General features: G+C 43.3%; 1 pseudogene; it reads right to left on the bottom strand.

The window, feature by feature from the left end:
- Window positions 1–50893: 50893 nt before the first annotated feature.
- LOC136538299 (probable transcription factor KAN4) lies at window positions 50894–128260 on the bottom strand (annotated as a pseudogene).
- Between the last annotated feature and the right edge of the window lie 15919 nt (window positions 128261–144179).

Below are 144179 nucleotides of genomic sequence, written 5' to 3'. Positions count from 1 at the left end.
CTACTTTCTACTTACTACTACTACTTGCTACCCCTAAGTGGCTGCTGCTCTTACTCTACTACTACCACTCCTTTGTTTTTTTGCTTATATACTGCTGGTGTGTAGTGGCTACTGCTGCTGCTGCTACTACTACTACTCCTCCTCCTACCACTACTACTACTCCTCCTCTTACTACTCCTCCTCTTACTACTCCTCCTCTAACTACTCCTACTACTCCTCTTACTACTCGCTACTCCTAAGTGGCTGCTGCTCTTACTCTACTACTACCACTCTACTGCTACACTTACTCTACTCTACTACTTTCTACTTACTACTACTACTTGCTACTCCTAAGTGGTTGCTACTCTTACTCTACTACTACCACTCCTCTGTTTTTTGCTTATATACTGCTGGTGTGTAGTGGCTGCTGCTGTTGCTGCTACTAGTACTATTACTCCACCTACCACTACTCCTCCTACTACTACTACTCCTCTTACTACTCCTACTACTCCTCTTACTACTCCTACTACTCCTACTACTCCTCTTACTACTCGGTACTCCTAAGTGGCTGCTGCTCTTACTCTACTACTACCACTCTACTGCTACACTTACTCTACTCAACTACTTTCTACTTACTACTACTACTTGCTACTTCTAGCTACTAACTGTTGGCTGCTGTTGCTTTTTTTGCCAAATCTCCCAGGACTCGCCCAGGACTTGTTGTCCTATCTTTTGTCATCAGCTACTGCACTATGTTTGCTAAGTAGCTGTTGGTTTTTTTTTGCCAAATCTCCCCTCTCCTCTCCTCTTCTTTGTTTTGTCGATCATGAAATTGTCCAAGTCCATGCATATATGGAATATGAGTTGATGATCAAGAACTTGTGAGGAACTTGGCATCATTAGCAGCCGCCCCTACATTACCTTCTCCTTTCTTCTCTGTTATGATGCCTTGACGCTCCAAGTTCAAGATCAGATGATGATTGACATGTTTCTGAGGCCTCTACCACTGCTACTACTCTTTTTTTTATATATTGTTGTTTTATAGGACTACTTTGGTTCATAGCCCTTTTTGATTTCTTATACCTGCTCGCATACCTAAAGCACACTTTCTTGCATCTATTAGAACAAAGCGTGAAATAATGTCGTGGACACCAGATAGTGTAGCCCGATGCCCCATGCATGATGAGCACCCAACCAATGAGGAGCAAGCACTAGAGGACCAGCTAACTTAGGAGCAGTTCGATAACAAGTTAGAAAAGGATCTAGAAGTGATGCTTACTAAGGAGCAGTGTGACAAGGAGGAAGGGGGAGCAGAAGGAAGAGTAGGAGAGGCTGCTGAAGGCGAAGAAGAGGAGGATGATGATGATGATGACTCAGAAGAGGGATATGAAAGTCTCGAGGATCCTTTCCCACATGAAGCCAGAAGGAGGCCAACAGAGGAAGATTTGGACAAAGATTTTGACCCAAACGAGGAGGTAGGGAAAAAGCCTTAACTTGTAAATTTTGCTAAAGCTTTCGTTGTGTTACCTCTGCTAACACTTTGACCTGTTGTATATACAGTCCCTCCTGAAACTCGAAAAAGATGACATCGACATCCGCAACATCTCACGGGATAAGATGGAGTAGAGGAAAGGAGAGCAAAGGCAACAGCCACAGAGATGGATCACGATGCCTCTGCTCCACAACCTCAAGACACAACCATGACTACCAAGCCTAAGAGGAAACAAGGGGATAGAAAAGGAAATCTATATCTAGATAAGGCATGCTATGTGATAACAGAGGTCGGGCCAGCATAGGAGATCCTTGAGCCGAAGGAATTAAGAGGACGATTCTATAATGCGATTGGGGCCTAGTAAGAGATAAATTGAACCCAACAATCCCTAACTGGAAAGAGGTACCAGAGAACACAAAGAATGCACTATGGGATAAGCAGCTGAAGCTCAATTTTAGATTTCCGGAGGGTAAGCACGAATTGGTAAAAAATGCTATCAGGATGATGGGAGAGTCATTCCGATGTTGGAGGTCGGAGCTCAACACGAAGTATATCCAAATGGGGTTAACTCTCTTTAAAGAGTTTGGCAAAATAACTCCTAGTCAATGGAAGGAGCTCATGGCTCAGAAGACTTCACCGAAGGCATTGGAGCACAGTGCTCGTAACACCAAGCTGGCGAAGAGGAACAAACACCACCATCATCTAGGCCCCGGTGGCTACTATGCCAAGGAAGAATAGTTTAGGAAGATGGACGAAGAGGCCGCAGCTGCTAGGAATATCAATGTGACGAATTTGAAGGTACGCTCAAGGAACTAGATATATGCAAGGAGTACAGAATCATCTGGCAGTAATCTTAAGTTTGATAAGCCGGAGACCCAAGAGGCGGTATCAAGGATACTGAAATATGCTAAAGACAAGGAGAAGAGCTCATTCAATCCTTCCAGAGAGAGGGACGAGCTTAGCCTTGGCTTAGGAAACAAGGAGCACATAGGCCACACCAGGGGCTAGGGAAAAGGATGACTTGGAAGCAAGGATTCGAGGATAGGCACATGCACAAGAAAAATGGCCAAGACCGGGAGACTAGTCTTGAGCTCCAAGTGAAGGATCTAGTTGCAAAGACGATGGAGGAGCAAGGACTGACTTCAGAGCCTGGGATATTAGTGACACCACCGGGAGAACTGGCATTAGTTGGCAGCCCTCCAAAAGTTCCTAGCAGCCAAGGTTCACTGCAGCCACAACCCCAGTCGATCGCATATGGGAACCTACTAGTTGCACCTTGGTGTTTCTCAGCGGCCGACAGAACACTATGATGGAGGTGGCAATGGGTGTGGCACATCCTCCCAGTGGCTTACACCACAATAATAAGATACTGCCGGACTATACTAGGGTCGAGGTGCATACAGTGAAGCTTGAGTTCATGTAGTGGAGGATAGACTACGCAACTCCTGAGGGGCTGGTGTTACTCGGAGACATTATGGGGCAGTTCATCCTCTGGCACAAACAAGACATTATATTGACCACTTCTTCGCCGCCTCCCCCTCTCCCAAATTTGGAGCGAGTTGTTGAGGTCGGGGAGATATTTTCACCATCTCGTGACCCCCACATTCCTGAGATTCCACATTCTTCCCTGCCTCCTAGCGAGCATGTGCCTGATGAGATGCCACAACCTTCTCTAGCTCATACCGAGCAAGTGCATGATGAGATGCCATAGTCTTATCAACAAAGCACAACCGATACATGAACAACAAGTGCCTCCTAAAGAAGGTGATGCATAAGAAGATGAGGACATGCCTGAATGGGAACTTTGAAAGAAGATTCCAATCAAAATAGGGCCAGTTTATGTTTTGATCAAAGATGTCTCATTGGTGTCCAAGTGGTATTCCCATGACCAGTTCAAGCCTAAGAACCAAGTTAAAAAAGTCCCATCATGGGGTTCTGAGGAGGTCGTCACTAGCAAACTCCACCAAATTATAAAGCAGTATCTAAATGTTGATGCCATCGAATGGTCAAAGGATTGCCCAAAAACATATGAAAGAGGCAAGCCCTTCCTACCAAACCGGGACATCCAGCGCCTACCACTTGGAATGAGAAGGTTCCATGATTGGTACTTGTGTGTTCTCCCAACGAGCATAGATATCATACAAGCATGCTTCCCCACCGGCACATTTGGAAGCCCAGACGAGAAAATTGTCTTTGACTTCAATGACATGCACACATGCTTTCACCTGGGAGAAATGGAGATGAATCTAATTCACACATGGTGCCTGTAAGTCCTTGTCCTCTCGATATGATATGAATGTAATCTTTGAATTTTGTTGTAACTAACCCATGCCGTGATTTATAGAATGCAAGTGCACATTGCCAAACAAATGCCAAGTGTGAAAGCCGGGTATGTAGACCCTGAAGCTATAGCCCAAACAAATTTTAATTACCCTAAACGGTGGACACTAGATGCCAAAGAGCTAGCTACTGCAAAGACTCTTCGGGAGAAAGAGCGCATCCATATGGCGAAACGAAGGGAAGAGTCCCTTAAGGTTGCGGCATACATTTCCATGGCTTTCAAAAATCTCCAACAACACTCTACTATATGGCTACCATACAACTTTGAGTAAGTTCAAGGATATGCAAAGCTATTTGGCTTATGGGTTCATTGCATTTGCAGGAAGCATTACTAAACGTGCGTCCTTATATTCGATTTTTATTAACAGCCGCATTGGTTCATTAACTAACCATTCTATGTAAGCACCTATGCTACTTTCAGGCAGGTGGTAAGCAATCAGATTTCCTTTGTCCATCTTCCATCTTTCATCTTCTAGTTCTTACTATGATGCTAAACCATAGACAAGCCGTACCGGATAGCCCGGCGATTCGCGAATCAATGCCCCTAGCTGGGTACCCCAAAAACACATGCCCTGCTTGTACCCCGGGCACAAGCAGGACCAACCCATCACTCTCCTGTCCTGGGTATCCAGGTCCCCGTCCAAACTGGGACTCCAAGCCCCCGCCCCTGAGTCCCAAACTCAGTGCGGTGCAAGGACCTCCTCCACCAAAACAAACCCTAACAGCCAGTCCGGAAAGAGTCGGATCCGCGACAAGAGAGCAACAAGTCTTCCAAGTGCCCATACACAAGTATGTGCTCGGGATAAAAAGTCTGTGACCTACCTAGAGTCATATGCAACGATCGGTCCTTAACCGACCAGATAGGGAAAAATAGTGTAACCAAGCTATGCCCTGTGTCCACCGCGACACAACTCCTTACACTCACCAATGCCCAAACCATATCCCTACTCGGTCACCATTTTCCTTTCCACCATTTTATATATTCCAGGTGATAATCATATAGTATCATATTACCTATATCTCGCGAGTGATAGGCAATCACTCGACTTCTACCGGGGTCCTGTAGCATAGCATTCTACACGATCCTGTCATACTAGTAAGACTCATAGGATAAAGATATATATGCAAGTGGGTTTCATTCAACTCCTTGAAACTTAATGCACAAATATAATTTAAATTGCAGAAAGTAGGGGTTATGCACCGGGGCTTGCCTAGGAAAAATATAATCAGAAGTTAGCTCTCCATCATGGCGACATGAGCTCCAAAAGCACCATTTCTCCAGCAACTCCCGACGAATCCGTGATCCACCGACGTCCCTATCATGATATGCAATGTAATGCCATGCAAAGATATAATTAATTGACTGCAATTGTGACTCGTAAATTACGACGTACGCCTCTCGAGTTAACGGGCTAGTTCTAACAATGACCGTACTTAGGCTACATATACACTTTGTCTGATAAGACATTATTTCCCAAATAGTATTTCAGCTATACAAACCCAAGTGGTTTCTTTATTTTATCTTATCGTTAATGTTTACTCGCAGTAGGACATCATTACCTATCTAGCAACTAATTATTTTGGGAGCTACAAAAATTACAGTGAGCAGCTAATATTGCTAGGAACCTACTGTAAAGATTTTAGACCCCATACTATTACCAATTTATCACAACACTTCCTATAAGTTTACATTTTACAACATCAGGTATCCCAATTTAATTATGTAGCTCCTAAGAACATTATCCCACTACGTGAACAAGTTATATTAGCAGGTAGGTCATGATTTTAGGAACTCAACAAAACTAGTTTCATAATTTTTGGACACCTACATAATTTTATTTTAAGTTTACAAATTTACCTTATAAGCTAAATTAGAAACTGCTCTACAAATAGAAAAGGCCGGCATCAACGAACTAGCCCCGCACCATGGCAGCCCAGTCGGCACCAATCTGGCCCAGCCGGACGGCGCACGGTGGCCCCAAGCACAACGTGCCCACGCGGCCCAGCCTAGGGCGAGCGGCCCAGGCGCAAGCAGCACCAGGCCGACCCAAGTGGGGGCGCGGTCGATGGCCCATCGGGCGGCCCGTGGCGAGCTGGCCCAGGCAGCGCGCCCGGCCGACGGCCCAGCCGAGGCCAATGGCCCAATAGGCGCATGCCAGCAGCGCCAGCGGCCCAGATGGCAAGTAGCGCGACACCTTTGCGAAAAGGCCCTTGATCTTTCCTCAATTTAACCCGCGGTACAAAAATACTATTCATGCGAGTCACTGACTTTGCAATGAGAACCCCGTATTTGTTTCTATTCCCTTTCTCACCTTCCCAGGAGCAGAGCAACGGTGGCGCGAGTGCGCGGGGAAGGAGTGCGTGGCCGAGCGGTGGCGACCACGGTGCAGCAAGCTCCACGGCACCGGCGGCAAGGCGTGCTCGCGCGTGCGGTGGAACCAGACGATGGTGGAGCCACCGCTGGACCACGGTCTGGCATGGGGACGCAGCGTGGGACACAGGGCGCGGCGCTGCGGTGGTGGTGGGCTCAGCACGGCACTATGGAGCGTAGCCGAGGAGCTCCATGGGGCTTGGCGTGGTGCTGCTCGGCGCGGCCCTGTGCGGTGGCACGGGGTAGAGAGCCGGATGCAAACGCGTGCGGGCAAGCCAAGGGAGGGGGAGCGCGGATGCGCCAGGTGCGAGCACGTGAAGGCAGGGGCAATGCCAACGACGGAGACGCTGCGGCTGCGAGATAGAGCGATCCAGCGTGGCCAGGGCCGAGGGGCGCGCGGAGCAGCGGAGCCATGCACGGGCTCGGGCACGGCCCTAGCGGTCGCACACACGACGCAGGGAAGGAGGAGGAAGGCATGGGCGCTAGAGGCTCTAGTGGTCACAGACCGGACACGGCGAGGGAAGGGGCACGGATGCATGGAAGGGAGCCGAGTGCGGTGGGGAAAAAAGGAGGAGCTGCGTTCATGGCCCGGAAGGCAAGGAGGTACCGTGGTAGAATGAGAGCATGGACGCGTCGGTGATTGCTGTGGCTGTGGCCCGAGACAGCGGAGCGGAGAAAAGGAGGAGGCACGGTGAGGAAGCCAAAGCGACTAGGACGTTGTCGGCATAGAGACAGCCTAGACAAGCGAGCACAGAGACAGCAGTGGCAGGGAGACGCAAGCAAGCCAGAGAAACAGACACGACAGTGGCAGGCAGGACGCCCTGGCCAAACATGGCCGGTAGGGTCAGGCCAGCAGCGAAGCACGATGAGGTTGCGTGTACACTGTGCACGAGTCAAAAGCACAGTGTCACGTTCGATTGTTTCCACTTTTCCTCAGTGACAACGCAGAAGGTCAAGATGATGTAGCCTTTTATTTTATTTTATTATTTTATTTTATTTTCCACCCAGTTTTTAGTTAGAACAAAAGTGTATTTACTCACATGGGATGTTCGACCCAACGACTCAAATCTAGCGAGACGCGAAGACAGCCAACGGTGCTGCGACAAAGACAATAACGCGATGAGACAATGAAAGCAGATTGTGGTGCAGTTCTGTTGGTGATATCAAGCAAGCCCGCGTACACAGTGACGGATCCTGACAACACGACGCGACACTAGTAATTCGGATGATGGATTTATTCAGAACCAGAGAGACGCACCACTATACTCAAAACTCCAGAACGACAGTGCGGCAAGGACAATAGTGCTTTCAAATATATTTCTAGATTTCTGTCGTGGACGTAAGAAATTGGTTTTTTCCAAATTTTTAAAATCCGAGAAAAATCATTTCAAAAATTTGACTTAAGCCTAAATCGTGGTGCTAAATAAGATCGTAACACCGGGGTGTTATAGGTTGCGTTGAGGATGAGGGGGAAACGCCCTATGTAGGGGATGTCCGCCCACTGGTCAGCCCTACTGAAGGTGATTGGGACCTTGAACCATGGGCGATAGCTGGGGTTGACGGCGGCATCTTCCATAGTGACGGTGAGCATCCGTCGTGCGGCGGTGGAGGCGAGGCCCCCGAAGATGGTGGTGACCACCTTGTCGTGGTCCTAGAAGGCATTGTTATTGCCCCTAGGTGGTCGGTGGCCTCCGGCTCCATCATTGGTGTCATCGTCTAGCTTCTTGTCCTAGAACTCCTTAGCCAAGTCGAGGCAGTCATTCATCTTATGTCTGGTGTTCTTGTGGAGGGGACATGGGTCGTTGAGGATCTTCTTGTATTGCTCATCGTAGTTGTGCTTGGCGTGAGGTTCATTGACAACAGCGATGATGTGGTTTGGCCGGCGGCGGTGATTTTGACCAGACTTGGGTCCCTCTGGCCGATCACGATGATTATCATGATGGCAACTACGGTCGTCATAATGGCAGTCGTTGTGGCGACTGTCGTCGGGGCGGTCGTCACAGCGGCGTGTTGGGCAATGAGTGCCTGCATCCTCGTTGAAGCACACCTTGGCTTCCTCGGTGTCGGCATACTGGTTGGTGGTCGTGATCATCTCGCAAATCCCTGTGGGCAGCTTGCAGTTGAACTTGGAGCGAAGCTCATGGTGATGGAGTCCTCTGATGAAGGTGGTGATGACCTCCGCTTCCGTGATGTTGGGAATAGAATTCCTCATCCCGAAAAAGGGTCTGATGTAGCTACGAAGGAGCTCAGATGGCTTCTGGTTGATGCGGTTGATATCGTGCTTGGTGCCCGGGTGAGTACACGTAGCCATATAGTTGTCGGTGAAGACTTTTAGCTCTTCCTAGGATCCAATGGAGTCCGGGGCAAGGCTTGTGAACCATCTCAAGGCGGCTGGCATGAGCATGATGGGAAGATAGTTCGCCATGACACTGGTGTCTCCTTCGGCTACGTGGACAGCAGTGGCATAAGCCTGTAGCCGCTATGTTGGGTTCATCCTTCATAGGGCTCGACCCTAGTGATTTTGAAACCATAGGGCCATTGAAGTGTTCGAAGCATAATTGTGAATACTGAGGCCCCCTTTAGGGTTGTCGGCGCTGTCATCTACAGCATTGCCGATGGTGAGCGGCTCAAGAGCTGAGTCCAGGTTACCGTACTCTTGCTCATACTCCTAGCGGCTGTGTACTTCTTCTTCATGGCGACCGAAGTGGTGTTCGTCGATACGCCATCGTGCATCTCAGAGATTGTTGAGGTGCACTCGGACGTCCTGGTCGACCTCCTGGTCATGTTGGTGGTCATGTTCGATGCGGTTGCCCCTAGCTCCGCCATGGAGGAGTTGCCTATCGTCGTGGTGCTGGTTAGTGAAGCGACTTTGGCGGCGATCGGTTCTTGTCGTGGCTGATCGGCAAATCAAGGTTGTGGAGTATGTAGGTCTTTGATCTTGGTGGATCTCATTAACCTGACAGTGTGCCACGTTAAGCATGGCCGCGACCTTAGTGACCTCAGGTGTTTGCGGGAGCCAGGCGAGCTCGTTGGCGGCCACTACAAGATTAGCGCTTGGGGTCTTGCAGACGTCGTGGCCATCAACATGGACAAACTAGTCATCGAGGTTGCATTGGAGTGGCCTTCCTTGCGAGTCAAGTTGCTGCTCGGCCATTGTGAGAGCAATCTCGTTTGCATAGTGCTACGCACGGTTGACATTCCGATTCTCACGGGCGGCGTGTTCCTCCTCGGTTTCACCGTTCCGAGGGGGCTGTCGATGCTAACGTTGAAGATTATGCCGCCATGGAATGGAGGGGGAAGAAGTAGCTCAGTGGTCATTTCAGCGACGGTCTCCATAGAGCCTTGGGACTCAGAGTCTAGATTCTCCTCTGGGATGGTCTGGAGGGATGCCCCAGAGCATCGGCCGACATGGAGCTTGTTGATGGTGGGCAGAGGCTGGTTGGCAATCTGGTCAGTGGGAGGATGGGCATCTCCTACTTGGTCAGTGAATCTACCCCTTAGGGCATCTTGGTAAGCGACGGCAAGGTTGGTGAACCCGAAGGGTAGGGCCATAGCCCTTAGAGTTTCCTAAGCAGCCTTTAATAGATCTAGATCGAAGGGTGGTTGATGCTGAACCAGAGTGTCTAGAGCCGATTCGGCGATGGAGAGGCAATCGACGAGCTTCAGACCAACCTGATCGATAGATGCGATCAGATCATCATTGTTGATCTGCATCCTCTGGTAGCGAGGAAGCGGGCATCGAGTTGTTGATGAAGGTGACCTCAGAAGTGGTTCTGAGATCAGATCTGCAGTCGTAGGTGCAGGGATGATCGGTGAAGAATTGATCTACACTAGTTTGAGGAGCTCTCCGACTCCATCAGCGTTGATGATCCACGAGATCGATCCAACCATGAAGATTTGGTTGGGCTGTAGGGGGGGGCGAAGAGCCTGCAGAAAAGGCCATCTTGTTCGATAAGGAAACAACATGCACACCCCTACCTAGTGCGCCAACTGTCGATAGAATATGCTCGGCAGTCCACCGAGGGATATCCCACGATGATAGATTTGTCGTAGAGGTGAGCGAGATCAAGAATAAGAAGGCAACAGAGATACACAAGTTAGACAGGTTTAGGCCATCAGTATGACGTAATACCCTACTCCTGTGGTCTGTTAGTTTGTATTAGCTATCGTATGATATTGCATGAGTTTGGAGGGGGTCCATGCCCGCCTTATATAGTCTAGGGGCAGGGTTATAAGTCGGTTAGATCTGAGAGATAACCGAAAAGTAATAACAGATTATTGGAATCTTGAGATCATATGCATCCTAATAGATCTCATAGTATCTTCAGGATATCTTCTCGGTGTCTTGCGGGAGGCGCTGAGCAGAGTCGTGCCTCGCAAGGCTTCGTCTTGTGGGCTGGGCTGCCCCTAGAGGCGCAGCCCATGTGGTCTGCCGTGGGTATCCAGGGTCGTACCCCCCACACTGCCCCTCTAGAGAGCATGCGGAGTTGGTGTTGAGCGTCGCTGACCACAAGATCCTCTGCTCCTCCTTCCACCATCGATCTAGGGTTTGGTGTCTTTTCTAGGAAGAAGGTCACGTAGCCTCATGGGAGACAGGAGCGCTCAGCCGCTCAGGGAGTCGAGGGCGTGACTAACTGAGGGGTATGTTGGTCATACAGAGAAAAAACTTACATGGTCAAAACAGTCAACTATTAGATGGATGGGAAAATGAATGACAGTGCCATCTAGAAAAGGAAATTTCAACTTGGTGCCAAAGATGGAATTTTGGATATTTGAGTGCCAATGAGAAAGACTGATTTGTTTCAGTGCCAAATAGATAATTGTCTCAATTATTAATTGTAGAGCGAATGGAAATCATATATTATATTTTTCAATGAAATTTAGTGAGTAATTACAACTGGAAAATGGTCACTACAATTGGTTTATGACCCCCTTCGAAACCAATTCTATTCAAGATGTAAGCATGGGAACTACTCTTAGGAAGCCATCTCTAGAAATCGATTACATAGATGGCACTCTTAAGAGGCCTGCAATTGGCCTCTAAGAATAGTTGTCTTGAAAAAATTCATAAATTTGCATAAGAAGTTAAAGATGAATTTTACACCCAAATTGTAGTTTACAAGTTTTTAATTTGAAACTATTTAGAGTGCAAAATTTTAATTTTAAGCTCTCAGATTTTGAATTGGAAATTTAAAATTTAGAATTTTCAAACAACCTTGGATGTTTACCCAATCTATATTGAAATTATAGTTCCCAATGCACTTTGTAGTTCACAAGTATTTTTGAAATTATTTAGAGTCATCCCAAATATTCATTTTTTTAAAATTATTACAATTTCAGCTTCAAATTTTTGTAATTTTGTATGGAGACACACCATATGCCAAAATTGTAGTGCTCGACATGATCTAAAGCTTTATAATTGAAACATTTTTCATTTGAGATTGTTTCTGGTTTGAAATTTTCAAAACAAGATTACTAAACGTTAATACAAAAGGATAGCATCTTATCTTTAGTCACAAGTGAGTGTACAATGTAGTGGTAGGGAGGGAACATGCAAGACACGAGACGTCACGGGTCAAATCCTACAAAGTGCACGTGCACATATTTCCAATGTGCCCCCGCCTCTTAAAATGGGTTTTTGTAGTAGTTAGGGTTGTGATATTGAAGAGTATTAATCCCGATGCTTGCCACCAAAATTGCAGCACCTTCTATACCTAAATAGGAGATGACCCTACTATTAGACTTTTTTTATAAGTGTGTCTATCCCTTATCATTTGCTTGCTCTCCTCTGCCGCTTGCTCACCGTATCTAGCCTTTAGCCTCCATTCTGGTACGTGTCTATTCCTTGATCTGGCCTTCCATACAATCTGCCACCGCCATCCATGACACCATGCTGAGCAGGCTTGGAGTTATTTGTCCCGTTGTGTAACTATAATATGCACATTGTTGTAAGTAGACTTTCCCAATGCCCCACCTCCTAAAATGGATTTTTCTTCTAGTAGTGGGGGTTATGATTCCCAAGAGTATCAATCCCAATGCTTGCCATGAAAATTGCATTATCCTTTATACCTAATTAGGAGACCATACTACTGGATTTTTCTACAATTTGATGAAGCTACATCACTTGCCTATCATGATAATTATCATTTACTCTATCTCCTCCGCCTCCTTACATCACCATCTTTGGCATCGGCCTCCCACTATTGGAAATGGGAATTTCCCTGACAGGGTAATTACCAATAGTCTAAAGCATTTTAGCAACAGGAAAATTAAAAATCAGTTTTTGACTGAACGATATAATCGATATGACGACAAGGAAATAAAAAATTGTCTAAACGGGCAACCGTCATAAACAATTTTCTTGTTGATACATGTAGTAGTCAATCATCATTCGGATCCTAGGCTTTCGACCTAACGGTCAAGCTAGATCATTGTCTGCTATGGGATCCAACAAGGCCCTTAAACCTTAAGTCAATTGATGGGTGAGCTAGTTAGTAAGATAGCAGGATGGGAAGGAAGATACCTTAACTTTATTAGGGACAGGAAGACAGTGATAGATTACCAACCGAACCCCACTTTCTGACACCTAGCCGGGGTGTTCGCCGGCATCAGACCTGCCAAGGCATGTGATCATAGCTTGGACCCTTCTATATTTCTCTTCTACTACTCTATAATGCATAGTTACTTTCTGATACTACACACATCGCATATGCAGTATATATGCTCCATTCGTCCATGACACACTGAACCACACTGAGGAATTTACTATATACAGCAAGAATCAAGAAGACGACGCACATATATATTAGCTATAGGCCCAACCTACATCATGTACATGTACCTTGTGTATCTTTGTTGATAATATTGGTTGGAGGTATTGATGTGTGGCCTATTTGAATAATCTGACCGAAGATAGCCATGTGGGTGCCATGCATGTATGTATGTGTATGTCCAAGCGCCACTAGGAAACATCCCAAGCCACTATCCATTGTTACCATCCACATCAAACTATTATTATTTATTTGGCTGTCGTCTCACCTTTGTATAGTATCTTCTTCCACGCTAGCAGCTATATCATGTCATCATTTAATTTGTTTGCATGCTGTAGAGAGTGATGTGGACACCGTTACCTTGTTTTTGTCTGGTTGGAAGCCACACTCATAATAATCAGACTGCATGCTTGCATTGGTTGTACCAAAGTATGTCATATGTTTAGGGCATCTCTAGTGACTTTTGAAAACCGACTCATCGGCTGAGATGGCAGGCCAAGAGTCGACTCATAACCACTAGAGAACCACCAGTTCATGCAAGGTGTCAGGAATTGGTTCAAAAACATGAGTCGATTCGTAGAGATTAAAATAATATTTTAGCACATTGCAAACAACGGCCACGACCCAACCATTATACCCAAGAACATGAGTTCAATTGGTCTATATAAGAATTGCACAACTAGTTTCCATTCCGCAAAATATAAGCAGATAGAAATGCTCCCTCTTCTCCAGTTTATAAAACACAAGCAATAGATAAATTGCTGACCCTTCCCATTTCACAAAACATGAGCACCTACACAAATCAGCTCTCCTCTGATGGACAAAGATGGAGGATTTCAGCAATCGAGGTGAGTAGCAAGCTTGGGGGCTCGATGCGTCGAGAATTCGTTGGACAAGAGAAGACCGACTGACTTTTCTCATGGTGTCGAGTTGTTACCACAACTCACTAATCCACAGAGGAGCAGCCACTAAGGCTTAAGCTCCCTTGAACCACAAGTCTCAAGATCAACTAGGAGTACCTATTCTTCACGCCACATTAGTAGGTCTCTAACCGAACACAAAGCAAGGAGCCTTCCAACAATAACTCCATCAATGGAAGGTCATGGATAATCTACAGAGAGCTAAATAGACATCACCAGATCATATGGTGAACACCAAAGACTTGGACAACTTGATCTCAAACCTCATACAGTGTCATCAAATTATTCGTTGTGTACCACACAAGCTGCACCAAATCATACAGTGAAGCCTTGGTCATGTTCAAATCACAACAAATCCACCAAATCATACTCTGGTCACAAAAATCCCATCATCGGATCCTAGGGTTAACAACACCAAACAACACACAGTCGCAAGTAGTGTCATCGGATGATAGTTTGTTCTTATCTTTTTTCTCTCGAAAAGGAGAGTTGTGCTTCATTATATTAAGAAGAAAATGGGACAAGAACCTAGTTACCACACACCACAAACACCACAAATAAGTTACAAACACACTGATTAAAGATAGGACAAAGAACAACCCGTCTAAGAAACCCTGCTCATGACCCGGCATGGGGGCTATTAGGAAGGACATTCCTTTAGCCCCCTGCCATAGACCAAAGTTGACGTTGTTCTCCTACCATGATCAGGGCTTGAGAAACACTAGGAGTTATACCCACTAGTAGAGAAATGACCTTTGATCCCACCTCGAAATTTGGCTTTAGTCCCGGTATTTTTCACGCCCGGAACTAGAGATACCTTTAGTCCTGGTTTGTAGCTCTAACCGGGACTAAAGGTCCCTACCCAACGGCTACTGCGGCAGGCTTTTGCTATAGGGGACCTTTAGTCCCAGTCGGAGTTACCAATCAGGACTAAAGGTTAACTTTTACTCCCGGTTGGTGCCTCTAACCGGGAGTAAAAGTCTACTCTTGGCTAGAGGCTCCGTCCGGGACTAGGAAGGGACCTTTAGTCCCGGTTTTTGTCTCCAACCGGGACCAAAGGTACCCTCCTATATAGCCCTTGTTCCTCCCTGAGCCCGAGCCACTTCGAGCTCAGTGTTCTCTTGCTATCTCCGGCCTCTCTTCTTCCTCATCACCGGTCACAAGATTTCTTCCATTCCTCATCACCGGTTATATGCAAGTTACCTGCAGCCTAGTTTTAGTTCAATGTAGCTTGCAGCCGCTGCACCTATGTAGCAACTTAAATTCGTTATCAGGTCTATAGCTAGAGCTGTGAAATGCTGCAAGTAGCGAAGAGGAAACTGCGGAGCTGTTCCGCTTCTTCATTGGCCACCTGCTGTTCATATTCCTTTCTTGACTATGCCCATGTAACATAAAACAAGGAACTAAGAATGTTGCAAAAGACATGGACTACTACTACTCCTACTCCTCCTCCTCCTCCTACTCCTCTTACTACTCCTACTACTCCTCCTCTTACTACTCCTCCTCTTACTACTCCTACTACTCCTCTTACTACTCGCTACTCCTAAGTGGCTACTGCTCTTACTCTACTACTACCACTCTACTGCTACACTTACTCTACTCTACTACTTTCTACTTACTACTACTACTTGCTACTCCTAAGTGGCTGCTGCTCTTTCTCTACTACTACCACTCTACTGGTACACTTACTCTACTCTACTACTTTCTACTTACTATTACTACTTGCTACTCCTAAGTGGCTGCTGCTCTTACTCTACTACTACCACTCTACTGCTACACTTACTCTACTCTACTACTTTCTACTTACTACTACTACTTGCTACTCCTAAGTGGCTGTTGCTCTTACTCTACTACTACCACTCTACTGCTACACTTACTCTACTCTACTACTTTCTACTTACTACTACTACTTGCTACTCCTAAGTGGTTGCTGCTCTTACTCTACTACTACCACTCCTCTATTTTTTGCTTATATACTGCTGGTGTGTAGTGGCTACTGCTGCTGCTGCTACTAGTACTATTACTCCTCCTACTACTACTACTCCTCTTACTACTCCTACTACTCCTACTACTCCTCTTACTACTCGCTACTCCTAAGTGACTGCTGCTCTTACTCTTCTACTACCACTCTACTGCTACACTTACTCTACTCAACTACTTTCTACTTACTACTACTACTTGCTACTTCTAGCTACTAACTGTTGGCTGCTGTTGTTTTTTTTTTGCCAAATCTCCCAGGACTCGCCCAGGACTTGTTGTCCTGTCTTTTGCCATCAGCTGCTGCACTATGTTTGCTAAGTAGTTGTTGGTTTTTTTTGCCAAATCTCCCCTCTCCTCACCTCTTCTTTGTTTTGTCGATCATGAAATTGTCCAAGTCCATACATATATGGAATATGAGTTGATGATCAAGAACTTGTGAGGAACTTGGCATCATTAGCAGCCGCCCCTACATTATATTCTCCTCTCTTCTCTGTTATGATGCCTTGACGCTCCAAGTTCAAGATCAGATGATGATTGATATGTTTCTGAGGCCTCTACCACTGCTACTACTCTTTTTTTATATATTGTTGTTTTATAGGACTACTTTGGTTCATAGCCCTTTTTTATTTCTTATACCTTCTCGCGTACCTAAAGCACACTTTCTTGCATCTATTAGAACAAAGCGCAAAATAATGTCATGGACACCAAACAGTGTAGCCCGATGCCCCGTGCATGATGAGCACCCAACCAATGAGGAGCAAGCACTAGAGGACCAACTAACTCAGGAGCAGTTCGATAACAAGTTAGAAAAGGATCTAGAAGTGATGCTTACTAAGGAGCAGTGTGACGAGGAGGAAGGGGGAGCAGAAGGAAGAGTAGGAGAGGCTGCTAAAGGCAAAGAAGAGGATGATGATCATGATGATGACTCAGAAGAGGGATATGAAAGTCTCGAGGATCCTTTCCCACGTGAAGCCAGAAGGAGGCCAACAGAGGAAGATTTGGACAAGGATTTTGACCCAAATGAGGAGGTAGGGAAAAAGCCTTAGCTTGTAAATTTTGCTAAAGCTTTAGTTGTGTTACCTCTGCTAACACTTTGACCTATCGTATATACAGTCCCTCCTGAAACTCAGAAAAGACGACGTCGACGTCCGCAACATCTCGCTGGATAAGATGGAGTAGAGGAAAGGAGAGCAGAGCCAACAGCCACAGAGACGGATCACGATGCCTCTGCTCCACAACCTCAAGACACAACCATGACTACCAAGCCTAAGAGGAAATAAGGGGATAGAAAAGGAAATCTATATCTAGATAAGGCATGCTATGTGATAACGGAGGTCGGGCCAGCATAGGAGATCCTTGAGCTGAAGGAATTAAGAGGACAATTCCGTAATGCGATTGGGGCCCTAGTAAGAGATAAATTGAACCCAGCAATCCCTAACTGGAAAGAGGTACCAGAGAACACAAAGAATGCACTATGGGATAGGCAGCTGAAGCTCAATTTTAGATTTCCGGAGGGTAAGCACGAATTGGTAAAAAATGCTATCAGGATGATAGGAGAGTCATTCCAATGTTAGAGGTCAGAGCTCAACACGAAGTATATCCAAATGGGGTTAACTCTCTTTAAAGAGTTTGGCAAAATAACTCCTAGTCAATGGAAGGAGCTCGTGGCTCAGAAGACTTCACCGGAGGCATTGGAGCACAGTGCTCGTAACACCAAGCTGGCAAAGAGGAACAAACACCACCATCATCTAGGCCCCGGTGGCTACTATGCCAAGGAAGAATAGTTTAGGAAGGTGGACGAAGAGGCCACAGCTGCTAGGAATATCGATGTGACAAATTTGAAGGTACGCTCAAGGAACTAGATATATGCGAGGAGTATAGAATCATCTAGCAGTAATCTTAAGTTTGATAAGCCGGAGACCCAAGAGGCGGTATCAAGGATACTGAAATATGCTGAAGACAAGGAGAAGAGCTCATTCAATCCTTCCAAAGAGAGGGACGAGCTTAGCCTTGGCTTGGGAAACAAGGAGCACATAGGCCGCACCAGGGGGCTAGGGAAAAGGATGACCTGGAAGCAAGGATTCGAGGACAGGCACATGTACAAGAAACATGGCCAAGACCGGGAGACTAGTCTTGAGCTCCAAGTGAAGGATCTAGTTGCAAAGACGCTGGAGGAGCAAGGACTGTCTACGGAGCCTGGGATATTAGTGACACCGCCGGGAGAACTGGCATTAGTTGGCAGCCCTCCAAAAGTTCCTAGCAGCCAAGGTTCACTACAGCCACAACCCCAGTTGATCGCATATGGGAACCAACTAGTTGCACCTTGGTGTTTCTCAATGGCCGACAGAACACTGTGATGGAGGTGGCAATGGGTGTGGCACATCCTCCTAGTGGCTTACACGACAATAATAAGATACTGCCGGACTATACTAGGGTCGAGGTGCATACAGTGAAGCTTGAGTTCATGCAGTGGAGGATAGACTACGCAACTCTTGAGGGGCTGGTGTTACTCGGAGACGTTATGGGGTAGTTCATCCTCTGGCACAAATGAGACATTATATTAACCACTTCTTCGCTGCCTCCCCCTCTCCCAAATTTGGAGCGAGTTGTTGAGGTCGGGGAGATATTTTCACCATCTCATGACCCCCACATTCCTGAGATGCCACATTCTTCCCTGCCTCCTAGCGAGCATGTGCCTGATGAGATGCCACAACCTTCTCCAGCTCGTACCGAGCAAGTGTATGATGAGATGCCACAGTCTTATCAACAAAGCACAACCGATACATGAACAACGAGTGCCTCCTGAAGAAGGTGATGCACAAGAAGATGAGGACGTGCCTGAATGGGAACTTCGAAAGAAGATTCCAATCAACATAAGGCCAGTTTATGTTTCGATCAAAGATGTCTCGTTGATGTCCAAGTGGTATTCCCATGACCAGTTCAAGCCTAAGAACCAAGTTAAAAAAGTCCCATCATGGGGTTCTGAGGAGGCCGTCACTAGCAAACTCCACCAAATTACAAAGCAGTATCCAAATGTTGATGCCATTGAATGGTCAAAGGATTGCCCAAAAACATATGAAAGAGGCAAGCCCTTCCTACCAAACTGGGACATCCAGCGCCTACCACTTGGAATGAGAAGGTTCCATGATTGGTACTTGCGTGTTCTCCCAGCGAGCATAGATATCATACAAGCATGCTTCCCCACCGGCACATTTGGAAGCCCAGACAAGAAAATTGTCTTTGACTTCAATGACATGCACACATGCTTTCACCTGGGAGAAATGGAGATGAATCTAATTCGCACATGGTGCCTATAAGTCCTTGTCCTCTCGATATGATATGAATGTAATCTTTGAATTTTGTTGTAACTAACCCACGCCGTGATTTATAGAATGCAAGTGCACATTGCCAAACAAATGCCAAGTGTGAAAGCCGGGTATGTAGACCCTAAAGCTATAGCCCAAATAAATTTTAATTACCCTAAACGGTGGACACTGGATGCCAAAGAGCTAGCTACTGCAAAGACTCTTCGGGAGAAAGAGCGCATACGTATGGCAAAACTAAGGGAAGAGTCCCTTAAGGTTGCGGCATACATTGCCATGGCTTTCAAAAATCTCCAACAACACTCTACTATATGGCTACCATACAACTTTGAGTAAGTTCAACTCTATACTTAAAGCTTTGTTCGATATATTTTATTCGATGCAAAAGAGCTTATCTAGTTCTATGATTAAATCCATACAGCAACCACTGGATTTGTATAGCCATCGATGTCGAGAGGAGCATGGCATGGGTCTTTGATTCATTAGATAGGGACACGGTGACATACAAAGACTTCATATTGATTCTCAAGACGTATACATATCGACAATCCTCGTTAGCTTATATGTTTGTATACATACTTGTAATGTTCACTTTTGGATACTAACAAGTTGTATTTGCTAAAATAATTCAAACAAGGCATTTAGGTTCTATGTCACTAATCATCATGGAAGGCATGATCCAGCAAGGAAGGAAAAGCTGGCTATAAAAACACTATGTGCGGTAAGTGTAACTTACTTCTTCAGTACTCCGTTACATGGCTGTCAAAAGCATTACTTAATATTTTCATATGCAAAACACACAGTGCCCCAAGCAGAGGCCTGGGAGTGTACATTGTGGATACTATATATGTTCTATGATGAGTAACACCGGTGCCTACAGGAGACACTCCTTAAGGGTAAATTTGAACCTCTTCGCCCGTAGTATAAAAACTTCGTAAATGGTATGAAATACTAAACCAAAACTTGTTCTCTTGTAGTGGAGAGAAGAGAAAGGAATGAAAAGAGACCCATACAAGGATGACCAACTCTTAGAGCTCATCGGTGACCTTTGCAACTTCATATTAGACCAGATTGTACATGTCAGAGGCGCCTACCATGACCAAGAGTCTGAGTTAGGTACAAATCCTCAGTACCAACACCTTCGTGAGACTGAAAGGCAAGCTCTAGGACGTTGATAAGAATGTGTATGGAATTTGTATATTTAATGATGGATTGTATATATTCTTATGAATTGGACTTGTAATTGTAGTTTATAGAATACTCTTGTGCTTGTAGTCGCGGTCGCGGGGCGTTCGGCAATGCGAACACGGTTCGAAACGTTGGTTGCGGGGCGTTCAGCAACACGAACGCGGTTCGGAACGTTGGTTGCGGGGCGTTCGGCAACGCGAACGCGGTTCGGAACGTTGGTCGCGGGACGTTCGGCAACGCGATTTTGAATTGTAAATTTGAATTTTTTTTGGCGGGAAAACATGCTGTAAGGGCCATTCTAGATTGAACCGCCCCTACAAATACCTATTTGTAGGGGCGGCTGGTACTACAGCCGCCCCTACAAATCGATTTTGTAGGGGCGGCCTGGGAACCGCCCCTACAAATGCATGATTTGTAGAGATAGTTCGGTAGGGGCGGCTGGCCAAACCGCCCCTACAAATGGTTACGAGCCGCCCCTAAAAATCGATTCTGTAGTAGTGAGGAAAACTACATACACAACTTTGATTATAAGCTCCTGTCTATTCCTTTTATTTAGAAGGTTCATTATCAGCACTAATCATTTCTAATGTCTAGAATTTGGTCGACCAAGAAGAGCTGCAAAAGTTGCTGATAGCATCCAGTGGATAGGTGAAGGTATGCCACCAACAGATCTATGTTTTACTAAATAGCTAAAATGACAATTCTGAACGGAGGGAGTACAGAGGAACTAAATAGCAAGTGTTTGCAGTGTCATAACAAGAGCCTTTTGTTACACTAGTTTTGCATGTGGAATTTTTCTTCATGAGGAGCTTATCTATCACCTAATGCAACTGATTGTTGTTCTTGAAATTTCATGTTGGTATTTCTATGTGTATTGTACTCATCAACTAATAGTTTCCTATCACTACTAGAAAACCCCCCTGTAGGTACGCTAGTTTCAGAATTACAACGCTTTATTTTGTCTCTATGTCATTGTAGGCACGCTTTCATAAAGCGTGTTAGAAGTGACAGAGACCCAAAAAAACCACAGGGATGCACAACATATTAAAGAAAGAAATAGTGGTAGATGAATTCCTGATGACATGAAACAAGACAAACAGATAGTATGTCATCTAAAACCTTAGCCAATCCAAAAACATGAAACAAACAGTTGGTGAAATAATATTAATTGAATGGTAGATCCGCCGACGCCTCACCCGGGTTGTGTGGGGAGGGGGGGGGGGGGGGGGGGGAGGGGGGGTGCTCGGATCTGTTAGTGAATTAGATTGGCCAGAAACTCAGATGGCATCATACCATGTGCAGATGAAGCGGTTCGTTTCAGCCCTCTCTGTGAAGGCGTCGACCATGGATGTTATGGCTGTGACAGGGGCTGGTGAGGTGGTTCGTGGCAGCCCTCTGAGCAATGTTGTGGACTGTCGATTGCATCGCCAGGCGTGAGGACGGCTGTGGCTCGGCACCCTATCGCCCGAGGCCCGACAGCCGGCGTCAAGGCAGGGTTATCGCGGCAACCACGCCCACCCTGCGCCCCGCCTATCGCGACGGGAGGCCGGAGTTGGTGAATATCACTGCAGCGGCTGGTATATCTCAATTTACTCAGATGGCGATGGCAGGGCCGCAGGGGGGCAGCCAGGGGCCAGCGGCGGCGGGATGGGTGGGTGGGAATGGCCGAATGCGAGATGCGAATGGGGAGTTGCAGCAGGGGGCGGCGCCGCTGAGACGCCGGGCAACGCAAGTTGGGGACCTAGGGTTTGTTAGGCCTGTTGCCTGTTGGGCCGATTGGGGTTTGAGGTGGGGAGTATTCTTTTGACTAGGAACGCGGGACTTTAGCCAATTCAAGCAAAATTCTATCAAAATTTTGTCTAAATTGTACCAAGATTCTATCAAAATCAGACCACATGATGTGCATAAAACTAAAAACTTGGCATCCACACCTTAAAAATTTGATGAAATTGAAAAGAATTAGTTGAAGTTGACTCATTATAACAAGTCACTACTTCTTGCAAATTTGGTGTGACTAGATATGTGTATGGGCCTCACTTCAAATTTTGGACCCTATAACTAAAAATCATGTATTTACACCTTAAAAATTTAGTAAAATTAACTAAACTTTGTTGAAGATGAAAAAATATAGTAGCTGGTACTTTTGTCCAATTTGTTTATTTAGATCAGTATGAGGGTCTCATATTCAGTGGTTGAACTAGGAGGGGCTAGTAGGGGCCATGGCCCTCCTAACCTTTGAAATTCTTTTGAATACTCCTGCGGCAGCATAGTAAAGTAACTATTTCTAAGTGAAGGGGTTGTTAAAAGTGCTTTATCTCTATGTCTTACCTTCATCTCGAAAGAAGACAGGATGCGAAGGAAGATGCAAGGATCTCTACTATCACGAAAGATGACCGGATGCTAGGAAAGAGAGGGTGTTGTTGATATATTTTTGATATACAATAGACTACATATATGGAACCCTGACTACAACTTCTATGTTTCCACATCTCTCGTGCATTTCGGTGTTGTATCTAACTCAAACTTGTACGCACCACAAGTTAAGGAAATACTAAGTTTCAGATTTTTCAGAGATGATTTGCTATTTTTCTACAGTTTAAATGAATTTCTACGTGATGGTACGAATTAATTAAAAGTTGAACTGTGGCTACCCAAGACAATCCAAAATGGTACCAAATTTTTATATGTGGTAAAAAATGTTTAGAAGTATAAAATACAATTTTAAGGTTGCTTCACAAAGTGCGTTCTATGGTAATACCGAAGTTGTAGCGCCCGATTTTATCTACACGCTGATGTAATCTATGGGTCCAAATATATGTGCTCCAAATAGTAGAAAATAATTTTATACGAACAGTGCAAAAAGAATCATCCAATTTGGAGTTCATATGAGTGATATAAACTAGTTTAAAATTTTATTCACGCATTAAAAAGTGGAAAACTACTGTTCTTACGATGAACTTCACAAGCGGATGGTGGAAGGGTGCAGGTGCGTCTTCATTTCATTCATATATAATAACGTGCCCAAGCTACCACAAAACAAATCGTACCTCACTGGTAGAGTCACAAGTACCCCACCCTTGCGTTCTTGAGTTCGAACATTGCTTGTGTCTCCCTTTTTTTTATATATTTTCTGAGAGCGGGTCCCACTAGCTGGTCACTATTTGCTCCTGCACAGGTGTGAATGAAATGGTGCGGTGAGCGGCATAGGCCGCGGGGCTGGTGATGTGGTCCGGCCAGTCCTAGGCCTCAACCTCGGTACGGTGGGTCCCATGGTAAGCGACGAAGACAGAACCGTTTGTCACGCATGTCATCACGTGTTTGTTCTTTTTCTTTTTTTTCCTTTTATAATTTTTATGAACTTCTACAATTTTGAAATAGTAGATGATTTCTAATGGAAAAGTCATCAAAAACAAAGTTGTAGAACCCATCGAGATCTACAATTTCGGGTTTTGGTCCTTTCTCCATCCGACTTTGTTTCAACAATTCAAAATTTGAATTTTAAAATATAAGAATTCGAATAGAATTTTGGGACAGTAAATGATTTCAAATGAAAACGTTATCAGCAACAAAGTTGTAGAAATTATCAAGATCTACAACTTTTATTTTGGTCATTTCTTTATCCGACTTTGTTTGAATAATTCAAAATTTGAATTTCAAAATATAAGAGCTTCAAACATATTTTTGGGATAGTAAATGATTTCAAATGAAAAAGTCGTCAACAACAAAGTTGTAGAACCCAACATGATCTACAACTCTTGTATTGGTAATTTCTCCATCCGACAAAATGGTAGTATACATTATTCACAATTGGGTACATCTTTCATATTAATTACTTATAACTATGTGAGAGATGTATCAATTTGTGAACAATGTCTATTGCCACCTTGTTAAAATCATTTGAGTTTTTTTATATAATGATTAGATAACAAAATCATGTTACCATGCAAATTTGAGAATTTTCTGACAAAATTTAGAATTATTACAATTATTTGATCTTAATTTAGGAATAGAAGGATAAATTATCCCTAGCAAACAAATGTTTTTCCCTAACAACTCTGGGATATGGGATAGAGTGAAATGTATGACTATAAATATGTTCTTTGTAAATTTTTTTACTCCTATTGGAGGTACGCATAGTTCAATTTGGAATTACTTTCGGTAAGCACGTAGAAATTTATTTAAATGATAGAAAATATCAAATGAGTTCCAATTTTTTTTTAAAGTCCTACACAACAACATATACGTAGGCTATTGCTTGTTAAAAAAGTTTTAGAAATACCAACTATTGAGAACAGAAATACCAACTATTCATGTGTTCTTCATTCCAAATCAGTTCATCTAACTGGACGGAATTAGTACTTGGAAGAAAATTCTCCCAACTTAGCACAAATACTTGTTGTAGCCTGTGGTTAGACTTCCTTGGTTCCTTATTGAGGTCTTGGGTTAAGTCTCAACTAAGGCATAATTTTTTTCCGATTTAATTTATCTATTCAATCTCTCACTAACATGTTAAGAACAATGTATGCCGAAGTAATTCCCAAAACAATGAAGTGGTGTGGTGGTACGGTGCGCATGGCTTCAGTCCGAGGTCTCGGATTCAATTTCCTTGGCCAGCATCTTTTTTTGCCCTTTTCACGTCAATTCCCTTGGCAGATGGGCTCCAGCTTGCAGCTGGCGCCAGCAGGCCTGCTCGGACCAGGCGCAAGCGTGCAGCCTAGCCCATATTTTTTTCGGTTTTGAATTTCAAATGATTGAACCAAACATGTATAAGGAAACATGCCAAAAAAAATCACAAACAGAACCATGATGTGGTGGTAAGGCATGCTCATCTTTAGCAGCAGATTGTGGGTTCGAATCCTCCTCACCCCCACTATTTTGGTATATTATTCAAAAATGTGTGGAGTATTTTATCTATTGCAATCATTTTTAGTATATTGCAACACTTTTAAGCCGTTGCATCAAGGGTAGTCTAATGCATGGAGCATTTTGTATATTGCAACTAATTTTGTATATTGCAACACTTTTATGCCGTTGCTAGCCTATAGCAACACAAAAAACCCGTGGCAATATTAACATGATATTGCGACCATTTAGGATTGTAGTTGCAATAAGTACTTAACAATTGCAACGCCACAAAAGATTATTACAACCCTAGAAAACTGTGGCAATAGGAACATGCTATTGCATCCATTCGGAAATCTTGTTGCAATAACCACCCTAGCAATTGCAACACCATGGAACATTATTGTAACCCATAATAACCGTGGCAATAGTTACAAACAAAAGCAACCAAATCCAATATAGTTGCAATAACACCAAGTAATTGCAATGAAAACCAATACTATTGCAACTCAAAAGTGCCATGGCAATAATGCCAACTAATTGCAACACAATTCTTAAATGGTTGCAGTAGCACAAGTTTGTTATATACTGGAACCGTTGTGTTTTTTATGGAGTTTATCGTTGTAACAGGCTTGTGCTACTGCAACCATTTAAGAATCTTGTTGTAACAGGCTTATGCTACTGCTACTGTAGAAAATAGCAAACCATCTCTAAAAAATCTGAAACTTAGTATTTCCTTAACTTGTGGTGCGTACAAGTTTGAGTTAGATACGACACCGAAATGCACGAGAGATGTGGAAACATAGAAGTTGTAGTCAGGGTTCCATATATGTAGTCTATTGTATATCAAAAATATATCAACAACACCCTCTCTTTCCTAGCATCCGGTCATCTTTCGTGATAGTAGAGATCCTTGCATCTTCCTTCGCATCCCGTCTTCTTTCGAGATGAAGGTAAGACATAGAGATAAAGCACTTTTAACAACCCCTTCACTTAGAAATAGTTACTTTACTATGCTGCCGCGGGAGTATTCAAAAAATTTTAAAGGTTAGGAGGGCCATGGCCCCTACTAGCCCCTCCTAGTTCCACCACTGAATATGAGACCCTCATACTGATCTAAATAAACAAATTGGACAAAAGTACCAGCTACTATATTTTTTCATCTTCAACAAAGTTTAGTTAATTTTACTAAATTTTTAAGGTGTAAATACATGATTTTTAGTTATAGGGTCCAAAATTTGAAGTGAGGCCCATACACATATCTTGTCACACCAAATTTGCAAGAAGTAGTCACTTGTTATAATGAGTCAACTTCAACTAATTCTTTTCAATTTCATCAAATTTTTAAGGTGTGGATGCCAAGTTTTTAGTTTTATGCACATCATGTGGTCTGATTTTGATAGAATCTTGGTACAATTTAGACAAAATTTTGATAGAATTTTGCTTGAATTGGCTAAAGTCCCACGTTCCTAGTCAAAAGAATACTCCCCACCTCAAACCCCAATCGGCCCAACAGGCAACAGGCCCAACAAACCCTAGGTCCCCAACTTGCGTTGCCCGGCGTCTCAGCGGCGCCGCCCCCTACCGCAACTCCCCATTCGCATCTCGCATTCGGCCATTCCCACCCACCCATCCCGCCGCCGCCGGCCCTTGGCTGCCCCCTGCAGCCTTGCCATCACCATCTGAGTAGATTGAGATATACCAGCCGCCACAGTGATATTCACCAACTCCGGCCTCCCGTCGCGACAGGCGGGGCGCAGGGTGGGCGTGGTTGCCGCGGTACCCTGCCTTGACGCCGGCTGTCGGTCCTCGGGCGATAGGGTGCCGAGCCACGCCGTCCTCAACGCCTGGCGATGCAATCGATAGTCCACGACATCGCTCAGAGGGCTGCCACGAACCACCTCACCATCCCCTGTCACAGCCATAACATCCATGGTCGACGCCTTCACAGAGAGGGCTGAAACGAACCGCTTCATCTGCACATGGTATGATGCCATCTGAGTTTCTGGCCAATCAATTCAATAATGTGTGCAAGTTTCTTGCCAATCTAATTCATTGGCATGTGTTCTTCGTTTCATGTGTTCTGGCCAATCTAATTCACTATCAGATCCGAGCGCCCCCCTCCCCCCCCCCCCCCCAACCCGGGTGAGGCGTCGGCGGATCTACCATTCAATTAATATTATTTCACCAACTGTTTGTTTCATGTTTTTGGATTGGCTAAGGTTTTAGATGACATACTATCTGTTTGTCTTGTTTCATGTCATCAGGAATTCATCTACCACTATTTCTTTCTTTAATATGTTGTGCATCCCTGCAGTTTTTTTGGGTCTCTGTCACTTCTAACACGCTTTATGAAAGCTTGCCTACAATGACATAGAGACGAAATAAAGCGTTGTAATTCTGAAACTAGCGTACCTACAGGGGGGTTTTCTAGTAGTGATTGGAAACTATTAGTTGATGAGTACAATACACATAGAAATACCAACATGAAATTTCAAGAACAACAATCAGTTGCATTAGGTGATAGATAAGCTCCTCATGAAGAAAAATTCCACATGCAAAACTAGTGTAACAAAAGGCTCTTGTTATGACACTGCAAACACTTGCTATTTAGTTCCTCTGTACTCCCTCCGTTCAGAATTGTCATTTTAGCTATTTAGTAAAACATAGATCTGTTGGTGGCATACCTTCACCTATCCACTGGGATGCTATCAGCAACTTTTGCAGCTCTTCTTGGTCGACCAAATTCTAGACATTAGAAGTGATTAGTGCTGATAATGAACCTTCTAAATAAAAGGAATAGACAGGAGCTTATAATCAAAGTTGTGTATGTAGTTTTCCTCACTACTACAGAATCGATTTTTAGGGGCGGCTCGTAACCATTTGTAGGGGTGGTTTGGCCAGCCGCCCCTACCGAACCGTCTCTACAAATCATGCATTTGTAGGGGTGGTTCCCAGGCCGCCCCTATAAATCGATTTATAGGGGCGGCTCGTATTACCAGCCGCCCCTACAAATCGATTTGTAGGGCGGCTGTAGTACCAGCCACCCCTACAAATAGGTATTTGTAGGGGCGGTTCAATCTAGAACCGCCCCTACAGTATGTTTTCCCGCAAAAAAAAATTCAAATTTACAATTCAAAATCACGTTGCCGAACGTCCCGCGACCAACGTTCCGAACCGCGTTCGCATTGCCGAACGCCCCGCGACCAACGTTTCGAACCGTGTTCGCATTGCCGAACGCCCCGCGACCGCGACTACAAGCACAAGAGTATTCTATAAACTACAATTACAAGTTCAATTCACAAGAATATATACAATCCATCATTAAATATACAAATTCCATACACATTCTTATCAACGTCCTAGAGCTAGCCTTTCAGTCTCATGAAGGTGTTAGTACTGAGGATTTGTACGTAACTCAGACTCTCGGTCATGGTAGGCGCCTCTAACGTGTACAATCTGGTCTAATATGAAGTTGCAAAGGTCGCCGACGAGCTCTAAGAGTTGGTCATCCTTGTATTGGTCTCTTTTCATTCCTTTATCTTCTCTCCACTACAAGAGAACAAGTTTTGGTTTAGTATTTCATACCATGTATGAAGTTTTTATACTACGGGTGAAGAGGTTCAAACTTACCCTTAAGGGGTGTCTCCTGTAGGCACCGGTGTTACTCATCATAGAACATATATAGTATCCACAATGTACACTCCTAGGCCTCTACTTGGGGCACTGTGTGTTTTGCATATGAAAATGTTAAGTAATGCTTTTGACAGCCATGTAACGGAGTACTGAAGAAGTAAGTTACACTTACCGCACATAGTGTTTTTATAGCCAGCTTTTTCTTCCTTGCTGGATCATGCCTTCCATGATGATTAGTGACATAGAACCTAAATGCCCTGTTTGAATTATTTTAGCAAATACAACTTGTTAGTATCCAAAAGTGAACGTTATAAGTATGTATACAAACATATAAGCTAACGAGGATTGTCGATATGTATATGTCTTGAGAATCAATATGAAGTCTTTGTATGTCACCGTGTCCCTATCTAATGAATCAAAGACCCATTCCATGCTCCTCCCAACATCGACGGCTATACAAATCCAGTGGTTGTTGTATGGATTTAATCATAGAACTAGATAAGCTCTTTTGCATCGAATAAAATATATCGAACAAAGCTTTAAGTATAGAGTTGAACTTACTCGAAGTTGTATGGTAGCCATATAGTAGAGTGTTGTTGGAGATTTTTGAAAGCCATGACAATGTATGCCGCAACCTTAAGGGACTCTTCCCTTAGTTTCACCATACGGTGCGCTCTTTCTCCCGAAGAGTCTTTGCAGCAGCTAGCTTTTTGGCATCCAATGTCCACCGTTTAGGGTAATTAAAATTTGTTTGGGCTATAGCTTGAGGGTCTACATACCCGACTTTCACACTTGGCATTTGTTTGACAATGTGCACTTGCATTCTACAAATCACGGTGTGGGTTAGTTACAACAAAATTCAAAGATTACATTCATATCATATCGAGAGGACAAGGACTTATAGGCACCACGTGCGAATTAGATTCATCTCCATTTCTCCTAGGTGAAAGCATGTGTGCATGTCATTGAAGTCAAAGACAATTTTCTCGGCTGGGCTTCCAAATGTGCCGGTGGGGAAGCATGCTTGTATGATATCTATGCTCGTTGGGAGAAACGCAAGTACCAATCATGGAACCTTCTCATTCCAAGTGGTAGGCATTGGATGTCCTGGTTTGGTAGAAAGGGCTTGCCTCTTTCATATGTTTTCGGGCAATCCTTTCACCATTCGATGGCATCAACATTTGGATACTGCTTTGTAATTTGGTGGAGTTTGCTAGTGACGGCCTCCTCAGAACCCCATGATGGGACTTTTTTAACTTGGTTCTTAGGCTTGAACTGGTCATGGGAATACCACTTGGACACCGATGAGACATCTTTGATCGAAACATAAACTGGCCTTATGTTGATTGGAATCTTCTTTCGAAGTTCCCATTCAGGCACATCCTCATCTTCTTGTGCATCACCTTCTTTAGGAGGCACTCGTTGTTCATGTATCGGTTGTGCTTTGTTGATAAGACTGTGGCATCTCATCATGCACTTGCTCGGTACGAGCTGGAGAAGGTTGTGGCATCTCATCAGGCACATGCTCGCTAGGAGGCGGGGAAGAATGTGGCATCTCAGGAATGTGGGGGTCACGAGATGGTGAAAATATCTCCCCGACCTCAACAACTCGCTCCAAATTTGGGAGAGGGGGAGGCGCCGAAGAAGCAGTCAATATAATGTCCTGTTTGTGCCAGAGGATGAACTACCCCATAACATCTCTGAGTAACACTAGCCCCTCGGGAGTTGCATAGTCTATCGTCCACTGTATGAACTCAAGCTTCACTGTATGCACCTCGACCCTAGTGTAGTTCGGCGGTATCTTATTATTGTGGTGTAAGCCACTGGGAGGATGTGCCACACCCGTTGCCACCTCCATCACAGTGTTCTGTCGGCCGCTGAGAAATACCAAGGTGCAACTAGTTGGTTCCCGTATGCGATCGACTGGGGTTGTGGCTGTAGTGGAACCTTGGCTGCTAGGAACTTTTGGAGGGCTGCCAACTAATGCCAGTTCTCCTAGCAGTGTCACTAATATTCGTGGCTCCGTAGATAGTCCTTGCTCCTCCATTGTCTTCATAACTAGAGCCTTCACTTGGAGCTCAAGAGTAGTCTCCCGGTCTTGGCCATGTTTCTTGTGCATGTGCCTATCCTTGAATCCTTGCTTCCAGGTAATCCTTTTCCCTAGCCCCCTGGTGCGGCCTATGTGCTCCTTGTTTCCTAAGCCAAGGCTAAGCTCGTCCCTCTCTAGAAGGATTGAATGAGCCCTTCTCTTTGTCTTCAGCATATTTTAGTATCCTTGATACCACCTCTTGGGTCTCTGGCTTATCAAACTTAAGATTACTGCCAGATGATTCTGTACTCCTCGCATATATCCAGTTCCTTGAGCGTACCTTCAAATTCGTCACATCGATATTCCCAGTAGCTACGACCTCTTCGTCCATCTTCCTAAACTGTTCTTCCGTGGCATAGTAGCCATCGGGGCCTAGATGATGGTGGTGTTTGTTCCTCTTTGCTAGCTTGGTGTTATAGGCACTAAGCTCCAATGCCTTCGGTGAAGTCTTCTAATCCATGAGCTCCTTCCATTGACTAGGAGTTATTTTGTCGAACTCTTCAGCTGCCTATCCCATAGTGCATTCTTTGTGTTCTCTAGTACCTCTTTCTAGTTAGGGATTGCTGGGTTCAATTTATCTCTTACTTGGGCCCCAATCGCATTACGGAATCATCCTATTAATTCCTTTTCTATCCCTTCATTTCCTCTTAGGCTTGGTAGTCATGGTTGTGTCTTGAGGTTGTGGAGTAGAGGCATCATGATCCATCTCTGTGGCTGTTACCTCTGCTCTCCTTTCCTCTACTCCGTCTTGTCCAGCGAGATGTCGTGGACATCGACATTGTCTTTTCTGAGTTTCAGGAGGGACCTATATATACGATAGGTCAAAGTGTTAGCAGAGGTAACACATCCAAAGCTTCAGCAAAATTTACAAGCTAAGGCTTTTTCCCTACCTCCTCGTTCGGGTCAAAATCCTTGTCCAATTCTTCCTCCGTTGGCCTCCTTCTGGCTTCACGTGGGAAAGGATCCTTGGGACTTTCATATCCCTCTTCTGAGTCATCATCATCATCATCCTCTTCTTCTTCACCTTCAGCAGCCTCTCCTGCTCTTTCTTCTACTCCCCCTTCCTCCTCGTCACACTGCTCCTTAGTAAGCATCACTTCTAGATCCTTTTCTAACTTATTATCGAACTGCTCCCGAGTTAGCTGGTCCTCTAGTGCTTGCTCCTCATTGGTTGGGTGCTCATCATGCACGGGGCATCGGGCTGCACTGTCTGGTGTCCATGATATTATTTCATGCTTTGTTCTAATAGATGCAAGAAAGTGTGCTTTAGGTACGTGAGAAGGTATAAGAAATCAAAAAGGGCTATAAACCAAAGTAGTCCTATAAAACAACAATATATAAAAAAGAGTAGTAGCAGTGGTAGAGGCCTCAGAAACATGTCAATCATCATCTGATCTTGAACTTGGAGCATCAAGGCATCATAACAGAGAAGAGAGGAGAAGGTAATGTAGGGGTGGCTGCTAATGATGCCAAGTTCCTCACAAGTTCTTGATCATCAGCTCATATTCCATATAATGTATGGACTTGGACAATTTCATCATCGGCAAAACAAAGAAGAGGAGAGGAGAGGGGAGATTTGGCAAAAAAAACCAATAGCTACTTAGCAAACATAGTGCAGCAACTGATGGCAAAAGACAGGACAACAAGTCCTGGGCGAGTCCTAGGAGATTTGGCAAAAAAAGCAACAGCAGCCAACAGTTAGTAGCTAGAAGTAGCAAGTAGTAGTAGTAAGTAGAAAGTAGTTGAGTAGAGTAAGTGTAGCAGTAGAGTGGTAGTAGTAGAGTAAGAGCAGCAGCCACTTAGGAGTAGCGAGTAGTAAGAGGAGTAGTTGGAGTAGTTAGAGGAGGAGTAGTAAGAGGAGGAGTAGTAGGAGTAGTAAGAGGAGTAGTAGTAGTAGGAGTAGTAGTAGTGGTAGGAGTAGTAGTAGTAGTAGCAGCAACAGCCACTACACACCAACAGTATATAAGCAAAAAAAATAGAGGAGTGGTAGTAGTAGAGTAAGAGCAGCAGCAGCCACTTAGGAGTAGCAAGTAGTAGTAGTAAGTAGAAAGTAGTAGAGTAGAGTAAGTGTAGCAGTCGAGTGGTAGTAGTAGAGTAAGAGCAGCAGCCACTTAGGAGTAGCAAGTAGTAATAGTAAGTAGAAAGTAGTAGAGTAGAGTAAGTGTAGCAGTAGAGTGGTAGTAGTAGAGAAAGAGCAGCAGCCACTTAGGAGTAGCAAGTAGTAGTAGTAAGTAGAAAGTAGTAGAGTAGAGTAAGTGTAGCAGTAGAGTGGTAGTAGTAGAGTAAGAGCAGTAGCCACTTAGGAGTAGCGAGTAGTAAGAGGAGTAGTAGGAGTAGTAAGAGGAGGAGTAGTAGGAGTAGTAAGAGGAGTAGTTGTAGGAGGAGGAGGAGGAGGAGTAGTGTTAGGAGGAGGAGGAGGAGTAGTAGTCCATGTCTTTTGCAACATTCTTAGTTCCTTGTTTTATGTTACTTGGGCACAGTCAAGAAAGGAATATGAACAGTAGGTGGCCAATGAAGAAGCGGAACAGCTCCGTAGTTTCCTCTTCGCTACGTGCAGTGTTTCACAGCTCTAGCTGCAGACCTGACAGCGAATTTAAGTTGCTACATAGGTGCAGCGGCTGCAAGCTACACTGAACTAAAACCAGGCTACAGGTAACTTGCATATAACAAAAATAAAAACAAAAAATTGCACCAAAGGCTACTGGTGCTAGGTGGCCACCACTACTAATGAGTGACACCATTTTGCATATAACAAAAGTAGTACTAGGTGGTTTGTACCACTTGAACTTGCAAGGCCCACACCACTCATGTTACGCGAACCAACAGAGGAAATGCGCATGTCTTATATAAAGATGTCTATAATGGTAATGGGGTTATAAACATTATGATAAAATATCAAACTATGTGCCAAAACAAGATGAACTATTTATATGGCTTATTTTGGAACCAGAAAACTGATTCTCATTGTAGCAATGCATTGGCTGGTGCGTGTGTGCGTGCTTTCATCTTATCTTATAATAATGTTATATCATGTCCGTAGAGTTGAGAGAGCTTCTGACAGCACCAAGTTAAGAGTTGGTAGGGAAGAATGCTAATTCATGTATCCGTGATGGAATTTTTGCTAGCTAAAAGAAAATACTAGTCATGAACCATAAGACTTCTAGTCATAGCTACTCACTTGAGATACATATATAGTTGTCAGCTATTTTAAAGATCAAACATGTTTTGCCCACATTGGAAAGTTCTTTCCCTTTTCTTTCTATAATAAGGATCTGTTTAGATTCAAACAACAAACTGTTAGAGGAGACCAGCTAATAGTTTTTTATTAGTGGGCTATTAACTAACAACTAACTATTAGAGGAAACCAGCTAATAGTTTTTTATTAGCGGCCTATTAACTAACATATTAGCTTAGCTCTATTTGGATCCTCTAGGTAATAGTTAGTAGTACTTAGCTAAATAGTAAACTAGCTAATAGTTTTTTAATTAGCGGGCTATTAACTAAAAACTAACTATTGGAGGAAACCAGCTAATAGTTTTTTTATTAGCAGCCTGTTAACTAACATATTAGCTTAGCTCTATTTGGATCCTCTAGGTAATAGTTAGTAGTATTTAGCTAAATATTAACTAACATATTAACACCAGTTAATAATTTGCATTGACTATAAATAATTTATTTAGTATCAGCTAATATTTTTTATTAGCTAAATAATTTATTTTGAGCTATTAGTTAGACTATAGGTTAGCTAGGGTGTTTAGATCCATCAGAGCTACTTTTAACAGCTAACAATTAGCTTATAGGATACAAACAAAACCTAACTCATACGATCGAGAGTATCGTGCGCATGTTTATAAGCTACTAGTAGACGTGGCAAGTGGACACCACTTGCAACCAAAAGAGATATAATGATGTTAATAATTTTCAGTCCCCAAAGATTAGAGATGATTTAGGACAAATGGTCGTTTCAAGTTGTTATTATTTTATATTTCATAAGTGTTCTCAATCAATATAATAAGCTCGGCCACTTGGGCTGGTTGCATTGTCTTGTCAAATATTAATAAAATCTGAATCTGTTAGGCAGCGATAGGATAAATCTAGGGACAATGATTTTTCCCCCAATCCCAGCTTAGAATAGAGAAATCAAGAATCCCCGATCTCAAGAAATAGAGAAATCAGGTACCAAGATGTAGGTCTAAGCCCCAGATGAGATGGCATGGCGCAAGGTCTATATATCCATAGATAGATAGGTACCTGGAGCTTGAGAAGTGGAAGAGTGTTTGCCAGTGGTGGAGAAGGACGATGAGGAGGCTGGGCATGGGGCACCGGGAGCCTGCGTCGTCGGCGTGCGGGGGCGGGACGCCGGGGTCGGGCGTGGGGTGTTGGGAGCCTGCGTCGTTAGCGTGCGGGGGCAGGACGCCGGGGGCCAGGCGTGGGGCGCCGGGAGCCTACATCGTCGGCATGTGGGGGCGGGACGCCGGGAGCCTGTGTCGTCGGCGCGTGGAGGCAGGCGCTGGGGGCCGGGTGCAGGACGCCAAGCGCCGGGGGCTAGTGTGGGCGGGCATGGGCGCGGGACCGACGGCAGAAAATCTAGGCGCGCGGGGCAGCCTGACGGCGTCGGAGGAAGAAGACAGCGCCCAGACTAGATGACTCCTGTGTGCCCTCCTTTTTATACTCGGGACTATTTGTAGGGGCGGTTTTTGATCCAGCCGCCCCTACAAATGCATTTGTAGGGGCGGTTCCTGATCCAACCGCTCCTACAAATATTTTTCATTTTTTAAATTATAAATTCTATTTTTTTATATCATAAAAACACAAAGTAATATAAAAAAATTGTGTATATGCACAAATATAATATTTTGTATTATTCTATATATGAAGAAATATATATATATAAACAATTTTAGTCAAAACAATATAGAAAACAAAAAAACAAAAATTAAAAATTTGAATTTTAAAACTTCGACTATAATTTTATGATATTAAATGAAATAAAATGAAAATGTTGTAAACATAAAAGTTGCATAACTCATCAACATGTACAACTTTTATTTTGGTCATCTTGTCACGTGACTTTGTTTGAACGATTCAAATTTTGAAATTCAAATAATTTAAACTTGAAACAATATTTTGAAAGAGTAAATGATTTCAGATGAAAAACTCATGAATACCAAAGTTGTAGAACTCATCAATGTGTACAACTTTTATTTGGATCATATTTTCATTTGACCAAATTTAAATAGTTGAAATTTTGAATTTCACTAAATGGCAACTTCAAACAAGATTTTGAAACCTTAAATGACTTCAACAATAAAAGTCGTGAGCATAAAAGTTGTTTAACTCCTCACTATCTATAACTTTTATTTTGGTCACTTCTTCATATGACAAAGTATTAGTAAATATTGTTCATAAATTCACATATAACTCATAGTTTCATGAACTATACGAGAAACATGTTGATTTGTGAATAATGTTTACTATCACTTTGTCAGATGAAGAAATGATCAAAATAAAAGTTGTAGATCTTGATAAGTTATATAACTTTGGTATTCATCACTTTTTCAGATGAAATCATTTAATGGTTGAAAATCTCGTTCGAACTTCTCATTTTTTTAAATTGGAAAATTTGAAGTGCTCAAACTTTGTCAAATGAAAAGAATGACCAAATCAACACACTAACTTGATAGGGCAAGATTTTAGAAAATTTTAGGGAAAAATCATCACATTTGGAGTTAGTATGAGGGAGAAAGACTAGTTACAAATTTCACCTAGACATTAAAAAGAAAAATTACAACTGTTCATGATGATCGATGATGAACAAGTGTGATTTCTCTTTTTAATCTGTGGCTGAAACTTATAACTAGTTTTTCTCCCTCATACTAACTCCAAATGTGATGGTTTTTTCCCTAAAATTTTCTAAAATCAGGCTCTATCATTTTAGTCTAGTCATCTATCTTTGTCACTAATTTTGAACAATTCAAATTTTAAATTTTAGAAAATGATAGCTTCAAACCTGATTTTCAAATACTAAATGATTTCAGTTGTAAAGGTGATGAATATAAAAGTTGTATAACTCATCAAGATCTCCTACTTTTATTTTGGTCATTTCTTTATTTCATAAAGTGTTAAGTGATTTTATAAAGTTTTAGTAGTAATAGAGTGGATGTTCAAATAGAGTCATCTGGATATTGCAAAGGGTAGTCTCACACACATGCATAAAATGTAGTCTCACACACATACAAAAATATGTAGTCTTACACACGTACATAAATATATAGTCTCACACGCATGCATAAATGAAGTCTTACAAACACACACTTACACAAACACTCCATGTTCAACAACTAGCTAGTCCGCTGTAACGACTTTCCCCTTGACAACTTTTCATTCCCATGGCATTATGTCTTTGGGGAGATTCTTTTCCACAACACTGATCTTCTTAGGAAAGTCTGTGAATAGCGGTATCTCATCGTAGTTATTGTAAGCTTCAATATCGTCCATGCCATCAACTCCAATAATGTGTTGTTTCCCGGAGGAAACCACGTGCTTTGTCTTCTTCTTCGGGGGGAGGTTACTTTGTGGGTCAGACATATAGAAAACTTGTGTGACACGTGAAGTGAGCACCCAAGGGTCATCTTGGTAGCCTAGATTCTCGAGGTCCAGGACTCTCAATCCGATCTCGTTCAGTTGGTGTTGTTTGATCCAGCGGCATCGAAATAGGGCCACCGTTATATCTCTTCCATAGTCAAGTTCCCATATCTCTTCAATGATGCCAAAGTATTAGACCTTTCGCCCTAATCTATCGAGAGCCTCTATTCGAACACTGCTAGTTTGGTTCACATATTTACTATCCTTTGCGTGGGTATAGTACGTATACCCATTGATGTCATAAGCATTCCAAGATGTCACTTGTCTCGATAGCCCCTCCGCCAACCTACTGATGGTAATAGAGTCTATGGTTTCTCCAGGCAATATGTTTTGGTCCTTCAACCATGTAGTTAGTCGTTGCTTATGTTGTTTCATGACCCAATTATCTGAACGACCATTCTCTCTGCCATAATGATAGCCAAGTGTTCATTAATGTACAGTTGCATCAGTTGTGTACTCTGCAAGACACTATAATGCGCTCGACTCACCTCTTTATAATCATGGTCAAAGAACACTTTTCTATCACTGGTGCCCTTCCCAGCCAGCCTACCCTTGTCACGAGAATCGGGTTTACCAATCCCTTTCTGTACTTTTAGGTACTCTTGACAGCACTCGACGACTTCTTCAGTATTGTAACCCTCTATCATGGAGCCCTCTGGGTATGCTCGATTATGCACGTATCGACTTAGAACCGACATGAACCGCTCGTAGAACCACATTTCATGCAAGTAGCAAGGCCCTAGCGCCTGTATTTGATGAACCATGTGAATCATAAGATGTGGCATTATATCAAAAAAAGCAGGAGGTAAACACATCTCTAGTTGGTTTTGTCACAAATTCATGTAGGTCACTCAGCTCTTGCTTGCTAATCATCTTCTGTGAGATCTTCAAAAAGAAGTAGCACATGCGGGTGATGGCCATTTTTAAGAACTCTAGCTTTATATCCTTGATTGCAGTAGGTAGAAACACTGTCAGCATCACATGGCAATCGTGAGCCTTGTAGTGTGTTATTGACAAGTCCTTCATCGACACTAGCTTCTTCACATTTGCTGAAAACCCAGTCGGGACTTTGATCCCCCTTAGGAAAGTGCATATAGCTCTCTTCTGGTCTGGTGTTAGGTTGAAGCACGCTGCGGGCAGAGTGTATTTTCCATTAGCCTTAGGTACCGGGTGAAGCTATGCCATCACGTTTAGCTGCACCATGTCTTTTCATGCTTTTAGACCATCCTTTGACTTGCCTGTGTCCATCAAGGTAGCAATGAGACTCTCAAAGACATTCTTCCGCACATGCATAGCATCAATGGCATGGGAGACCTCCAAGTCTGGCCAATAAGGTAGATACTGAAAGAAGATCGATTGTTTCTTGAAAGGTACGCCTTCGACAGGAGGTGTGCTTCGATCTCTGTTCGTCCCATCCGGATTCTTCTTTCCATAGATGACGCATATGTTTTCACCATTCTGTACATGTGTTCTCCGTTATGACGTCTCTCCAGAGGGGGTTCAATCTCCGAGGCGTTGTCATAAAATCTAAAGAACAATTTGCTACGGTACTTGTGACTTGTCTTTAAGAAGCGTCGGTTTCTTAGGTAAACTATCTATTTGGATGTATCCAGGTACACCCATGTAGTACCATCCAAGCAAACCAAGCATCCCGTCTTCCCTTTGATCTATCTAGACAAAGCAAACAGCGCGGAGTAATCATTGGTAGTAACAAATATTATTGCTCTACATATGAAGTCCTCCTTTCGGAACGCATTGTACATCTGCTCCCCATGCCTCCATAGCCTCTCCATTTCTTGCATCAAAGGCTTGAGGAACACATCGATATCAATGTCTAGTTGTTTAAGGCCAGAAATAAGAATAGTGAGGAGAAGGTACTTTCTCTTCTGACACAACCATGTTGGGATGTTGTACATGGTCAAGATCACTGGCCATGTGCTGTGGTCGCTCATCCTCTCATTGAAGGGATTTATTCCATCGGTGCTCAAGCCAAACCGTACATTCCTTGGGTCATCGCTGAATTCTTTGTGCTTCTCATCAAACCTTTGCCACTGATTACAATCAGCCAGGTGTGCAATCTTATCATCATCCACCTTGCGCTCATCATCCCACCATGTCATGAGTGCAGCTTATTTAGGGTTTAGGAAGATACGTCCTAAAAGGTCGATCACTGGTAGGTACCACATTACCAAGGAGGAATTCTTCTCTGCTTTGCATCGTTGCCTAATGGAGTGTCCTCTGGAGGCTAAAATTCTTGTACCACCTTTTTTGTACCCTTCTTATTCCTCATTTTCCCCATGGAGGGTTCGTCCGCACCATAAAGGTCATTGTTCTTGTACCGGCTGGCCCCACACCGGGGACATTTATCCAGTGACTTGAATGTTTCGCCATGAAAAAGTATACAGTGGTTGGGGCATACATGGATTTTTTCAACCCCCATTGTCAATTTACTTATGACCTTCTTCGCTTGGTATGTGTTGGCAGGAACTAAGTTTGGTTGTGGCAGCACCCATGACAGGAGATACAATAGATCATTGAAACTACAATCTGACCAGCCGTACTTAGCCTTTAGGATGAGCAGCTCAAGCACAAAACATAGCAATGTCCAATGTGTCGGACAACCCTTTTAACACCATACACAGTCTCCTTCGATGCTTTTGTCACCCTTTTCAAATTTTCTAGACCTTTCGGACTATTTAGTAAAATCTCTGGTCCAAGGGCTCGAATCATGTCCTCCAAATCATCTTCATCCCCGACACGTGCTCCACCATCATTATTGGCACTACCTTCGTCGTTACCATCTCAACCACCAGTATCACCACCTTGTTCATTATCAAACTCGAAATCCATTCGTGCATCAAGCTCTGCTGAATATTGGGACAGGGATTCTATGGTTTCGTCGTTGTATTCCTCCTCATCCTCGTCGTTAACAATAACCGTTTTACTATGATAAATCCACACTGTGTAGTCCTCAACAAATCCTCGCATAATCAAATGTGATCTGATGATAGTCAGATCTGTCCATGCCATATGGTTCTTGCAATCTTTACAGGGGCAAATAATTGTATCATTATTCTCTTTTAATATCGTTGCATGCTTCTTTGCGGCTTCAATAAATTTATCCACCTCTTCACGGAAACCTGCCTTGAACCTTAACGAACCATACATCCAAGAGTTCCTGTACTCCATCTTTTACACCAACAACAAAACAAACATTAAAGGACTACTTATTCAGATATATATATAAATAAATCAAAGTAATAATTACTTGAGAATAATTGTATATACTTCAGATATATATGAATATAAATCTAATATAATTGCATGAAGCATACAAACACACCATGGTAGAGAAAAATTAATTAATGGCCCATTTATCCATAAATAATTAAAATACATATTTATTGATTATAATAAATAATTTCAAAGACAACAATTAGCAACAATTATACTTTACCCAATATCTTTCATACAAACCCTAGTCCAATTTCATCAAAAATAAATTTACAAAAACGAAATTAATAAAAAAACCAAACCCTAGATCTAGATCCACATGCACATGAAACATCCATAAAACTAACTAATTATTCACTAAAATTAAGAAACATGGACCAAATAAGGGTATGATCTTGGTCCTCTCCGTAATTTATCCTAGTACATTTAAAACTTAGGTCTAATTTGCTTCATAAGTAGCTCAAGCACCATAGAAGAGAGAAAAACAAAACTCTAATTACTCACTAACCAACCATTAAAACTTCAAAAAAGTGTGGAATAGCATTTTCTTACCTTCTAGAACCTCTCCACCAAAGAATTTGAGACCAAAATCTTCCCCCCTTAGTAGAGCAATTTTTGGGAGGTGCCCAAGACCTCCCCACCTTTCTTTCACGGGTTGGAGTGAGTGGTCTGAGGAGGAAGAAGGTGCTGCAGCTATTTTATATATGGGTCATTTGTAGGGGCGGCTGGTGATTGAGCCGCCCCTACAAATCGGAGCTATGTATACAGGGGCATTTGTAGGGGCGGCTCAATCACCAGCCGCCCCTACAAATAGCAACTCCAGGGGCGGCTGGTGATTGAGCCGCCCCTACAAATCAGACCCCATTTGTAGGGGCGGCACGTATCACCAGCCGCCCCTGCTGTTCTATTTGTAGGGGCGGCTGGTGTCTGGGCACCCGAGCACGCCACTGTAGGGGCGGCTCCATCACCAGCCGTCCCTACAAAAAAATCGAACCGTTGCTAAAAATCATTTTTTACGTAGTGCCTGTGGTGCTCAATTAGTGTAATGTCTCTATGCTTTGATGTATGGCTCTGTGATAGTGTAATAACGAGTTCACGTAAACAATGACTATTGATGCAAGTTCTTTTATTTTCCTAGTGTTAGGCAAGTTATGTGTAGCTATGGTTCGTAAGTGTGCCTTCGCTCTAAACATGTATATGGCTGATGATAATGATGGGACTGATGCTCTTTTTGCGCTGGCCAGAGAGAAGCCCAGGGAGATGGCGGATGATGTTTTGATAGGTATTGAACCAAAGAAGGAGAAGCATTATGTCCGAAGCCTGAGTTGTCGTGGCAAGAAGCTTGACAGCGACCAGCAAGCAATGCCTCCTCTGACCAAGGGTAAGAAGTGAGGTAAATCTCAGTGTTTCGATGATTGCTTGTCACCATCTGGACATAAATTCATTTCCTTGTTGGTAGGTCATTGCATTTCTTTGGTTACTTTGCCTATCATCTTTGTAGACAGCTACTTATTCTTGATTATGGTGATACATCGAATTTTCTGAAGTTTCATGCTTTTGGTGTCACCCATATTGGCGCCATAATTCCTGATAAGTTTGTGACTGATATTACAATGTCATTTATATCTTGTCTTTGCACTTCTGCTCTAGCTGTGATACCCTTGCATGTTTGTGGTAGACAGCTACTTCTGCTCTTTTGTATCAGTGTGGTAGATTAGCAACTTTAGTTGTGGTTTCATTTTGACTGTTTACACACCTGATTATTATGTGCTGTCTCCTAAGCAGTGGAGCCCACATAATATGTAATGTATTGCACTCATTTCTTCTGGTAATTAAAGATAAAGCACCGTTTTTAATTTGATACTAGTTATGTTTACACTACTAATTCCTTGCATGTCTGTTACTAATCTCCTGTTTGATCATGTATGTTCCTAATCTCATAAACTTATTTCTGTTATTGTAAGTGTTTAGCTTCTTCTTCGTCCACGCCGGCACGGCCCTTCTCCTGATGCAACGCAAGGTTCAGCGGTTCAGCCTTCAGGTGATAATGCACTTGCTAGCCATCAGTTGTTCAATACTGATTTTTTTCGCTACTCTCTGAATTAACGAGCACCGTTTCGCTGTGATTCGCTCGTGATCACAGTTGCTCAAGCTTCAGTCACATTGCTGCTCCTGGACATTGTTACCTGAATGCTTCAGCGGCACTCTGGATGGCCATCGTTGGTGAGGATTAAAAGCCATGACAGAAAGTTCAGAGTTGCCTGAGCTAATATTTCTTTCGAAAGGGAGTTACCTGATAGCTTATCACAAGCATAAATCAGAAGTTCAGAGCAAGTGAAGCATGAGTGGCAGAAAAACTGCTGGCCGGCTTGCAGAAGTGAAGGAGCTGGTTAACATTCCAACTCATGTACGATTTTGGGGTCTCGACTCTAGGATACGGCATAGGTGGATACATTCCTGATTGACCTTTGTATTTTCTACACTTAATGTTCCTTAATTATGTCATCCTGGAATTTTGTATGTACATATAGCTTTAAGACTGAACGATACAGTATCATCATATACCTAATAAAATGCTAGCTGATCAAAGTTTTGTTTTTGCAGACACAACATATGCTTGATCAGCTCACTGATCTTCAGAGAAGGGTACGTTCTTAACATACAATTGACTATGATTACTAGCCATAGGAATATTCTTAGTTCATTTCTGCTCAGGAAAGCACATGTGTACAGTACTGTTCCAACTAATGATGTCACTTAACCATTTTCCAGGAGCAAATGCTGTGCGAAGCGAATAAGTGCCTTAGAAGAAAGGTATGTTCCCCTTATTACTAGCCCTTTTAATTGTTCAAAAAAAAATTACTAGCCCTTTTATGTTGCATATACATGTTAATTCTTCTGATCTTATATTGCTTTTAAGTTTCAAGGTCAGTAGATTTGAGCTAAAGGCACATATGAAGAACTTGATCTATATATATAGCACTCGATCTGCTCCCTCTAGCGCTACACCCATATATATGCTATTCAGATACAGGTGTCCTCTACGAATGAGTTTAATGTCCATCAGTAGAAATGCATAAATTGCTCCTAACTGAACCTGTTATCATGTACACTGCTAGTATTGTGTTTCTTGGTCAGGTTTTGCATGAGGAACACTGCAGTTAAACTATGATATTATTTTTAAAACAGTAACCTATCATATTATCGCTCACCCGCTGTCAACGTGATCCCTTATTTGTGAACTAAATTGCAAGGTTATTAATGTGCTCTTTGTGATTGTTTTGCGAGGAAATGATCAGATGGAGGAGACCAGCAGCCAAGTGCACGGGCAGGTGTGGGAGCACAGTGCCAACTTGCTTGGCTACGAGCGGCAGTCCCCACAGCCGACGCCATCACATGTTGGCAACGGATTCTTCCATCCCCTGGAAGTTGGCCCTGGGCCAACCCTGCAGATTGGGTAAGCCATATGTACACCCTGCAGAAGTTCATGTTGCTTCAATTCTTGTCATTCGCTAGACCTTTGCCCCTTAAAACTTGCTAACGTTACCGATGAAGTAGGCTCTTTGTTGCCACTCTGTTCCTTGTTCATCTCATATTTCTGCTGTAGTCCATGCTGCATCACCTGCTGTATGGTCCTTTCCATATACCAAGCTGATCACATCCCAGTGCAAGAAAGTCTTGTGCCTGCATCCAGTAGTAAATTAGTATGGAATTAATCGACCCCTTGTATTTACACTAAGCTATTTTCCTACAAATCCTTAGCTCAATTTCAGTCTTGTTGCTAAAATAATACAATTTTAGTTTACATGATGCATATATCAATGTTAATGATTTTTTCAGGAGCAACATAGAGTTTGAGTGGAGCGCACAAGTGATGGGACGGTCAATGTCAAACCAACCTTTCACTACCGGAGACCGGCTCTTTGCCGAGTGCCAGGTGGTTTGCCGAGTGTTGTTTTTCGGGCACTCGGCAAAGACGCCTTTGCCGAGTATTTTTTTGACACTCGGCAAAGAGGCTCTTTGCCGAGTGTTTTTTTTAACACTCGGCAAAGAGGCTCTTTGCCGAGTGTTTTTTTGACACTCGGCAAAGAGCTTCTTTGGCGAGTGTTATTTTTTTTGACACTCGGCAAAGAAAATTTCAAAGCATATTTTGAAGCAGTAAATTAATTCAAATAAAAAAGTTTTCAACTACAAAGTTGTATAACTCATCAAGATGTACAATGTTGGTTTTGGTCTTTTCTTCATATGACAAAGTGAAAGTAAATTTGTTCACAAATCTAACATATCTCTCTTGTAGTTTATGAAACTACAAGAGAGATATATAAGATTTGTGAACAATGTTAGAACGACCATGTCGGATGAACAGATGACCAAACAACCAAAATAAACTCTGTAGATCTCGAAAAGTTATGAAACTTTGTAGTTGGCAACTTTTTGATTTGAAAACATCTTGTCATGCAAAACTACGTTTGAATTTCAAAATTTTAAAATTCAAATTTTGTAAACGACCTCGGATGGGAAAACTTCCTAAACTAAAAGTGTAGATCTCGAAAAGTTATGAAACTTTGTAGTTTACAACTTTTTATTTGAATTCATTTAGGGCCTTAAACATGCAATTTACACTTGGCAAAAAAGCTTCTTTGCCGAGTGTTTTTTTTTTGACACTCGGCAAAGAAGCTTCTTTGCCGAGTGTTTTTTTTGACACTCGGCAAAGAGCTTCTTTGCCGAGTGTTATTTTTTTTTGACACTCGGCAAAGAAAATTTCAAAGTACATTTTGAAGCAGTAAATTAATTCAAATGAAAAAGTTTTCAACTACAAAGTTGTATAACTCATCAAGATGTACAATGTTTGTTTTGGTATTTTCTTCATATGACAAAGTGAAAATAAATTTGTTCACAAATCTAACATATCTCTCTTGTAGTTTATGAAACTATAAGAGAGATATATAAGATTTGTGAACAATGTTAGAACGACCATGTCGGATGAACAGATGATCAAACAACCAAAATAAACTTTGTAGATCTCGAAAAGTTATGAAACTTTGTAATTGGCAACTTTTTGATTTGAAATCATCTTGTCATGCAAAATTGTGTTTGAATTTCAAAAATTTAAAATTCGAACTTTTCAAATGACCTCGGATGAAAAAACAACCAAAATAAACTCTGTAGATATCGAAAAGTTATGAAACATTGTAGTTGGAAACTTTTTGATTTGAAAACATCTTGTCATGCGAAACTGCATTTGAATTTTAAAATTTGAACTTTTCAAACAACCTCAGATGTAAAAACAACCAAAATAAACTCTGTAGATCTCAAAAAGTTATGAAACATTGTAGTTGACAACTTTTTGATTTGAAAACATCTTGTCATGCAAAACTGTGTTTGAATTTCAAAATTTTAAAATTCAAATTTTGTAAACGACCTCGGATGGAAAAACTTCCTAAACTAAAAGTGTAGATCTCGAAAAGTTATGAAACTTTGTAGTTTACAACTTTTTTATTTAAATTCGTTTAGGGCCTCAAACATGCAATTTACACTCGGTTTAGTATAATATATTGGGAACTAAAATAGAATCCAGACACAAGTGAGAGTGTGGTGTAGTGGTAGAGGAGGTACGTGCATAGCGGGAGGTCTCGGGTTCAAATCGCGTCAGCCCCGTAGCCATGAAATTCACGCGAAAAATGTCAGAGATCGGTGGGCGCTGACCGGTGGGGGCCTCCATTGATAAAAAAAAAAAATTCTATTTTTTTTTGGTAAAAATTCCCATTTTTTCGGGTTTTTTCGGTTTCAACTTTGCCGAGTGTCGGGCACTCGGCAAAGGCTTTGCCGAGTGCCCGACAAAAGACACTCGGCAAAGACGCCTTTGCCGACGGGTTTTTTGCCGAGTGCAGCACTCGGCAAAGCCTTTGCCGAGTGCAAATTGGGCTTTGCCGAGTGTCCCTGGCACTCGGCAAAGCGGGCACTCGGCAAAGCCACTGATTCCCGTAGTGTTTGCTACAGTGCTAGACATAGCTTATTACATTTTGATGTGTTCAAACTAGCTAGTGTGAGTCGGATACCTTATGTGTTTCAGTTGTTGTGCGTGTGTTATCGACTAAGTTTAACATTGGATGGTTTCATTAATGATTTGTATGAACAAAGCATATTTTGGATTAATGGATGTGTAAATGCTTCTTTCATCATATATTGTTCGGCATACAATTATTGTTTGAAGCAAACAAAGCGTTGCAATATGGACTATCGACAAAATAATTTGGCGTTGCAATATATGATATAGCAACAAACAAACGGTGTTGTAAAAAACATCATACCAATGGAATAGTGGACGTTGCAATAGAATCTCTAAACTGTAGCAACACAATAGTTAGCGTGGCAATAGAGGGTCTAACAATAACAACTAGTATTGATCGTTGCAAGAGAGGCAACCTCTAGAAACCAAACATTTACCGTGGCAATAGACAGATGCACCTATAGCAACCACAATGTTTAGTGTTGCAATAGAGATGCTACCTCTAGCAACTAAATATTTATCGTGGCAATAGACGGTTCCACATATAGCAACCAGTATTGATCGTTGCAATAGAAAGGCTACCTCTAGCAACCAAATATTTATCATTGCAATAGACGGTTCCACCTATAGCAACCACCGAGATAGCGTGGCAATAGAGGGTCCGTCTATTGCAATGCTATTGATGCGTGGCAATAAGGTCTATTGCAACACTAAATATCATTGCTAATGCACCTATTGCCACATTTTGGGTTCGTGGCAATAGGTATTTCTGGTGTTGCAATAGGGGAAAATCTATTGCAACACCAAAGAGAGTCGTTGGGCAAACCTTTCTCCACGGTTACTATCGCAACGCCTGCCAACGAAAATTTTCCGTTGTAATTTTGTCTTTCGCAACCATTTTTGGTATATTGCAACGCTTTTAGGCCGTTGCATCAGGGGTAAAACCTTGTAGTGAATCTCGGATGTTGACATGGTCTATATGAAAGTTATTGTTCTCGATACAATCTACATCTTTGTAGTTAAAAAGTTTTTAATTTAAAGTCATTTAGAGTCTCAAATATTTGTTCTAAGTTTATAAATTTTGAAATTTAACATTTAGAATTCCTAAACGATTTCAAATATTCACACAGTTAATATCAAAGTTGTAGTGGCCGACTTTAGCCACATGTTTGCTTTTGACAAATTTTTTATTTGAAGTCGTTTAGAGTCTCAAACAGGTCTTTTAAATTTACATATTTTGATATTCAATTTTTTGAATTTTGCAAGCAATCTCGGATGGAGATACATCATATATCAAAGTTGTAGTGCTTGATAAGATTTAAAACTTTATAGTTAAAAGTTTTTTCATGTGAGTTCATTTAGTAGCCAAAATATCTAATATAAGATTATGAAATATTGATATATATAAAAGAAATATATATTATATATAGACATGAATGGGTGTAGTGTAGTGGTAGGGACACAGTAGACTGGAGCACTAGGTCATTTGATCCCTAGAAGTTGCAATTTTTTTGCTTTTTAGGTTTTCTTGAGACCATTAACGGAGCCTCGGTAATTTCATTAACTGAGGCGTTTTAAGACGCCTGCCTCCGTTAATGAATTAAGAGAGGTAGGCAATGCAACCTTCTCAATTAATGCCTATTAACGGAAGCCTTTAGTTGGAGGTGGTTGCTATGCCTGCCTCCGTTAACCAAAAACGCTCGCCTCCAGAAATTTTTCTGTAGCAGTAGTAGCAAGGATTGATGTTAATAATAACAAGGATGCACCAGCCTAGTGAGTGACCTAGGTTCGAGCTCATCCATAACCATGGTCGTGGTGCACTCGAGACTATATCATACATTTTATCCACAAGACACCCCATCTCTTTAACGAATACTATATTTAATTGAGAAATTCTAAATGACACTTAGGTTGTTTTGGAGAAATCCAACACTTGATTTTCTAGGTATCCGATTAGCGTCCTGATTCAAGCTCTTGCCATCCGATTAGCTTGGTTAGGGTTTGGGGTTTGGTGGCCTTTCTTCTCCAACAAATCTAGCAAGCTTATAAGGAAACTTTGGAGGTGTATATATGGTGAAATTTTAACCAAATCTACTGTTTTTGAATTTTGGGGGGGGGGGGGGGGGGGTGCATTTGCACCCCCTGAGAGCAACGCAGCTTCGCCCCTGGGCGGGGCAGAGGCGTTTTGTGCAGAGATGCCATTAACAAGCTGTGGAGCTTGTGGAAAAGAAAGAGGCCAAAGGTAGAGGAAAAATGATGGTGCGATAGATCTTGATCCAACAGTTCAAAAAAAATTCAAGTGTCCAACCCCTTTAAAACACCTGACTTCTCTATAGACAGATCACTTAATTTGGTTGAGTACGTAGGAGAAACAAGAAGCCAATACTATACTATGACAAATAAATTAATTCAGATAATGTGCTTGCCATTATGCACCACGAGGTAGCTAGTTAGTCCTCAAGGGAATAATTGTTAATGCGCGATATGGATGGATGCATGCATGCAGCCGTTCTGTCCCTCCCTGTTACATGTGATCGATCGATAGATCCATCCATCCCGTACCCGCGCGTACGCCCGGCCGAGACCTGTACAGGAAGGCGACCGTGGGCAAATAAAGGTGGCCAGAGAGAGCTAGCAACCACTCAAGTTAGTTTGTCCGTACATATGCATGCATGCAGCCCGGCCCATCGGTCATCACGTAGTAGAGGTCGATGTTAGGGCTTTTATTTGGCACGTCCCACAATAGTTTCATGAGTTACTATGAGCTGTTTTTTTTTTTTTTGCCAAACATTCATTTTCAAAATAGCTTCATGGGTAAAGATGTTTTTCTCCGCCTCACAAAGACATAAGTTGGAATGAAGTTGAAAATAGTAGCGTATCTCAGCTCTCTCCCTCATGAGCTGTTGATGAAGCTATTTTGCCAAACACTTTTTCCAAAACAACTCAGCTTCACTAAAAAAAAGTTGCTTGTGAAGCTGTTAAAGCTGAGCTGTGCCAAACAGACCATTAGTACTCATGCGTTCAAATGACTCTATGGGCATGTTTGGCATAGCTCAGCTTCACTAGTGAAGCTGTTTTTAGAAAACAGCTTCATAAATAGCCTTTTTAGTGAAGCTGAACTGTGTTTGAAAAAAATGTTTGGCAAAATAGCTTCATCAAGAGCTCATGACGTAGATAGTTGTGAAAAACTACTATTTTCAGCTTCATCCTAACTCATGTCTTTGTGAGATGAGGAGAAAAACAGCTTCACCGTGAAGCTATTTTAAAAATAAGTGTTTGGAAAAAGAAAAAAAAACAGCTCACGGCAGTGTATATCTAGCTCGTCTTTAGGATGTACGTGCATGCACAATTCGTTTGTCGATTATTTAATGTAGGTTATGTGCCCTCGAGGACCAGACAGTAACTGCATCCCAAATGATCAATAGTACATATGTTTAGCAAAAATTACAAGAGAAAGATATGAAATTAGGCATCGCCTGGGCCTGATAGGTCGAAAGTCCGTTACTGACTTGAAGGGTACAAAGAGATAAGTGATGCGGGTCTTCTTCGTGAGGACGATCCACCACTTTTTCTGTGTCACTAGGTGGGTTTTCACAGTGTATACTTGAACATGGTGATCTTACTTTGCTATTAAAAAGATGAAGCACAAGTACAATATTTGATTAGTCACCGTTATATATATATATATATATATATATATATATATATATATATATATATATATATATATATATATATATATATATATATATATATATATATATATATATATAATCAAATATATAAATTAGTCACCATCTATTGAGAAGGGTGGCTCGTTTATTTACGCGATTTCTAACAGTCTCTACAAGCTAGAACACATCAGCTCAAATGACATGCATATACCACAATATGAAGCTAATGGATACATGAAAAGTACAAAAAAGAACTACGCGATGCTAGCACCAAATATATCTCTAGCTACTAGTGTCGTCGGTCGATCATTTGCTTGCAGCCTTGAACCTCTCTCGCTCATCTTGATAAAATTATATATAGAAGTGATTAGCCAATCAAATTATTAACTATTAATTTCGATCACAAGCACTTGAGGAGGGTCAGCTCTTTTGGCGCTGTGGACTCCCCGCTGCGCTGCTGCTGTTGATGCTGCTGCTGATGGTGATCCTGCAGGTTGTGTTGCCATCCCTGCCTCCCCAGGCTTATCTCCAGGTTCGGTACCGCGATCTTTGATGGCACCTGCTGATGCTTGTTCGTCATCGTCCAGCTGCATGCTGGTTGTTCCGTGCTGCTGCTGATGCTACTCCTGCCGCTCGACGGCCAAGGCACCGCCGCTGCCGTCGACGACGGCCAGCGGCTTGCAACACCTGCGCTCCACGATGATGGTCTCTGCTGCCTGATGGCCGTGTCAGCAAAGCCTGCATGCAGACGCCGCGCAGCAATGTCCTGACCTAGCCACCTAGGACGTGCGAGGCAGCGTCTTGCTGCGCGCCTCTGGCCCTCCATCCCTGTAAAAGAATGCATGCATCGCTTTATATATATATATATATATATATATATATATATATATATATATATATATATATATATATATATATATATATATGTTTTTGCCATGCAGAAACTATTATGGTAACGTACTGATCTTTTCGGATCGAGCTGACATGCATGTCGTCGTTTTTTTTTTATATATGAAAGCCCAGTTGAATGATCGATTAGATGGATATTGGCCCTGTTGGCTTCTTTTACAATCCGTCTTTTTCTGCTTGTTTTTTCAGCCATAACAGTGTTTTTCTCTCACAACAAATCAGCCAGAATAATGTTTCAACTTGTTTTTTCAGTGAAGCGAACGGAGCCATTGTTTAAAGTGTGTCATAGCACTTTTCAGCTCGTTGCTCACTTAGCACTTTCAGCTCGTTGCTCACTTGCTCTCTCTCTCTCTACTGAAGTAGTGAGGATCCAAGTAGTGTTGGGTGGCTCCAGCAAAGCAATACAACACGAGATCTAAAGGGAAATATATAGTGCCTAGTCTAGCTACATGTGTGGTTCCAGCAGCATCTCGCTCTGGCCGTACGTGGAAAGTGCCATTATGAATCGCGACAACGTCAACAGGTAGCATAGCTTTTCTGCCACTGTATTTGCCAAGCCTAATAACAAATAATAATATAACATATGTATGTACAGGAGGATCTGATTACGTACTAGGAAAATATTTTCTTGTTTTTTTTAGTTGTGAAATATATATAATGGATCTGGCAAACAAGAGAACATTTTCTTGCATGCATTGCAATGTGGCTCATCTAACTAAGCACTGGCTGCCCGTGGACCAAACTCAAGTAAAGACACTCTGCCACTGCAGCTGCATGCATGCGTCGTATATATGGTGACGTTTCTATAGATACTTTTTGCCTGGAGTGAGTAGCTCTGTGGAATTAACAGAGCGAGGGTACGGTTCTGCTGCAACAAACATTATTGATGAAAGATGTGCTGTTTATCCCCAACAATCAGAATATTGTATTATTACAACATTACTAGCCCAATTAATTAAACCCTTCGGAGTACCAGAGAGCAGTAACATAGTGCATGAAGAAAATCATTCAATGTCCGTACTGCAATTAGCATGCAAGGAAATGTTCTCCTTGAATGTACGAGTATAATAAATCATGTGGGGAGGCAGACATCCAGGAAGCATTACGGACTACTAAATTATATGGCGAGATATTTGTTGATCAACAACCTTGGATCCTACGATCTAACGGACCACACATGATGCTAGACTGCACGGAACTGAACCTTCATTGAGTAACAATATATATTAGTAACTGTACTATAGGCCCCAGGATGCAAGTTCTAATTACTTTGGGTCATTTAGTCGACCAAAAACTTGTTCAAATGAAGTAGGATAATGATATAATTTTATGTAATTTTGCCCGTTTGGGTGTCCCTTTCTTTTTAATACACTACAGAAAACAGGGTCTTTGTCGAGTGCAACTTTCTGCCGTGGGCTAAAAAACGGGCCCTCGGCAAAGAGCTATTTTGCCGAGTGCCGCACTCGGCAAATATATACACTCGGCAAAGAAGGCTTTGCCGAGTGTGAGGCACTCGGCAAACTTTGGCGCTCGGCAAAAAACGGCGTCAGGTAACGGCCGCCGCCTGGCGTCCAGGTTTGCCGAGTGCCAGTGGGTAGGCACTCGGCAAACCACTTCTTTGCCGAGTGCCAAACCCTGACACTCGGCAAAGGACTAGGGCTGCCGGTTTGCCGAGTGCCAGATCGGGGCACTCGGCAAATATTTTTTCTTTTTTTTAAAAAATCTAAACCCTAAACCGCACTCCATCGTATTTAAAAAAACAAAATTACCACTTTGCCGAGTGCCAGGCAGAGAGGCACTCGGCAAACATTTAAAAAAAATTGGCACGCTCTTTGCCGAGTGTCCCCATGAACACTCGGCAAAGGGAACACTTTGCCGAGTGCCTACCATCTGGCACTCGGCAAAGAGCATATTTGTCGAGTGTCAAAAGATGACACTCGGCAAACCAATTTTTTTTGTATTTTGACCTCTAAACTTTTTATGTAGTCCTCTTACAGTACTTGGTACTCCATGTCGAAATTTGGTACATTTCCCGAACTGTTTACTATATTTATTTCATTTACTTGAATTTTTTCAGAAAATGCAAATTTGAACTGCACATGCATCGAATAATGGAATTTAATGATTCAAAAAATAATATTCATGGTATTGAGTGTAGTGTGAGGCCGTATCCAGGAATGGACCCGAAATTTCGAACATCTTGTTCACGAAACATGACCACGAACTTGCGGATGAATTGTTTTTAAATTCTATAAAATGCAAACGAAGTCCAGAAAACATGAAACTTGTCGAGATGTCATGATATCGTATGTGAAGGATGTGATAAAAATTTGAGAAGGTTTGGTGCAAGTTATCACGTACGATGCTTATAAACCAGGACATCTCCACATGTGATATCCATCCTCTAACATATGTATCAGCGAGTAATGTAACCATCAATTGTATCTACATGGTGTTTCTACTGTATAATAGGTGAGGATAGGTCCTAATTCCACCCGCGGATGCGTAGATGAGGTTTGTAAGTATCGTACGTGATAACTTGCCGAATATCTGATATCACATGTGGAGATGTCCTGGTTTGTAAGCATCGTACGTGATAACTTGCACCAAACCTTCTCAAATTTTTATCACATCCTCCACATATGATATCATGACATCTCGAAAAGTTTCATGATTTTCGGACTTCGTTTGCATTTTATAGAATTTAAAAATAATCCATTTGCAAGTTCGTGGTCATGTTTCGTGAACAAGATGTTCGAAATTTTAGGTCCGTTCCTGGATACGGCCTCACACTACACTCAATACCATGAATATTATTTTTTGAATCATTAAATTCCATTATTCGATGCACGTGCAGTTCAAATTTGCATTTTCCAAAAAAATTCAAGTAAATGAAATAAATTAAATAAATATAGTAAACAATTTAGGAAATGTACCAAATTTCGACATGGAATACCAAGTACTGTAAGACGACTACAGAAAAAGTTTGGAGGTCAAATACAAAAAAAATATGGTTTGCCGAGTGTCATCTTTTGACACTCGGCAAATATGCTCTTTGCCGAGTGCTAGATGGTAAGCACTCGACAAAGTGTTCCCTTTGCCGAGTGTGCGTGGGGACACTCGGCAAAGAGCGTGCCAATTTTTTTTAAAATGTTTGCCGAGTGCCTCTCTGCCTAGCACTCGGCAAAGTGGTAATTTTGTTTTTTTAAATACGATGGAGTGCAGTTTAGGGTTTAGATTTAAAAAAAGAAAAAATCTTTGCCGTGTGCCCCAATTTGACACTCGGCAAACCAGCCTCCTTTGCCAAGTGCGAGATCAGGGCACTCGGCAAAGAGCCCTGTCCATTAAACAAAACCGGCAGCCAGCCACTTAGAAAAAAAGGCCCGCAGCCGCCCCTACGCCCGCCAGCGACTGCGCCGCCGCCGACTCCGCGCGCCTGCTGCCGCAGTCACCCGCCGCAGCCCCTACCCACGCCTACCCCCTGCCCCCGGTAGCCCCTGCCCCGCGCCGCCCCCGCCCCCGACCGCCCCTCCCCGCGCCTGCCCCCGCCCCCGGCAGCCCCTCCCCGCGGCAGGCCCCTGCCATGCTCAGATAGATGCTCTCGTGGCCAATCAAGAAAGTGGTTTTGTGGGATATGGTGAGCAACATATGTGGACTCATAAGTCGGGCTTGACGAGGGTCCTCTATTTTGATGACCTTCTTCTGCCACAAAACATTGATGTAATGCACACTGAAAAGAATATCGCCGAGGCACTTTAGGAAACACTCATGGACACTGAAAAGTCTAAGGACAACCCTAAGGCTAGAGCGGACCTGTCAACATTATGCGATAGACCAAATCAAGAGAGGCAGCCTCCTAGAGGCGATAAGAATTGGAGAAGGCCTCAGGCCGATTTCGTCTTGACCAGCAAACAAAGGAGGGAAGTACTTGAATGGATCCAGACGCTAATGTTCCTTGATGGGTATGCTGCGAATCTAAAGAGGGGAGTGAACTTATCTACTCTGTAAGTCAACGGGATGAAGAGTCATGACTACCACATATGGATTGAGCAGGCTTCTTTCCGGCGATGGTTCGAGGCTATGTCCCTAAGCATGTCTGTCTAGTGCTGGCAGAGTTGAGCTATTTTTTGCGCCAGCTTTGTGCTAAGGAGCTATCTCGGACCATCATTGATGACTTGGAAAAAGGGGCACCTGTGTTGCTCTATAAGTTGGAGAAGATCTTTCCACCCGACTTCTTCTTGTCGATGCGGCATTTGATTATGCACCTCCCATATGAGGCACGAATGGGGGGGGCGTGCAGGCCCGTTGGTGCTATCCAATCGAGAGATGTCTAAAGACTCTTCGCAAAAAATATAGAAATAAAGCCAAAATTGAGGCTTCCATTGCAGAGGCATACATTCTAGAGGAGGTGTCAAACTTCACAGAAAAATACTACACTGAGAACCTTCCTAGCGTGCATAATCTACCCCTTCATTATAATGCTGGCGAAAATGAATCGAACCTCAGCCTTTTCCAAGGGCAACTCTGAAGCGCAAGTGCATCGACCACTAAGCACTTGAGTATTGAAGAGTGGCGCAGTAAAATGCTATATGTGTTGACCAACCTTATCAAGGTGCAGCCGTATGTGAGGTAAGTTCTCAACGAACTTGTTTCAGTATGCCGTCACTATTCTGCATCCAACTCCCTTGTTTCTCATTGGTACAGGGAATTTCTTCGTGAATCCTGGCATCAATCAAGGGATCCTACCCCGCAGGAAAATGATACCCTTCTTTCATAGGGTGCGGGACCAGGGAGGCCCTGGTTTCATTTCTTGGTTCAAAAATATGGTACCGTCCAATTTAGCTCGTACTTAGTTCGACATTCCAAGTTGCTTGTATGTTCGAATAATATAATGATCTATCCTGCTTGAGCTTGCAGGCACAAACCGATGTGTCTATAAGTGATGAGTTGAGACAAGTTGCAAACGACTGTGCCTTAAGGGTCAGGTCACTTACCAGTTATGACGTGAATGGATATCGCTTTCACACAGCAAGCTACGAGCAGAGTCGGCCTAATAAAAAACCACAAATAGTGGAGTTTTTACGCCCGGCACTGATGGCCTCGACTATTATGGAAGAATTGAAGAAATTTACAAACTTTCATTTTATGGTGCCAAACCTTTTTATCCTGTCATATTCAAATGCCATTGGTTTGATACTCGAGTAACTAGAACTGGACCCCTAATCTTGGGCTAGTCGAAATTCGACAGGATTCCGTCTATCCTAGGAGACGATGTCTATATTTTGGCTCAACAGGCCACGCATGTTTATTATACGTCATACGCGTGCCAAACCAAAGGGCATCTTAAGGGTTGGGATATCGTGCACAAGGTCTTCGCCACACGGTAAACTACCGTGTCCCAAACGATGAAGATTACAACTTCAACCCACACACATATGACGAAGAGTTCTTTCAAGAAGAGGGGCTAGAAGGGAGGTTTGAGATAGACTTAACCGAAGCCATCGGAATGGAACTAGATAATGAAAGGGTTGACGATGTGGACGCTGGAGATGAGGTGCAAAATGTGAAGGACTTCAAAATGCTTGAGCGATTACGTTTAGGCAATGACAATGAAGACAACATTCCTCCTTCAGATAGTGTTGATTATTTGGGCAATGACAATGTTGATAGTGATGGCGAGACCTATGATCCAGCTAATCCCAATCATGAAGATTATTTCTAATCATGTAATACTATGTTTTTGTAATTATGTTTTGTTTATTTTGCATCTATTTCTATTTCTAATGACGACTTGTTTATTCTTTTTAATTGTAGGTGATTGAACAAAGATGGCGGGCCAAAGTGACCATCACAGGGACGTGTCCTCGCTTTACCAAACACGACGCACTGCAGATGCCGCTCCAAGTAAGGGTCCGTCGGACAGGAGGAGGAGGAGGAGTAGCGGCTGTAGGAGGCAGCCGCCGCCGCCTCCTACCACACAGCGTGAGGAGGACGAGGAGGAGGCAAGGCCCTGAGACGACGACGAGCTGGTTCAGTAGACGGACAAGGAGAAGGGGGCGCGCCAGCCCTACCGCCGTGCCCTGCCCGCGGCCGCGCCAACGACGGCCCTACGGCCGGCTATGCCCTACCCTCGGCCACGCACTGCCCCTGGCCCACCAACGCCAGCTCTGTCACCACCGCGCCCCGTGGACTGTGCGCCCCGACGCCACCTGTGCCCGACCACGTTCCCGACTCCGGTGACCCCGACCGTGACCCCGACGCCGCCCGCCCCTACCCCCGGCGCCCATCAGGTATGCCTTCTCTCTTATTGTTATCATGGTAGTGATAGTTGTAGTAGTATTAGTTGTAGTAGTAGTGCTAGTGGTAGTAGTAGTATTAGAAGCAGTGGTAGTAGTAGTAGAACTAGTGGTAGTAGTAGTAGAACTAGTGGTGGTAGTAGTAGAAGTAGTGGTAGTAGTAGTAGAACTAGTGGTAGTAGTAGTAGCAATAGTTGTAGTAGTAGTAGTAGAACTAGTGGTAGTAGTAGTAGCAATAGTGGAAGTAGTAATAGAAGTAGTGGTACTACTTGGATATATTCTTCTGCATGGATTGATATCCAAACTACATGGCTTCTCTTGAGACATATGTGCTTGTCGGCCATCGTGCCATTGTTTTTTGCAGGTTTTGGAAACCTCACCGTGCAGGGGAGGTTCTGCAGATTTTTTTAAATGACAGTATTTTGTTCCATTTTTGTAGAGAAGAGCCCATCGGAGCCAAGTCAAAGTTCCCGTCGCCATGTCGGTCTGCCTACACCGCGTTGCCTTTCCACTGCACCGACCTGCCATGGCCCCGCTAGCCTGACCCCGCCGCCACCCTAGGTATAACCCCTCTTTCCGTATCATGGTCGTAGATCGCGTAACCCAGTTAGGCGTCTCCCGTTCGAAAGAGATACGATTGGAGGTATGCAGATCTTTGTATATCTATGACCGTATCTATTTTGGATTGTCCAAATTTTTTGGCCAGCCTGTGGATGCATAGATGGGTTAGTTTCCTTGGTCTGCTCTGGTCCGAGATAGAGTTTCGGCATCACCTCCCTGTTGTTCTCCGGATACGCACTCTTGTTTGGCAGAGCATGTATCTAGAGAACAGCGGGGAGGTGCTGCCGAAATTCTGTCTCGGATAGGAGTAGAGCATGTAAACTAATCTCATCTATGCATCCGCGGGTGGGATTAGGACCTATCCTCACCTATTAGACACTAGGAACACCATGCAGATGTAATTGATGGTTACATTACTCGCTGATACATATGTTAGCCCCTCCCTGCACCTGCCCCCACCCCCGGTAGCCCCTAGTCATGCCCTGCCCGTGGCCGCGCCGGCCCTGCCGCCGTGCCCTGCCCACGGCTATGCCAACGCCAGCCCTGTGGCCGGCCGCGCCCTGCCCGCGGCCGCGCCGGCCCTACCCCCGGCCACGCCCCGTGCACTGCGTGCCCCGATGCCACCCGTGCCCGACCATGTTCCCAACTCCGGCAACCCCGACGCCGCCCGCCCCTACCCCCGGCGCCCATCAGGTATGCCTTCTCTCTTATTGTTGTCGTGGTAGTGATAGTTGTAGTAGTAGTGCTAGTGGTAGTAGTAGTATTAGAAGCAGTGGTAGTAGTAGTAGAACTAGTGGTAGTAGTAGTAGAAGTAGTGGTAGTAGTAGTAGAAGTAGTGGTAGTAGTAGTAGTAGAACTAGCGGTAGTAGTAGTAGCAATAGTTGTAGTAGTAGTAGTAGAACTAGTGGTAGTAGTAGTAGCAATAGTGGAAGTAGTAGTAGAAGTAGTGGTACTACTTGGATATATTCTTCTGCATGGATTGATATCCAAACTACATGGCTTCTCTTGAGACATATGTGCTTGTCGGCCATCGTGCCGTTGTTTTTTGCAGGTTTTGGAAACTTCACCGTGCAGGGGAGGTTCTGTTGAATTTTTTTAAATGACAGTATTTTGTTCCATTTTTGTAGAGAAGAGCCTGTCGGAGCCAAGTCGGAGTTCCCGTCGCCTTGCCGATCTGCCTACACCGCGTTGCCTCGCCACTGCACCAACCCACCACGGCCCCGCTAGCCTGACTCCGCCGCCACCCTAGGTATAACCCCTCTTTTCGTATCATGGTCGTAGATCGCGTAACCTAGTTAGGCATCTCCCATTCGAAAGAGATACGGTTGGAGGTATGCAGATCTTTGTATATCTATGACCGTATCTGTTTCGGATTGTCCATGTTTTTTGGACAGCCCGCGTATGCGTAGATGGGTTAGTTTCCATGGTCTGCTCCCGTCCGAGACAGAGTTTCGGCATCACCACCCTGTTGTTCTCCGGATACGCACTCTTGTTCGGCAGGACATGTATCCGGAGAACAGCGGGGAGGTGCTGCCAAAATTCTGTCTCGGATAGGAGCAGAGCATGGAAACTAACCTCATTTATGCATCCGCGGGTGGGATTAGGACCTATCCTCACCTATTAGACAGTAGGAACACCATGTAGATGCAATTGATGGTTACATTACTCGCTGATACATATGTTAGAGGATGGATGATCGTTAGTGGATGTACACGGGCTGGAGAAGTCAGAGTGATTACACCACGGAATGGATGAACAAGACCGATGCTTTCTTGAATAGTGCATTTGCAAGGCTGCTAAAGGACATTGCCTAGTTTTGTGTCCTTGCAGCAAATGTGGAAATAGGAGAAGGGTAAACAAGGTAGAAATGGGTAAACATCTTGTGAATAATGGATTTACGTCGGACTACACCCGGTGGGTCCACCTTGGTGAAGCCCATCATATGAGAGAGGAGGTGGTGAGACCACAGGTGGAGGCTTTTGATGCTGATGCGGGGGTAGCAGACATGTTAGATGACTTTCGCCATGGCCAGTTCGATGATGGACGTGAGAAGGAGGAGATGGAGGCAGCCGCACAGGCGTTCTACGACATGATGGACTCAGCACAGAAACCCGTTCATGATCGGTCAACGGTGTCTCAACTGGATGCCATTGGACGCTTAATGGGGTTGAAGTCCGAGTTAAACTTGAGTCGAGAAGGCTTCGATAAGATGTTGGTCGTGATTGGCACCCTGCTTCCGGAGGGCCACATTCTGCCAAAGAGCATGTACGAGTCACATAAACTCCTTCGTACACTTAAGATGCCGTATGAGCAGATACATGCTTGTCCCAAGGGGTGCGTCCTGTTTAGGAAAGAACACGAGCATGCAAAGTTTTGTGCAAAGTGTAAATCCTCTAGGTACCTGGAGGTAGACTCTGATGATGGCCAAAAGAGGCAACTTACGATCCCCGTGAAAATCCTACGATACCTTCCATTCCTACCAAGGATCCAACGGCTATACATGACCGAGGAATCCATGAAACAGATGACATGGCACAAAAATGGCAAACAGTACAATCCTGACAAGATGGTACATCCATTCGATGGTGAAGCTTGGATCCGCTTTAATGACAAACATCGTGACAAAGCAGATGAGGCTCGTAATGTACGTGTCGCGCTGACAACAGATGGGTTCAATCCTTATGGAATGATGGCTGCCCCATACACATATTGGCCTATCTTCGTTATCCCCCTTAATCTCCCCCCCCCCCGGTGTCTCTTTTCAATGACATAACGTATTCTTGTCGTTGATAATTCCTGGACACCCAGGGAGTAGGGTGTGTTCATGGAGCCTGTGTTTGATGAATTGGTCCGTTCTTGGGACGAAGGGTTATGGACATACGACTGAGCTACAAAGACAACCTTCAAAATGCACGTTTGAAAGCTCTAGTTTGGTTTTGGTTAATTGATGAAACCCTAAGTGCTAACCTAGTTTATCAAGATGATTATGAGATAGGTAGCACTACCCCAAGTGATGAAGCAATGGTGAAGATCATGACAATGGTGATGGCATGGTGATGGTCAAATGCTTAAACTTGGAAAAGAAGAAAGAGAAAAACAAAAGGCTCAAGGCAAAGGTATAAAATGTAGGAGCCATTTTTAGTGATCAAGACACTTAGTGAGTGTGATCACATTTAGGATAGATAGCCGTACTATTAAGAGGAGTGAAACTCGTATCGGAATGCAGTTATCAAAGTGCCACTAGATGCTCTAACTCATTGCATATGCATTTAGGATCTAGTGGAGTGCTAACACCCTTGAAAATGTTTGTGAAAATATGCTAACACTTGTGCACAAGGTGATACACTTGGTGGTGTTGGCGCATCTACAAAGGAGGTGGTGTTTGCAGGGTTGAGATGGGTTTGGGTCCCTCTCTTCTATTCGGCGCTTTCGGGAAAATGGAATGCCTATTTTCTATTGCGCCGGATGCAAATTCTTGTGGTTGGCACATTGGAGCAAGGGTGAAGAAGTTAGAAGTGAAAACAAGTTGGTCGCGAAGACGCTGGCGTCGATCAACTGATCGGACGCTGGGTCTGAAAGCACTGGACGCTGGCAGCATGCGTCCGGTCGAGCTGGTCGGTCGGCACAGTACCTAGGGTATTGCACCAGACGCTGGTCAGGGTCCGATCAAGGTGGACCGGACGCGTCCGGTTGAAGAAATACACCTCGGGGAGCTTACTAGAAATGACCGGACGCTGAGGCTTCAGTGTCCAGTCAGTTTTGCCGGAGCGTCTGGTCAGTCTCGTAGCCGTTGGAATCTGACGAACTGTGTTTGAAGCAAGTGATGCGTGGCATCCATCGGGAGACCAGACACTGAGTCCAGGGTCCGGTCAGTATGACCAGAGCGTCCAGTCAGAGCGCATTTTGCCCAGTGAAGTGGTATAACGGCTCTATTTGATTGGGGCTCTATTTATAGCCCCATGGCCGGCTCAAGGGCACACTCTTGCACATTTTCATTGACATAGCAACCTTGTGAGCTTAGCCAAAGTCCTCCCACTCATCTCCATCATTGATCCATCATCTTTGTGAGATTGGGAGAGAATCCAAGTGCATTGCTTGAGTGATTGCATCTAGTGGCACTTTGTATTCGTGTTGCACTACGGATTTCGCTTGTTTCTCTTGGTGGTTGCCACCACCTAGACGGTTGGAGCAGCAGTGGAGGATCGGCATGAGTTGGTGATTGTGAGGGGAGTTGTACCTTCCCCGGCGGAGCGCCGAAAGGTAACTCTAGTAAAATTGCTCGTGTCATTGAGTTACCTCACTTGTGGGTCGGTTCTTGCGGTGTCCTATCATGTGGACGAGGTTTGTGAAACACCTCTTAGCCACCGAACCACCAAGTGTTGGTCGACACAACGGGGACGTAGCGTGTTGGCAAGCACGTGAACCTCGGGAGTAAATCGATTCTCTTGTCTTTGGCATTCTCCCGGTGATTGGCTATATATTCATCTTGTGGTTGGTTCATCCCCTACACGTCGGTATAATCACCCTACTCACTTATTTACATTCTTGCAAACTAGTTGACACAAGCTCTTTAGTGTAATTAGAATTGAGAGCTTGCTTTATTATTTACATTCATCTAGTTGAGCTCTTTAGAGTAGCAAGGTTGAGAGCTCTTAGTGAGTAATTACATAGCAAGTTTGTGTGCCTAAGTAATCATTGCAACTAGAATTGTTGGATAGGTGGCTTGCAACCCTTGTAGAGCTAGAGCAAGTTTGCATTAAGCTATTTGTCATACTAATCAAATTGCTCTAGTTGATTTGTAGATTTTTAAATAGGCTATTCACCCCCCCTCTAGCCATATTAGGACCTTTCAATGTTTGGTACCACTACTCCCTGCATGACTTCCTGGCATATGGGATATTCTGCGCCTGGTGTGTTCATGGGAAGTTCCCATGCCCAATATCAGGGTTCCGCTTCCTCTGGTTCGTCCAACGTCTACTTGCGAGGATCCGGCGAGCCTCCCTTCGGTTCCGCTTCCTCACCAACGCCCAATGATTCAACCCGAAGGGCAAAAGTAAGTAACTTTAGATTTAATCACCACCACTTCATATGATATGTTGAAAATCGATAGAGAAACTAATAATTTTTCTTAATTACTTATGCAGGAACTGGACAATTGTGTCGGGTGGTGGTCACAGACGCCTGGTCAATGGCGTCCTGGGTCTTCTGTGTAGGCAACACTATCCTGGCCTGGTCGACTACGCCAGCAGGAGGGAGCCACCCTGTATGTTTGACCACTACGCCGCCACCCCCGATGTGGGTTACCCCAACAAGACGGAGCGGGTGAAGGCGGAGTTTTGGGTAAGTCTCCCTCGCACTACACTGCTCAATACATCGCAGTCATTGGACTTTTCTTGAAATAATGAATGGATACATCGCGTCTGTATGCAGACTTATTTCAGATGTGAGGAGGGATCTGAAGCCAGGGCAGATTTGGTGGCTACCAAAGCCTGTAAAAAACTCGTCACCGATATGCATCACGAGACACGCATCCAGAGCATCATAACCTACTATGGGTCAAAACTTGGAGAGAAGGTCAGCAAAGAAGAAGCAAGAAAGATGACGCTGACCCGGGACCAGTACCTTGAGGTAGATAAAGAACATTAATATTGATTCATTTTAAGATTAACACTACTACACAAACGAATATGCGCAGCGTTGCACTTTTGCACTCTATGGCGGGCACCTATTTTTGCCTGCTGCGGTAAATCCCACGATTTATCGCGGCAGGCATTTTTTATTTACCGCAGCGGGCACTTTTGCCCGCCATGGTAAATCGATTTACCGTGGCAGACATATTAAGATGCCCGCCACGGTAAATACCCTATTTACTGTGGTGGACATCGTAAGGTGTCCGCCACGGTAAATCAATTTACCGTGGCGGACAACGTTAAAAGCTCGCCACGGAAAAGGCCTAGGCCCATCAGGCCCAAGCTGGCCCGATATTTGTCTACACGTATATATAGGTATACTTAGGGTTTCAGGGGGCGTAGTCAGCGTCCCCACTATGTTCCTGTCGCGCAGTTGGCCTCTCTTCCTCCCCACTCTCTTCCTCCTCCCTCTCTTCCTCCCCACTCTCTTCCTCCCCACGCGCTCCAGGTCAGGCCGCCCCGACAGCGGTGGTGGAGGCCCCGACGGTGCCCCTTCCTCTCCCTCCTTCGGCTGGCGGTGGAGGCCCCGGTGGCGCCTCTTCCTCTCCCTCCTCCGGCCGGCGTGGAGGCCCCGACGCCGACATGGAGGCCTCGGCGGCGGCGACGGATCCGGCACAAGGTGTGGAGCCCTCTTTCTTCTCTCTCAGATCAATGGTGGATCTTGTCCCTCTCACACTCGCACCCTTGCAGATCCCGACGATGGTGGCGAGCAGCGGCGACAGGTGCTCCTCCGCGCACGGTGGCGAGCAGCGGTGTGGCCCGTCTGACGCGGATCCACGACGGGGCGGCGCCAACCCACCGCGACGGCACGGATCCATGGAGGGACGGCCCCAACCCGCCGCAACATCACGGATCCACGGCGGGGCATCGTCTCCCTCCCACCCAATCAACGACGGCGCAGATCCAGTGGGCGTGGCGCCCACCCCAGCCCTTCCTCTCCCTCCGGCGGTGCGGCGGGTTGGAGCTGCGGCGGATCCAATCGACAGTGGCGGCGGGATCTAGGTTCAGTGCGGCCCGGATCCAAGCCCATGTGGGCTTTTTTTCTTTTTTTTTTGTTTTTCCTGAATGATTAACCGCGGCGGGCAAAGCTCTCCGCCGCGGGAAGCCACGATTTACCGTAGCCTTTCGGCGGCGGCGGACCGGTTTGCCCGCCGCGGAAAACCCAAAACGCCCGACACAGATAAATATTCTGTAGTAGTGTAAGTTTGTTTAATTTGATCTTTTTATATATCAAATACTTGATGATGTGTAGATGTGTCCCTAGTGGTGCTCCTCGTATCCCGAGTGCTGGGCGATGATCATGGACAAGTGGTTCACGCCCGCGTGGGCTGAGACGCACGAAGCTGCTCGGGAGCGGCGTTTGCAGATGCAAGGTCCAGCACACCATCAAGGCAACCGCAACCTCGTCGGATACAAACAATTATGGGTACGCGAATTCATTTATCTATTCCGACGCTCAATTATGCTTGATTTCTAATCATCTTGTTGTCTTTCTCGTAGTCAGAGGCACATGGTGGTCAGCAATGCTCCGACTTCCAGGCATGGTGTATGTCCCACAAGGGCAAGGCGACATCCGCCATCTCCTACAACCCGGAGGACCCGCCCGAGGCGTACACCAACCCGAGCGTTCACACCCGCATCAGTGAGTACACATCGGCGGCAAGGTCGATCCATGGGCCACAGTATGACCCGAGCACCTAGGACTTTGATGCAAAGATCGTCATGAGGGTGGGTGGAGGCAAGAAGCATGGGCGGTACTGGCTTGGTGATGGCGTCATCGACTCGACCTCTACTCCCTCTCTCTCCCAGATCTAAGCACGGAGCACGAGTGAAGGCCCGTCCATACGGCCACGGTCAAGCGCTTCACAGCAACGGGTCGACGCACTCGAGGTTATTCCTGTTTCACTCGTCGTAGATTGATCTTTACACACCTTAATTAGCTTTGCATTACTGAAACATTGGAGTGAAATATTGCAGGCTCAGCTGGAAGAAGATGCAAGGCAACGTCAGGACCTGGCGGCCCAGCTGCAGTCCGAGCGGGCCGCACGAGAGGCCCAGGCGCAGAGGATGGCGGAAATGATGCAGTTCATGTAGACTCTTGGGCAACATACGGGTCTAGCTGTGCCACCTGGGTTGTTCGCTCCACCTCCGACTCCTACAGTTGCAGCTACTCCTGTGAGTTTTTGCTTGTGCTTTGCTTGTATGACCTAGATTAGCTATCCAAGTAATCTTGTCTAACACATGCAATGTCTTCTCCTTTGTGCAGCCTCAATCGGAGGGTTCAAATAATCCAGCTCATGCGCCTCCGACTGATCCAGCTTTTCCTTCACCAAGCACTCAGTTTCCACCTTTCTGATGAGTAGCATTAGTTGTATTTGCATTTGTTGTTCACTTCGTGATGGATTTCTGATATACTTGTCATGCACTAGTGGTATATTTGGATAACTGTGATATATGCCATAGATGTTTGGATTGATGTATGTGGTATATGTGATGAATGTGATATATGCGATGGATGTGATAAATATGTGATGCATGTTTGGATGGATGTGAGATATATGTGATAATTTGTGTTTGTCATGATGGAATGTAAAAAATGAAAATAAAACTGTTTTTGGTCAGTTTGCCGAGTGCAATAGTCACTGCACTCGGCAAAGTTGAAAAATGTAGCAACCCGTTTCCCAGCTTTGCCGAGTGCCATGACTATAGCACTCGGCAAAGATTTTTTTTAAAAAAATTAAAAACTTTGCTGAGTGCCACCCGTCCGGCGCTCAGCAAAGAAATTTTTAAACAAAAAAATAAAAAACTTTGCCGAGTGCCATCCCGGGCGGTGCTCGGCAAAGAAATTTTTTAAAAAAATTAAAAACTTTGCCGAGTGCCATCCCGGGCGGCGCTCGGCAAAGAAAGAATTTTAAAAAAAATTAAAAACAAAAAACTTTGCCGAGTGCCGTCTGGGTTGGCACTCGGCAAAGCCGCTGTCACCGTTTCCTGGGCCGTTTTCTTTGCCGAGGGTTGGCTCGGCACTCGGCAAAAGTTTTGCCGAGTGCCCGACAAATGGCTCTTGGCAAAGGCTGCTTTGCCGGCCATTTTTTTCCCGAGTGGCCATTGCCTAGTGCGGCACTCGGCAAAGCCTTTGCCGAGTGTATTTGGGGCTTTGCCGAGTGCTGCACGCACTCGGCAAAGCGCCTGAATTCAGTAGTGATAGTGGGGAGAAATGAAGTAGAATGATATATTTATTTGATCGTAATTAGTTAGCTTGCCCAAAACACCAATATTGGTAAGCAACAGCTGCATCAGTACAGTACAGTCTCTCTGTCTCTATATATGTCTGTACTCAATGCGAGCTGAGCTGAGAGATTAGATTTATATTTACGATCGATAGAGAGGTGCTAATATATATAATAATACATGTACATAGAGAGTTATAATCACCGTACCTGATTTTGCGAGAGCAAGTAGCGGTTGTGGTGGGCAGACATGAGGTAGGGACAGGGCAGCGGCAGCGGCACCGCCCCACTTTGGTGTGCGAAGCGTGGTGGCCGCAAGAACCAGGCCACCTCCTGCTTCCCTGCTGGCGACCCTGCAGCTGCTTGCATTCTGCATCATGCATGCAAACGACGTATATGTACGAACAACATACGTACATACGTCAATGATCATCTATCAGTACTTTGTTCATATACATACATACATATATATAAGTGGGACACATTTTTTCTACTCCTAGGAGTAGTTACTCCCATCTTCGATAAACCACATTGCGTATGTTTGCATACCCATTGATCAATTTGAGTATGTTTATATACTTATTTTAAGATACTACAAATTAAATCTTACTACATGAAATTTTTTCAAAAGAACCCATATTTTTAATATGTTATTATAATACTATGACAGTAGTATATAAAATAAGTATAACCATATACTCTATGTATACTTGACTGGTCTAGTGTGATTATATACTTCGTCTACATACACTTCGTCGAGCCATATACACCCTAAATCTAAAGATATATGCATGGGAGTAACTACTCCCTGAGAATAGGAAATAACTTCCTCATGTGTGTGTATATATATACCCATGTAGGGTAGTGCACAGAACCTTCCGTTATCGCAGTATAGATACTCCTAGTTTGATGCTATACTACGTACCAGGTCGTACGCGGTACGCAGAGAGAGAAAAGGAGAGATCGAAGAGAGAATCAGTCTCGTGACTCACTGAGTAGTACGGTGTACCAGCTGAAGAGACGCAATGAATACAACGACAGGCAGCAAAACAGTTAAAAACATCAGATTACACGAACAAAGATGCATGCAGAGGAGCAGCAGGAGGAGGACGCATGCATCTTAGGCCGCGTTTAGTTGCCCGAATCGCCGCCGGCGAAATCACTGTACATGCACTGTAGTATTTCGTTTGTATTTGGTAATAATTGTCCAGTCGTTGACTAATTAGGCTCAAAACGTTCGTCTCGCAAAGTACAACCAAACTGTGCAATTAGTTTTTGATTTCGTCAACATTTAGTACTCCATGCATATACCGCAAGTTTGATGTGACGGGGAATCTTCTTTTTGCATAGTGCCAAAATTTGGATTTTGGATTAAACTAAACAAGGGCTTATATCTATCGTAGTCCTAGGTACACAAGGAATTAACTCCAATCTGCCACACGGCCAGCAGGCTGGTCGTGGTCGATCGAGAGAGAGAGAGAGAGAGAGAGGATCTCTAGTAATCTACTACAACTGCTAGCTGCATGCTGGGTCTGGGACTCTGGGTGCCAGTACCTAGCTGCTCTCACCATCCCCACTACGGAGGAGCTAGCTAAATGGATGCCACGCACTCCTCCATCACACGAAGCACGCACAATATGCAAGTGCGTGCATGAAGGATTACTACAGCTAGGTGCACTGTCTGGACTGAAATGCAGTGTCGAGCGAGTGTGTTAATGCAATGCGCTAGCTGCTTGCTGGCTGCTGGCTGCTGCTGCTGGCAACCTGGCCTGTCCATGCTCGCCACTACCGTGCCAACTCTACTTAAGCAGCTGGCCGGCCGGGCTGCACTGCATGCCTGCATGGCTGTGAGCTGAGCTCTACACTATAGTGCTGGAGCATGCATGGTACCTGCACGCAGGCTTTCGGTCAAGGGCAATGGACGATGGATGGATGGATCGGATAGCTATATAGAGTCAGACTGCGGCAACTGCATCATGCAGCTAGCTAGCAGCATGTCCCCCTGCCACGCGCACTGCCCTCCGTCCTCGTGTCTTCTTCTACTTGTTTCTTGCCAAGATTCCGGCCACCACCTCTCGTCGTCGCATAATATAATGTGTTATGACCCTGAGTGATGGGAAGCAGCGCAGGGGGACAATTGATATGGATCTGAGTGACATTCAATGAATCATCACAACGGACGACGACTACTACTCACTACCGGTGGTCGCCGGCCGGCCAGCTGTGCAGCAGCGGCCGCTCAGCCGGCCGGCCGGCCAGCCAGCCGGCTTCTTGCATATAAGTGTATCGATCCGTCGCAGGGACCTCGCCCATCAACACAGCTAGCTAGCTGCAGGCTGCATGCTAGTAATTTGCAAGTTAGTAGTGGGACTCCATCTGTTGGAGGCAATCTGGCAATCCAAGGTGAGAAAGTCTTGCCATCCATCATGATGTCCTTGGCCGCCAGTGTCTGGCTACCATAGCTAGCTGTAGTACGTAGTACCAGCTACCATGCAATGAATTAATAAGGTGACTGCTGCATGCCTCTGCACCACAATTTTTTCGCAATAATATGACTAGCTAGAGGGCTTTACTTGCCCTTTAAAGACGTGTCCCCCATGCAGGCCAAAACCCTAGCCGCTATATATGCAGATGCATGTGCGCGCGGTAGATACTACATGGACAGATGGCTCTATCCCTGTGCCCGACTGTGCACGCAGCAGAGGGATCCAATCGATCGATCGATCCAGCAATTAGTTGGATCGGAGCATTATATTTGCTGCCACTGCCAGCAGCATACTATGCATGACGCACAGCCGCACAGGGTGTGCGTTCAGTTCAGGTTCCTCCAGCGCGCGCGAGCTGCTTTTGCATGCGTGCGTGCGTGGGAGTTTGGAATCGGCAGCCAAGGACGACGCATCCATCACCATCAGACATGCATGCATGCACAACACTGTCATCGTACCTTCCCCAGCTACTCACCACCAGAAAAATAAATTATTAGGTTCAAAATTATAAGATATTTTAGCTTTTTTAGATATATTATTTTTAGTATATATCTAGACATAATATATATTTATATGCATAACAAAAGTTACGTATTTAGAAAAGCCAGAACGTCTTATAATTTGAGAACGATTGAGTAATTGTTTCACTTTTTTTAAAATAAATTCTGGACACGCATGCATTCAACAACGGGAACGAAGACATGCAAGGTGCCCACGGCCCACTTGAACTAGAAAATCACAATAATATACCCCCCACCCCACCCCACCCCACCCCACCCCCATGCATATGATATATAAGATGACCATGTAACATGACAAATATTATTGTTAATCTTTTGAGGAGATTGTGTTCATATGAAAAAATATTCTCAATCTTGATGCTTATATATGTAAACAAGCGATGCGTATGTTAATTAATAACTAAATAAATAAATAGTTTTAAATAATATCAACATTAATTGTACATGTGTGTGTATAATATATAGTTTGTGTGCATAATATGGGTGGCAAGTTTTCTTCAATTTCCTGGCAATAACTAAAGTAAGGGTACGGTTGAGACGAAAGCTTCTAAGGGCTGCTCGAATAGTATTAAAAAAATCTAGCACATAGATGTTGAGTAATAAGGAGAGAGAATGATAAGTTAGCTTTTCATGAAGAGCTAAGCTCACACACTTTCTTAATTTTTTGTGTTTATGTTCACACATTTTTCTACACTAGCATGTTGGGTTTCTCTATTTTTATCTTATTTTAAGTTCATATAGCAAGTTGACTCTATTGTTGATGGTGCCCTAAACATTATTAGTAGTATTTATTATTACATATAGGAAGCCTCTTTTTAATGCAAGTAATGTCCATCAGTCTGGTATATACGACCTGACATACACATTGTGTTTTAGCCCTAATAATTTTCTTATGTTTGATATAAAAAAGAGAAGTTTATTTTCAGTTTTTGTGATTCAGGCATCGATCCAACCTCGGCTTCATTTATGTTGTACACATTGGTTACCACAGCTGCCTAACTAGGTACACAATTCTTTCATTTATATGATTTATTCATAAAAGTATAGGATAATAGAAAAAACTTCAAATGTTTTGTACATGTACATCCAATGTCCTTGATTCTAACTAATACCTACATATTGTAGTATAGGTTTTTACAGTGATCTGTATTATTCAAATAAACTAAAATTATCTCTCTTTGTGTTGTCAAACTATTGAATTTAACTAACGATCATTGTGAATATATAAAAAACAATTGCTTTGTGTTACATTTTCTTATAAGGTTTTTGCTTATCAACTGAAATAAATTTGTGAGCAAGTGCTCCATGGACCATGCAAATATCAAAAGGGTACTTGATTTTATGATCGGAGAAGGAGCATCACTAACATTTAATAAAAAGTAGGTGCTCATTAGTCTTAACTATTATATATTCAACATAAATATAAACACATATTATGGCATTGTACAGCTAACTTAATTTAAATTATGACCTCTATATATGTTAACATACACATACCAAAATTATTGTCATAGCAGTATACTTGACCATATATGAAATATGTGCATGAACCATGAATAGCATGTCAGTATATATGATCCTTTCACTACCACATGACAGAAAATTATTGGGTTCACTAGTGTCATCTCGTAAACATTGGACATAAGGTTCCACTGCCCCCTCTAGTTACTCCCTCTGTCCCAACAGGAATAGATACCTTGTTATCTGAGGAGACAATCCTTAATTAGTTTGACCAAATATATACACAAAAAGATACTAATTCATATTTATGATGCATAATAAGTATCGCTAGATTAACCATAGAATATATTTTCGTAATAAATTGAAGATACAAATGTTGATATTATTTTCTAGATACCTAATCAAACTTGAGATTGTTTGACTCATTGAGAAGCCAGATTTTATTCTTTTTTTTGGGGCAGAGGAAATAAGAAAAAATATAGTGATGGCTTTGAACATGTGCAATCAGTTGTTCTAATTTTTACCAAATATGTTATTATAATATGCAGTTTAATTATATGAAGAACGTTATAAATAAATTTTGATTAAAATGGAAAGACATCCCAACAGTTTTGTGCTTTTTGAACATATGATGATCAAAGTGTGGTCAAGCTAGTGCCATCCTATTAATTCAAAAAGTCAGAAAACATTAACTAGATTGAGATTTGAGAGTAAAATATTGCACATTGCATTGATTACAGGGAAGCTCAATATGTACAATACATACGGGACTCTTTCTATGTTTTATTTTTCACAGGTGCTATATATCTTCTTGATCAAATGCTCCCTAAAGGTGTGTCGCATGTGAAAAAAAAGGGGATAAAACTGCTTGCAACACGTGTTGTAGTTTGACTTGTTAAAGTTGGATGAAGGACACCTCATACAGAAGCATGTGTGGCCAAAACCTGTAGCTATAGAAGATGAGAGAAGAAATGCAAGAGCGATGCATGACAGCAAGTCAGCAACAGTACTACTCACTAGCCATGAGTGCAAGAAAGACATGAGAGATCATTTTTTTCTAAAAAAGGATAGAAAGGAAATATGAAATGACGCATGGGATCATAGTGGCCATGATCGTGCACTATACATTTTTTTAGGAAAAAAAGATTTTTATTCCGGTCTCTGCGCATAAGTTATATATGTGCACGACCATCTATTTATTAAAACACACACACTGACTAAAAACAACTTTTGCTCGCAAAGAGGGACTCAAAAAACAATAGCTTCGAACTTAAACACCAAGTCTATTAAAAGACAACCATCCATATTAATTAGTGCATTATACATTAAAAAAATTTAAACACACGCGCAAAAGGTATCCACGTGAATCGTCAAAATGGACAAAATAGAGGATGCAGATTCGCAGAGGAAAAGTAACCAACGCAAGGGAATAAATATATAGGGCATCACTGTACCGGATTATATATATGCAATACTAACACACACAATGACACAATACTATATATAATAAGCAGTCGATGATGTGTACAAACCTACTATTGGCGGTAGCATTGGAAGTACTGTTGCTAAACCTTTCGAAGCCATTCATTTCACAACCCCTCTGCAGAAAGCCCATATCTCTCATCATCTGCACATGGCCTGCAGCAAATTATATATGCATGCCTATCAAATCACTGAAATTTACAACGGAGATACATCTATATGAACATATGTGGCTATTCCCTAGGTGTTTCCAGATACTGTGTAATAGCTCAAAGACAAACACTGCTACTTCATTTTTAAGAAAAAGAATGGCAGTGCTTGTGCTTTATGGGACTGACCGGAAATACTAACCAGGCACGCCCCATGCCAATAATTCAGCTAGGATTATGTGATATGACCCTACTGAGGAATATCAACTCAGGAAAAGAAATGTTTCTGGAGCTGACATGTATGTAATGTTTTACCTGCAGCACATGATCCGTCTGCCGTCGTTCCCTTCACTGTTCGATACATCTGCATCAAGTAATAAAGCAAATAAGAAAACAACGACATGGAAAGATTAGACTGATCCTTGTGCTGCCATTTGGTTTACTCTTGCAACGTGCTAAGAAAAAAACATTAGTTCAATTCGTTGTGGTTGATATATGTCGACACAGAATTTTCGCCTCCGTGCCGAGGACACACGCAGCAAGCCGGAAGGGTCCGCTCGATGGAGCAGATCCACCTAGCTTCAGCGCAAGGGTGGTCGATCCTGCGCAATTCTCCTGAGACATGCCGGTCAATTTGACCCTGCAATTGACAAGGAGAGAAAGCTTATCAGTAATTAAGGGCGGAACGTGCCGGTATTGCCAGATAGTCCCGAATGTGCGGCTTTGAGAGCCGATATGAGAGGAAATCGACTAAATAGCCGATTCCAGCATATTCACAAGAATGAATCGATTGAAGTTCATGGGGTTGTATAAGAATGATCGGTTATCATTCAGGATACATGTTATTTAAGCGAATATTAATCAATGGCAATAAGATATCAATGATGATTGGTTTATACCGAGCCAATGATTACAAGTAACCGAACTCCTTTTATTTAAAGAAACAATTCAACATATCTTAACCATTTAATAAAGATAAATCTAATGAACATGTTAGATCTCATCTATCGCCATGACTAGTGGGACATGAGGCAGAATCATGCTGGCCGTAGAAACAACAATAGACTCGATGACCCTAACTCATTACTAATATCAGTGGGGCATGAGGCAGAATCATGCAGGCCGTAATACAATAACAAGATCATGGGGCTAACGCATCTTTCAACTTATCTCTACTTCAATGATCTCGTAATATGAACTGTTCATGAAAGCATTCGATATCGGCTAAATAGCCGATTCAGGCATAGCGCACAGTTAAAATCATGCCTTCTCAGAAATAGATCTACTAACTAACGATCTCCACTCCACGGTGCCAACAGTGGGGTGAGAGGCAGAATCCCATAGGCCAGTGATGATGGGTCATGGAACGGTTTTCATTAACTAATGGATCTACTCAAGATCGGACATGCCTTAACCGCACGCTATGCACGATTAAGATTGACATAAAACAGCCGATGAAAAATATAACTTATCACTTAAGATGTAGATTAGATTAGTTTTAGATTAGCAAACGATGAGTTAAACAAGATATAAGGCCGATCCAGATCAATCTCAATCGAGCAGAGTGATATTGTTGTAATTAGATAAACAATGAAAGCAATAAGCAATATCAGTAACTTAATGAATCTACCAAAGACTGCTATACTAAGGTAGAGCCGATAACTTGACCTTGATCTAATTCAAGCAGTGGGGTGTGAGGCAGAATCACACAGGCCATACTTGAATTAGACAAGAATCGATAACTAGCCTATACCAGAGTCGTAGTGGGGGTTGACCAGATCGATGCAGCCATACGAACAGAGGTATAAACCATGACGGTACTTATAGACAAGCAGTGGAGGTCGACCTGGATCGATGCAGCCGTACTCGCTGAAGAACTCACCGAGATCTACTCTACTCCTACTCCTAAGGGGTGGCCGGAGCTAAAAAAAGTAATTGACTTTGTATTTGATTGATTGATGTCTTTTACAATAGTCGGGGTCTGGTATTTATACCCGAAGCCTAAAAACGAACCTTGCTCGAGTACGACTCAAAACAATCTTTGGCATAATGAAAACTTTCCTAATTTAAGATAACTTGGACTCTAATCTTTCTCTTTTTGTAGAGTCCAGCATATCTCGTCCCAGCAGTCGATCTTAGCCTCTGTCGTTATCTGTTGGCGCTATCTGAAGAAAGCCGATTCTAGCGCTGCATCCGAGTTAGCTGGTTTCCGATCTACACGCAATCGATTTCTTTGCTGACATGATTTTGGGAGTTCTCTAGCTCTTGAGATCCTCCTTCTAAATTCTGGTGTAAATACATGCCCCCAATTTTGGGATAAAAGTAATTTTATTCCAAAATTATCCTGACTGCATCCTTGATTGGTCCACAGTCACGGGTAGAGAACCTTGATCTGGGGTCCACCGCTTGTCGCCGCTTACATCCATTCATGAGCCCATGCCTCAAAACCTTTGCAAGAGCACCACTGTTTCACGGGCATTTGGATTCACCTTCCCAGATTGGCTATAAAATGCTCGCCTGACCCTGGCGAGAGCAACTTGACACTTTAGCCATGTTTTTCTTCCATCTGTCTTTTCGAGTGCTCCCAACCCTGCTAGACCCTCCATAGGCCTATCTCTTTGCAATAAAGATCTTGAGCGGTTAGAAGAATTCTTATGCATAGGGTGATTGTGTCGCCCATTCTAGCATTTTGTTGAGCAAGAGGATCAGCTGCTGCGGCTAGAAGAAGTCTTGTGATGCACCTACGTCTTCTCACCATGCTCGCAGAGATGTTCCTAGTGTTTTCAAGGGCTAGAATGTGTGGACACTTTTCCCTTGTTCGTTCCATCAAATAGCTATCAGGGAGAACCGCAAGCTTCTTTCTAGTGGCTTCTCCAGTCACCCAGAAACCTGTGGGTATCTGCTAGTCAGGCGGCCTTTTCTTGTTCGCAATTTTACCAACGGGTCCGATGTGACTTGGTTCATGATGACTTTCGGCCTTGTGGGTATTTGAACTCCCTTTCAGTCCAAAGAGGCCTTGGTGTGTTGATCGCTGGTAAATATAAATCTTTTGTATCTATCGCATGGCATTCTGTAACTTGGGAGAGCAATGAGTTTGAATTTGTTATCTCTTCATTTTTTGTTACCTAAATCCTCAGAGCGTCGACCCCTTTTGTAACACCCAAAAAATTTTATTCTTTTAAAATAAGTAAATTTGATTTAATTATATTATTATGTGTACATTCAAATATAGGAAATTAATAATTTTTAGGAAATTAAAATCAAATATAAGGTTAGTAACCTTTCGATGCATACATGCTTGTTGCACCTTTATTTTTTTTGCAATGATTGGTTTTGATCAACTTTGAATTTGGATACAAAATCAATTTGAAAAAGGTTTGCTAAAACTCTAGAAAATAAAAAGAAAAAGGAAATACTTTTTCCCTCCCTTCCTCAATTCGGCCTGCTGGCCATTCTTTCCCCGCCGGCCTGGCCTGGCCTGCTGGCCCAACTTCCCCCAGGCCCGCTCGCCTCCTCCGGCCTTCCTTCTTGGGCTGGCCTAGCCGAGCCACGCTACATTCCTAACCGCAGCCCCTGCGCCTCAGCCGCTGACGACCCAGCCCCGCACGTCAGCGCCTTCGCCCACCTCCCGCAACCGCAGTGCCGGATCAAGGCCGCAACCGCCACTGCGCCCACGCGCATCGTGGGAGTGTCTCCCCGTGCCCGGCCTCTACAAAAGGAAGCCCTAGACCCTTCGCCGCACTCCCTCTGTTGCCCCCTGCTCCTTCTTCGTGTTAGCCGAGCGTAGCGGAAGTCGAAAACCGCCGCACCGTCGAGCCAAGGTCCACCGTCCGCCCCTTCGTGCGGACAGCCGTTCCTCGAGCTGCCGTCGACTCTGTTTTTCCCTGCTGTGAGAACCCCCTTGCTCCCCTTTTTCTTCCCGTGCCATTTATTTCTTGTTTTGTGGCTTCTAGAGCCCTAGCCACATGCGCCGATGGGCTCCACATCGCCGGCCATGGCGACCGCCGCCTCACCCCTCTCCTCCGACTGCCTTCTCGGCATGGTCGAGGTCGCGTGAACCCCCTCTCTCCCCCTAGTGCTCTCTGATGGGCACACCGTGGCCCGTAGGCCGAGTTCCACGCACGCCGGTGACCTCCTTGCCGCCGACCAATGGTGCCCCGCTGCCTAGAAGCACTGTTCCAGTCGCTGCCTTCTCTCTCTCCCTCTCATTTCTAATCGGAGCCGATCGTTCTTGATCCAACGACATAGATCATCCCGTACCCCTTCGCGTGGCTAGTTTTGCTAAGGAGTCCCTGAGCTTTTCTAAATCCTAACCCGCTAGTCCAAAACACATTTCCTGAGTATGTTTTCTCCTTTTAAAAACATAAAATATACTGTCTTAGTCCAAAATACGATTTCAGTATTTGCAGAAATGCCATTGCACTGTTTTGCTTATAAAATCGTCGTTATAGCTCCGATTTGACCCGTTCAAATTTTGTTAGGTTCACAATTAAGTTCTCTACATGTTAATACTACTGTTAACCCTGTTTGCAACATTTAAATTTTAAGGTTAGATTTAGTTAAATAAATTGCTGTAGGAAATCCCGTTTAAATCATAACTTTCGTGTTTTAGCTCCATTTTTCGTGAACTTCGCGTTTACGTGATCGTAGCAAGACATAGATTCTTTTCATAAACATTTTATCTTGTTTTCTATATTGCTGGTGTACTGTTCTAACTATAGGATTGTTTGCTTTGCATGAATGCCTTTGGAATGTTGTGTGTTGCCGTGTTGGTCGCGTTCAGACGGTGAAGAGAACGTTGGAGACCAAGAGCTCTTTGACGACCAACAGGACCAGCAAGAGTTTGCTAACCAAGGCAAGTATGGCATGGGATCTACCTTGATGCCTATTCACCATTTATTAATTACTCATTTGCATGTGTCTAATTTTGATACCTATAAGGACATCCTAGTGATTGATTATCCTATTCCTTGTTCTCCTATGGGTTATATGCATATGGGTAGTTTGCTAGCGCTCAAAGTAACTATACATGATCTACATAATGAAATAATGGTTCTATGGAATGAAAAGGTAAAATTGACTTTTAAACAACTGAATTATAGGGCGAAGGAGCAAATGACTTTCGATCATGATGCTCTCGGCCCTCCATAAGGACTTATCTATCGGCAAAAGCTGGGACTGACAGTGCAATCGTGAGGGTCACATGGTTCTGACTTTAGCTCAGTAATAGGACCTTTTCTAGCTTGTTAGAGGTTACCTTTATGGCGCAAAAGGGGCTTGCCACATTGGGTATAGGGCTGCCTCTGTTCCTATGTGTATAGCCACAATGGATATGTGCCATAGGAAAGGGAGGGTTCCTACATCTGCCTACCGAGGAAACCTAGCGGCCCTAACTTGTTAGAGAAACCTATGAAATGGCTTCATAGTGTACCCCGCCCGCTCACCTTGGTAGTGTTATGGGAGTAATTAACCCGGGCATGTGGGAATCATGACTCACGGTGAATGTGCACAACCTCTGCAAAGGGTTACAAACTATTATAACAGCTGTGCTCATGGTCACGAGCGGCCCAGAAAACTCACAGAATAACTGGTTACTTATTGTTGTTCATTTATGATGATATACGATGATAATATGATCCAAATGATTTTGACATCTGATTAAGTGGGTTTAATTGGTTGCTTAAGCATAACTTGTTAATAGTAGAAGATAAAATCTTGACTCACTAAAAGTGCTAACTACAGTAAACCAGTGTCAACCTTTTTGAGCTTTCATAACCCCATGTTAACTTGTTAAGTATGGGAAGTACTTACACTTGTTTACTTTCTATATTTGGATAAAAATCCCGGATGGGTAATAGATGACAACGTGTATGAGGAGTTTCCTAAGGACTATTAGGCTTGTGGTCAATCAGTTGACCATCCCTGTGTTGGAGCTTCCACGAGAGAGTTATCTTTTTATTTTCCGTTGTGCTGTGTAATACTATGTGATGTTATTAATCGTGTTGTAAGATACACCGTGATGATACTTTTGTAATTTGTCAACTTGTGTGTGTGACTGATCTCTAGGCACACATGAGTTTAGTGCATTCAATTTTTTCCTTAAAATTGGGTGTGACAAATTAGTATCAGAGTTGTGTTGACTGTAGGACAGCAAGCCTAGTTAGAGATGGTCGATTTAGTATCTTTGCTCCACTGGTTTCTTGCTTAGTGTCTCATTCTTGTTATTTTATTAAAATATTTATGCTATTCATACCTTAATCTATTATATAAAATTATTGATTCTAATTCTATCTTACTCTAAATCTATAGATGTCTCGTAACCCGAAGACCACCCGCCTCAGCACTGTAGGCTACCACGCTATGTTCACCTCCCGTGCTCCACAGGCGAAGAAGGAGATTGTGATCATCTCCGATGATGAGGTGGAACTGTTGATCGAGGATGATGAGGAGTGGATGGCTACCCCAACACCTGCACCTGCTACTACTCCAACTGTTGCACCTGTCTATGCTGCTGTAGCTACCCCAGCGGAGTCATCAACTACTTCACCTACGCCTATGCCATCCCCTAGCTGTTCCTGTGGTGGATGAGGAGATAGGCTAGAAGTGCAAATACTACTTCAAGCTAGCCCCAGAGACGACCTACTACCACACCCTCCTTACTCATGTGCTAGATGACTGCTACCCTGATCTACACGCCTCCATCAACTATCACTGTGCAGAGTACCAACATCCTTTGGAGGCAACCTTTTGGAATGTAGAGCTGGTTGTCACCGCCTGGAATGACATAAAGAATGGACATGAGGTGGAGACTATCCATCGTGCCACTGCCAGATGAGCTCACGCATTGGATGGCATGGAAGATGTAGCGTAGGATGCCTACATCTACTACCATGGTCGTCGTTTTGAGGCCATGAAGGAGGATCATTTTAGGTTCCTCCCTCGCAATGATCATGAGGGTAATTGCCTAGGTCCTCGGCACCATCCAGAAAGTGACCCAACTCTGGAAGCAACTGTGCAACATGTCCATGCCATGTAGGGGGTAGATGAAGAGGTCAAGGGAGAGCTACATGCATCATAGAGGGCCGAGAGGCGTCTCCAAAAGCAAGTTGATGAACTGCATGCTCAACTTGGGCTGCCACCGATCTACAAGAAGAAGCGCCAGGTCGTTCACCATGATTGAAACCGCCCCATAGGTGTTAGGTGTCTTGTTTAAAGTTACTACGTTGTTAGTTCGTGTGTCATGTCTAGTCTTGTTTCATCTTTGTGAACTTTAGTGATTGGATGTTTTTAATTGTGAACATGAATGATTTGGAGTTTGTTTGATTACTGGAGGTTTGTGGGCATGTCCACAAAGTCCATAGGTTTGAACCTTAAGTTTAGATGAAGTCTTAATGCAGATGTGTTTGCTTTACCTTATCTCTGCTTGTGCTGCTTTCTAGAGCAGTCTGTGTTCTTTATCTTGTATCTCGAAATCTGGGCTGCCAAAAATTCTGAAATTTTTGTGGAGATATCTATACTTCTGTATCTTTCAAATGTTTCTAGAATCACGTCAATAGCTATTCAGGTTTGTGAGATCTAGCTATCACAATTTGATGTTTCTGTGTAGACTGGAACCTAGAACAGATTCGATTTAGCTCTATTTTTTACCATGTATATACCTAGAATCTGTAAAAGTATTCTAAATAAAAGTTGTAGCTGATCTCCTAAGCTTTCCAATCCTAGATGGGTAACATATGACAATGTGTATGAGGAGTTTCCTGAGGACTATTAGGCTTGTGGTCAACCAGTTGACCGTCCCTGTGTTGGAGCTTCCACGAGAGAGTTATCTTTTTATTTTCCGCTATGCTGTGTAAGACTATGTGATGTTATTCATCGTGTTGTAAGATACACCATGATGATACTTTTGTAATTTGTTAACTTGTGTGTGTGACTGATCTCTGGGCACATATGAGTTTAGTGCATTCAATTTTATCCTTAAAATTGGGTGTGACACCTTTCTGATTTCAAATTCATATCGCTGGCGAGATCTACCCCTGCGGGCTATATATGTAAGGACATGGCTAGGGATCAAAAAACGACTCGCTTCAATTGATCGGCATGGCTAGAATCTCATTGAATGTATCTCCCTTGCATAATCGGCTCTGGCCATGGTTCGATGTCGATCACTTCTCGAAGCCGATGATATATAACAGCCAAAGTGTTCCCCAGCCCGTAGTCTGTAATATGTGATATTAGCAAATAATTCCTCTATCTTGGATGATTTCTTCTTTTGTTCCGTACTCCATGCTACGTGCATTACTTTGTTCATGCTTGCTTTGCTCTTGTGGGCGACACACGTTGTACCAGCTTTTACCCTTCTGGGTTTATTTTTGCACCGGAAGCGATACCCTCGTGGTACCGGCTATTAGAGCTGTCAATCGAGCAGATTGGTTGCCCAATATTAATCCAAACATTAGGGTAATATTCCTTCAAACATTCCCCATTTGATTGCTCTACCAAATCCTTCTTCTTCTTTTAGTATTTCCAAAATATAAGTATTACCCAGCACACAACGCTTGATCCAATAAGGTCATCAGACAACCATTTTTGTCGGATTCGCTGCCCTTTGATTCGATCGTTAATTTTACTCTCCAGTCCAAATCTTTCTCAGAGGATTACTCATTCTTGACCTTTTAATCGTAATATTTTGCGACCTTCGGTTTATTGGTTTCCATGCCTTTTCAAGAGCACGCAGTCGAAGGCAACTCAAGTCTTCTAAGTTATCCATCATGAGACCCTGGTAGACTTCAGCTGAGAAATTACTCTAGCATCACAACATGCCTTGATCCATTTTGAACTTCCCAAGGACAGACTACATCATGTTTTATGCACAAGTTCATAAGGCGATCACATCAGCTCCTCTAGCCCCTGGTCATTAAGGGCAATCCATTCCTAGTCTTCCCTAGAGTCTTGTCTCATTTTCCAAGATGAAACAGGCTTAGAGGAGTTTGTTCGATCGTGAAACCCTTCTGGCCAGGGGAACTCGAGTAGGCAAGAGGATAAAGAACCATTACAACCAATCAATCACTTCAGCTTTGGCTAAAGGGCCGATTCTGATAATAGCCGATTCTAGACTCCCGATCTTAATCCCACTTAGGTCCAAAAAACACGGCTTTCATTAAGAGAGACCTTCAATCTCCTATCCTTAGTCACCAGACGTCGTATTCTCTTTGGCATTGGTGAAGTGGCGTTCTACCTTCTATTAACTAGCGGTTGCCTTTTGCTGTGTCCCGAGGCATCCGCCTCTTTGCTTCGCGCCTTCAAATACTAGGTCAGGGCTTCGACCTCAAACACATATCCATTTGCAACTATTCTTTCACTCTCTTCCCCTACCAAAAACCCTGCAGTAGTTTTCTTCCTCCCTTCTGTAGATCCAACTATCTTTTATGGCTGGCGAGGGTAACCGAGGCAAGCGCACGGCCGAGGAGTTTCCCGAAGGGGACATGCCGACGAACCAGCGTCTCCGACACATGAGGTAAAACTGTTAACTTTTCTGTTCTAGCTGATGACCTGTTCTGACTCTCCTATAGGCTCGTCGCAAATGACATATTTCATCTTTTCTTCAGGACCGACAAACCTGCTGATGCTGCGTCTTCCACGCAGCTTCATCGTCGGTCTCGTCTAACTCATATGACAGCGATGATGCTCGGCACTTCTTCCGAGAATGGAGGTTAGCTGAGGATCACTATTCTGAGGTGATCTGGAATAACTGCCAGCTCGAGATTCATCTGGGGGTTTTCCAAGCGGCCCTTAATGCGGCTGAGGAGGAGACTAGTGCCGTCCGAGCACAGTTGGTAGAGTCTGACGCCATGGTAGTAGGTAAGATGAATTCCAGGAATGCTTCTATTCTGGTTCTCATTATCTTTGTCTTGATAGTTTTCTATAATTGCCAACTCATACGGTGCAGTTAGAGTCTCTCCAACAGGCGGTGAATGCGGATGCTGACGCCGTCAATGCGTGGGGTTCCCTTATTGATGCTCGTCTCCAAGACATTCCGGCCCATGTCCAGGAGGTTGCTCTTCATGGTGTTCGCTATGGCGCGTCTATGGCGCTAACCGCGGCACAGGTCCAAACCAGGCACGATCTTCATGCCATGGAGGTTGGCTTCCCGACTAGTGATGGCCCTGAGGGGCATGAAGATTTGATTGAAAACTTTACCGCAGCAGCGGAGGCCATTGTGGACATCACCTCCGCTCAGGATGTAGTGAGCAAGGTCTTTGATTAGTTTGTACTTAGGGTAACCTGATGAACAAAGACTCCTGTTCATTCATGAATGTATCTTAGTACAATGCTCCTATGTACGACTGTTCTTATCTATTTTGTTTTTGCTCTACAGGCGATACATATCGTATCGGCTTTTACTATCTTCGAAGATCTTTCATTTTTGAACTAGAGGTGATACTTTCCTAGTACCGGCTATTGGAGCCGAGAACGAATCGGCTATCAAATTCAGATGTCAGAATAACATCTTTTCATGTATTTTTCATTCCAAAGATCAAACGATCGATCAATCCAAGTCAAGCATCCTATTAAGCGAAATAGAACTTCTCTTAAGAAATCCATTAACTCTGAATCGCACTTATACTTTAACTCAACATTCACCTACGTCAGCCTAAACCCATTTTCAATACTCAATGTTTATTTTCCTTAACTCAATGGCCGACGCGATGCCACGATTACTGATTAAAATAAACTTTCAGAGCTAATTGCTTGAACTAGCTATTGGCCTTCACTATTAATCCTGATGAAGCCTCCTTCCCATGTTTTGCCGGAAAAGGCATTCTAAATCTCCTAATTCCCAAAACACTGGATCAGCTGTTGCGATGCTCATAGACTCATCAGCGTGAACCACCTCGACATCATCCCCATGCCATTGAATCAAACATTGACGCATGGTTGATGGCACACAATAGTTTGCATGAACATAGTCACGACCAAGGAGTAAACTGTATGAGCCTTTTCCATCGATGACAAAGAACGTGGTGAGTAGAATTTTACTCCCAATTGTTAACTCGACGTTTATTGCCCCCAGGTTTTAGATGTATTCCCTCTAAAGTCTCTAAGCATCATGTTGATCTCAAGCAAATCTCTTGGTCCCTTGCCAAGCTTATGAAAAGTAGTGTAAGGCATAAGATTGATAAAAGCACCTCCATCCACTAACATTTTGTTCATCGGCTTTCCATCAACAAAACCTTTCATGTATAAAGCCTTCAAGTGCCGATGTTTGACTGGCTTATCAAATATCGCTTGGTGTGTAACTGTCAACTTGGCAACCATCTCTTCATACTCTGATTTATCAAAGTCTGAGTAAACTTCCTGATCTGCCGGAGCTCTAAATTCTGATGGGAACAGAAAAGCCATTTGGATATTAGTTGATGGTTGCTTCTTATCAGCTATTTGCTTAGTACGCCACACTTGAGTTTTACCGGATGGCTGAGCCTGTTCCATCTCCTTATTCCTTAGGCATTGCACTCTTCTCTTCTGGCTTCGTGTTAAACCTTTGAGGCACCATTGGCCTTCCTACCAAACATGTTCCCTCTGGTTGTTTCCTTCTTCATGATCAGCCCAGTCTTGGTCAACAACTCTCTTTCCCAACTGGTCATGAATACTTTTATTTTTTAAGCGCAGATCCATGTTATTATAATGATATGCATTCTGGGCATGGATAGACCAGCGGTTGATTTGAGATTGCCTAAACTCCCAATATTGATTACTGCATTCCAGACAGTCATGTCTGGTAGGCAATTTCAAACCTTCGTTCCTGCAGTATCTGAAGAAAGGATAATTCCAGTGCAATTTAGCTTTTTTCCTTTCATACCTCTCTTCTTCCAGTTGATGCTGGTATTGTTGATCCTCTAACCATTGCTGATGATCTTTTTCCTTCTACCACCGCCACTTATTCAACAGAATCTGAGATGTAACTCGCGGCCTCATCGCTCCATCCTTTGACGTTCCCTCCTGCTCGTACCGGCTCTTTTGCTGATCATGATGTTTTTTAACCTCTCTGTATTCATCAGCCGATATTTGCATCTTGGGATTGACTGTTCCATCTTTTCTTGATTTGACCGATGTTAGGACCTTAGTTCTTCCTTTGAATATCCCAATATCAACCATATTTTGATCTCTTGGGAAAGGATTATCATCAATTTTCATCTTTTGAGGCGTATCGAACTTGAGCCTCCCTTGCTGAATAGCCCTCTATATATGCTGCCAAAAAATTATGCACTCATTAGTGGAATGAGAAGTAGAATTATGGAACTTGTAGAACTTCTTATTCTTCAACTGTTCAGGGGGCAACACAACATGATTGTTTGGCAATTTGATCTGGCCCTTCTCAAGTAAAAAGTCAAAGAGCTTGTTTGATTTTGTGACATCAAAGTCATAGCTCTCCTCGACTCCTCTTCCCTAAGGATTTAGCACCATTATCGTCTTCTTGCCCCAATTCCAATCAGCTGCAGCAACCTCCTCCTCTTCATCTTCATAGCCGTCATCTGCTGAGTATGGATCATAAGCTTCGGCTACGGTGGTACTCTTCTAGAATTGGGTGTCTCTGCGCATACTCTGGAATTGGCTGTTGAGCGCTGCTACTCATTGAGCCAATTGACCCAAGTTGTCAAATTCTTGTCCTAGCAGCTTTTCCTTCCACATTGGCAGCATTCCTTGGACAGCTAGAGCAGCTAGCAGATCATCGGCCAAACTTAATGAGAAGCACAAATTCCAGGTCTCTCAGAATCTCTGAAGAAACTCAGTGCCCGATTCATTAGTCCTCTGTCTCATGGTCATCAGATCAGTGATCTTCTTTTCTCTAGTCCCAGTGTAAAAATATGTATGAAACTTCTTCTCTAGGTTAGCCCAATTAGCAATGGAGTTGACTGGTAGTGACGAGAACCAAGTGAAGGCTAGCCCTGACAGGGATAAAGAGAAGAAACAAACCCGATGGGCATCCTCAACTGATGCTTCACCCAATTATGTAAGATACCGACTGACAATTTCTATTGTGCTTGTACTATCTTAACTAGTGGACTTGGCAAACTCTAGAGCTTGTAATTTGTAGGAAGAGCGACCAAATCATACCATTCTGGATATGGACATTTGTATGAAAAGGTCAGCCCCTTCGGCTTCAAACCGAACTGATTCTTCATCATCTCGGTCACCTTCAGCAGCAACTCATTAGCTTGCAGATTTGGATTTCTCAGTACTTGCTGACCCATCTGTGGATTGAAATCTCGCGTGCCTTGATATCCTGGATTTGGCATCATGTGGAGGGTGTTATAATCCATGCCATAGTGATAGCCTTATGGAATCTCAATCTGTTGGGTCCTTTGTTGGCTTGCTGCTTGAAGTGTCTGATTATAGACATAAGGATCTACATCTCTACGGATCTTTATAATTGATGGCGCTATTTTTTGAGCCGACGATGGTATGTGGCCCGATGTGCCAAAATTGATCATCTGGTTTTGACTTTGCCCCATCAGCTATTGTGCATGCTATATTAACGGTCCAGGATTGTACTATACCTGATTCATAGCAGTGCCTGGAGTTTGTTCAGATGAACCTTGAAGCGTTTGGACATCACCATTACTAGCTGGTACTACTTCTTGATGGCTGGTACCAACATGATTAGTCCCTTGAGTGAACGGATCTGGAATGTTATAACAAGTCGATCCAACTTGACCAACTGGAATCCCCTAAATTGCCTCTTTCATGGCGCTGTGAAATGCGCCAACGAAAGCTTCGTTGCGGCTTGATATGGCATCATGAATAGATTTGTCTATGGCTTCTGTAAAGAAACACCTGTCTTCAGCTTCAACTGTATCTGTCTGCCCATGTAGTAGAACTCTTGGTAGTGGAAATTTTTGAATAATTGTGTTGTCATGTGTTTTGGTGTAGGACAACAAACACTTCTTCTGAAATTCTTCTATAGCCTTGCCAATGGTATCCTTATCCTCATCAGGTAGGTCTTCATAGTGTACCATAAGGATGTTGTCGTTGTTGTGAGCTGCCATGATGATTGTGGGGTCCCATCGGGCATGCTAGAAACATGTGTTGACACAGAATTTTCACCTCCGTACTGAGGACACATGCAGTAAGCCAGAAGGGTCCGCTTGATGGAGCAGATCCGCCTAGCTTTAGCGCAAGGGTGGTCGATCCTGCGCAATTCTCCCGAGACGTGCCAGTCAATTTGACCCTACAATTGACAAGGAGAGAAAGCTTATCAGTAATTAAGGGCGGAACATGCCGGTGTTGCCAGACAGTCCCAAATGTGCGGCTCTGAGAGCCGATATGAGAGGTAATCGAATAAATAGCCGATTCCAGCATATTCACAAGAATGAATCGATTGAAGCTCATGGGGTTGTATAAGAAGGATCAGTTATCATTCAGGATAGATGTTATTTAAGAGAATATTAATCAATGGCAATAAGATATCAATGTTGATTGGTTTATACTGAGCCAATGATTACAAGTAACCGAACTCCTTTTATTTAAAGAAACAATTCAACATTTCTTAACCATTTAATAAAGATAAATCTAATGAATATGTTAGATCTCATCTATCACCATGACCAGTGGGGCATTAGGCAGAATCATGCAGGCTGTAGAAACAACAATAGACTAAACTATTATGTTAATTCAATGATCTCGTAATGTGGACTGTTCGCGAAAGCATTCGATATCGGCTAAACAGTTGATTCAGGCATAGCGCACAGTTAAAGTCATGCCTTCTTAGAAACAGATCTACTAACTAACGATCCCCACTCTACGGTGCCAATAGTGGGGTGAGAGGCAGAATCCTACAGGCCATGATGACAGGCCATGGAACGGTTTTCAACTAATGGATCTACTCAAGATTGAACATGCCTTAACCGCACGCTATGCACGATTAAGATTGACACAAAACAGCCGATGAAAAATATAACTCATCGCTTAAGATGTAGATTAGATCAGTTTTAGATTAGCAAATGATGAGTTAAACAAGATATAAGGCCGATCCAAATCAATCTCAATCGGGCAGAGTGATACTGCTGTAATTAGATAAACAATGAAAGCAATAAGCAATATCGGTAACTTAATGAATCTACCAAAGACTGCCATACTAAGGTAGAGCCGATAACTTGACCTTGATCTAATTCAAGCAGTGGGGTGTGAGGCAGAATCACATAGGCCATACTTGAATTAGATAAGAATCAATAACTAGCCTATACCAGAGTCGCAGTAGGGGTCGACTGGATCGATGCAGCCATACGAATAGAGGTATAAACCATGACGGTACTTACAGACAAGCAGTGGAGGTCAACCGGATCGATGCAGCCATACTTACAGAAGAACTCGCCGAGATCTACTCTACTCCTACTCCTAAGGGGTGGCCGGAGCCGAAAAAAGTAATTGACTTTGTATTTGATTGATTGATGTTTTTTACAATAGCCGGGGTCTGGTATTTATACTCGGAGCCTAAAAACGAACCTTGCTCGAGTATGACTCAATACAATATTTGGCATAATGAAAACATTCCTAATTTAAGATAACTTGGACTCTAATCTTTCCCTTTTTGTAGAGTCTAGCATGTCTCATCCCAGCACCGATCATAGCCTCTGTCGTTATCTGCTGGCGCTATCTAAAGAAAGCCAATTCGAGCACTGCATCTGAGTCAGCTGGTTCCGATCCGCACGCAATCGATTCCTTGCTGACATGATCTTGAGATCCTCCTTCCAAATTCTAGTGTAAACAAAATTTGGAAGAAGAGTTACAAGGGTTCGGAAGCTCCCGAAATCAAGTCATCATCAAGGAATCAGCTATGTGGAGATCGGAACTAGTTGATTCCGATGCACTAGAGTCGGCTTTCTTCAGATAGCGCCAGCAGATGACGACAAAGGCTACGATCAGCGCTGGGACGAGACATACTGGATTCTACAAAAAGGGAAAGATTAGAGTCTAAGTTATCTTAAATTAGGAATATTTTCATTATACCAAAGGTTGTATTGAGTCATACTCAAGTAAGGTTCATGTTTAGACTCCGGGTATAAATACCAAACCTCGGCTACTGTAAAGAGATCAACTAATCAAATACAAAGTCAATTACTTTTTTTGGCTCTAGTCACCCCTTAGGAGTAGGAGTAGAGTAGATCTTGGCGAGTTCTTCAGTGAGTATGGCATGTTTGATCTTGAGTAGATCTATTAGTTAATGAAAATTGTTCCATGGCCTGTCAGCATGGCTTGTGGGATTCTGCCTCGCACCCCACTATTGGCACCGTGGAGTGGGGATTGTTAGTTAGTAGACCCGTTCCTGAGAAGACATGACTTTAACTATGCGCTATGCCTAAAAAGGTTGTTTAGTCGAGATCATTGAAGTAGAGGTAAGTTGAAAGATGCGTTAGCCCCATGATCTTGTTATTGTATTACGGCCTACATGATTCTACCTCATGCCCCACTGATATTAGTAATGAGTTAGGGTCATCAAGTCTATCATTGTTTCTATGGCCTGCATGATTCTGCCTCATGCCCCACTAGTCATGGCGATAGATGAGATCTAACATGTTCTTTAGATTTATCTTTATTAAATGGTTAAGAGGTGTTGAATTGTTTCTTTAAATAAAAGGAGTTCGGTTACTTGTAATCATTAGCTCAGTATAAACCAATCATCATTGATATCTTATTGCCATTGATTAATATTCGCTTAAATAACATCTATCCTGAATGATAACTGATCCTTCTTATACAACCCCATGAGCTTCAATCGATTCATTCTTGTGAATATGCTGGAATTGGCTATTTAGTCGATTTCCTCTCATATCGGCTCTCAGAGCCGCACATTCGGGACTGTCTAGCAACATCGTCATGTTTCGCCCTTAATTATTGATAAGCTTTCTATGGCAAAACCTCCTAAATTATAGGACCCACATGCACTTGTCACTGTCCAATGACCTTTAACAACTATGCATATGTTCCTGGTAACTTAAGAAGTCTGTCGGGTGTCCTCGGGGAACCCTGAATCATCCACAATTTCCGAGCAGGATCAAATTATAGAGTCATTGCGGTATTACAACATTTATTCAAATATATACATCAGAGTAAAATAGCGGAAGTCTTACGATAACATAGTTTACAAACCAGTTGTTTCAAACCTTACAAACTAAGTTTGATAATTATTACAAACCATAGTAGTAGTGGACTGGCATAATTAACATAAACATAACACACAAAATAAGCATCCTGCCCAAGGATCACACATTCACTTATCGTCATCGATAGGAACAACAGTCATGCAGCAAGGTCCAAAACAGACCTGCTCATGAGGCTCACCTGCAACAAGGGTCAACGAACACTAAGTACAAAAGTACTCAACAAGATTTAACCAAAATAAAAACTGCGAAGACTCAGGAATGCAGGCTCAGGGATTCATGGTATGGCTTTAGCAATAATCAAAGTTTTTTTGCGTAAAAGCTCTTTAACAAAATTCTTTACTTTAACATGTAAAACTTTATAAGTACCACATATGAATCTACCATGATCCATAATGAGATCATGAACTTCATATCAATCTCTTTCTCAAACCTTTCTCAAGTTCCAGTTATTAAACTACGATGATGAACAGTGAGTTGAGTCTCCATAACCAAGGAGCAACGATGATTCGAACTGATTAAAACCCAGCTAGGGATTCCAGACCACACGACATATGCAGGTCCCCGACTTACATATATCAACCTACCCTCGGGTCTCCTAAAACAAGAATGGGTCCGCGCCACCCGAGAATATAGTACTCCACCAATCCGGCCCATTGCCACGTGGGTACATGCTATTCCCGCCATCTCTCCACTCCCAGTGCACGATTAGCCATTCTCGTAATAGAATCGCCAAGTTAAGGCTTACCAGAGTATGTGGTTAGTACTACAAAGTCTCATCTCAAGCAATTCAACAACGGACGGACCTTAATCGACACAGGCAGAAAGAAGCCGCTCACAAGACCTCCATGTCTTGTGGCTCTCACACACCGAATCCGCCCGGTCTAGATTTATTACTTCCATGTTCACATCTCATGATAACATAAGTAACCAAAGATCCATTTAAAACTCGCAGGTAATAGGTAATCACCCGACTAAGCATGACTAAGCATAACTAGTCATTTACGAATAAAATAGGTAATCAAGGTAGATATGAAAAAACAAGGTTGGTAATGCACCAATTAGGTTTCCACTTAACTCCCAATCACTTAATGCAGAATATAAAAGCAAAAAGCGATAAAATTTGTAAAACACAAGGTAGGGTTAAATGCATCTGGGGCTTGCCTTCGTTGACGAAAAAGTTAGGTTCCTGCGATGTTCCACAAGTATCAGGTCCGACCTCAACAGATGGATTAACCTCCTCCGCAACTTGATTAACTACCATGTGTTCACCTTTGTTCACTACACGTAGTAACAATGCCATGTTTAACATGATGCGGAATATGAAACATGATGCTCGATGATGTATTCAAAATTAACAATTCGGATACAACTTTCCTTCGCGGTTCAGTTGCAAGTCAAGCTTAACTAAATCTTTTTCATAACACATACATCACTTGCCAAGGATCATTATCAACTAATGACCCAAGGTCATCACTCAATCCAAAATTCCAAACAAAACCTAAATCATTAAAGGTTACTATTTGCTTTTATGAATTAGTTATTTAATTCAAAATTATGAAATAAATCAACTTATTCCAATTGAGCTCAAAATTTTAGTAAAGATTCATCACATGATAAGTAAGTGGAAAAACAAATTTCATAATTTTTGGATAATTAATTAAGCCTATAAAAATCATGGAAATCCATTTATTAATTAATTGAGCAATTTTTGTCACATTCAAAAAGTACTGTAAATCAATATTTCATATTTTTCCTAAATAATATTCATCATAGAGAGGTCACACAAACATTTTCATAATTTTTGGAGCTCTAAATAAATCTACACAAAAATAACAAAAATAGACACTATTCATTCAAATCTGAAAAACAGAAATTCATTTTGAACTACATAGTCGCTGACATACAGGACCCACTTGTCATCCCTATCCTCCAGCTTTGACTACGATGACGACAACGCTGACCGACACAAACTCGCTGATGGTGAGTCCAACGGCGATGGCCAAGGTACCAAAACAATCACCATGACTAGGCGCATCGATTGAAGGCATTAACTTAAGCTATTACAACATGATTCAAGGCTGACTGCCAGACCATGGCAGGATGCAACAGCACGGCGGTGCTACATCAGGTGAAACAAGGCCGGTAGAGATCAAACAAAAGGCACAGGAATGTTCAGTAGCTCACCACTGAACACGTTGGAGCAAAGAACGAGACTAGAGAAGCTACTGGTGACGCGGGTCGACAGTTGACAGTGGTCACTGGCGGAGCAGACTTCGTCGACGGCGGCGTTCCTAGCGACTGCAGTGGGCAAAACTGAGCAAGCAATAGGTCATAGAGCATCACTGGGAACAAGATGGAGCTGACGGCATACCAAGCACGAACAGACATAGACTGTGGAGCTCTGGCCACGGCGAAGCGCGCTCGACGGAGATGCTGCCGGCCGTGAGGAAGAAAGACTGCTAGCGGTGGTTCCCGGTGGACTCAGGCAACCACAGTTGGTGGGATGGGTTCGCAAGGAGGAGACGGAGCTAGAACACTACTTTGCCGAGGCTGGTTTGCACTGAGGAGGCGAGGTGAGCTCGATGGAGCTGAGGCGACGGCGTCGGGAAACAGAGGAGAGAAATGAAGGTCGATGACGGCGTCTGATCTTTATAGCATGGCCAAAAGAGCAAGGAGATGACACGCAGTGACCTTCACCACGCCAGCACGAAGCCAAGGGCGGCCACAGGCGCGTCTGGAAGACCGGAGATACAACACCGGCGGTGGGGCGGTGGTCGTGGTACTGTTCCTCCAAATTATAGAAATGCCATCTGTTTTAAAATTCAAATTACTCCCAAATTTGTATAACAACTCAAAATTCTCCAAAAATAAAAGTTGCTCAAAATCCAAAGTTCTACAACTTTGCTTTTACAACCACCCCCTAATTCGGTCTACATTTTGAAATGAACTTTTGAATTCAAATAGGGGACATTTAACGAATTACGCCTTTTCAAATTACTTCAAATTTTTCATAACAACTTTGAAAACTCCAAAAACAAACTTTGTATAACTTGACAAGCTCTACACTTTTGCTTTTAGGCTCAACCCCAAAATATGCTTAGATTTTGAAATGAGTTTTCAGGGTAGGATTTAAATACTGAAAATCAGGGTTTTCTTGAAAATTCAAATTCAAACCAAATTTTGAACTTGATTCAAACAATACCATTTAACACATACCACATAAATGTAAACTTGTTTTAGTGTATGCATATCAAAGTTTTCACTAAATACCAAATGCTTTGCAATGCATATGATGACATGTCAGGTTTTAATACTTAAACACCCGAGGTGTTACAATCCTTCCCCCTAAAAGAAATCTTGCCCCAAGATTCAAAGCCATAGGGTAAGTAATGGAAAAGGAAATGTGTCGTGAGAACACATACAAAATCTGTCCATAAAACAACTGAGGTTCCTTTACAAAACACACATTGTAACAACCGAGCTCAACTAACATTACTCTATATTGACACAAGAAACTCTGGAAATTTTTCTAGCAAGTAATCTTCGGATTCCCAAGTAGCTTCTTCTTCGGAATGTTGATTCCATTGTATCTTGTAGAACTTGATTGTCCTTCTTCATGTGACATGATCTTTCTGATCCAAAACTCTGATAGGATATTTGGAATAGGTCAAATCTGGTTCAAGCTCCACTCCTTCAACCTCAACATTCTGCTTAGGCACTCGGAGACACTTCTTTAATTGAGAAACATGAAACACATCATGCACAGCTAAAAGATGTTCGGGTAGCTTTAAGCGATAAGCCACTTTTCCATACCTCTCTAAAATTTGAAATGGTCCAATATATCGAGGTGCCAACTTGCCTTTAACATGAAAATGGGTAACCCCCTTCATCGGTGATACCTTCAGATATACAAAATCTCCCTTGTTAAACACCAATGGTCTACGTCATTTATCTACATAACTCTTTTGCTGGGATTGAGCTATCTTCAAATTACTTTGTATTTGTCTAACCTTGTCTTTTGTTTCTTTCACAAGGTCAACTCCAAAGAATCTTCTCTCCCTAGGCTCAGACCAACTCAGTGATGTTCTACATCTACGTCCATAGAGTGCTTCAAATGGAGCCATTCTAATGCTCTCCTGATAACTATTATTGTATGAGAATTCAGCCAAAGGCAGACATTCATCCCACTTCTTGGAATAGTTAAGGACACAACACCTTAACATATCTTCAAGTACTTGATTGACTCTTTCAGTCTGACCATCGGTCTATGGATGATAAGCTGTACTATATAGGAGTTTGGTACTTATTGAAGTACACAAATGTTTCCAAAAGCTAGAGACAAACTGTGTACCCCGATCTGATACTATGGTCTTTGGTACTCCATGTAGACTCATGATTCTTGCTAGATACATCTTGGCATACTGGATAGTAGGATATATACTCTTGACTGGAAGAAAATGTGCTGACTTGGTTAGTCGATCTACAATGACCCATATTGAGTCAAAACCTTTTGATGTCTTGGGTAGACCAACAATAAAGTCCATACTAATATCCTCCCACTTCCAAGCTAGAATAGGTAATGGCTGTAACTCTCTAGCAGACCTTAAATGTATAGCTTTCACCTTTTGACAAGTATCACACTTGGCTATATACTGAGCAATTTCTATCTTCATTTTGGTCCACCAAAACATTTGTTTCAAGTCATGGTACATCTTATTACTTCCCGGATGAATAGATAATCTGGTAGTATGTGCCTCTTCAAGAATTGACTGATGCAACTCAGGAACTTTTGGCACCACTAAACGATTCTTGAACCATAACACACCTTCATCATCTATGCTGAAGCATTCCGCCTTTCCATTCCTGACTCTTTCCTTGATATGGGCTATACCCTTGTTTTCTTTCTGAGCAGCAATGATCTAATCTCGAATAGTGGCTTCAACAGTTATATTGGTTAAACTTCCTTGTTGAATTACCTCTATACTCAACTTCTCCATCTCTTGGCATAAAGTTAAACCCATTGTTCTTACTGTCAGACAATTGCAATGACTCTTTCGACTAAGGGCATCTGCAACTACATTTGCTTTGCTAGGATGGTAATGTACTTCCAAGTCATAATCCTTAATCAATTCTAACCATCTTCTCTACCGCATGTTCAAATCTGATTGAGTAAAGATATACTTTAAACTCTTGTGGTCTATATAAATATGGCACGTATTACCAAGCAGGTAATGTCGCCAAATCTTCAGAGCATGGACAACTGCTGCTAACTCTAGATCATGAGTCGGATAGTGTTCTTTAGGTTGCTTGAGTTGTCTAGAAGCATAGGCAATAACTCAGCCTTCTTGCATCAACACACATCCAATACCAATACCTGAAGCATCACAATAAATGTCAAATGACTTCTCGATATCAGGTTGTGCCAATACTGGTGCAGTGGTTAACAACCTCTTCAAAGTCTGGAAAGCCTCTTCACACTCAGATGACCAGACAAACTTGACTTGGTTCTTCAACAACTCGGTGATGGACTTTGATACTCTAGAGAAATCTAGAATAAAATGATGGTAATACCCCGCCAATCCCAGAAAACTCCAAACTTGATGAACTGTAGTTGGTGGTTTCCAATCAAGCACATCCTTCACTTTGCTCGGGTCAACAGCAACTCCTTCAGCTAATAAGACATGTCCAAGAAACTGTACTTCCTTGTGCCAGAAGTCACACTTACTGAACTTGGCATATAATTGATGTTCTCCTAAGCGGGTCAGGACAATTCTGAGATGTTCCGCATGTTCCTTCTTGTTCTTGGAATAAACTAGGATATCATCAATAAATACCACCACAAACTTGTCTAGCTCAGGCATGAACACTGAATTCATCAGATACATGAAATGAGCTAGGGCATTTGTCAAACCAAAAGACATTACCAAGTATTCATATAATCCATATCTTGTGGTAAATGCCATTTTGGGAATATCTTCAGGGTTAATCTTGATTTGGTGATAGCCTAACCTTAAATCAATCTTGGAGAAAACTTTGGCTCTAGCCAGTTGATCAAAAAGCAAGTCTATCCGAGGTAAGGGATACTTATTCTTAATGGTTACTTCATTCAATAGACGATAGTCAACACATAAACTCAGGGTCTCATCTTTCTTCTTCATGAAAATTGCAGGGCATCCCTAAGGTGATGAACTAGGTTGAATAAATCCTTTCTCAATCAACTCTTGCAACTGAGTCTTCAACTTGGCTAATTCCTTTGGAGGCATCCTATAAGCTCTCTGAGAGATCGGAGCTATTCCAGGCTTTAACTCAATGTTAAACTGAACATCCCTATCTGGCAGTAGACCGGGTAAATCCTTAGGAAAAACATCAGGGAATTCACAAACTACCGGGATATCCCTAATCTCCTTCACAAAAGTTGCACAAACTCTTTCCACTGTTCTCCTTAAGGTAGGAAGTTGGATAAGAAGCTGAGAATTACTATCAGGTAAACTCACCCTTAATGTCCTATTCAAAACATCTATAACAGCCTTATGCTGATACATCCAATTCATTCCCAAGACCACATCTATATCTTGATCCTTGAGAATAATCATGGTAGTGGGAAAAATATGCCCACCCAGGTTTATGGGTACCTGGTATACCATTTCCTTAGTACACAGACGTCCCTCGGGCGACTATATAAAGAAACTTTCCTTTGTTTCCCCAATTGGAATTGCAGGCTTTATGACAAAGGTTCTATTGATGAATGAATGAGATGCACTAGAATAAGAAAGCATAATAGCAGGGTGATCAGTGATAGGAAACATACCCATCATCACTGGCCCCCCTTCCGGAATTTCTCCAGCTTGAATATAGAACAACCTTCCTATCTTCCTTTCATCTTTGCCCTTCTGAGCATTCTGATTGTGGTTCTTGTTCTATGCTTGACCCTGTTGTAGATTGACAGGGGCCTTCTGGTAATTTTGATTAGCCTGCCTAGGATACGGACATTCCGTGGAGAAATGATCGGTCCTTCCACAATTGTAACATGGATAATTGTGACCCTGGGACGTTGGAGCATTGCCACTAGGAGCATTGGTCTGTTGTGCACTCGGGTAAGTTATAGCAGGACGGACATTTGACTATTGCCCGATTTGGAATTGCAGCAGATGATAATGGTTGACTAGATGATAGATTATCTTTTGCCTCTTTTGATTTCCACCAAAGGATCCAGTCGGCACACTCTTCTTTTTCTTGATCTCCTTATGCTACCTATACTTTTCCTTAGAAGCAATTGCAATATTCACTGCCTCATGATAAGTAACATTGGCACATGCAGTCATCATTGTCTATAATTTGGTATTCAGACCTCTCATGAACCATTTCTTTTTCTTAGCATCTGTATTGACATGTTCAGATGCATACTATGACAGGTGATTGAATCTACCCACATATTGCATAACCATTTGATCCCCTTGCCTCAAAGCAAGGAACTCATCTAGCTTCATGGCCATCACCCCTTCTGGAATATAATGAGCTCTGAAGGCAGTACGAAACTCAGCCCAAGTTATTGGAATGCCAGCTGGCTACATAGCCACTAAATTTGCCCACCAGGCACCTGCTGCACCTCTAAGTTGCTGGGCAGCAAACATAGGTTTCTGCATCTCCGTGCATGGAATAAGATCAAACTTCTGATCCATGGTCCGAAGGTAGTCATCAGCCTCCAATGGTTCATCTGCCTTAGTGAACATTGAGGGTCTTGTATCTGTAAAATCAACATACATAGCCTCTTGCCTATTATGATTACGGCCACAGTTTCCTTGTACTATATTCTGATTATGCACCATATTCTGATTCCTCTGAGCTATCTCTCGAAGTAGTCGAGCATTCTCTATGGTCACATGGACCAGTGCTGCTATAGCATCAGCTAAAGTCGGTGGAACTGGTGGTGGCTGAGGAACACCATCATCTTCATGCGAAGAACCAGTAATATCCGAAGCACGAGTACGAGGCATCTATTCATAATAAACCAAACTTTACTCACAAGCTTTTATTAAAAGATAAACGAGCGTACTACAACATATTACACTGGTTTACTTATTTAAGTACAAGTCCATACCTACACAAGACTACTAAACTTAACCAGATCTCACTATTTACAATTCTACTCTTCTCCTCGACCACGTCAACCTTCGTGATCGGTATCCATGTTGGAAACATTTCTACCTTCATCATCACTTTCATCAACCTCACTAATTCTTTGGGATCTTCTTCTTCTTCTTCCTCCTCAAGTTCATCATCATCAGCAATGATGACACCAGGATTGCATCAGTTTGAGGTTCATGATTTGGATCTAGGAGGTTGCTCAGCCTATGGACTTCTTCATGTAAAGTAGTATTATGTTCTTCTAAATCTTCTACATAAAATTCTAGCTCATGCATTCTAGCTCTAGCTACATCTTCCCTATGCTAAGCCTCATTTCTGCCTTCCACCATATGAACTAACATACGTTCGTAGTTCTTATGAGTGGTGGTGCTACACTTTAATTGCTCCTTTAACTTGCCCAACCGGATGGTATCCTAAGGCTCCATCCCTAGTAGCCTGTGCTAACTCGGTTGAAAGCCTCTGTATCTCTGCCTGGGGATCAGGCCTAGAGCTGCTACTGCTAGCACCATCATTTCTAGGGGTAAGTTGATGATGAGGAACTCCTTTAGGTCTAGTGGACTTATGGGGTGTTACCTTGGTGCGAGCCATACTATAGGAAGCAAGATTAATCCAATTAAGACCATCAGATCAAAATCTAAAGAGTAGCCAGGATGGATTACATAACTCAACCCAAACTCACTACCCAACCCATACTCAGGGTGAAGGAAGTAACAAGTGAATTAATCATGATGCATGAATCGTTCTTATGAACAAAAACATCAAAGCTATAAGGTACATAACCATAGTTATTTATATATAGGGCATAATAAGATTACTACTCCACCATACAAAGCCTTTTTAATCAATTAAGGAATGGTGAGAATGAAATAAGATAAGCCAGAAGCAATTTGGACCAAATTATCAAGTTATATTTAGTCATCCCAAATCATTTTGAAGTTTTTGTAAAACAATACAACAAAAACTTTGTAACGATCGCTCTGATACCATTCTAGTGGTAGAACCTCCTAAATTATAGGACCCACATACACTTGTCACTATCCAATGACCTTTGACAACTATGCATATGTTCCTGGTAACTTAAGAAGTCTGTCGGGTGTCCTCGGGGAACCCTAAATCATCCATGATTTCCGAGCAGGATCACATTATAGAGTCATTACGGTATTACAACATTTATTCAAATATATACATCAGAGTAAAATAGCAGAAGTCTTACGATAACATAGTTTACAAACCAGTTGTTTCAAACCTTACAAACTAAGTTTGATAATTATTACAAACCATAGTAGTAGTGGAGTGGCATAATTAACATAAACATAACACACAAAAGAAGCATCCTGCCCAAGGATCACACATTCACTTATCAGTCATCGACAAGCAACAACAGTCATGCAGCAAGGTCCAAAACATACCTGCTCATGAGGCTCACCTGCAACAAGGGTCAACGAACCTTGAGTACAAAAGTACTCAACAAGACTTAACCAAAATAAAAACTGAGAAGACTCAGGAATGCAGGCTCAGGGATTCAAGGTATGGCTTTAGCAATAATCAAAGTTCTTTTGCAGTAAAAGCTCTTTAACAAAATTCTTTACTTTAACATGTAAAACTTTATAAGTACCACATATGAATCTAGCCATGATCCATAATGAGATCATGAACTTCATATCAATCTCTTTCTCAAACCTTTCTCAAGTTCTAGTTATTAAACTACGATGATAAACAGTGAGTTGAGTCTCCATAACCGAGGAGCAACGATGATTTGAACAGATTAAAACGCAGCTGGGGATTCCAGACCACACGACATATGTAGGCCCCTGACTTACATATATCAACCTACCCTCAGGTCTCCTAAAACAAGAATAGGGTCCGCTGCCACCTGAGAATATAGTACTCCACCAATCCGGCCCATTGCCACGTGGGTACATGCTATTCCCGCCTTCTCTCTACTCCCAGTGCGCGATTAGCCATTCTCGTAATAGAATCACCAAGTTAAGGCTTATCGGAGTATGTGGTTAGTACTACAAAGTCTCATCTCATGCAATTCAACAACGGACAGACCTTAATCGACACAGGCGGAAAGAAGCCGCTCACAAGACCTCCATGTCTTATGGCTCTCACACAACGAATCCGCCCAGTCTAGATTTATTACTTCCATGTTCACATCTCATGATAACATAAGTAACCAAAGATCCATTTAAAACTCGTAGGTGACAGGTAATCACCTGACTAAGCATGACTAAGCATAACTAGTCATTTACGAATAAAACAGGTAATCAAGGTAGATATGGAAAAACAAGGTTGGTAATGCACCAATTAGGTTTCCACTTGACTTCCAATCACTTAATGCAGTATATAAAAGCAAAAGGCGATAAAATTTGTAAAACACAAGGTAGGGTTAAATGCATCCAAGGCTTGCCTTCGTTGACGGAAAAGTTAGGTTCCTGCGATGTTCCACAAGTATCAGGTCCGACCTCAACAGACGGATTAACCTCATCCGCAACTTGATTAACTACCATGTGTTCACCTTCATTCACTACACGTAGTAACAATGCCATGTTTAACATGATGCGGAATACGAAACATGATGCTCGATGATGTATTCAAAATTAACAATTCGGATACAACTTTCCATCGCGGTACAGTTGCAAGTCAAGCTTAACTAAATCTTTTTCATAACACATACATCACTTGCCAAGGATCATTATCAACTAATGACCCAAGGTCATCACTCAATCCAAAATTCCAAACAAAACCTAAATCATCAAAGGTTACTATTTGCTTTTATGAATTAGTTATTTAATTCAAAATTATGAAATAAATCAACTTATTCCAATTGAGCTCAAAATTTTAGTAAAGATTCATCACATGATAAGTAAGTGGCAAAACAAATTTCATAATTTTTGGATAATTAATTAAGCCTACAAAAATCATGGAAATCCATTTATTAATTAATTGAGCAATTTTTGTCACATTCAAAAATTACTATAAATCAATATTTCATATTTTTCCTACATAGTATTCGTCACAGAGAGGTCACACAAAAATTTTCATAATTTTTGGAGCTCTAAATAAATCTACACAAAAATAACAAAAATAGACACTATTGATTCAAATCTGAAAAACAGAAATTCATTTTGAACTACACAGTCGCTGACATACGGAACCCACTTGTCATCCCTGACCTCCAGCTTTGACTACGATGGTGACAACGTTGATCGACACAAACTCGCCGACGATGAGTCCAGCGGCGATGGCCAAGGTACCAAAACAATCACCATGACTAGGCGCATCGATTGAAGGCATTAACTTAAGCTATTACAACATGATTCAAGGTTGACGCCGGCCATGGCAGATGCAACAACATGGCAGTGCTACGCTGGCAAAACAAGGCCAGTAGAGATCAAACAAAAGGCACGGGAATGTTCAGCAGCTCACCACAAACATATTGGAGCAAAGAACGAGACCGGAGAAGCTACGGTGATGCGGGTCGACGTTGACAGCGGTCACGGTGGAGCAGACTTCGTCGACAGCGGTGTTCTAGTGACTACAGTGGGCAAAACAAGCAAGCAACAGGTCATAGAGCATCACGGGAACAAGACGGAGCTGATGGCATACCAAGCATGAGCAGAGACAGACCGTGGAGCTCTGGCCACGGTGAAGCACGCTCGACGGAGATGCTACCGGCCGTGAGGAAGAAAGACTGCTAGCGACGGTTCCCGATGGACTCAGGCAACCATAGTTGGTGGGATGGGTTCGCAAGGAGGAGACAGAGCTGGAACACTACTTTGTCGAGGCTAGTTTGCGCTAAGGAGGCGAGGTGAGCTCGACGGAGCTGAGGTGGCGGCGTCGGGAAACAGAGGAGAGAAATGAAGGTCGACGACAGCGTCTGATCTTTATAGCGCGACCAAAAGAGCGAGGAGATGACACGCAGTGACCTTCACCATGCCAGCGCGAAGCCAAGGACGGCCACAGGCGTGTCTGGAAGACCAGAGAATCAACACCGGCGGTGGGGCGGTGGTCGTGGTACTGTTCCTGCAAATTACAGAATTGACATCTGTTTTAAAATTCAAATTACTCCCAAATTTGTATAACAACTCAAAATTCTCCAAAAATAAAAGTTGCTCAAAATCCAAAGTTCTACAACTTTGCTTTTACAACCACCCCCTAATTCAGTCTATATTTTGAAATGAACTTTTGAATTCAAATAGAGGACATTTAGCGAATTACGCCTGTTCAAATTACTTCAAATTTTTCATAACAACTTTGAAAACTCCAGAAACAAACTTTGTATAATTTTACAAGCTCTACACTTTTTCTTTTAGGCTCAACCCAAAAATATGCTTAGATTTTGAAATGAGTTTTCAGGGTAGGATTTAAATACTGAAAATCAGGGTTTTCTTGAAAATTCAAATTCAAACCAAATTTTGAACTTGATTCAAACAATACCATTCAACACATACCACATAAATGTAAACTTGTTTTAGTGTATGCATATCAAAGTTTTCACTAAATACCAAATGCTTTGCAATGCATATGATGACATGTCAGGTTTTAATACTTAAACACCTCGAGGTGTTACACTTTCTCTCCTTGTCAATTGCTAGGTTCAAATTGACTAGCACGTCTTAGGATGATTGTGCAGGATCAACCACCCTTGCACTGAAACCAGGCGGATCTGATCCATCGAGCAGGACCCTTCCGGCTTGCTGCGTGTGTCCTCGGCACGGAGGCAAAAATTCTATGTCGACACACGTTTCTGGCACACTCGGTGGGCACTCGAACCCACAATCGCCTGATGGCGGCTCACAACAACGACTGACATCCTTATGGTACACTTGAAGACCTACCTGATGAGGATAAGGATACCATTGGCAAGGCTACTAGAAGAAGCGTTTATTGTCCTACACCAAAACACGTGACAGCACAATTATTCATAAATTTCCACTACCAAGAGTTCTACTACACGGGCAGACAGATACAGTTAAAGCTGAAGACATGCGTTTCTTTATAGAAGCCATAGACAAATATGTTCGTGATGCCACATCAAGCCGCAAGGAAGCTTTCGTTGACGCATTTCACAACGCCATGAAAGAGGCGATTCATGGGATTCTAGTTGGTCAAGTTGGATCGACTTGTTACAACATTCTAGATCTGTTGACTCAATGGACTAATCAAGTCGGTACCAGCCATCAAGAAGCAGTACCAGCTGGTAATGGTGATGTCCAGACACTTCAAGGTTCATCTGAACAAACCCTAGGCACTACTACTAATCAGGTACAGTACAATCCTAGACCGTCAATACAGCATGTACAATAGCCGACAAGGCAAAGTCAAAACCAGATGATCAATTTTGGCACATCAGGCCACATACCGTTGTCAGCTCAAAAAATAGCACCATCAATTCAAAAGATCCGTAGAGATGTAGATCCTTATGTCTATAATCAGAGACTTCAAGCAGCAAGCTAGCAAAGGACCCAACAGATTGAGATTCCACAAGGCTATCACTATGGCACGGATTATAACACCCTCCACATTATGCCAAATCCAGGATATCATGGCACGTGAGATTTCAATCCATAGATGGGTTAGCAAGTACTGAGAAATCCAAATCCGCAGGCTAATGAGTTGCTGTTGAAGGTGACCGAGATGATGAAGAATTAGTTTGGTTTGAAGCTGAAGGGGCTAACCTTTTCGTATAAACATCCATATCTAGAATGGTATGATTTGGTCGCTCTTCCTATAAATTATAGACTCCCAGAGTTCGCCAAGTTCACTGGTCAAGACAGTACAAGCACAATAGAACATGTCAGTCGGTATCTTACACAATTGGGTGAAGCATCAATTAAGGATGCCCATTGGGTTCGTTTCTTCTCCTTATCCCTATCAGGGCCAGCCTTCACTTGGTTCTCGTCACTACCAGTCAACTCCATTGCCAAATGGGCTGACCTAAAGAAGAAGTTTCATACATATTTTTACACTGGAACTAGAGAAAAGAAGATCACCGATCTGATGACCATGAGACAGAGGACTAATGAATTAGGCACTGAGTTTCTTCAGAGATTCTGAGAGACGAGGAATTTGTGCTTCTAATTTAGTTTGGCCAATGATTAGCTAGCTGCTCTAGCTATCCAAGGAATGCTATCAATGTGGAAGAAAAAGCTGCTAGGACAAGAATTTGACAACTTGGGTCAATTGACTCAACATGTAGCAGCGCTCAACAGCCAATAGAGACACCTGATTCTAGAAGAGTACCACCGTAGCCAAAGCTTATGATCCATACTCAGTAGATGACAACTATGAAGATGAAGAGGAGGAGGTTGCTGCAGCTGATTGGAATTAGGGCAAGAAGACAGTAATGGTGCTAAATCCTTGGGAAAGAAGAGTCGAGGAGAGCTATGACTTTGATGTCACGAAATCGGACAAGCTCTTTGACTTTTTACTTGAGAAGGGCCAGATCAAATTGTCGAACAATCATGTTATGTTGCCCCCTGAACAGTTGAATGAATAAGAAGTTCTGCAAGTTCCATAATGCTACTTCTTATTCCACTAATGAGTGCTAGAATTTTCCGGATAGCATATACAGAGGGCTATTCAGCAAGGGAGGCTCAAGTTCGATACGCCTCGGAAGATGAAAGTTGATGATAATCCTTTCCTAGGAGATCAAAATATGGTTGATGTTGGGATATTCAAAGGAAAAACTAAGGTCCTAATATCGGCCAAATCAAGAAAAGATGGAACAAGTCGATCCCAAGATGCAAATATCGGCTGATGAGTACAGAGAGGTTAAAAAACATCGTGATCAGCAGAAGAGCCGATACAAGCAAGGAGGGAACGTCAAAGGATGGAGCAATGAAGCCGTGAGTCACATCTTGGATTCTATTGAATAAGTGGCGGCGGTAGAAGGAAAAAGATCATCAGCAATGGTTAGAGGATCGAGAATACCTAGCGTCAACTGGAAGAAGAAAGGTATGAAAGGAAGCAAGCTGAATTGCACTGGAATTATCCTTTCTTCAGATACTGCTAGAACGAAGGTTTGAAATTGCCTACCAGACATAATTGTCCAGAATGCAACAATCAATATTAGGAGTTTAGGCAATCTTAAGTCAACCGCCGGTCTATCCATGCCCCAGATGCATATCATCATGACATGGATCAACGCTTACAAAATAAAAGTATTCATGATCGACTGGGAAAAAGAGCTATTGACCAGGACTGGGCTAATCATGGAGAAGGAAATAACCAGAGGGAACATGTTTGGCAGGAAGGACAATGGTGCCTTGGATGTTTAACAAAGAGCCAGAAGAGAAGAGTGCAACTGCCTAAGGAATAAGGAGATGGAACTAGACTCAGGCATCCAGTAAAACTCAAGTATGGCATGCCAAGCAAATAGCTGATAGAAAGCAACCATCGGCTAACATTCGAATGGTTTTTCTATCGCCGTCAGAGTTCAGAGTCAATGGTGAAAGCCCATAGCCGATCCAAGCAGTCGGCTTTGAAAGTTTGTTTTAATGAATAGTCCAATAGATGGTACAGATGGTAAACTAGGACAAGGCTTCACGCCGGCTGATGAATTGGAAGAAGTGGATATTGGCTCTGGAGACAGACCTAGGCTGGTGTATGTAAGTGCTAAATTGGATCTAGAGTATAAGCATGAATTAATTAATTTATTGAAAGAGTTTAAAGAATGCTTTGCTTGGGAATACTATGAAATGCCTGGTTTAGACCGGTCAATTGTTGAGCATCGGTTGCTAATCAAATCTGGATATCGGCCATTCAAGCAAGCTCCAAGGAGGTTCAATCCGAACGTGCTTAATGATATTAAAAAGAGACTAAAAGGCTACTAGAGGTGAAGTTCATCTGACCATGCTGATATGCAGAGTGGATATCAAATGTTGTCCCTGTATACAAGAAGAATGGAAAATTAAGAGTTTGCATTGATTTTAGGGATCTAAACAAAGCCACACCCATGGATGGTTATCCAATGCCGATAGCCGATATGTTAGTAGATGCAGCAGCCAGGACACAAGGTTATTAGCTTCATGGACGGCAATGCAGGGTACAACCAAATTTTTATGGCTGAAGAGGACATAGTGAAGACTGCTTTTAGGTGCCCCAGCATAATCGGCTTGTTCGAATGGGTTGTGATGACCTTCGGTCTAAAGAATGCTGGTGCCACTTATCAAAGGGCAATGAATTATATTTTTCATAAGTTGATCAGTAGGATTGTTGAAATCTACATTGATGATGTGATGATAAAATCAAAAGGATACAAAGAGCATCTAGCTTATTTACGGGAGACTCTAGAATGCACAAGAACACATGGTCTAAAGATGAATCCTAATAAGTGTGCCTTTGCGGTATCAGCTGGGCAATTCTTGGGTTTTATGGTCCATGAGAGAGGGATTGAGGTCGATCAGAAGAGCATGAAAGCGATTGACGATGTAGTGCCCCCGACTACTAAGATAGTGTTGCAATCTTTGCTTGGCAAGATTAATTTCATAAGAAGGTTTATTTCAAAATTGTCGGAGAGGGTTCTTCCATTTTCTCCCTTGTTGAAATTAAAGAATGATCAAAAATTCAGATGGAGGTGACATACAATAGAAGGCATTTGAAGAGATAAAAGAGTATATGAAGCATCCACCTATGCTAGTTCCTCCGCAGCAGGGTAAGCCTTACAAGTTGTACATATCGGCCGATGACAAAACAATTGGATCGGCCCTGATGTAAGAGTTTGAAGGAAAGGAGCAAGTGGTTTTCTATCTAAGCAGGAGACTTCTAGATCCAGAAACAAGATATTCTCCCACCGAAAAGTTATGCTTGTGCTTATATTTCTCTTGCACCAAGTTGAGGCATTACTTATTGTCGGTCGAATGTACGGTTGTTTCCAAGGCTGACTGTGATCAAGCACATGTTATCGATGCCAATACTGAATGGGAGAATGGGAAAATGGATTCTCACGTTATCAGAGTTTGACTTGAGGTATGAATCGGCTAAAGCAGTCAAAGGGCAGGTAATAGCCGATTTTGTCACCCAGCATCGCAAACCAAGCATGAATTATGTAGAGTCGGTACCTTGGATGTTATTCTTTGATGGATCATCTTGCAAGCAAGGTGGTGGCATTGGTATTGTTATTATTTTACCTCGGGGGGCAAATTTTGAGTTTGCCTTTCCAACCGAGCCAATGGTTTCCAACAATCAAGCAGAATATGAGGCTATTTTGAGAGGATTCAACTTCTTCATGTGGTAAAAGCCGAAGCAATTGAAATATTTGGAGACTCACTGTTAATTATTAATCAGTTGATCGGCCTATATGAGTGCAAAGAAGACACTTTGAGGAGATATTATAACAAGTGTCAGAGGTTGCTCAAAGAGTTTTCTCATGTCTCATTTCAGCACATTCTGAGGGCACAAAATCAAGAAGCTAACCTGTTTGGCTCAAAGTGCATCAGGTTATCGAGTAATTCAAGAAATCTTGAGCAATGAAACCTTAGATAATGACTGGAGAGTTGAGATAGTCGACTACCTTAGAGATTCGTCACTGAAAAGTTACCTAGAAAGCTAAGGTATAAATTGACTAAATACGTTTTGCTTGGATGATCAACTGTATTACAAAACGATCGACTGGGGCCTTACTCAAATGCCTGAATCAAGAAGAGGCTAAGGTGTTGATGGACGAAGTGCATGAAGGGATATGTGGAGCTCATCAATCGGCTTATAAGATGAAATGGATTATCCGTAGAACTAGTTATTTCTGGCCAACAATATTAGAAGATTGTTTTGAATATTACAAGGAATGCCAAGACTGTCAACGTTTTGGTAATATCCAGAAGTCGCCTGCATCGGCCATGAACCCAATAATCAAGCCATAGTCATTTCGAGGTTGGGGAATTGATTTAATTAGCTAGGTCTTTCCACCCTCGAGCAAAGGACATAAGTTCATATTGGTAGCAACAGACTACTTCACCAAGTGGGTTGAAGCAGTCCCCTTGAAAACGATAACTTCAAAAAACATGGTTGATTTTGTCAAGGAGCATATTGTGTATCGTTTTGGGATTCCTCAAACCATCACTACCGATCAAGGGATCATGTTCACATTAGAGAAATTTGGAGATTTTGCTGCCAGTATGGGGATCAAGCTGCTAAATTCATCTCCTTACTATGCTCAGGCTAATGGTCAGACAGAGGCGTCCAATCAAATTATGATTAAGCTGATCAAGAAGAAAATTGAGGAACAGCCTAGGAAGTGGCATTCGATGCTTAATGAGGCACTATGGGCATACAGGATGGCCTATCATGGATCAATTAAAACATCACCTTATGAGCTTGTGTATGGCCATAACGCAGTCCTTCCTTGGGAAGTTCAGACCAGATCGAGGCGTGTTATGTTACAAAATGATTTGATAGCTGAAGTCTACAAAAATCTTATGATGGACGACTTAGAAGACTTAAGTTGCCTTCGGCTGCGCGCTCTTGAAAATATTGAAGCCAATAAACTGAGGGTCGCAAAATATTACAATAAAAGGGTCAAGAATAAGAAATTTCTTGAAGGATGTAACACCCTGATGTTATGCCAGCATTTAGGCACTGCAAATCATGCATATCATGCATCATCAAGCATCCTAATCATACATGCCTAATCATGTAAATAACAACTGAAACACTGCTTCGAAACATACGAAACATGCTCGTGAAACATAAATGTTGCATACACTTGTTAGAGTTGTTTTGCCCTGATTATGCTTGCTAGGTTAGTAGAACTTGTTTGGTTATGATTGTAAATCATCTAGAATTATTTAGTACAATTTTTGGAGCAAAGTTTGTATTCAAATTATTGCCAAATTTTGCTTTAAAAATAATTCTCCAAAATTAGGGTTTTGAGTTAAAATTGACTTTAATTTTATAATTCAAAATGTATCAAGAATTGGACTTTGGTCATAAAAGCAAAGTTGTAGAGAATTAAATTCTAAGCAACTTTCATTTTTGGGACATTTTCAAAAGATGCCATCTTCTTGCTCAAAATGATATTTGAAAAGCTGGTATTTGAAAATCTCTTGAAAACATAATTTGAAAAAGGTTTTTCTCTTTTCACGGGCCGCCGCCTCGTTTCTCGGCCCACGGCCGAAGCCGGCCCAGCGAACCCTCGTGCCAGCGCCTGCCCACTTCGCCTCAGCCCAGCCTAGCCCCGTGCGCGTCTGGCCTGCCTCCGCGCCACGCCGCGCCCGTTCCCGCTCGCCGTTCCGACCACGGTAGAGCACACCCGCCGCGTGGCGGCCATGCACCGGCGACGCCCACCGCGCGTCGCAGCCAGCCTACGTCCGCTCCCACATGCCCGCCTATACCTGCCGACCACGCTGCGCTCCTCTCCACTCAATCCTGCCCGCTCTCTCGCTCTCCCATGCCTGCCCCTCCTCCCGCGCGCAGCAAGCTCACCACCGAGCGCCACCGCAGCCCACCGGGTGAATTCGCCGCCCCTCCTCCACCACTGCCAGCAATCCAGTGCACCTAACTTTGCCTCACTCTCTAGCACTTGGTGCTCGTGGTTGTGTCGCTTTTGAGCCAAGGTAGCGCATTTTCCAAGCTTCGCCGCCGTCGGCCATGGCACCGCCGTGCTTGGCCACCGTGGAAGGCACCTTTCTTCCCCTCCTCCACCCTTCCTATTGGCCTGCCCGCATTCGCCAACTGCTCGTGAACCTCAAGAGCTCACCCGCTTGGCCTGACCCGGCCAGCAATGGCCATCGGCCCGCTGGCCGAGCCGCGCCGCCGCAATGTCTCGGTGCCGGCGTGAACCCCCTTCGCCTCGGCCGAGCTAGGCCAAGTGGCCGTGGGCCAAAGCCCCGGGCCAGGCCGCCTTTCCCCTTCGCTCAGACCATGCAGGCCGAAAGTGGCCATGGGCCAGAGGGTTCCCACAGGCCGGCCCAGTAGCAATAGGAAGTTTCATTTTCAGTTTTTCTTTATTATTTGAAATGAGAAATGATTTGGAAAATGTTTGGATACCCAAATTTGCTCCAAATCTATTGAAATAAATTTTCCTAGGTTCCTTATCACCAGATCTACTTGGGAAAATTATTGCATGTCATTTTTGAGATACTTTTCTGTAGAACTTTATTTAATCATGGATATTGCTAATAACTTGAAAAATGTGTAGAAAAACCTATAAGCTTCAAAAAAATATGATTTCCAAGTTTGTTAATCTTCTTATGTAATGTACTTCCTAGGAAAAATATGTGTCATGCATGTGTTGTAGAAAAATTTTTGAGGTGTAGTTCAAGTAAATTTAATGGCTAATTTTTGTTATTTTTGCTAGAGAGCAAACTTTGTATAAAACATGCATGTGATAATTTTTGTATAGTGATGGTATGCTATGAAGATCATAGGAAAAATGCTAACTCTGTTGTTTGACACTTTTCACAGTACAAAGTATTTTCATGTTCATAATCATGCCATAGCTTGTTATTTTTGTGTAGGCTAATCCACTCATTCAAATACCATGAAAATCTGATAGTAGACTACTTAGGGTAGTCCTGTGCTATGGTAATTTTCTAAGATTTTTCTAAGCAATAAAAATAGATGTTACTATTCAAACCTATTATTAATTAGGGTTTAATCAAGTGTTGCTTTATGTATGATTAAGAAATTAGTGAAGCTTTGGTGTATCTTTGAAGCATTTTATAAGATGTGTTGATTTAGCATATTAGTAGTAGAAGAGAATGCAGTAGATGACATGTGCTTGTAGTATATGTTCTTGGATGATGTTGACTACCTTGCATTCAAGCATATCCATTGTATTCATCTCATCCAATGCACCGATTGCATAAGCACTTACACACATTGCATCATACAGGATCACAAACCAAGAACCCAATCGTCATACCCGAGGAGCCCAAGGAGCAGCTCAAAGTGCAGCCACAGGAAGTGCCCAAAGCTGACAAGGAGGACGTTGAGGAACTTCCGGAGTGCCCCGATCACCGCCCGAGCTCCTTCGAGAGAGGCAAGCGCCAGAGCATTTTCTCCTAGTTTGCAATTATTAATTAAATGCTTTACTTTAATTAATGCATTATGTTCAGGAGTTGTTTGCAACCGTTGCTGCATTATACCTTGTCTACCTTTGTTATACTATATCCTTGTTACCCTGGTATCCATAGTCGAGTCAATGCTTAGCTGGCTTAGACCGGTAGAAGTTGGGTGATTTTCTGTCACCTACGAGCTATAGGTGGTTACCTGGATCTGCTTGGATGACTATGAAGTTATGGTATAACTAAGTGTTAAATGAAGTTGAGACCGGATGGAGACTTATAGAGTTTTGAACTGTAGTGCTTTCCGTCTGTGTCGATTAAGGACTGACCGTTGTTGGGCCTCGAGTCATGTTGAACGCATACCTTACATTTAGCTAGCCAGATAAAGTACCTTCCGATCGTGAAGCTGGAAGATTATTCGGGCCGAGTAGATTGCCCGCAGCGCACTGTGCCAGAGCAGGTGTGGTAGAACACGGGGGTGAGATGATAAGACCAAAGTGCAGTCGGTCGGCTCCCGGGTACATGTGGTTCCTAGCAAACTCAAGATTCCTGGATAATTGACTCGGTGATCAATATCTCACTTTAGCGGGTGAGTGAGGTTTGTGTAAGGAATAAATCACTAGCTGGTTAGGAATCGATTCGAATCGCCATCGCTCCTGGATAGTGAGCACTTGACTTGAGTGACTTCATCGTAGTAATGTTGATGGAACACTTGGACAGTTATAATGAATATGACTTAATGGAAGTTGTTTAATGATCATTGGTTATCATTATCTGCTTAATCACATGTTTGCTCTAGTATAGGTGCAAATCTAGTCAACAGGTTAATAACAATTAACTTGACAATAATGCTTTTGAAACGGGTCTTGAAATGCTAAAAATGCTTCTTTTTGCAAATGAGTCAGCTACCCTACTATAAAGCCCTTCATAATCCTTGGTGTCACTTATTTTTGGTTATGTCGGGTAAGTCTAGCTGAGTACCTTCTCGTACTCAGGGTTTTATTCCCACTTGTTGTAGATGGGCAGATGTATTATGGCTACTGTATCAACTGTCTTTATCCTATGATGGGTGATGCTTAGGACCATGGGCATGGTCATTCCTTATGTCTTGTCTGATGCTTTTGTTGGAGATGATCATTCGCTGGCACTGTATTTGAACTCCGTGTGAGTGTGTGTGGTTTTGAACAAATGGCTTCCTCTACTTTTATTCGAACTTGTTTTGTAATAACTATGTTTAAACTCTGATGTATCTGAGATGCAAACTTTTATGTAATATGTGATGGTGACCGCTAAACTTATTATGATCTTGGCTGGAATGGAAGTTGGTTTGAAATCCTTCGTGATTTCACGGACTACCAGGTTATACGGGCTTAAGTTTGCTAAATCGTCTACTCTGGCGGATGATTTTCTTACTTAATTTCATATAATTGGTCGGTTCTGTTACAAAGGAGATTTGGTATGGAAAGTGAAATTGCTGATCGAGTCAAAGGACAGTAAGTTCGGCAAATGGTCACCTAATTGGGAAGGGCCTTATCGGATCAAACATTGTGTGCCCGATAATGCTTATATTTTGGAGACACTAGGAGGAGAAGAAGAGTTTGACCAAGCAATCAATGGGAAATATCTAAAGAAATATTATCCCAGCGTTTGGATTAACACTTAAATAGCTGATTTGTTCGGTCAACCACTCTAATAGCCGATATCAGAAAGGTATCGCCTCTAGTACAAAAAATGAACACAAAGGAAAAGAAGCCGGTATGGTGCGTATCGCCTATAGTGGGAAAGCAAACATGGAGGAAGTGATACGTATAATATGAAATAAGAGATGAAGGAATTGTTTGCTAAAAATTACCTATTACAAGCTATGGGTCGGAAAACAATTTGCTCACTACATCATCGACCAAAGTATTGAAAGCTACAAAGTTGATGGCACTAAAGAATTCCTCAATCAAACACTCATGATCCTCGGGAGGTGCTGCATCCAGAAAACCATGAGGAAGGAGCCAAAGATTGTGACCTGAGCGGGCTTGTGCAGTTGCCAACGCTGTGGCAACACCATGATGAACGCCATGGAGAGTAGCCTCCCTAACATGGTTTGGGATGTCATGCAAGTGGATTACTGGAATGGCGCCCTTGACATTGACAAATCTGGCCATGTGGTCTGCGGCTGATCAAAAGCTTTCCAACTGGGTAGTTAGATCTAAAAAAATTCAAAGGAAGGATTGATCAGAAGGTCTCGCTGGCAAGTTAAGGAAAAGCGAAAGGAATTGCAATAGCCATCTTACCTGTGATTCTAACTTTAGCCCTGGCCAACCGTTCCCTTAGATTGGCCTTGGAGGATGATTGGATTTGAATCATGGCTAGAGCCGACTCCGCAAGGGAAAGACAGCTGGTTAAACTTTGATCAGTCCGATCAATGGAAGCGATTATATCATCATTATCGATCTGCCTCCTCCGACAACTAGGAAGCTGGCGACGAGTCAGTGTTGAAGATGATATTGATGGTTGAACCAAGTTGACCCTATGCTTTGGGGCGGTGGAGACATCCCGAGTAGCGCCTTCTCGGTGATGAAGACGCTGGCGCGATGATGCGGACCCATGAAGAACTTCCTCAGCAAGCCTCTTACTATTCTCCATGATCTCAAGCCTACAGAAAAGCAGGGACTATGCTAAAGACGCAAGAGGTCTACATGTAGTTTTCTGAGCCCCAGCCGTGGCCCGCATATATAGCCCAAGGAGGCAAGGAGGTAGATTTCGCCGAGGGTATGAAAACTGAAAATAGATACGGAAATGGATCGGCACTCCGGAATTTTAGGGGAGCGATAACGAAGAGATAACAGATTCAGACTTATTGCTTCCCTAGATTATGAAACGTCATGGGATGGATGCGAAGAATTTACATTTAATCAGAAATCAACCCACCAAGACTTCTTTGGATTGAAGGGAGTCTGGCCCTCCACAGGGCCAAAGGTCATCATGAACCAGGTTACCTCGGTCGGATAATGGAATTCTACCAAGAGAAGGGGAAAGGCTGCTCGCTTGGCAGATCGGGAACTGTGGGAAAGAAGCATGTGGCTCTCCCAGTGGGCATTTAATGAAGCAAACGAGGGGAAAGTGTCCACACATTTTAGCCCTTGCAAACACTAGAATAGCTTTATGAGCATGGAGGGAAGACTCAGGTGGTCTCACAAGACTTCTTCTAGCCGCAATAGCTGATCCTCTTGCTCGACAAGGCGCTAGAATGAGCGACACAATCATCCTATACACAAGAATTCTTCTAGCCACTCAAAACCTTCATAGCAAAAGATGGACCATGGAGGGTCCAGTAAAGTCAGAGCTCGAGAGGGTAGGTAGAAGAGAAACATAGCTGAATCATTAAGCTACTCTCACTAGGGGTGGATAGGCATTTTATAGCCGGCCTGGGAAGATGAATCCAAGTACCCATGAAGTGATGATGCTCTCGTAAAAGTTGTGAAGCATGGGCTCATGAGCTGACATTGGCAGCGACAAACAGTAGACCCTAGATCAGGATTCTCTACCCATGACTGCAGACCCATTGAAGATGAAGACGTGATAATTTTGGAATGAAATTACTTTTATTCCAAAATTGGGGGGCATATGTTTACACTAGAATTTTGAAGAAGAGTTACAGGGGTTCGAAAGCTCCCAAAAATCATGTCATCATCAAGGAATCAGCTGCGTGGAGAACAGAACTAGTCGATTCAGATGCACTAGAGTCGGCTTTCTTCAGATAGCGCTAGCAGATGACGACAGAGGCTACGATCGGCGCTAGGACGAGACATACTGGACTCTACAAAAAGGGAAAGATAAGAGTCCAAGTTATCTTAAATTAGGAATATTTTCATTATACCAAAGGTTGTATTGAGTCATACTTGAGTAAGGTTCATGTTTAGACCCCGGTATAAATACCAAACCCCGGCTATTGTAAAGAGATCAACCGATCAAATACAAAGCCAATTACTTTTTTCGACTCCAGCCACCCCTTAGGAGTATGAGTAGAGTAGATATCGGTGAGTTCTACAGCGAGTATGGCTGCATTGATCCGATTGACCTCCACTGCTTGTCTGTAAGTACCGTCATGGTTTATACCTCTGTTCGTATGGCTGCATCAATCCGGTCGACCCCCACTACGACTCTGGTATAGGCTAGTTATCAATTCTTGTCTAATTCTAGTATGGCCTATGTGATTTTGCCTCACACCCCACTGCTTAAATTAGATCAAGGTCAAGTTATCGGCTCTACCTTAGTATGGCAGTCTTTGGTAGATTCATTAAGTTACCGATATTGCTTATTGCTTTCATTGTTTATCTAATTATAGCAATATCACTCTGCCCAATTGAGATTGATCTGAATCAGCCTTATATCTTGTTTAACTCATCGTTTGCTAATCTAAAACTGATCTAATCTACATCTTAAGCGATGAGTTATGTGTTTATCGGCTGTTTTGCGTCAATCTTAATCGTGCATAGTATGCGGTTAAGGCATGTCCGATCTTGAGTAGATCTATTAGTTAATGAAAACTATTCCATGGCCCATCATCATGGCCTGTGGGATTCTGCCTCTCACCCCACTATTGGCACCATGGAGTGGGGATCGTTAGTTAGTAGACTCGTTCCTGAGAAGGCATGACTTTAACTGTGCACAATGCCTGAATCGGCTATTTAGTCGATATCGAATGCTTCCACGAACAGTTCGCATTATGAGATCATTGAAGTAGAGGTAAGTTGAAAGATGTGTTAGCCCCATGATCTTGTTATTGTATTATGGCCTGTATGATTCTGCCTCATGCCCCACTAATATTAGTAATGAGTTAGGGTTGTCAAGTCTATCAGTTGTTTCTACGGCCTGCATGATTCTACCTCATGCCCCACTTGGTCATGGCGATAGATGAGATCTAACATGTTCATTAGATTTATCTTTATTAAATGGTTAAGAGGTGTTGAATTGTTTCTTTAAATAAAAGGAGTTCAATTACTTGTAATCATTGGCTCAGTATAAACCAATCATCATTGATATCTTATTGCCATTGATTAATATTCGCTTAAATAACATCTATCCTGAAGGATAACTGATCCTTTTTATACAACCCCATGAGCTTCAATCGATTCATTCTTGTGAATATGCTGGAATCGGCTATTTAGTCAATTTCCTCTCATATCAGCTCTTAGAGCCGCACATTCAGGACTGTCTGGCAACACTGGCACGTTCCACCCTTAATTACTGATAAACTTTCTCTCCTTGTCAATTGCAGGGTCAAATTGAGTGGCACGTCTTAGGAGGATTGTGTAGGATCGACCACCCTTGCACTAAAGCCAGGCTAGATCTGCTCCATCGAGCGGACCCTTCTGGCTTGCTGCGTGTGTCCTCGACATAGAGGCGAAAAATTCTGTGTCGACACACGCTTCTGGCATGCCCGGTGGGACACCACAATCGTCATGGTGGCTCACAACAAAATTGACATCCTTATGGTACACTATGAAGACCTACCTGATGAGGATAAGGATACCATTGGCAAGGCTATAGAAGAATTTTAGATGAAGTGTTTGTTGTCCTACACCAAACACGTGATAGCACAATTATTCAGAAATTTCCACTACTAAGAGTTCTATTACACGGGCAGACAGATATGATTGAAGCTGAAGACAGGCGTTTCTTTACAGAAGCCATAGACAAATCTATTTGTGATGCCATATCAAGCCGCAATCAAGCTTTCATTAACGCATTTCACAATGCCATGAAAGAGGCGATTCATGGGATTCCAATTGGTCAGGTTGGATCAACTTGTTACAACATTCTAGATCCATCAACTCAAGGGACTAATCAAGTTGGTACCAGCCATCAAGAAGAAGTACCAGCTGGTAATGGTGATGTCCAAACACATCAAGGTTCATTTGAACAAACTCTAGGTACTGCTACGAATCAGGTATAGTACAATCCTAGACCGTCAATACAGCATGTACAATAGCCGACGGGGCAAAGTCAGAACCAGAATGATCAATTTTGGCACATCAAGCCATATACCATCATCGGCTTAGAAAATAGCACCATCAATTCAAAAGATCCATAGAGATATAGATCCTTATGTCTATAATCAGAGACTTCAAGTAGGAAGCCGACAAAGGACCCAACAGATTGAGATTCCACAAGGCTATCACTATGGCATGGATTATAACACCCTCCACATGATGCCAAATCTAGGATATCAAGGCACATGAGATTTCAATCCATAGATGGGTCAGCAAGTACCGAGAAATCCAAATCCACAAACTAATGAGTTGCTGCTAAAGGTGACCGAGATGATGAAGAATCAGTTCAGTCTAAAGCCAAAAGGGATGACCTTTTCATACAAACATCCATATCCAGAATGGTATGATTTGGTCACTCTTCCTACAAATTACAGACTCCCAGAGTTTGTCAAGTTCACTGGTTAAGACAGTACAAGCACAATAGAACATGTCAGTCGGTATCTTATATAATTGGGTGAAGCATCAGTTGAGGATGCCCATCGGGTTCGTTTTTTCTCCTTATCCCTATCAGGGCCAGCCTTCACTTGGTTCTCGTCACTACCAGTCAACTCCATTGCCAATTGGGTTGACCTAGAGAAGAAGTTTCATACATATTTTTACACTAGGACTAGAGAAAAGAAGATCATCAATCTAACGACCATGAGACAGAGGACTAATGAATCGGGCACTAAGTTTCTTCAGAGATTTTGAGAGACTAGGAATTTGTGCTGCTCATTGAGTTTGGCCGATGATCAGCTAGCTGCTTTAGCTATCCAAGGATTGCTGCCAATGTGGAAGGAAAAGCTGCTAGGACAAGAATTTGACAACTTGGGTCAATTGGCTTAACGAGTAGTTGCGCTCAACAGCCAATTCTAGAGTATGTGTAGAGACACTCGATTCCAGAAGAATACCACCATAGCCAAAGTTTATGATCCATACTCAGCAGATGATGGCTATGAAGATGAAGAAGAGGAGGTTGCTATGGCTGAATGGAATTGGAGCAAGAAGACAGTAATGGTGCCAAATCCTTAGGGAAGAGGAGTCGAGGAGAGCTATGACTTTGATGTCATGAAATTGGACAAGCTCTTTGACTTTTTCTTGAGAAAAACCAGATCAAATTGCCGGACAATCATGTTATGTTGCCCCCTAAACAGTTGAAGAATAAGAAGTTCTGCAAGTTCCATAATGCTACTTCTCATTCCACTAATGAGTGCAAAATTTTCCAGCAGCATATACAGAGGGCTATTCAGCAAGGGTGACTCAAGTTTGATATGCCTCAGAAGATGAAAGTTGATGATAATCCTTTCCCAAGGGATCAAAATATGGTTGATGTTGGGATATTCAAAGGAAAAACTAAGGTCCTAACTTCGGCCAGATCAAGAAAAGATGGAACAGTCGATCCCAAGATGCAAATATCGGCTGATGAATACAGAGAGGTTAAAAAACATCGTGATCAGTAGAAGAGCCGATACGAGCAGGGAGGAACGTCAAAGGATGGAGTGATGAGGCCGTGAATCACATCTTGGATCCTGTTGAATAAGTGGCGGTGGTAGGAGGAAAAAGATCATCAGCAATGGTTAGAGGATGAAGAATACCAGCATCAACTGGAAGAAGAAAGGTATGAAAGGAAGCAAGCTGAATCGCACTGGAATTGTCCTTTCTTCAGATACTGCTGGAACGAAGGTTTGAAATTGCCTACCAGACATGACTGTCCAGAATGTAGTAATCAATATTGGGAGTTTAGGTAATCTCAAATCAACCGTCAGTCTATCCATGCCTAGAATGCATATCATCATAATAACATGGATCGGCGCTTAAAAATTAAAAGTATTCATGATCGGTTGGGAAAGGGAGTTGTTGACCAAGACTGTGCTGATCATGAAGAAGGAAACAACCAGAGGGAACATGTTTGGCAGGAAGGCCAATGGTGCCTGAGAGGTTTAACAAGAAGCTAGAAGAGAAGAGTGCAATGCCTAAGGAATAAGGAGTTGTGATAGACTCAGGCATCCAGTAAAACTCAAGTATGGCATACCAAGCAAATAGCTGATAAGAAACAACCATCGGCTAATATCCAAATGGCTTTTCTGTTGCCATCAGAATTCAGAGCTCCGGCGGATCAGGAAGTTTACTCAGACTTCGATGAATCAGAGTATGAAGAGATGGTAGCCAAGTTGATGGTTACACACCAAGCGATATTTGATAAGCCAGTCAAACATTGGCACTTGAAGGCTTTATACATGAAAGGTTTTGTTGATGGGAAGCCGATGAACAAAATGTTAGTGGACGGAGGTGCTTATGTCAATCTTATGCCTTACACTACTTTTCGTAAACTTGGCAAAAGGCCAGAAGATCTGATGGAGACTGACATGATGCTTAAGGATTTTGGAGATAATACGTCTAAGACCCAGGGGGCAATGAATATGGAACTAACAATCGGAAGCAAGACTCTGCTCACTACATTCTTCGTCATCGATGGGAAAGGGTCTTACAGTTTGCTCCTTGGTCATGATTGGATTCATGTGAATTACTGTATACCATCGACCATGCATCAATGTTTGATTCAATGGCATGGAGATGGTGTCGAACTGGTTGGCGCTGATGAGTCCGTGAGCATCGCAACAGCCGATCCAGTCTTCTAGGAACTAGGAGACTTCAACTATTTTTCTAGCAAGTCATGGGAAGGAGGCTTCATTAAGATCAGCAATGAAAGCCAACAATCGATGCAAGCAATCAGGTCTAAAGTTTGTTTTAATCAATAATCGTGGTGTCATGTCAGCCATGGAGTTAAGGAAAAGTAAACATTGAGTCTTGAAAATGGGTTTAGGCAGACGTATGTGAATGTTGAATTAGAGTGTAAGTGTGATTCAGAGTTAATGGATTTCTTAAGAGAAGTTCTATTTTGCTTGATAGGATGCTTGACTTGGATTGATCGATCGTTTGATCTTTGGAATGAAAAATGCATGAAGAGATGTTATTCTAACATCTGAATTTGATAGCCGATTCGTTCTTGGCTCCAATCGCTGGTACCAGGAGGGTATCGCCTCTAGTTCAAAGAGTAAAAATCTTCAAAGACAGTAAAAGCTGATACGATATGTATCGCCTATAGAGCAAAGAACAAAAAGAGGAAGAAACATACGCAATCATATACGAAGGCATTGCATTGAAGCATATCCATAAAGGAATAGGGGTCTTTGTTCAATGGATTACCCTAAGAACAAACTAATCAAAGGCCTTGTTTACTATATCTTGAGCGGATGTGATGTCTACTATGGCTTCTATGGCCGTGGTGAATTCTTCGAGCAGGTCTTCATGCTGCTTAGGGCCATAGCCCATTAGGAAATCGGTCTCCATGGCGTAGAGCTCATACCCAGTTTGGACTTGCGCCATGGTCAGTGCCACCACCGCACCATGACAAACACCGTGGAGGGCAATCTCTCAAACACGAGCTGGGATGTCTTGGAGAAGAGCGTCAATATGGGAACCCCGCACATTGACGACGTCCACGACTATGTTCGCTGCCAATTGGAGGGACTCCAACTGCACTGTCAGGGCTGATGATCACAAAAGAGGAAGAGCTATCAAGATAAAAAACAGCCGAGATTAGAATAAAGACGTTCCTAAGGCTCGACGTACCTGCTACCGTGGCATCTGATTCAGTTAGCCGTGCTCGAGCAGCATTGGCCTCTTCCTTGGCCACATGAAGAGTGGCCTGGGAAACCTCGAGGTAGATCTCCAGTTGGTCGGTCTCCTAGGTCACCTCGGAGTAATGGTTCTGGGCCATCCTCCACTCATGAAGGTAGCACCAGGTGTCGTCGCCGTTGTAGGAATTGGAGGAGTTCGACGACGAAGCCATCATAGAAAATGTGATGTCAGAGGGCCCGCTGGCCCTAGGAAGGGGATGGAGACTATCATTCAGAACAAACTTGTAGGTGAGTCAGAACTATTCATCATCATAAACAAGAAATGTCGATCTCACCTCATGCGCCGGAGACGCTGGTTCATTGGCATATTCTCTTCTAGGATTTCCTCCACCGCGTGCTTGCCTCGATGCTCTTCGTCAGCCATGAAGAATGATTGGATCTACGAGAGGGAGAAGAAAAAACTGCTATAAGGTGTTCAGTGGGTGGAGAAGAGTGAAGGAATAGTTGTGGATGGAGATGTGTTCGAGGCAGAAGCCATCGGCTGGTATTTGAAGACATGAAGCGAAGGGACGGATGCCTCGAAATGCGCAAAAGCTAGCCACAATTAATAGGAGGCGAAATGCCACTTCACTAATGTCAAAGAGAATACAGCATCAGATGACCAAGGATAGAAGATCGAAGGGCTCTCTTAATGAAATCTATGTTTCTAGATTTAATTAAATTAAGATCAAAAGTCTGGGATCGGCTGTATTGAATCGGCTCTTTGGCCGAAACAAAAATGCAATTAAACAACAGGGAATACGATCGATTCTACACAATCTGATGATCTCGAGGCTGATTTAGATAGCTCAACCTATTCTGACTGTAACCAGCAGTTCCTGTTTCTCTTGTTGAATGACATCATGCATCTTAGGCAGACTGGACTTGTGATAATCAATGGTAGTAAGATTCTAGGAAAGACCTGGCATGAACTACTTTTGAGAGGCAAGAGCAGAAGAGCCGAATGATTTACCAACCGAAGACTACAAGAATTTAGTAATGGACAACTCAGAAGATTTGAATTACTTTTAGTTGCGTGCTCTCGAAAACTTTGAAGCTGATAAGCTAAGGGTTGAGGGTCAAAATTAAGCAATTTTTTGAAGGAGACTTAGTCTAAAAAATAAAATCGCCAGGGGGCAGCAGATTCAGTGAAAGGTCACTCAACTGGGAAGGACTTTATCGGATCAGATGTTGTGCGCCTGGTAACACTTGTATTCTAAAGATACTGAGAAGGGAGAGGAAATTCGGCAGAGCAATCAAATGGGAAATATTTAGAGGAATATTACCCTAGCATTCAGATTGACACTTAACAGCTAATTTGCTCGGCCATCAGTTTTAATAGCCGATACTAGAAGGGTATCATTGTTAGCGAGAGGGTAAACCCGAAGGGGTGAAAAGCCGATGCGAGGCATATCGATTATGCCAATAGAGTGATGCGTACAAAATAAAGCACGAAACAAAGAAAAATCACTCAAAGCAAGAAAGTTGTTTGCTAAATGCCACCTATTACAAGCTATGGGCTAGAAAATACTTTGCCTACAATATTATCGGCTAGGGCATTGAAAGCTACAAAGTTGGTGGTGCTCATAAAATACTCAACCAAGCGCTCGTGCTCCCTAGGGTACATTGCGTCTAGAAAAACCATGGGGAAGAAGCTGAAGATTATGACCCGAACAGGCTTGGGCAGCAGCCAATGCCATGGCAGCTCCATGATGAACTCCATGAAGGGAGACCTCCCTAACATGATTCAGGATGTCGTGCAAGCGAACCAATGGAACGACGCCCCTAGCATTAACAAATCCCGCTGCATGATTTGCAGCTGATCGAAGACTCTCTAGTTGGGCGGATAGATCTAAAAGATTCAAAGGAGAGATGATCAAAGCCTTGAAGATGAAACTGAAAGAGAGAAGAGGATATGACATGTATCTTACCCATAATCCTGGCATCAGCCTTGGCCAACCTATCCTCCACCGAATCGACCCCGGGAGGTGATCGACATCTAACCATGGCCAGGGCTGATTCTACAAGGGAGAGGCATTCAGCGAGGTTCTGGCCATGCCGATCAATGGAGGCAAGCAGATCATTGTTGTCAATATGCCTCCTTTGACGACAAAGGAACTGGCGATGAGTGGTCGATGAAGAGGGCCCCAAAGGCCAAACAGAATTAGCCATATTCCCCAAGGCAGTGAGGGCATCACGTGCTGGTATGATGATACAAATCCATTGAGGCCCTCCACAGTAGGCATCTTGCTATTCTCCATAATCTCAAACCTACAGAAGAACAAGAACTGTATAAGGACATAGAAAGGTTTGAGGCAAAGCGGGTTGTTGTTAGATCCACAACCATGGCCCGTATATATAACCCTAAGATGTGGAAAGATAGATTTCGCTAAGGACGTGAATCAAAAATGGAGGTGGAACGGCACTCTAGGAATTCAGGGGACGAATAACGAAGAGATAACTAACTCGAATTTATTACTTTCCCAAATTACAAAATATCATGGGGTGGATACATTGACCAGGGATTAACTCACCAGAACTTCTTTGGATTGAAGGGAGTCCGAATTTCCACAAGGCCAAAACTCATTGTGAACCAAGTCGCATTGGCCCATCAATAAAGTTATATTCGAGAGGAAGAAAGGTCGCCCGCCTAACATATGCTCAACAAATTTCTCAATAAATTGAGGAACTATGGGAAAAAGCCTGAGGCTTTCCCGGTGGATGTTTGGAGGAATAACAAGGGGAAGGTGATCAAACATTCTGGCCCTTGCAAACACTAGAACATCTTTGTGAGCATGAAGAGAAGACTTAGGTGATATCAAAAGGATTCTTCTAGCTGCAATGACTGGTCTTCTTGCTCAACGAAGCGCTAGGATAAGTAACACAATCACCCTATGCATAAGAATTCTTCTACCGCTCAAGATCTTCATAACAAGAAGGCAGACCATGGAGGGTCTGGTGGAACTAGAGGCACTCGAGAGAGTAGACGAAAACAAAGCATGGCTGAATTATTGAGTTGCTCTCGCCAGAGTCAGATGGGCATTTTATAGCTAGCCTAGGAAGATAAATCCAAAGGCCCGTGAAGCTCCGTAAAAGTTTTTGAAGCATGGGCTCATGAGCTAACATAGGCGGTGATAGACAGTAGACCCCTGATCAAGATTCTTTACCCGTGACGGCGGACCTATCGGGAACATAGACATGGTAATTTTGGAATAAAATTTCTTTTATCCCAAAATTGGGGGGCATGTGTTTACACTAGAATTTGGAAAGAGGATCTCAAGAGCTCAAGAACTCCCAAAATCATGTCAGCAAGGAATCGATTGCGTGCAGATCGGAAACAGCTAATTCAAATGCAGCGCTAGAATTGGCTTTCTTCAAATAGCGCCAGCAGATAACGATAGAGGCTATGATCGATGCTAGGACAAGACATGTTGGACTCTATGAAAAGGGAAAGATTAGAGTCCAAGTTATCTTAAATTAGGAATGTTTTCATTATGCTAAAGATTATATTGAGTCGTACTCAAGCAAGGTTCGTTTTTAGGCTTCGGATATAAATACCAAATCCTGGCTATTATAAAAAACATCAACCAATCAAATACAAAGTCAGTTACTTTTTTCGACTCTGGCCACCCCTTAGGAGTAGCAGTAGAGTAGATCTCGGTGAGTTCTTCAGCGAGTATGGCTGTATCGATCCGGTCGACCTCCACTGCTTGTCTATAAGTACCATCATGGTTTATACCTCTATTCGTATGGCTGCATTGATCCGGTCGAACCCCACTGCGACTCTGGTATAGGCTAGTTATCGATTCTTGTCTAATTCAAGTATGGCCTATGTGATTCTGCCTCACACCCCACTGCTTGAATTAGATCAAGGTCAAGTTATTGGCTCTACCTTAGTATGGCAGTCTTTGGTAGATTCATTAAGTTACCGATATTGCTTATTGCTTTCATTGTTTATCTAATTACAACAATATCACTTTGCCCGATTGAGATTGATCTGATCGGCCTTATATCTTGTTTAATTCATCATTTGCTAATCTAAAACTAATCTAATCTACATCTTAAGCGATGAGTTATGTGTTTATCGATTGTTTTGCGTCAATCTTAATTGTGCATAGTGTGCGATTAAGGCATGTCCGATCTTGAGTAGATCTATTAGTTAATGAAAACCGTTCCATGGCCCGTCATCATGGCCTGTGGGATTCTGTCTCTCACCCCACTATTGGCACCGTAGAGTGGGGATCGTTAGTTAGTAGACCCATTCCTGAGAAGGCATGACTTTAACTGTGCGCTATGCCTGAATCGGCTATTTAGTCGATATCAAATGCTTCCACGAATAGTTCACATTATGAGATCATTGAAGTAGAGGTAAGTTGAAAGATGCGTTAGCCCCATGATCTTGTTATTGTGTTATGGCCTGCATGATTCTACCTCATGCCCCATTGATATTAGTAATGAGTTAGGGTCATCAAGTCTATCGTTGTTTCTATGGCCTGCATGATTCTACCTCATGCCCCACTGGTCATGGCGATAGATGAGGTCAAACATGTTCATTAGATTTATCTTTATTAAATGGTTAAGAGGTGTTGAATTGTTTCTTTAAATAAAAGGAGTTCGGTTACTTGTAATCATTGGCTCAGTATAAACCAATCATCATTGATATCTTATTGCCATTGATTAATATTCGCTTAAATAACATCTATATTGAATGATAACCGATCCTTCTTATATAACCCCATGAGCTTTAATCAATTCATTCTTGTGAATATGCTAGAATCAGCTATTTTGTCGATTTCCTCTCATATCGGCTCTTAGAGCCGCACATTCGGGACTATCTGGCAACACCGACATGTTCCGCCCTTAATTACTGATAAGCTTTCTCTCCTTGTCAATTGTAGGGTCAAATTGACTGGCACGTCTCAGGAGGATTGCGCAGGACTGACCACCCTTGCACTGAAGCTAGGCGGATCTGCTCCATTGAGCAGACCCTTCTGGCTTGCTGCGTGTGTCCTCGGCATGGAGGTGAAAATTCTATGTCGACACACGCTTCTTCTTTTGTTCTGTACTCCATGCTACGTGCATTACTTTGTTCATGCTTGCTTTGCTCTTGTGGGCAACAGACGTTGTACCAGCTTTTACCCTTCTGGGTTTATTTTTGCACTAGAAGCGATACCCTCGTGGTATCGGCTATTAGAGTTGTCAATTGAGCAGACTGGTTGCCCAGTATTAATCCAAACGTTAGGGTAATATTCCTTCAAACATTCCCCATCTGATTGCTCTGCCGAATCCTTCTTCTTCTTTTAGTATTTCCAAAATATAAGTATTACCCAGCATATAGCGCTTGATCCGATAAGGTCATCAGACAACCATTTTTGCCGGATTCGCTACCCTTTGATTCAATCGTTAATTTTACTCTCCAGTCCAAATCTTTCTCAGAGGATTACTCATTCTCGACCTTTTAATCGTAATATTTTGTGACCTTCGGTTTATTGGTTTCCATGCCTTTTCAAGAGCACGCAGCCAAAGGCAACTCAAGTCTTCTAAGTTATCCATCATGAGACCCTGGTAGACTTTGGCTGATAAATTACTCTACATCACAACACGCCTTGATCCATTTTGAACTTCCCAAGGACAGACTGCATCATGTTTTATGCACAAGTTCATAAGGCGATCACATCAGCTCCTCTGCCCCTAGTCATTAAGGGCAATCCATTCCCACTCTTCCCTAGAGTCTTGTCTCCTTTTCTAAGATGAAATAGGCTCAGAGGAGTTTGTTCGATCGTGAAACCCTTCTGGCTAGGGGAACTCGAGTAGGCAAGAGGCTAAAGAACCACTACAGCCAATCGATCACTTCTGTGGTTGATATATTACTAGTTAAATAAATGATTCTGATGAAAGAGACAAGTACTTGGCGACAACTACAAACAAATGCCAAGAAGAAAAGGGTGAAAGGGGCTGATCAATAGATCATCAAATTGTGTTACCTTTTTGTTTGGTTCTTGACATGAGAAACACTAGTACTAACTACCAAATTCTACTGGAGAGAGAGAGATTATATTAAGGTTTTGGTAACTTGCCTGCAAGTGGCTCTTAACATGAGCCAATGTGAGATCCTTAACGTTCATCAGCTCCAGCACTGACTTTGGTGTTGCTCCTAGAAAGAAAGGTACAATTCTTAATTTGTAGCTAGCCAAAATGAAACTAAAACCAAAGACCGAACAATTCAGTGAAGTCTGCAAGCTACAATTAAGTGGAAGGAAAAACAAAGAAAAGCACTCCGTGTTTGTTATAGTTATAGGCAAGGGGATATATCATATCAATATAATCAAGCGAGAAAATATAATAAAAGCATATTCACCCAAGATTCCAAGAACTTAATAAGTCTTGAGCAATTGCACTCTCGATCGCCAGTTCCCCATAGTGAGCTATATGAAATTGGATCATCATGTCGTTATTAACGACAAGCGCAAACCCAATGAATTGAAGCACAATCAGTTGGCTAACAATTTAATAGAACATGGATGGAAATTAAACAAGCAAACAAGAACGTTCTTGAAGAACGTACTCTCATGGCCACCAAGGAGCTCTACAGCATGCACGAAGTGTGCATGAAGAGCCGTGGTCCACCTCATTCTTGGTGCTCTAGAGCTCCTCTTTCCACCACCGCTGCCACCATTCCCAAATCTCGTGGTGCCTCCGGATAACGCCATCGATGAGCTTTTCTTGAACCTCTAGATCTAGCTAGGTTGGTGCAGCCTCTGCTGCTCTTGCTGGATGTCACGTTGGCCATCCTGCTGCGCCACAGCCATCGTCTTCTCAACAAGTCCGAGACATAGCGTCTGCTTGGAGAAGAACATGTCCGTTTCATGGTTTGCTTGGCCGCCGCCACTGCTCCTAGCATCGTTGGGCGGCGATGGAGGACTGATATGGAGCGATACATCGGGGGCTGCGGCAGTTGTATCCATTACAAAGTCCTGTTTCGATGTTGTTGGATCAAACAATACCAACTGCACGAGATCAGATTAAGAGTCCTAGACCTCAAGAATCTAGGCTACCAAGATGACCCTTGGGTGCTCTCTTCACGTGTCGCACAAGTTTTCTATATGCCTGACCCATAAAGTAACCTCCCCCCAAAGGAGAGGACAAAGCACGTGGTTGCCTCTGGGAAACGGCACATTATCAGAGTTGATGGCGTGGACGATGTTGAAGCTTACAATAACTATGATGAGATGTCATTATTCATAGACTTTTCTAAGAAGATCAGTGTTGTGGAAAAGAACCTGCCTAAAGACATATTGCCATGGGAATGAAAAGGTGTCAAGGAAAAAGTCGTTACAGCGGGCTAGCTAGTTGTTGAACGTGGAGTGTTTGTGTAAGTGTGTGTTTGTAAGACTTCATTTATGCATGCATGTGAGACTATATATTTATGTATATGTGTAAGACTATATATTTATGTGTGTGTGACTACATTTATGCATGTGTGTGAGACTACCCTTTGCAACATTCAGATGAATCTATTTCAACATCCACTCTATTACTAATAAAACTTTATGAAATCACTTAACACTTTATGAAATGAAGAAATGACCAAAATAAAAGTAGGAGATCTTGATGAGTTATACAACTTTTATATTCATCACCTTTACAGTGGTGGAAAATCAGATTTGAAGCTGTTATTTTCTAAAATTCAAAATTTAAACTGTTCAAATTTTGTCAAATAAAAAGATAACCAAAATAAAAGTTATAGATAGTGATGTGTTCAACAACTTTTATATTCATCACCTTTACAGCTAAAATCATTTAGTGGTTGAAAATCAGGTTTGAAGTTGTCATTTTGTGAAATTCAAAATTTGAATTGTTCAAAATTAGTGACAAAGATAGATGACTAGACTAAAATGATAGAGCATGATTTTAGAAAATTTTAGGAAAAAATCATCACATTTGGAGTTAGTATGAGGGAGAAAAACTAGTTACAAGTTTCAGCCATAGATTAAAAAGACAAATCACACTTGTTCATCATTGATCATCATGAACATTTATGATTTTTCTTTTTAATCTCTGGGTAAAATTTGTAACTAGTCTTTCTCCCTCATACTAACTCCAAATGTGATGATTTTTTTCCTAAAATTTTCTAAAATCATGTCCTATCAAGTTACTGTGTTGATTTGGTCATTCTTTTCGTTTGACAAAGTTTGAACAATTCAAATTTTCAAATTTAAAAAAATGACAAGTTCTAACAAGATTTTTGAAACACAAAATGATTTCAGATGAAAAAGTAATGAATACCAAAGTTGTATAACTCATCAAGATCTAAAACTTTTATTCTGATCATTTCTTCATCTGACAAAATGATAGTCAACATTGTTCACAAATCAACATGTCTCTCGTATAGTTTATGAAACTATGAGTGATATGTGGATTTGTGAACAATGTTTACTAACACTTTGTTAAATAAAGAAATGATCAAAATAAAAGTTGTAGATAGTGATGAGTTCAACAACTTTTATGTTCATGACATTTCTAGTTGAAATGATTTAAGGTTTCAAAATTTTGTTTGAAGTTGCTATTTATTAAAATTTAAAATTTGAACTGTTCAAATTTAGTCAAATGAAAAGATGATCAAAATAAAAGTTGTAGATAGTAATGTGTTCAACAACTTTTATGTTCATGACTTTCTTATTAGAAATCATTTAGGGTTTCAAAATCTTGTTTGAAGTTGCCATTTATTGAAATTCAAAATTTGAACTTTTCAAATTTTGTCAAATGAAAAGATGACCAAAATATAAGTTGTACATCTTGATGAGTTCTATAACTTTGATGTTTACAAAATTTTCATTTGAGGTCATTTAGTGTCCTAAAATTCTATTAATTATTTTGAAATTTAAATTTTAAATTAAAATAAATTACAAAATTAGTAATTAAAATAAATTGAAAAATATTTGTAGGGGCGGCTAACTCAGGAACCACCCTTAGAAATATATTTGTAGGGGTGGCTAACTCAGGAGCCGCCCCTATAAATGATCTCCGGTATATATACCAAAGCCCGCCGAAGGCCAAAAAATTTCTAAGTCAGGGCGCTCTCTTCTTCCTTGCGGACGCCGTCAGGCTGCCGAACCCACCGCCGCCACCACCATCTCCGTACCGTAGCACCACTTTCTCTCACCTCCGCGTGGCCCGTGCTCTTTGGCATTCCTCCCCCGAGCTTCCTTGGCTCCGTCTGCCGCTAGGACCCACTATGGAACCATAGCCATGGGCGACACCTCTGTGCCCTACCTCCACCGCCTCTATGCTCTACCTCCGCCGTGCCCTACCTCCCCTAGTCCACCACCAACCCCCAGTCCGTCTCCTACCCTACGCACCACCGTTCCCACCGCCAGCTAGCGTTTTCACTGCCGTTCCCCCTCCCACGGCGGCTAGGGTTTCTAGCGCTATGGTGCGCGTGGCATGCCCGGTAGTGGCGCTGTGGTGCGTTGAGCCGCCTCCTCAAGTCTTCCATCAAGCCATAGCATCCCTCCCTCACCCAGGATAGTAGGTACCCCCACACCCCTCGGTTGCTGCCAGTCATCTTCCTGTCTTGTCTCTCTTGCTGTGTTTCAATTGCTTGTGCTTACAAATCGAATAGCAGGACACATATTATATGTAGCATAACACATTTGCAGAACATGATTGCTATGGTTTAATCGATGGATTTGTTTTCAATATTTTTCTTCTTCTAGGATCTGATTTTAGGTGCCTTAGGAATTAATGAATATATATATGCTGGTGACACAGAATTGATGGATAGCAAAATTATTAAACATGGCCATTTTACTAAAATCATATGCTCAAATCAAAATAGCAATGACCTATTTTGCTTAGGACCTCTTGCTAGGTAGACACTATTTTTTTCTTGATAACCTAACCTTAATGTACCAAAAATATATATTTTCTTATACATGTTCAAAATTGAAGAATTTAGTACTCTGTACATCACAACTATCATTGTACGAGGAGCAGCAGCAGCAACTTCCAATGGATTGCTTCAGTTCTTGATCTGTTGTGGGATGGTAATTATATTCCTATAAGAAATAATTCCAGTATACAAATGGCTTTAGCTTTAAGTGGGTCTGAATAGTTTGCAGTCTGAATTCTATTTTGCTATGGTGTGGTCGATGTGCAAGTTATTGAAGTAGACTATCAAAGACAACAATAATATCTCTGGTCGGCTGCACTTCTACCATAGCTTCACTAATACCACAGCTGCAGCAGCTGAGGCTGCTTGATTTCTTCAGGTTTTACTGAGTAGTGTTGCTGCTGCTTTGGCCATAGAACTGTGGTCTAGCTTCTTTTGCAATTTTTTTAAAACACCGTGTGCTAGGAGATGCTGAAACTTTGTAACAATAATAATGGACAGCCATACATCATATCTTGTGGATGTAGGGCGTGATTGGTTGCTCAAATCAGACCATCATATGGCCCATCCTGCATCCTTTGGTGCATTCACCTGTGTTTGGTTGCCCTACCCGTATCATTTGGCCGATGATGCAAACTATAGCAATCTGATGTGGCTGTGGGTATTCTTCTTGTTGGTGCTTTTTTGTCTTCTTGTGTTTTCTCATGTCTGTCATCAAACCATGGGATATGTCCATTACAAAGCATTTGTTGCAGGCATGCCTAACTGATGGCTAGGATGGACGTGTCCCATGCTTCCATGGGAGCCATGAACTTACCTCAACAATTTGTGTTCTTATTTGCCACCTAGGATGATTGTAGTTAGCTTGTAAGATGATCATAAGTTAGTTTGTAGTTAGCTGAGGCCTGCATTTTTTGTGCCTATGATGTCAACCTTTATTTGACTAAGGCTGATACAATTGTGAGATTCTTTTCATGCCTATGAAGATAACAGTGACAGTTGAGTAATGGATTATGCACATTGATGACCTTGGACTTATGAGGTACTGGAGCATTATTTCTTCTATCTTCTGCTTATGCTTCTCATGGCTATCGTCAAACCATGCGAGACATCCATGCCCAAGCAATAGCTGGGTGGTTGTGATAATCTGATGTCTAGGCTAGATGTCTCTCATGGTTTCATGTCTATCATGATCTTGGATTTCTACTATCTATTTGAGGTTTGTTGCTGTCTATGTTTCTTAAGCTCCAAGTTCAAGGTCAAATGAAAAGGCAATTAAATCTGAGGCAAATCGATTGAACTAACCCTCATCTTATCAACATCTTATACTTGCTTTCATCAATCTACATCTATCTATCTATCTTTGATCCATCCATCTAGCACTGGTTCCTTCCTTCATCATGAACTACCACTGCTCATGTTTGCAATGATATGTGATGGGTGCTACTGCTCTGCATCATCATGTTCATATATGCTCTTCATTCCCTGCTAACTAGCTCTTTTGCTACTGGTACACATGTCCATCATATTATTCCTTCCACATATATATCATGGGCCATGGCTGCTACCTGCTACATGCAGATGCAGCTAGCCTGCAGGCCAGCCCTTGCATTGAGAGATATTTCACAGCAACTCCCTATGATGCCTACAACAGTTTTTTGCGCCCTATCTTCTTGTTGCCTGTGCTGCCTATTATGAACCACCCTAGCTACCTATGATGCCTATGATGTACCCTAGCAGCATGTACCACTACCTATGATGTACCATAGAGCATATGTCATTTTCTATGATTGTTGCTGCCTATGATGCCTCCATTATGTTTCAACTGAGCATATGTCATTTTTGCCTACTAATGGATTGTTACTACTGCACTAAGTTCATGGGTTCACTAGATTTTTTGCCTGCTGCTGCTCTATCTATTGCTGGTTGTTTTTTTGCCTGCTGCGTGCTGCTCTATTATGTTACATAGAATTTAGCTACTCTAAACTAATTATATCTACTGCTGCTGGTTGGATATGTGCCTAAGTTCACTGAATAGATGTTGGATAAAAAATAATTACCTTCTATCTACTATTGTTGGTCCTATACTTGGACTGCTACACTTACTCCTGTCGTTGCTCCTACTACTTGATGGCTGCTCCTACTCCTACTGCTGCTCTTCTTTTAGTGATGCTCCTACTACTACTCCTAAGTGGTTGCTGCTCTTACTCTACTACTACCACTCTACTGCTACACTTACTCTACTCAACTACTTTCTACTTACTACTACAACTTGCTACTTCTAGCTACTAACTGCTAGCTACTATGTTGATCAAATCTGACCTTTACTACTACTGTCTTACTACTCCTTTACTACTATTGTTTTTAAATGACCTTTACTAGTACTCTACTGCTAATCCTACTCTACACTACTACTGTCTACTATACTGCTACTCTACTTCTACTACTCTACACTACTCCTACTGTCTCCTCCTCCTCCTACTCTACTAGTACTACTAGCTGTTGGTGCTGGTGCTGTCAATTTTTTTCTTATACTGCTAGTGCTAGCTGCTAGTGCTGGTTGATGCTCTCTGCTACTCTACTCTACTCTACTACTCTACCCCTACTACTACACTTACTCCTACGACTACTCTACTCTACTCTACTACTCTTATATGGTTATGTTGGTGGCTAGTGGTGCTAGTTATGCTCTATGTACTACTATTCTACTCTATGTATTGTTGATGCTCTTCTCTCTACTACTACTACTGTAGATTGTTTAGTGGCTGGTGGTGGCAGTATACATGATATTTTTCTATACTTGACAGTATACATGGCATATATTCACATAACTTTGGTTACTGTGGGGTGTATGACCCCGAATACCCATGGCAGGCCACATGGGCTATGCCCCTAGGGGTGGCCCAACCCACGAGAAGAAGCCTTGCGGGGCACGACTCTGCTCGGCGCCTCCCGCAAGACATCAGGAAGATATCCTAAAGATACTATGAGATCTGTTAGGATATGTATGATCCCAAGATTCCTGTAATCAGTTATTACTTTCTGGTTATCTCTTAGATCTAACCGACTTGTAACCCTACCTCCCAGACTATATAAGGCGGGCAGTGACCCCTCTAAAATCACAACATATCATATGATAGCTAATACAAACCAACAGACCATAGGAGTAGGGTATTACGTCATACTTATGGCCTGAACCTGTCCAACTCATGTGTCTCTGTTGCCTTCTTGTTCTTGATCTCATGCTCCTCTGCCGATCAATCTACCTTCGTGGGATACCCCTTGGAGGACTGCTAATGATATTCTACCAATAGTTGGCGCGCCAGGTAGGGGTGTGCATGCTGTTTCCTTGCCAAACAAGATGGCTTTTTCCATAGGCTCTTCATCCCTTCCATAGCCTAGCCAGATCTTCACGGTCGGATCCATCTCGTGGGTCATCAATGTTGACGGAGCTGGAGAGCACCTCGAGCCAGGGCAGATCGGTTCTACGTCGATCACCCCCGCACCTACAACTACAGATCCAATCTTGGAGCCATTTCGAGGTCTCCTTCAGCAACGATTCACCGTCCGCTTCCTCGCTACCAGAGGAGGCAGATCAACAACAATGATCTAATTGAATCCATCGATCAGGTTAGACTAAAGCTCGCCGATTGTCTCTCCATCGCCGAATCAGCTCTGGACACTCTAGTTCAGTGCCGACCAACCTCCAATCTAGATCTATCGAAGGTTGCTCGGGAAACTGCAGGGGTTACGGCCCTAACCTTTGAGTTCACCAACACCACCGACGCTTACCAACATGCCCTGAGGGGCAAACTCGCCAACCAGGTATACTATGCTTGTCTATTCACCGACCAGGTCGCCATCCAGTTTCCGCCAGCTGTGAACATGCTACACTTAGGCCGAATCCCCGAGGTGCCCCTCCAAACCATCCTAGAAGAAACTCTGAGCTCCAAGTCTTAGGGTTCTATGGAGACCCTCGCTGAAACCTTCTATGAGCAATTTCTCCTTCCACCCTTCTGGGGGGTGCGATCTTCAACTTCAGCATCGATAGCCCTCCTCAAAATAGTGAAACCGAGGAGGAACGCATTGCTCGGGAGAACCAGAACATCAACCGTGTGTAGCGGCGAGAAAATGAGGCGCCATTGCGAGGGCCAAGGCTGCTCAGAATAATTGGCTCGATTCTCAAGGAAGACTGCTCCCGCTCCACCATGACCTCGACAAAGAATTTCTCCACGTTGACGGCCACGACGTCTTCAAGACTCCAAGCCCCAATTTGGTAGTAGCCGCCATTGAGCTCGCTCATTTCTCTCAAATGCCCGAGCTCGCCAAGATCGCTGCCATGCTTAAAGCGGTTCACTATCAGGTCAATGAGATTCATGAGGATCAGAGACCTTCGTGCTCCACGAGCACGATCCATCGATCAGCTACGCTGAGATCCAATCGCTGCCCCAGTCAATGCTATTTCGCCGACCAGTCCCTACCTCCCAAAGGGGGAGCTAGGGGACATCGCACTGAACACCATCACCAACACGACTAGGAGGTCGAATAGGACGCTCGAGTGCATCTCAGCAACCTCCGGGATGCGTGACATCATATCGAGTAACGCCACTTCAGTCGCCATGAAGACGAAGTGCGTTGCCGCCAGGAGTACGAGAAGGAGTACAGCAACCTAGACTTAGCCCTCGAGCCTATCCCCGATGGCAATGCCATAGATGATGGTGTCGACAACCCTAAGGGGCCTCCAACTTTCACAAGGGCACTCCTAACGCTTTAGTGGCCTCGTGGTTTTAAGATCACCGGGGTCGAGCCATACGAAGGAAGAATGAACCTGACTCAGTGGCTGTAGGCTTACGCCACTGCTGTCTGCGCCATTAGAGGAGACACCAGCGTCATGGTGAATTATCTCCCCGTCATGCTCATGCCACCTGCCATGAGCTAGTTTACCAGCCTTGCACCGGACTCCATTGGCTCATGGGAAGAGTTGAAGAAAGTCTTCACCAACAACTATATGGCCACGTGTACTCGACCCGGCATGAAGCATGATCTCAGCTGCATCAACTAGAAGCAATTCGAGCTCCTCTACAGCTACATCTGATGTTTCTCTGAAATGAGGAACTCTATTCCCAACATCACAGAAGCTAAAGTCATCACCGCCTTTATCCAAGGACTCCACCATCGCGAGCTTCGCTCCAAATTTAACCGCAAGCCACCCACCAATATCGGCGAAATGATAACTACTGCCAACCAATACGATGATGCTGAGGAAGCCGAGGTGCGCTTCAACAAGGATGTAGGCACTCATCGCCCATCTCACTGCTACAACGATCGCCTCGATGACCAGCGCCATAGTGACCGCCGCCCTGATGACTGCAGCTATCATCGCGACAGCGGCCATGATCGGATAGGAGGACACAGGCCTGGCCAAAATCGACGCCGCCGGCCAGAAAACATCGTCGCCGCCATCAGTCAACCTCGCACCAAGCGCAACTATGACGAACAGTACCAAAAGATCCTCGATGGCCCATGCCCTCTTCACAAGAACGCCAAACACAAGATGAAGGACTGCATTGGCCTAACTAAGAAGTTCTAGGACAAGAGGCTCAATGATGACACCAACGATGGGGCCAGAGGTCACCGACCACCTAGGGGCAACAACAATGCCTTTCAGGACCACGATAAGGTGGTCGCCACCATCTTCGGAGGCCTCGCCTCCACTGAGAGTAGAAGAGAACGGAAGCTCGCCGCCCGATGAGTGCTCGCCGTCACTTCAGAGGAAACCACTGTTGACCCTAGCTATCGCCCATGGACCGAGGTCCCCATCACCTTTAGCAGGTCTGACCAGTGGGCAGACATACCCTACACAGGGTGTTTCCCCTCGTCCTTGATGCAACCGTCTAGAAGGCGCTCTTCAGAAAAGTCCTTGTTGATGGTGGCAGTGCTTTGAACCTACTCTTCGCCGAGGCCCTAAGGGAGTTGGGCCTCATGATAACAGATCTCACACCCTCAGACTCCTCCTTCTGGGGTGTGGTACCTAGAAGGGCATCCAGACCACTTGGAGAGATCACCCTACCAGTACAGTTCAGCAAGGCAAGCAACTACCGCATTAAGCATATCAACTTCTACATCGCCGACTTCGACACCGCCTACCATGCCATACTTGGCCGGCCAGCTCTAGCAAGTTCATGGCCGTACCACACTATGCATATCTGGTGTTGAAGATGTCTTCACCTGTAGGAGTCCTAGCTCTGCGAGCCAACCTCTCCGTTGCCTACGCCTATGAGACAAAGAGTCTCGCTCTTGCCAAAGCCACCAACCTCTCCATCTAGATGGCTAGCATGGTCGCCGAAGCCAAGACAGTGCCCACTGATGACATGGAGATCCTAGAGCTAGAGCTTCCTCATGCCTTCACCAAGTCCAAGGAAATCAAGGAGGTCGGCCTTGGCCTTGACGACGTCTCTAAGACCATGAAGATTGGGGCTCGCCTTGACCCCAAATAGGAAAGTGCGCTCATCTCCTTCCTATGTGCCAATGCTGATGTGTTTGCTTGGAAACCTACAGACATGCCAGGGGTACCACGGGAGAAGATCAAGCACTCCTTGAATGTCTCACCGACCGCCAAACCAATCAAGCAGAAACTCCGCCGATTCACGCCAGACAAAAAGGAGGCTATTAGGGTAGAAATAAAATGGCTCTTAGCTGCCGGGTTTATAAAAGAAGTGTGTCATCCAGATTGGTTAGCAAACCCTGTTCTCATTCGAAAAAAGAATAAGAATGGAGAATGTGCATTGATTATACTGATCTTAACAAACACTGCCCTAAAGACCCCTTCAGCTTGCCTTAGATAGACAAGGTTGTAGACTCTACTGCTGGCTGTGAACTACTCTCCTTCCTTGACTGTTACTCTGGCTATCATCAGATCTCCCTCAAGGAAGAAGACCAGATCAAGACGTCGTTTATTATGCCTTTCGATGCATACTGCTACAAAACTATGTCCTTTGGACTCAAGAAAGCTGGAGCAACTTATCAAAGGGCCATCTAGATGTGCCTCAACCAATAGATCGGCCGCAACATCGAAGCCCACATCGATGATGTGGTCGTCAAAACCAAGGCCGTCGATAATCTCATCGTCGACCTTGAGGAAACCTTCGCCAAACCGATGGAAGTTGAACCCTTCAAAGTGCATCTTTGGAGTTCCATCCAGTATACTGCTGGGCTACATCGTTAGTGCTCGAGGTATCAAGCCTAACCCTAACAAGGTCTTTGCCATCACCAATATGAAACGGCCAACATGCGTCAAGGATATACAGAAGCTTATGGGTTGCATGGCTGCTTTAAGCCGCTTCATATCACACCTCAGCAAAAAAGGGCTACCTTTCTTCAAGCTCCTCAAGGCCTCCGAGTGCTTTTCCTGGTCAGAGGAGGCATACTCAGCTTTTGAGCAGCTCAAGGTGTTCTTAACAAAGCCACCGATCATGACAGTGCCAAAACCAGATGAGACTCTGCTAATATACATCGCCGCCACTTCTCATGTCATGAGCACAGCTATTGTCGTCGAACGTGAGGAGGCTAGGCATGCTTATAAAGTACAACATTTGGTTTACTTCATCAGCGAGGTACTTAATGAGCCCAAAACTCGTTATCCTCAGGTACAAAAGCTGTTATACGCCATTCTTATTACACCACGCAAACTCCGACACTATTTCAAATACTACAAGATTGCTGTGGTCACTGAGTTCCCTCTAGGGGACATTCTCCACAACAAAGAGGCCAATGGCCGCATCATTAAGTGGGCTATTGAGCTCGGCACCTATTCCATCAAATTCAGAAGAAGACCTACCATTAAGTCACAAGCGCTTGCTGACTTCGTTACTAAATGGACTGAGATCCAAGAGCCCATCGCCGCTACTTGCCTCAAACACTAGGTGATGTACTTCGACGGCGCCCTTAACATCAATGGTGCTAGTGCGGGCATTCTATTCATTACATCGACCAAGGATAAGCTACGCTATGTTCTCCGAATACACTTTCCGGCCTCGAACAATGCCATAGAATACGAAGCGTGTCTCCATGGTCTCTGTATAGCCGTCGAGCTTAGCGTCAAACGCCTCATGGTGTATGGGGACTCCATGTTGGTTATCAACCAGCTCAACAAGGACTGGTCCTATTCCAGTGAGAAGATGGATGCATACTGCGCCAAAATCAGGAAGCTCGAAGGAAAATTCTACAGCATCGAGTATCACCATGTGGTACGTGACCAAAATCAACTCACTGATCACTTATCCAAGCTGGGCTCTTCTCGCGCTGTGATCCCACCAGGGGTCTTTGTTCAAGATCTCCTGGCGCCATCCATCAAAGAAGATAAGGAAGTCGAAGAGGTTCCCCCTACCGAGCAGTTGGTACTTGCGGTACCTTCCCCGGTCGTCGATTGGAGGGAGCAATTCATCAAGTACCTCACCAGCACTGAGGTACCTACCGACAAGACTAAAACTAAATGCCTAGTTCGTCAAAGCAAGCTTTACATGCTGGTGGATGGCAGCTTGATGAGGAAAAGTGCTAAGGAAGGGATACTACAGAAATGCATCACCCAAGAGGAGGGAGTCAAGCTACTTCTCAAAATTCATTATGGTTCCTGCAGCAACCACGTGGCCTTGAGAACACTGGTCGGCAAGGCTTTCTGAGCTAGTTTTTATTGGCCCATAGCCATCACTGATGCAGAAGACCTCGTCCGACGTTGTGAAGGATGCCACTTCTTCGCTAAGCAAATACACGTGCCGGCGCAAGAGCTGCAAACCATCCTAGCTTCCTGGCCCTTCGCATGCTGGGGACTGGACATGATCAGGCCTTTCAAACTAGCACCAGGTGGTTTCCGGTACATATATGTCACCATCGACAAGTTCTCCAAGTGGATTGAATATAAACCGCTCATCTCGGCTACTGCAAAGAAGGCAGTTGAGCTCTTTGAAGATATCATCCGTAGATTTGGTCTACCAAACAGCATCATCACCGATCTTGGAACTACGTTTACTGGCCATCACTTCTGGGATTTCTATGAAGACCGTTGTATCTCCGTCAAATATGTCTCCGTTGCCCATCCAAGAGCCAATGGCCAGGTCGAACGGGTGAACGGCATGATCCTTGATGCCCTCAAAAAGCGACTGTATCAAAAAGAAGAAAAATAGCCGGGCAGATGGCTCAAGGAGCTTCCAGCTATAGTCTGGGGACTACATACTCAAGCTAGTCGCAGCACCGGCATGACTCCATACTTTTTGGTCTACGGCTCATAAGCCATACTATCAGCAGACGTTACTTTCCGAGCACCTAGAGTGGAAAACTATGATGAAGAGCAGGCCAAGGCTATTCGGTCTGAGGACATCGATAGGGCCGAGGAAGAACGCCTAGTCACCTATGTCCGTATAGCTAAACATCTGGAAGGCTTGCAGAGGTACTACCACCGAAACATCAAAGGTCGTTTATTTGCGGTCGGCGATCTCATTCTCCGTAGAAAACAAAAAACTAAAGGGATGCACAAGCTCTCTTCCCCTTGGGAAGGGCCTTATGTCATCAAAGAGGTTACTCGACCAGGGTCTTATCGCCTAAGTGACTTAGAAGGAGTCGATGTTCCCAACTCATGGTACATCAAACACCTTATACGTTTCTATCCTTGAAACACTCCAGATATGTACTCTCCAATTTTATATTCAGAAAAGTTTTGGTCTCCATAACTTGGCTCCATTTTGTGTCTATTGTGGTTTAACATCCACTTGCGGTCGCCGAGCTCCATGCTACTTCATAACGAGCTCCAATACATAATCGCCATACCTATGCCGACCACGTTTCTCCAAATCTCCAAAAGTCACCGAACATGATTTCTCCAAAGTCGCCGAACACGATTTCTCCAAAGTCACCGAACACGATTTCTCCAAAGTCGCCGAACACGATTTCTCCAAAGTCACCGAACATGATTTCTCCAAAAGTCACCGAAACACGATTTCTCCAAAGTCACCGAACATGATTTCTCCAAAATCGCCGAACACGACTCCTCTAAATCGCCAATGAATTTCGCCGCATTTTCTCTCCAAATTGCCGAACACTTTTCTCCAAACCTCCAAGATATTTCTCTGATCAGTGAGCAACATACTTTCTTTTCTGTTCTCTTTGGAGAAGACCCAGTCTCTGATCCCTCCCTACATGTGCTACGGGCTTCATGCTCTGTGTTATGGGTGGATGGCTGCGGTTCCTTGGTCATGCCTATCTATCCTACATGTCTATGGGCTCCGCGCTCGATGTTATGGACTATGGGTCTGCCAAGGCCGAGAGTTCAGCATAGAATACATTGCTCGGACGCCGCTTATACAACCTTTATCTCCAAGTTCATATGACAACCACTGAGCAGCACATGTTTCGCACTATTTTCTATGGAGCAAACCCCAGTCACCGATCCCTCCCTACACATGCCACGGGCTCCACGTTCTACATCATGGGTGGTCGGCTGCGGTTCCTAGGTCACACCTGTTACTGCTACACGTGCACGGGCTCTGAGCTCAACGTTATGGACTATGGGCTGGCCAAGGCCATAGGGATCAGTAGCAAACCAACTGTTCAAACACTACTTGAACTATGCATAGTCGCGCCAAGATTAAAATTGCGAAGATTTTTTTGCCGAAATACAAGGAAACTACATATACTGCATATACATTCACCTTGTAACATTTAATCGATAAATAATTGTTTCTTGCGCTTTCGCGCGTTTTAACTATACTATCAAGATTTTGTAGATGATGATCTATGAGCAGATTACTGGGCTCCGCCATGACCATCCATCTCACCAAACAGATCTATATCGCCGACTAGCATTTTCGCTACGTCCTCCACCTCGTCCTCCAGCTGCTGGGTCTCTACATCGCCCAGTCCTTCGGTGAACCCACCTCCTATTGACCGAAGGTCGATGGATGGGTAATGGGACCGAACAACCACGAGGACATGGGTAGCAACGGTAATAATGGTGTCGTGATTGAAGATCTTGAATTTCTCCCATGCTGCCTTGCACCTCTGGATGACGGTGTCCGAACATTGCCGCCTGCCATCGCGCTTAGTGGTCGGTTCTAGGTCGATGCAGTCAAGCACCGGCTTAATTGTGGCGACTAAAGCGTCGAAGTTCTCCTTTTGGACCTAGGCATCCTGCTCTAGCACATTGAATTGTGCCTTGACCCTCTGACGGTAATCTGCAAGCATTATAAAGTTCCATCAGGCGAGGAAGCTACTACAGCGGTGACCCCGACCAGGGAATACTCACCGTTCAGCTCCTCAGCTAGCTTGTTCGCTCACCCTATCTCCTTCGCCATCTCCTCTTAGACTTCCTCGAGGGCCTAGTGCAGCTGACCGAGCTGTACATCTTGTTCTACAAGTACAACATTCAGCACCACAAGTAAGCGTATCCAACTATGCAGAGCACTTTCGTCGATCACACGTACCTTTCTTCTACTCAGCGATTTTCTGCAGCTATTCCAAATGCTTGGAAGCATCCTTCAGTTGTGTGGAGGCAGTCGCCAGCTGCTCGAACCTGCTCTACAGTTGTTCTTTTGCAATCGCTAGCTATTTAGAAGGACTCCTCTTTGGTGCTCCAAATCCCGCGCATTGGATTCAGTGAGGTCCCACTCGTGCTAGGCCAATTCTCCTCGGCGAGGGGCTCCATCCTCTTTATTATCTAATGCCATTGCTCGGCAGTCCGATTTATTCCCTGCAATTCACTAGGATAACAAGGGTATTCGATCTCCAACGTCAACAACAAATGCTCTAGATTCAATACTAACCTTGATTTGTTTTACTACTCTGGCAAGGGTGGATTTCAGCCTTCTTATCTCCTTGGGGGTGTCCTCTTCCTCCACAACTACCAACTCATCACCATGCTTGTGGAGGATTCAGATAGATTGGGTTTGAGGTTCAGCACGAACGATTCCCTCCACCTCGTCCTCTTCTTCCGTAGCAGCGGGAGAAACCATCGGGGGGCTCTGTGACCAGACAATGGGTCCGACCATGCCCTGTGACGTCTCCGGGGGCTCCGTCACCTCCGAGGGGGCCATCGGTACGGTTGACCCAAAATCTGGTGCTTCGCTGGCAATTCCAGCTTCAGCTCTTAAAGGCCCAGCAACAGCCTCCATCGCTTCAGGTATGGTCGTTGACTCATTCCCCGCCAATGCTGACCTCTTGCCATGTCCAAGTCCTCCCGTAGCAGTGGTTGAGCCTTCCGCTGGCTGTCGAGCATCCAGGGACCCCGACATGGGAGCTAACGGCATTACATCTGCTCTGGGGTCAGCCCAAGGTTGCTCGGACAGGTCCACATCCTCCGTCTGCCTTGCGCTACTTTAGATCATCTGGTTAAGCGGCAAAAAAGCTAAGATAAGACTACAGAGCGACTCCAACACAAAAATACTAACCATTTGGTCTGTTGGTGTAATTTTTTGAATCACCGATGCCTGCCCGAGCCCCTAGGCGCGGCTACGGTGTCAGCCCCCTTATCCTAGGGTAAAGGCCTTGCCTCCTCCATAGTCGGCCGTTGCTTCGCCTGCTGCTCGAGGACTCCCATCACCCAACCAGTGGGAACCTCTATCGCCTGATGCTCAGGGACTTCTTTGCCCCCCCTGGTCGCTCCTCCATATTTGCACTGCTTGAAGGTGTTTGGGTGCTTGGAGGAGGAGCAACTGGCTCTTTGTCGTCGTCAGACCAATCGAGCACCGCGGTCCTTCGTGGTCGAGAAGTCTGATCGCCACCAAGCAAAATGCCACCCCATTTGCGGGGAGCGGCAGGTGCCGTTTTTCTCTTCTTCTGGGCTAGCTCATCTAACGCCGCCCTTTTTCCCGCACTTTCTCTATCAGCAGGGGTGAAGTCTCCGTTCGACTAGCTTCACCAACGTCGGCGCCTCCAAATACTGATGATGTGCTGGCCGCATCTTCTTTAGACCGAGCTGATCGCCGGACATCTACACCCTTTGGCCA

Source organism: Miscanthus floridulus, chromosome 2, assembly GCF_019320115.1.
Source record: "Miscanthus floridulus cultivar M001 chromosome 2, ASM1932011v1, whole genome shotgun sequence".
In the NCBI taxonomy this organism is placed as follows: domain Eukaryota; kingdom Viridiplantae; phylum Streptophyta; class Magnoliopsida; order Poales; family Poaceae; genus Miscanthus; species Miscanthus floridulus.
The sequence above is the reverse complement of the archived record's forward strand: the minus strand, read 5'-3'. Positions and strand labels throughout refer to the sequence as shown.